Source organism: Microcebus murinus, chromosome 16 (assembly GCF_040939455.1).
Source record: "Microcebus murinus isolate Inina chromosome 16, M.murinus_Inina_mat1.0, whole genome shotgun sequence".
Taxonomy (NCBI): domain Eukaryota; kingdom Metazoa; phylum Chordata; class Mammalia; order Primates; family Cheirogaleidae; genus Microcebus; species Microcebus murinus.
In genome coordinates, this window is record NC_134119.1 from 67222170 (window position 1) to 67355973 (window position 133804).

General features: G+C 54.4%; 11 protein-coding genes and 1 pseudogene across 13 annotated transcripts; 6 read left to right on the forward strand and 6 right to left on the reverse strand.

Moving 5' to 3' along the window:
• Nucleotides 1–337: 337 nt before the first annotated feature.
• Nucleotides 338–33580, forward strand: SULT2B1 (sulfotransferase family 2B member 1). The gene is made up of 7 exons (XM_012754416.3): nt 338–579; nt 19493–19635; nt 25698–25906; nt 27273–27399; nt 28569–28663; nt 32027–32207; nt 33356–33580. Exons 1-7 carry the CDS (start codon nt 509–511, stop codon nt 33556–33558), a joined length of 1029 nt encoding a protein of 342 aa, XP_012609870.2. The 5' UTR covers nt 338–508; the 3' UTR covers nt 33559–33580.
• A 441-nt stretch (nt 33581–34021) lies between these two features.
• Nucleotides 34022–44585, reverse strand: FAM83E (family with sequence similarity 83 member E). The gene is made up of 5 exons (XM_075993207.1): nt 42297–44585; nt 41106–41273; nt 40668–40792; nt 36366–36807; nt 34022–34785 (listed from the first exon to the last, which is right to left on the reverse strand). Exons 1-5 carry the CDS (start codon nt 42768–42770, stop codon nt 34504–34506), a joined length of 1491 nt encoding a protein of 496 aa, XP_075849322.1. The 5' UTR covers nt 42771–44585; the 3' UTR covers nt 34022–34503.
• On the forward strand, nt 38183–39149 carry SPACA4 (sperm acrosome associated 4). The gene has a single exon (XM_012754419.3). The coding sequence runs from the start codon at nt 38417–38419 to the stop codon at nt 38798–38800; it is 384 nt and encodes a 127-aa protein (XP_012609873.2). The 5' UTR covers nt 38183–38416; the 3' UTR covers nt 38801–39149.
• Nucleotides 44586–44687: 102 nt separating the features above from the next.
• Nucleotides 44688–49326, reverse strand: RPL18 (ribosomal protein L18). Its single transcript, XM_020283400.2, has 7 exons — nt 49186–49326; nt 48072–48158; nt 47596–47703; nt 47053–47151; nt 45875–45998; nt 45614–45683; nt 44688–44805 (listed from the first exon to the last, which is right to left on the reverse strand). Exons 1-7 carry the CDS (start codon nt 49186–49188, stop codon nt 44730–44732), a joined length of 567 nt encoding a protein of 188 aa, XP_020138989.1. The 5' UTR covers nt 49189–49326; the 3' UTR covers nt 44688–44729.
• Nucleotides 49327–49362: 36 nt separating this feature from the next.
• Nucleotides 49363–57759, forward strand: SPHK2 (sphingosine kinase 2). 3 transcript variants are annotated; one of them, XM_012754408.3, is made up of 7 exons: nt 49363–49601; nt 50618–50769; nt 53674–54145; nt 54995–55144; nt 55285–55379; nt 55466–55581; nt 56005–57759. In XM_012754408.3, the coding sequence occupies exons 2-7, from the start codon at nt 50731–50733 to the stop codon at nt 57101–57103; spliced, it is 1971 nt and encodes a 656-aa protein (XP_012609862.2). In that variant the 5' UTR covers nt 49363–49601; nt 50618–50730; the 3' UTR covers nt 57104–57759. The 3 variants fall into 3 exon arrangements, with proteins under 3 accessions (XP_012609862.2, XP_012609863.2, XP_012609866.1); XM_012754409.3 differs by lacking the exon at nt 49363–49601 and adding an exon at nt 49699–49940; XM_012754412.3 differs by lacking the exons at nt 49363–49601; nt 50618–50769 and adding an exon at nt 51971–52833.
• Nucleotides 57760–57907: 148 nt separating this feature from the next.
• On the reverse strand, nt 57908–64012 carry DBP (D-box binding PAR bZIP transcription factor). The gene is made up of 4 exons (XM_012754417.2): nt 63364–64012; nt 62050–62460; nt 60261–60472; nt 57908–58402 (listed from the first exon to the last, which is right to left on the reverse strand). Exons 1-4 carry the CDS (start codon nt 63500–63502, stop codon nt 58187–58189), a joined length of 978 nt encoding a protein of 325 aa, XP_012609871.1. The 5' UTR covers nt 63503–64012; the 3' UTR covers nt 57908–58186.
• Nucleotides 64013–64528: 516 nt separating this feature from the next.
• Nucleotides 64529–70322, reverse strand: CA11 (carbonic anhydrase 11). Its single transcript, XM_012754420.3, has 9 exons — nt 69603–70322; nt 69439–69513; nt 68575–68717; nt 66552–66737; nt 66243–66338; nt 65999–66071; nt 65755–65909; nt 65332–65497; nt 64529–64657 (listed from the first exon to the last, which is right to left on the reverse strand). Exons 1-9 carry the CDS (start codon nt 69667–69669, stop codon nt 64632–64634), a joined length of 987 nt encoding a protein of 328 aa, XP_012609874.1. The 5' UTR covers nt 69670–70322; the 3' UTR covers nt 64529–64631.
• Nucleotides 70323–77326: 7004 nt separating this feature from the next.
• On the forward strand, nt 77327–97059 carry LOC105865666 (galactoside 2-alpha-L-fucosyltransferase SEC1-like). The gene is made up of 5 exons (XM_012754422.3): nt 77327–77372; nt 79138–79207; nt 82986–83095; nt 87470–87581; nt 93784–97059. The coding sequence occupies exons 2-5, from the start codon at nt 79183–79185 to the stop codon at nt 94806–94808; spliced, it is 1272 nt and encodes a 423-aa protein (XP_012609876.3). The 5' UTR covers nt 77327–77372; nt 79138–79182; the 3' UTR covers nt 94809–97059.
• NTN5 (netrin 5) lies at nt 77387–85263 on the reverse strand. Its single transcript, XM_012754423.3, has 6 exons — nt 84613–85263; nt 80376–80564; nt 80048–80197; nt 79686–79739; nt 79397–79477; nt 77387–78019 (listed from the first exon to the last, which is right to left on the reverse strand). Exons 1-6 carry the CDS (start codon nt 85241–85243, stop codon nt 77634–77636), a joined length of 1491 nt encoding a protein of 496 aa, XP_012609877.2. The 5' UTR covers nt 85244–85263; the 3' UTR covers nt 77387–77633.
• A 1853-nt stretch (nt 97060–98912) lies between the features above and the next one.
• Nucleotides 98913–99415, forward strand: LOC109729969 (small ribosomal subunit protein uS9-like; annotated as a pseudogene).
• A 10518-nt stretch (nt 99416–109933) lies between these two features.
• On the forward strand, nt 109934–119762 carry FUT2 (fucosyltransferase 2 (H blood group)). Its single transcript, XM_012754479.2, has 2 exons — nt 109934–110083; nt 117108–119762. The coding sequence occupies exon 2, from the start codon at nt 117113–117115 to the stop codon at nt 118127–118129; it is 1017 nt and encodes a 338-aa protein (XP_012609933.2). The 5' UTR covers nt 109934–110083; nt 117108–117112; the 3' UTR covers nt 118130–119762.
• Nucleotides 119763–128178: 8416 nt separating this feature from the next.
• Nucleotides 128179–132914, reverse strand: MAMSTR (MEF2 activating motif and SAP domain containing transcriptional regulator). The gene is made up of 9 exons (XM_012754445.2): nt 132728–132914; nt 131509–131547; nt 130747–130886; nt 130410–130597; nt 129946–130048; nt 129512–129706; nt 128998–129189; nt 128852–128906; nt 128179–128686 (listed from the first exon to the last, which is right to left on the reverse strand). Exons 1-9 carry the CDS (start codon nt 132783–132785, stop codon nt 128403–128405), a joined length of 1254 nt encoding a protein of 417 aa, XP_012609899.2. The 5' UTR covers nt 132786–132914; the 3' UTR covers nt 128179–128402.
• Between the last annotated feature and the right edge of the window lie 890 nt (nt 132915–133804).

Consider the following 133804-nt stretch of genomic DNA (forward strand, 5'->3'; position numbering starts at 1 on the left):
TGCGTGGTCTGTTTCGAGGGCGCCCCTTACAGGGTGGGCGGTGAGGGTGGAGCTGCTGTCTGTCGCGTCCCTGGCGCTGTCCCCGCGCTGAGCGCAGCGCCTGGCGGGCGGGAGATGCTGGGTAAGTATTTCTGGAATGAATGAAGGAGTGAATGAATGAATGAATGAACTCCCCGAGACGGGCGTGCTGGGCTGCGTGGCGGGCGCGCTCACTGAGGCCGCGCGGGCTGGGCGCGGAGCCCCTGGACTCTGCCCCGGCCCTGGCGCGCCGCCAGCGCAGGCCATCGCGCCCTCCCGCCCCGGGCGCGGGGTGGCTCCGGCCTCTCCCGCTGTCGGAGGCGTGGGCTGCAGCTGGGAGAACCGGCTGGGTGCTGCCCCTCCCCTTGGGCGGGCGCGGAGGTAGGCACCTGGCGGGCTCCCCGGGTGGCAGACGCCGCCGCCGCGCACACCTGGCCCCCTGCCGCCTGCTCCCTGCCGGTCCGCCCCGCCCCGCCCTAGCCCACCCGCCATGGACGGGCCCTCCGAGCCCCGGATTCCCGCGCTGTGGGACACCTACGAGGAAGACATCTCGGAGATCAGGTAAGGCCGGCCCCGTGCGCGCGCGCGCGCGCCGGGAGACCCCCCGTAGACCACGACGAGGTGGTCCGCGGGGAAGCCAGGGCCCGCGGCAAAGGTGGCCTCCGGCCTCCTGCAGCTTCGGACCCAGCCTGGACTTGGACGGCGGTGCTGGGCGGCCCGGCCCGGCGCCCCTGGGGTACAGGAGGCAGTGGGGACCCGGCTGTGCTGAGTCACCAGCTGAGATGCCCGAGGTACCCCTGCCCCTCTCAGGGCCTCAGTCTTGCTATCTGTGAAAGGGGTCCACAAGCCCTCGGCCTCCCAGCTAGAGGCGGGGACAAGAGGGAGCAGGGACAGCATAGTAGCTGCTCAGGAAACACAGGGACTGTTGTCCCCTGCTTCTCTGTGGGGCACCCCAAGCAAGCCTGTCAATAATGGGGGTGTCTCCCTCATGGGAGCTGAGGACGTGCCCCTGCTCTGTGTGGGGGAGGCTGGGAGAGCAGAGGTGGGGGAGGGGTGGGCTGCAGCTGGGTCCCGGGGCAGGCGCTGTGCGCTGGGGCTTGGGGGCCTGGAGGGTGGGCTCTGCGCCCTTCACCCCGGTAGGAGCCGTTAGGGCAGAGCAGTCCCCACCTCTCTGGGCGCGGTGTGACTCCTCTGTTCCCGGGCATGAGTCAGCCGCTGATAGCACCCGCTTTCCACATGGGGAAACTGAGGCTGAGAGGGAGAGTGACCTGACCACGATGACGCAGCAAATCTGACCCCCAGAATCTGTGGGTTCTCCCCCTCCTGACAGCCTTGGGGATACTCCTGTTATGCCCCTCCCAGTGGCTCCATCTCGAGGCCCAGAGAGGGCAGGCGGCCTGCCGGAGATCACACAGCGAGCTGCTGCCGGCCTCTCCAATCCCTTTATCTTGTGCTCTTGCTGAGCAACACTCTCCTGGTGCCCAGGCCCCTCCAGCCAGCCTGGGGTGTGAGGAGGGCGACAACCCAGCCCCGTCCCCACCACAGGGACCTCACTCCATTATACTATTTCTGGTCCCCCCTCCATCAGCCAGGAGCCGAGCGTGAGAGGCCCTAGAAAAGCATCTCTGCCTCTAGGGCTGACAGGAGCCCCAGGCTGACCCCAGTTGTGCCTGAGGAATGTCCCAGCATTCTCTACCCGACATTCCCCATCCAGGCCTGGGGCTCTGCAGTTCTTACCCCGAGAGACAAAGCAGCTTGGGTCCGGACCCGCCTCCGGCCGCTCCTTATCTCTGTCCTGCGCGGTGGTTGGCCACAAATCCCGAGTGACCTTGCCGAGTGTGTGGGCTCTGTGCGGTTATCTGCCCTCTGCAGACCTCAGTGTCCTTGTCTGAGACGGGGGTAAACGACTCCCACTTGTGCGCAGCCCCCTGGGTGGCGCCCCTGGGACCTCACCCCTCATGTGCTTCTGGAATCCCCTAGACCCAGAAGTGTGTCTCTCGAGAGCCTCGTCCTCCCTCCTGGGCCGGTTCCCCTGGGTGTCCCCTCCCCAGGCCCCGCAGAGGCTCGTGTCCCCGCTGGGCTCCCAGGATGCGTCTCGGGCCTACCCCACCCGTCACTGGGTCAGACGCAGGCTTCGTCCTCACCCCTACCTTCCCCTCTGCCCCTTAGCCTGCGGGTCCCCAAGCCCCAACTGGCCCCTGACTCTGCCCTGCCCCTCTGACCACCTCCCCCTGGAGCCTTGTCCCAGCCTCCCGTCCTCCCAGCCATCCTCAGCCTCAGCCCCCGCGGGCCCTGGTGCTGCGGCCTCACTCCCCCCGAAGCCCATCTCCTCCCTCACCTGAATTCCACCTACTACTACTACAGATGCCCAGACACGCTTCACTGCTCCCTGCCCCAGTGCCTTTGCACATCCATCTCCTTCCCGGGGGATTCCAGAGAGGTCTTTTCTAATCCCCAAATCCATCCCTGGCCCCTCCCCAGCTCAAGGCCCTTCTGTGGCTCCCCAGCACCCCTTTGGCCAAGAGAAGTCTTGCTCCCAGGCAGAAATACACAACAGAGATCACAGAGCTGCTCTGGTTTGACATGGGGGGTGGGCTGGGCTCCGGGGCCCCTCTCCTCTCCCCTCCTCTGCTTCCTGCACACCCACAGCCACGCGCTTGGTGGATGTGGCTCCAGCAGCCATCTGAGCGTGGCCCAGTGTGGCCCTGGCGCAGTCCCCACCCTCCCTGCTGCCTCCTGACCCCGTCCCACCCCACCCACAAGTAGGTCTAGAAGCCACCTGGCACCGACAGGCCTTTGCACGTGTAGTTCCCTCTGCCCTCTCCCCTTCATTTGCCAGATTCCTTCTCAGGCTTTAAGATGGGACAGGGGCAATTTACAACTCTTGGCTGGGGGACAATAGGGCGGGCCCACTCCCTGGATCAGGAATCTGGCCCCCGGGTGGCACGAAAACTGTTGACCTTTCATGACTAGGGACAGGACGTAGGGAAGTGTGAAAAAGACATCAAGAAGTGAGATGAATGAATGGAGGTGAGATTGGGCAACCTTTCAGCAGGAGCTTGTAGGATGAGTCAAAGTTGGGAGCCCGAGAGCAGGGCAGGGCAGAGGGACAGAGACTGCTTCCGGAAAATACCAGGCGGCCTGGCTCAGAGGAGGGGCTTTGAGCCAGCGGTGGAAACTCCCCACAGAGGCCCACCCGCAGAGGGACCAGCCTGGGTCTATTTCTCTAAGTCCCCAAAACCAGAGAAGCTAAACTGTACGTAATTTCAGAATACAGGCGTATGTAATTAAAATATATTATGTATCTCTTTTTTTTTTGAGACAGACTCTCATTCTGTTGCCCGGGCTAGAGTGCTGTGGCGTCAGCCTAGCTCACAGCAACCTCAGATTCCTGGGCTCAAGCAATCCTCCTGCCTCAGCCTCCCAAGAAGCTGGGACTACAGGCATGAGCCACCATGCCCGGCTCATTTTTTCTATATATTTTTAGTTGGCCAATTAATTTCTTTCTATTTATAGTAGAGACGGGGTCTCGTTTTTGCTCAGGCTGGTCTCGAACTCCTGACCTTGAGCGATCTTCCCACCTCGGCCTCCCAGAATGCCAGGATTACAGGCATGAGCCACCATACCAGGCCAAAATATATGTATATATCTTAAAAACAAAACAAAACGGGAAACTAACCAGGATTTAATTTGGGGTAGCAGCTGAGGGGGGTAGCCCAGAGATACTGACAACATGCCTGGCTTGGGATGTTTTACTTTATGGGGTTTGTTACAAAGCGTGCTTCATAAATTTGATGTGTGTCCCATGTGGGCTCAGAGGATACTCTGGACAAAGAAAACATTTTAAGAGCACAAAGTCAGGCACAGGAAGTAGGCACCAGAGCCAAGGTGGCGACAAGACCAGGGATCCTCCCTACGCATCCTCGGGGTGCTCCCTGTGCCGAGTGCCAGCTGGGCCACCTCATCTGATCCCCACAACCGGCCGAGATTAACTGCTGTAATCCTACTTAAAATCTGAGGCTCAGCGAGGTTCAGTGACTTGTCCAAGGTCACACAGCTGGCCAAGCGGGGCATAGCCAGGACTTGAACCAGGGAAGCCCGACTGTGTCACGCCCTGGACAGGAATTTGGGGATGTGCACGATCAGGAAGGAGCAGGACCCTGTCCAGCCAGCCGGGAGGCTCAGCGGTGCTCCTCCCCATTTCCCGGGTGTCGCCACCGCCACCGGAGAGGTCGGTCAAGGCCAGGCTGGCTTTTGGACCTGGGGCGGCCTTGGTGGCCAAGAATAGCTGCACTTGCCACTTCCCCCCACCCCCAACCCCTCTGATCTCGAGTCCCCAAGTCCCGCTCGGGCACTCTCTGATCTCTGCCTCTTTATGGCCGGGAGGGAGGAGGTGCCAGGTCAGGTTTTACAACCCCGGCCCCTCCTTCCTCGGGGAGGGCTGAGCCACCTGAATGATTTTAGGGCCACAGCCCTGCCAGTCACAGGGCTGCTTTTTCCGAGACGGGGGCTTCATAAGGTTTTAAACAATAAAGAAAGAATAAGTCGCTGGCCCTCGCTGTCTGGGTGGGATTTGGGAAGGCAGAATAGAGAACAGGCCTCTGGGCCCACGCTAGTAGATGCCAGGGCCTTGGTGACAATCAAGAAAAGATGCTCACGGCATCCCCACCCGCAGGGGACCCTGGCTTGGGGAGCCACGGGCAGGACACCTGTCTGCCTCTCCGTATGCACTTGCTCTCTGCAAGTTGTGCCTGGTGGCCCTGCCCAGGACCCATCTGGAAAGAACCGAGCAGCCACTTTGCCGCCAGGAGGCTGCTGGGGAGGGAGAGTGGGACCCAGGGGACTTCCCGTGACACCAGATGCCAGGGGAGAAGGGAGGCCCTGGTCTTGCTGGGACTTGGACCGGAGGCCCCTCTCAAGAGAGGTGTGGCCAGGTGACTCAGTGGGGTTGGGGGCCCCGAGGGTCAGGGAAAGCGGGGACCCTGCCCCTGCAGGCAGGAATGCCCGCAGGAAGGCAGCCCTGGGTTCGAGTCTCGCCCCTGTCGCTGATGACCTGGGCCCCGCCTGGCAGACAGGGCTGCTCTGGAGCCAAGCATGAGTGAAACGGGCCATGCAGCGCCGGGCCCTCCCGCTCTCTCTGCCGAGTCCTTGTTTGTGCTGTTTTCTTCTTTCCTCTTTCAATTGCTGCGACCCTTCCTGGAGCAGGAACTCAGGTGCAAGGAAGTGGGGGGACAGGGTGAAGGATGGTAACAGTGGCGACCGTCCTGAGCATTCGCCCTGAGCCAGGCCCTGCTCTGAGGGTTTTGTGTGGACGAGCTCGTTTGAGCCTCAGAACAGCCCTGGGAGGTAGCCAATGTCATGGTTCCCATTTTACAGATGGGAAAACTGAGGCCAGAGAGGATTCAGACAACTGGGATTACTACAGACATCCCACTCGCCCCCCATCCTAGAGAAAGGGACCAAACAAGTGCTTAGAACCACAGGAAGAGGCGGCCCCTCAATGGCCATTTCTTTTTTTTTTTTTGAAACAGAATCTCACTGTGTTGTCCGGGCTAGAGTGCCGTGCGTGGCGTCAGCCTAGCTCACAGCAACCTCAGACTCCTGGGCTCAAGGGATCCTCCTGCCTCAGCCTCCCGAGTAGCTGGGACTCCAGGCATGCGCCACCATGCCCGGCTAATTTTTTTCTGTATGTATTAGTTGGCCAATTAATTTCTTTCTATTTATAGTAGAGACGGGGTCTCGCTCTTGCTCAGGCTGGTTTCGAACTCCTGACCTCGAGCGATCCTCCTGCCTCGGCCTCCCAGAGTGCTAGGATTACAGGCGTGAGGTGTTGGCTGCCACCTCCTGGATGGCCGTTTCTTCACAGAGGGACTTGACACCCCCTGCGGGGCGGCTGGGTCTGGCCACCCCCCATGGCTACATAACATGAGCCCCAAACGTAAACATTTTCTAGTAGCCACATTTAAAAAAAAAAAAAAAAAGTAAAAGAAACAGGTGGGATTAATTTTAACTATTTATTTTATCTAACAGATCTGAAATATTATCATTTGCACATGCGATCAATTGAAAAATTTATCAGTGAGATCGTTTACCTTCTTTTTTTTTTTTATACTAAGCCTTTGAAATCGAGCGTGTGTTTTCTCAATTCAGACATTAACTTTCCCTCCGAAGCAGCCGGTTTGTGTTCACATGCCATCCACTTTACGGCTGACGAAGTCGCCTCCCAGGCCCAAGTTGTACCCGACCCAACCTGCTTTAAAAGATTTTCCCGTGTCTGAATTTGAGTATCAGTGTCACATCAGTAACAATGAAATGACATGAAAAATCCAGCTCCGCCACCCCGCTGGCCACATTTCAAGTGCTGGGGCAGCCACGTGTGTCCATTGGCTGTCCTGTTGGACATTTCTGTCCTTCCAGAAAGTTCTATGGGATGACTCAGCTCCAGGCTATGAGCGCTCCCAAGGGTGGGGAAAGGCACACAGTAGGAGCTTAATAAATGTCTGCTGGAAGGGGAGAGAGAGAGAGAGAGAGAAAGGAGGAGAGAAAACAGTGGAGGAAAGCCGCAGGCGACAGGGACAGCGCCTGCAGAGGCTCTGTGGTGTGGCAGAGCATGGAGCATTCGGGGAACAAGCAGAACTTCACAGGAAGAGCGGAACGACACTGGACACTCGCTGGCAGCCCAGCCAGAGCAGGACTCGCAGGGGAGGAGCCCTCGGGGAAACTGCGGGGCTTCAAGGGACAGAGCTGGGTCCTTAAACCGAAGGTGTGTCTCCCATAAGGTGGATATGGGTGAGACTCTTCACATCCCAGAGCCTCAGTCTCCCTCTCTCAAAAATGGGTCTATGGCTGGGCACGGTGGCTCACGCCTGTAATCCTAGCACTCTGGGAGGCCGAGGCGGGCGGATTGCTCGAGGTTGGGAGTTCGAAACCATCCTGAGCGAGACCCCGTCTCTACTAAAAATAGAAAGAAATTAATTGACCAACTAAAAATATATATACAAAAATAAAAATTAGCCGGGCATGGTGGTGCATGCCTGTAGTCCCAGCTACTCGGGAGGCTGAGGCAGGAGGATCGCTTGAGCCCAGGAGTTTGAGGTTGCTGTGAGCTAGGCTGACGCCACGGCACTCACTCTAGCCAGGGAAACAAAAAGTGAGACTCTGTCTCAAAAATAAAAATAAATAAAATGGGTCTATATCCTCACTATAGCAAAAAAAGAAAACACACACACACACACACACACACACACATATAGGCCCATAGCAAGCTCTTAGCTGGTTGCATGAGAATTGCATCCCATAATGTGAATTAAGCACCCTGCACACCTACCACCTGCTGGAGGTAAAATAAAAACCCAAGTCCTGGCGGGGAGCGGTGGCTCACGCCTGTAATCCTAGCACTCTGGGAGGCCGAGGCAGGAGGATCGCTCGAGGTCAGGAGTTCGAGACCAGCCTGAGCAAGAGCAAGACCTCCATCTCTACTAAAAAAATAGAAAGAAATTAATTGGCCAACTAAAAATATATAGAAAAAATCAGCCGGGCATGGTGGCGCATGCCTGTAGTCCCAGCTACTCGGGAGGCTGAGGCAAGAGGATCGCTTGAGCCCAGGAGTTTGAGGTTGCTGTGAGCGAGGCTGACGCCTCGGCACTCACTCTAGCCTGGGCAATGGAATGGGACTCTGTCTCAAAAAAAAAAAAAAAAAAAAAAAAACCAGACACCACGAGATGACAGTTCTAGAATATCCAAGATAGTGACGAAAAACCTCAGAACAGTGGTGGCCTCCGCCGATGGAGTGGGGACCGACTGGGAAGCCCACCAGGAAACTGCCTGGGAGGAGGGACTGTTCTGTATCTGATGGGAGCTGGACGGCCTGCGGGTTTGTCAAAATTCAGCTTTGTTTGATATATGCCTCTCCTCAAAAGGAAAATAATTTTGTATCAATGTTTACAAGGAATGAGATGGCTGCAGGTTAACCTGGAACGACTGTCACTATACATTCACTGAAAAACAAGCAAGTTGCAGAGAAAGGTGTGAAGTGTGATTGTGATATCAGTGTTGTTTAGAAGGAAGGGAAGGGGGAGGAGAGGGGGGAGGGGAGGGGGGGAGGGGAGGAACCTAAGAGCGGGCATGAGCTTCCTCCAGCGCAGGGAGGTCACACGCCAAAGTGGCAGTGCTGGCATCCTGGGAGGCTGGCCTGGCAGTGTTGGGAGACACTAGTAACCTATCAGCAAGCCTAGATGATCAGCAGATACAGAGATGTGATATAAGAATATATTTTCCTAATTAGATTTCCTAAAAACACAGAAAAATGCACGTGTGCCCCATCGAGGCAGTCTAGCAGATGTAATGAACATCCCCCCCCCATTTGGGGGGCTTCATGGAAGTTCATTGCAGGTTCACATTGCAGCCCCCACCCTGGCCCCAGCCGTGGGGTCTCCTGGTCAGAGCCCAGACTCTGCCATCTCCCTCCGGTGGCTCCCACGTCCCTGGAGTCACCTCTGACACCTGGCTCTGTCTCTTGCCTTTTTACTCCCTGTAATATCTCAGACGTCTGGCCAAATAAATGCCACCTCCTCTCCCGCAGCCGTCTATTCAAATATTTAAAACAGAAAAACGTTGCAAGAATTGCCCAGTGAGCACGCCTATACCACCCCCCCCAAGATTTTATTATACACAGTTACCTTGTCACATATCTGCGCACCCCTGTATCTGCCTGTGAGGCGTCTCAAAGTTGCAGACGTTAGAACATGTCACTGTAAACATTCCAGGCTGCATGTCATTAATCAGAGTTCAATATTTGTTTATGGTTTTTTTTTAAAATAAAAGTTTATATAGAGTAAGCTGCACAAATAAATCTAAAGTGTGCCAATTTTGAGAAATGCACGTTTAACCCAAATCCCCACGAAGATGCAAACGCCTTTTATTTACCCAACTCCCTGTTGTTTCTGACCTTCCCTCCAACAGCGTTGCAACGAATGACACCCGAGTGTATTTCACTGGGCACTTCCTCAAGGGGCGACTGTCTTGTCCATCAGTGTCTAGCCATCACGTGCATTTTTCATCTGACAGATGTAACGCAATGATGTCGGGGTGTCAGATGCCAGTTCTTTGAGGTGAGACACCCTACAGGGGGAGTTTGTGCTCCCTCTCAACTCCCCTGCTAGTGGAGAAGACAGATTCTTTTTTTTTTTTAAGTGACTTACAGATTCATAGAGAGGACAGATTTAAAGGCAACTGGCTGGGCACGGTGGTCCACACCTATAATCCCAGCAGCTTGGGAGTCCAAAGTGGGACAACTGCTTGAGCCCATGAGTTTGAGATCAGCCTGGGCAACATAGCAAGACCCTGTCTTTACAAAAAAGTTATTTTCATTTGGCTGGGCGCTTGAGCCTGGGAATTTGAGGTGCAGGGAGCTATGATGACATCACTGCGCTCTAGCCTTGGGAGACAGAGCAAGATCCTGTCTCAAAAAAAGGAAGGCAAAGGCAACAGACAAAGAAAATAGTTACTAAGTATTAAGAGGGCCACGGAAGAAGGGAACAGGATGCTGAGAAGGGCAGTAATGTGCATGGGGGTGGGAGGTCACTTGCTTTAGCCGAGGTGGCCTCATCTGGGAAGGGGAGGAAGGAGCCGGCCGTGGGTCATTTAAACTCTGCCAAATGGTCTCCCAAAGGGGCTCTGCCAGGCACACGCCGGCTGAGTTTCTCTGCGCTCCGGCCAAGGGTGAGTCATCCTGCCGCGGCTGAGCTGGGCACGCTTGCCCAGATGGGCTGCAAGTGGAGGCCGGTCAGGAGGCGAGGAGGGGACTCCTGCCCGAGAGCATGGTGGCCCAGGCCAGCGGCACGGCGCTCGCTGCACAGAGTGTTCTGGGAGTGAGGAGCGCTGAGCCCCGGGCAGCTTGGGGGAGTCTTGGCAGTGCTCCCCAGAGGGAGGCGAGCTGTCCACAGGCGCCTGCGGGGCTTGAGTCAGCACGGAGGAACTCATCATGTGCCCAGTCGAGTCCCTGGAAGGGGCGGGGGGTCACGGGAGCCCAGAGCTCCCAGCTCCAGCCCCAACGGACCCCAGCACCCCCTGGCCCCTTCTGCGTCCTTTGCCTACACTGTCCCCTCCCCTTTGTGACACACTGCTCCTGCCCTGAGCCCCCCTCACGTCTTTGCTCAATGTCACCTCCCCAGAGGGGCCTCCCCGATTCCATTCATCTAAAATTGTGTTGGCTCACGCCTGTAATCCCAGCACTTGGGAGTTCGAGACCAGCCAGGGCAACCTAGCAAACCCCTGGGCAACATACAATAATTTTTTAAAAAATGAGCCGGGCATGGTGGCGCCTTCCCATAGTCCCAGCTACCGGGGAGGCTGAGGCAGGGGGATCACGTGAGCCCAGGAGTTCGAGGTTACAATGAGCTATGATTGGGCCACCGCACTCCAGCCTGGTGACAGAGCAAGCCCCTGTCTCTGAAAAAATAAAAGAAAATGGCAGCCGGGCCTCCACGATCCTCAACCCCCAGAGGCTTCCGTTTTATGCTGTCCCCTTCTGCTAGATGACATTTCCAATGCTAGCTGTTAGCGTCATCATTCACGGATCGTAGCCTGCAGCGGGGATTTCGGGCTGTTGCGTTCACTGTCGCAGTCCCCGGCGCCTGGCACATAGTAGGTGCTCAGTGAGTGTTTGTGGGGTGAATGAATGCATTTGCTGTATTCAAGCAAAAAGGCCTGTCTTTGGGTATCCGATCGGGGTGTCCCTGGATTAGAGGCCCCGGTGTGCCTCCTCTGTGCCCCAGCCCCCACGGGAGGCCAGAGGGGGCTGGAGGACCGCCAGCCCCAGGCGGGGCCGTGGCAGAGGCCGGAACTGCCACTCTGCACATCCCTAGGTGGCCAAGAGGGACGCTGGCCAGCTCACATCTTGTCATCCTAAATGGCTCCTGGGCGTTAAGCGTTTGTTTCCACGAACGATGCTTTTAAAAATATAATCACGTGGTGAGATGGCGTTTCGGAGGGGAGGTGCGTGATTTTGGGAATTCTAGCCCAGGTGGAGCCGTGCGCGACCTCCGCCGCAGGCAGGGCGCAGAGCTGCCCATCTCCCCAGACAGCTGTCTCGCACTGTCCCTGTCCTCACGCCCTGCCCCATCTCTGACCCCGCCACCGCTGAGCGGCCTGCTCTCCGTCCCTACGTATTTTCTTTGCAAAAGTGTCACTGTATTAGTTTCCTGTTGCTGCTGAAAGAAATGACCACAAAAAAAGGGGCTTCAAACGACACCACTGTCCTCTCTCCCGGTCTGAGGGCAAGTGCCAAAGAGGTCTGGCTGCAGCAAAAGTGGCGTGTCCGCAGGGCTGTCCGCTCTGCGGGACGGGGGCAGGGCCCATCTCCTGGCGTCCAGAGGCCACCCAAGGTCCCTGGCTCCCGGCCCCTCCAACCTCCCGTGATCCGGCGGCAGCGTGGCCTGTCCCGACCGCTCTCTGCCCTCTGCCTCTGCGGTCACACCCCCCTCTGGCCCTGAGGCTCTGAGAAGAAGGACCCTTATTATTTTTATTTATTTATTTATTTTTTTGCCACCAAGTCTCACTTTGTTGCCCAGGCTAGAGTGAGTGCCGTGGTGTCAGCCCAGCTCACAGCAACCTCAAACTCCTGGGCTCAAGCGATCCTCCTGCCTCAGCCTCCCGAGTAGCTGGGACTACAGGCATGGGCCACCATGCTCGGCTGATTTTTTCTATATATATTAGTTGGCAATTAATTTATTTCTCTTTATAGTAGAGACGGGGTCTCGCTCTTGCTCAGGCTGGTTTCGAACTCCTGACCTCGAGCAATCCACCCGCCTCGGCCTCCCAGAGTGCTGGGATTACAGGCGTGAGCCACCGCGCCCAGCCCTTATGATAACTCGGGGCCCACCCGGATACTCCAAGCTCGTCTCCCCGCCCCAAGATCTCAGCATAATCACATCTGCGAAGTCCCTTCTGCCACGTGATGGGACAGACGCACAGGAGCCAGGCACCTTTGGGGGCCACGATTGAGCCCCCGACAGTCACAGAAATGGAATTGCACAGACCGCAACCCTCTGAGCCTGGCTTCTGTCGCTCAGCGTGGTGCCTTTGAGATCCTTCTGCGTGGTCCTGGGGACTGGTGACTTGTTCTTTTTTTGTGGCTGGGGAGCGACTCTTGCATGGCTTGCAGGTACCGCTGTTTCGGGGCAGGGGCGGAGGGTTTAGAGTGGAGTCTCGCTATTGCCCAGGCAGGACTTGAACTCCCGGCCTCCCGCCCCAGCCTCCTGGCTGGGTCCGTTTCTCTGTGTTCACCCGTGGAAGGCTTTGGCCATTCTGGATCGAGCAGCTATAAACACGAGCGCGAGGACGCTTGTGGGAACATAGGTTTCCGTTTATTTTGAATAAACACCCAGGAGGGACAGTGAGTTTGTTTTAAAAGCTTTGATTATATTAAGACACTTCCTGGAGACTTATTAATACATAATATAATAGGAATAAGGTCCTGAGAGTTAGATCTGCACACGTCGTGCGGTGGTGGCGGAGACTTAGTGACGTTACGTGAGGTCAAACTCGTGTCTTCCCGGCCAGCCACAGCCCCGGCCCAGAAGAGACGCACCCGGGAGGAGCCACCCCGTGGCACCGGGCGGTTAAGGCCGCACATTGTGGAGCCACACTGCCTGGGTTCCAGTCCCGGCTCTGCCCTGGGCAGCTGTGTGACATTAGCCAAGTGACTCTCCTTCTCTGTGCCTCCATTTCCTCATCTGTAAAATGGGAACAGTAATACCACCCACCTCCTAGGGTCGTTGAGAGAATAAATGAGTTTAAGGCACATTCCGTTCCGGGGAGGACGGTGAGAGCGAGTGCCACTTAGCGTCACTTTCATTCCTGCAACAAATACCGATCAGGGGCCGCCTCAGTGCCAGGCTCGCTGGGATTTTTTTTGTCACCCAGCCTAGAGTGCAGTGGCACAATCATAGCTCATTGTGACCTTGAACTCCTGGGCTTGGACCATCCTCCCTCCTCAGCCTCCCGAGTAGCTGGGATTACAGGCACAGGCCACCACACCAGGCTAATTTTTAATTTTTTTATTTCTTGTAGACACAGGGTCTTGCTATGTTGTCCAGGCTGGCCTCAAACTCCTGGCCTCAAGTGATCCTCTTGCCTTGGCCTCCCAAAGTGCTGGGATTACAGGAGTGAGCCACCAGGCCTAAAACCATTTAAAAAATATCCCTGGGTTCATGGAGTTTACACGCAAGCAGAGAGGACAGGCAGTGTGATCTGTCAACTGCAGAGCAGCTCAGGCGATGGCAGAGGGAGGGACAGCGGAGCAGGATAAGCGGGTGGGTGGGTCTCATGGTAAACAGGGTGGTCGGGGAGGCCTCATGACAAAGGGTGACCTTGGAGCAGAGGTGAGGGCAAGAGTCATGGGACTGAATGGAAGACAAAAGCGGGGACAGCCAGTGCAAAGGCCCTGTGGCAGCACCAGGCTTGAAATGGAGGAGGAACGTGAGGAGGCCGGGTGGCTGCAGCTGAGTGAGCGAAGAGGCGAGGGTAGGAGCGGAAGGCAAAAGAGGACACGGGGGCAGGTCATGAGCGGCTTTGTGGGTCACCGTGAGGACTTTGCTTTTACTTTGAGTAAGAAGGAGCCACAGGAGGGTCTGAGCATCGGAGGGACCGGAGCCGACTCAGGCTCGAACTCGATCCCTCTGGCTGCCGCGCGGGGAGAGCTGACTGGTCTCGGGGGCCCGGGGTGGCAGCAGGGAGACTGCCGAGAAGGTGACTGTGGCCATCCAGGCGAGAGGCTATGGTGGCTTTTAATCTTTACAAAGTTGCTTCCTAGCTTCCTTCTCCAGATGAGGAAACTGAGGCACAGAGAAGTTAGGCCATGTTTTCGAGCTCATGCAGCTGCTTGGTAGCAGAGCCTGGGTTCAAATCCAAGTGGCCAACTTCAGCCCAGCCTCCTTCCCCACTGCCAGGGCTGGGCTGCTCGGAGGAGCGACTGAGCCCCCATCACTAGGAGCTCCGAACTGGGGACAGGTCTGGTTAGTGCTCGCCTGTTGCGTGTCGGGCACTGGGGAGGAAACGTGGAATGAGAAAGACACAGAGAGAAGGGTAGAGGCTCATGGACAGGTTTTTAATGAAACTTCCTATGAAGGCTGCTGTGTGACCTTTGGGAACTATACTAACCTCTCTGGGCCTCCATTTCTTCTGGCACGAAGTGGTGCTCTCACTACCTACCTCCTGGGATTCCTGGTGAAGGCATGTCAGAAGTATGCAGATGCTTCCAGAAAGCAGGGAAAGTGGGCGTGACCACAGCTGGTGTCTGCAGGAAGGAGGCCAGGTGTGGCCATGCCCTGAGGACCCCAGGAGCCAGGGGAGGGGCGGGGCCAGCACTGGGTGTAGAGAGACCCTCTGTGGCCCTGTGGGAGATGGGGCAAGGGACACACTGGGAGGGGGCGGGACGGGGAGGAGGCTGGGTTGAGGGTCGGGTGGGGAGGTTGGGCCTCTTAGAGTCGCATGTCCTGGGTCTCCCAGGCAGGGCCGGCCAGTCACCTGCCAGGAGGCTGGTCGCCCAGCCGAGCTCTGCCCGCTGTTCCTGCTGCCCGTCTGTCGCCGGCTCAGTTGCCACCTTCATTCCTCTGCTCAAATGGAGCGATGGCTGCACTTGACCCTGGACGTGGTTTGTGAGGACAGAATGGGCCTGCGACCCAGGCAGAGGAGAGGCCCCTGCGGCCAGATTCCACGTGCAGGGCGGGGAGACAAGGCGCCTGGCGGCAGTGACAGGACACGCGGCGGGAGCTCAGGGGCTGACGCAGGGCGGGCGGGGCTCACACCTGCAGGGGAACAGCAGCTGCAAAGGCGGGAGGTGGGACTAGAGCTCAGAGCGTTTGTTGGGGGGGCCTTGGCTGCAGTGTGGGGTACATGGCACAGGAGGGACCGGGAGAAACACTGTCTACAGGGCTGAGGGGCCACAGCAGCCCGGGTTCAAATCCAGCTCTGCTCCATCCTTGCAGTGTGGCCTTGGCTAAATCGCGCCCCTACCCCAACCCTGAACCTCCATATTCTTTTTTTTTTGATCCAGAGTCTCACTCTGTTGCCCAGGCTAGAGTGAGTGCCGTGGCCTCAGCCTCCCGAGTAGCTGGGACTACAGGCATGAGCCACCATGCCCGGCTAATTTTTTCTATATATATTTTTAGTTGGCCAATTAATTTCTTTCTATTTATAGTAGAGACGGGGTCTCGCTCTTGCTCAGGCTGGTTTCGAACTCCTGACCTCCAGCAATCCAATCCACTTGCCTCGGCCTCCCAGAGTGCTAGGATTACAGACGTGAGCCACTGTATATTCTTGTCACCTGCAGATAGAGCCCAACTCTGCCCCCTCGCGCCATGACAGTTATTCATGGAGCTGCTGGTCGTTCCGGGCTCAGCGCGTGGGTGCAGTGACAAGGTTTAGACACTGTCTCCTGGGCGGGGCCAGGATTTGGCAGCCTTGAATGTCCCCATGCAGCACCCAGGGCTGAGAACCACCGAGGCAGGTGGAAGGATATGACAAGTGCTCTTTGATTTTCCTCTCCTTTTGTGCTAGTAACCCCATTCATTCATTCATTCACACATTCATTCATTCCACCAAATACCCGTGGAAGCCCAGCACCGTGGGTTCCACCCCGGCCTCCTGGGGTGGCACTGGGACCCTCAATTTGGGGACTGTAAGTGCGAGGAGAATGAGCAGGCCGCCCTCGTATTCATTCATGCATCCATTCATTCAGGGACTCCTGAGGCTCGGCACAGGATCTTTTCCTCCTTGGGGTCGCAGTTCTCCTCTCCTGCAAACCGGGGAGGAGGTTTCTCCACCCAGGAGCAGTCCGGTCACATCAAAGACCAAAATGATGCTAAACAGAGCTTCCGTTCCCCGAGCACTTAGCAAGAGCCAGGCGCTTAAAACACGTTATCCCTTTTAATCCCTCGAGTAGGATTAAAACCTTGAGAAAGAGATTGCAGCTGTCCTCATGTGACAGATGAGGAAACTGAGGCTCAAAGAGAGGCGCCATCCCTGCCCAGGGCACAGGAAGAGCACGTGTGACCTATGGAAGCAGAGCCAAGGCCCAGCCCGCAGGCACTTAGCTGCTAATCTGCCCGGAAACCGATGACGTCACAGCCCCTGCCTGGTAACCAGTGACATCACGAATTCCACTCCCACGCTCAGCCTATGGGCTGGCTGATGACGTCACTGAACAAATAAAGTAATTACAGTTTACTGGAGACCTACTGTGTGCCACACCCCGTGCGAGGCAGCCAGGCCCTCCTCGGAGCTCACACGGGGCTCGGGGACGACCCTGTGACTGCGCGTAATAATGGGAATCATTTTAGCTCAGATATAGTGAATGCAGACTGCGAGCCAGCCTCTATTTTAACCATTCTTATCCTCTTGCAATCCCTATTTTTAAAAATTTGACAAATACATAGTGCTTACTCCGTGCCAGGCAGGGTTCTGAGGATTTTACATGCCCGCAACGACCCCATGAGGCTATGTGACCCCAGGCAGAGGGCACAGGTGTGCAGCTATGTCCTGCTGCTGCTCCAAGCCTTAACCTAGTCCCAGGTGTCAGCGACAACTCCCTGTCCCCTCAGTCGCGGACGCTGGTGGGGAGCTTCAGGAAAGGCACCCCAGCCCCCTGGGCAAATGGAAGCCTTCCATGGGCTTTGGTTTCCTTCTCTGTCACCTGGGCACATGACAAGGAACTAACAGAAAAGGCCTCTGTACGTCAACAGGGTTTTCAACCTCATTGGACCCAACATCTCACCTCATTTTGACTAAAAGCAATTAGGGGGTGGGTGCGGTGGCTCATGCCTACAATCCCAGCATGGCTGTGACGACACCACTGCACTCTACTCCAGGGAACAGCCTGCGACCTTGTCTCAAAAAAAAATTTATTTTTGGCAGAGCGCAATGGCTCACGCCTGGGAGGCCGAGGCGGGCGGATTGCTCGAGGTCAGGAGTTCGAAACCAGCCTGAGCAAGAACAAGACCCCGTCTCTACTAAAAATAGAAAGAAATTAATTGGCCAACTAATATATATAGACAAAATTAGCCGGGCATGGTGGTGCATGCCTGTAGTCCCAGCTACTCGGGAGGCTGAGGCAGGAGGATCACTTGGGCCCAGGAGTTTGAGGTTGCTGTGAGGTAGGCTGATGCCACGGCACTCTAGCCCAGGCAACAGACTCTGTCTCAAAAAAAATTTTTTTTTCTTCTTTTTAAAGTAATTTTGTTTAAATAGGAAGAGTATTTTTTTCCCTTTCATTTTTTATGCATTCATTCACTGAATATTTTATCGAAGTAAAACTCACACAAGGCTGGGCGTGGTGGCTCACGCCTGTAATCCTAGCACTCTGGGAGGCTGAGGCGGGCGGATCGCTCGAGGTCAGGAGTTCGAAACCAGCCTGAGCGAGAGCGAGACCCCGTCTCTACTATAAATAGGAAGAAATTAATTGGCCAACTAATATATATAGAAAAAATTAGCCGGGCATGGTGGCACATGCCTGTAGCCCCAGCTACTCGGGAGGCTGAGGCAGGAGGATCGTCTGAGCCCAGGAGTTGGAGGTTGCTGTGAGCCAGGCTGACGCCACGGCACTCACTCTAGCCTGGGCAACAAAGTGACACTCTGTCTCAAAAAAATAAAAAAAAAATAAAAACCTCACACGAGTGCCATGCACAGAGCTTTAGTCAACAGCCCGGTGAATTTTGCAAAGTGGGCACAATGTAGATCAGCCCCCCTGTCTGTCCTCCCCGCCACCCCCCACCGACACGGAGAAACACCTTCCTGCTCTTTAATGCCATGGATGACTTTTTCCTGATTCTGAATTTCCCATCGTGGGAAACCGACTGCGTAGACTCCTGTCTCCCGCACACTCCACCAACATTATTATGTTTCTGACTTTCATCTGTGTGGTCCGACCCAAACCTTCTCTAGATAGCAGATGTTCGCAGTGTCCGCTCCAACCGCCCTGAAACGAAATTCATAGACAACATAAACAACCCACGCCCACATTTTTTTTAAGTTCAGTGTTATCGCCCTAAGCGTGCTATAGAAGGGACAAAAATGGAAAGTAGAACAGTATGGGGGAAAAGACGGGCGGTCCGAGATGTGTCTCGTACCATTGGGAGGGAGTTGCCCTTGCAAACAAGAATTATTTCCTGCCACAGCAACAGTAGGTAGAAGGAATGTTTATTGCAAAAGAAGAAAGAAATCACAGCAAATTGTTTCATTTTGAAAGCTGATGTTACCTTCAAACGTCCCTGAAAAACAACAGACTGGCTTCTGGCTGCACCCGCCTCAAATCTGTCTCTTCTTCCACTGTATATGTGAGGAGGCATGGGGGTGGGGGGACACGTCCCCACCTTCCTGTCCCTGTGCCCCACCAAGCAATTCCTGCACCCAGCCAGCACTTGGCAGCTTAACTATATGCAGAAGGGACTGCAGGCCTCAGAAATAGCCTACAAAAGCCCAGCAAAAGGTATCTCCATGGCTGGGTGTGGTGGCTCACGCCTGTAACCCTAGCACTCTGGGAGGCCGAGGCGGGCGGATGGCTCGAGGTCACGAGTTCGAAACCAGCCTGAGCAAGAGCGAGACCCTGTCTCTACTATAAATAGAAAGAAATTAGCTGGACAACTCAAAATATATATAAAAAATTAGCCGGGCATGGTGGTGCATTCCTGTAGTCCCAGCTACTCGGGAGGCTGAGGCAGGAGGATCGCTTGAGCCCAGGAGTTAGAGGTTTCTGTGAGCCAGGCTGACGCCACGGCACTCACTCTAGCCTGGGCAACAGAGTGAGACTCTGTCTCAAAGAAAATACATTAATTAAAAAAGGTATCCCCAACTCCTCTTGCCCTTAGCCAGGTCCCCCAAATCTCTTTCGTGTGCCACAGACAGGAGCCCCCGGGGAGTTGGGATGGAAAGAAACTGTAAAGGTAACCGATTGCTCTTGGAACATCTCACTTTGGAAATTTGGACTCACCGGCCTGGCTGCGTGAACAAATCGCAGGCTTTGGAAGGGCAGTTTGCACGGGGGGCTCGAAGCTTCGTGCCAAAGTGGCTTGGAGTCGGGGGTCTCCCGAGGGGGTCCTGCTGCTCTGCAGCTGCTCAGGGCTGAGCAGGGCACCCCACATTTTACAATGGGGGGTGACTTAGCATCTCCCTCCAGGGCTGGGGTGAAGAGTAAATGTAGGGAAAGCTCCAAGCCGCACTTTGCCCATGCAAAGGGCTCCTCGTCCCCCCCGCTGTGTGGCTTTGGGCAAGTCACTCAACCTCTCTGTGCCTCGCTTTCTGTATCCCTGAAGCGGGGATAATAATAATCGCGGCTCCTTAGGATTGTGAGCGCCGTTGTGGGGGTCAGTGAGCCACCCCCACTTTGCAGATGAGGAAGCGGGGCTCAGAGGGAGGAAGCCCCCTGCCAGGGCTGGAGGGCCCCTCGCCCACCTCGTTGCTCTCCCTCGCCCTTCCACAGCCAGAAGCTGCCCGGGGAATACTTCAGGTACAAAGACATCCCCTTCCCCATCGGCCTGTACTCCCCGGAGAGCATCAGCCTGGCGGAGAACGCCACCGACGTGCGGGACGACGACATTTTCATCATCACCTACCCCAAGTCAGGTACCTGCTGGGCAGGGCCGGGGCCGGGGGCCGGGGGCTGGGGGCCAGGGGCTGGGGCGGGGCGGGACAGAAGATGAGGAGGGAACACCAGGCAGGCAGGGATGAGGAGGGGCGTGGGTGTGTTCAGAACCCGGTGAGCTTGGCCTGCGCTCCCAGGAGCACCTTCCCCAGGTACCCCCTGGCTCACACCTCCCTCCTCACGCAGCTCCTCCCTGGCCCAAACGCGCCCCCATCTCGGCCAGCCCTCCCTGCTGTCACCTTCGCCCTCTACTTTTATCCATAGCAGTTACTGCTTCCAGCCACTGTGTCATTTTTTTTTTTTTTTTTTGAGACACAGTCTCACTCTGTTGCCCAGGCCAGAATGAGTGCTGTGGCGTCAGCCCAGCTCACAGCAACCTCCAACTCCTGGGCTCAAGCGATCCTCCTGCCTCAGCCTCCCAAGTAGCTGGGACTACAGGCATGCACCACCATGCCCGGCTAATTTTTTCTATATATTTTTAGTTGGCCAATTAATTTGTTTCTATTTTTAGTAGAGACGGAGTCTCACTCTTGCTCAGGCTGGTTTCGAACTCCTGACCTTGAGTGATCCTCCCTCCTCGGCCTCCCAGAGTGCCAGGATTACAGGCGTGAGCCACCGCGCCCGGCCTAGAGCACAAGTTTTCAATGCAGATGAAATTCATTTGTCAGTCTGTACTTTTATGAATCATGCTTTCATTCTGTACCTAAGAAATCTGTGCCTAACCCCTTGTCACATAGATGTCCTCTATGTTTTCTTGTAGAAGTTTTATAAGTTTAGATTTTAAATTTAAATCCATGATCCATTTTAAGCTAGTTTTAAAATATGATATTGGGTATAGATCCAGGTTCTTTCTTTGTTCGCACATGGATGTCCAATTATTCCAGCTTCTTTTTAAAATTTAAAATGCATTCATCTTTCTCTTAAAAAGTAATCCATTGGTGGGGGGGGTGCGGTGGTTCACTCCTATAGTCCCAGATACTCGGGAGGCTGAGGCAGGAGGATCGCTTGAGCCCAGGAGTTTGAGGTTGCTGTGAGCTAGGCTGACGCCACGGCACTCTAGCCCAGGCAACAGAGTGAGACTGTCTCAAAAAAAAAAAAAAAAATTGCATTCATAGTTAAAATTCAAGAGTTAGGGTTAGGATTAATCTTTTGTACAGATTAACAATGAAAGATCTCTCTCCTTCTGCAATAACTCCTGTGTATCCTTCCAGAATTTGCATGTACAGGCAAAAATGTACATAAATTTTTTTCCCTTAAAAGTTAACGTTTATATACACCATTCTGCATATTGGTTTTGTTCATGTTTTCTTTTTCCTTGACATCATCTCATCTTAGAACTATAAACAAAGGGCTTCCTGGGTTGTTGGTTTTTTTTAACAGTTCCATAGTATTTCATGACATTGAATGTACAATAATTCATTTTAACCAGTTCCTGACTAGTGAATATTTAGTAATTTCCAATCTTCTGTGGCTGGGCGCAGTGGCTCATGCCTGTAATATCAGCACTTTGGGAGGCCAAGGCAGGAGAATCCTTGAGCCCAGGGGTTCGAGACCAGCCTGGGCAGCATAGTGAGACTCTATCTCCACGAAACATAAAAAAACTTAGCCTGGTGTGTTGGCACATGCCTGTAGTCCCAGCTACTCTGGAGGCTGAGGCAGGAGGATCGCTTTAGCCCAACAGTTGGAAGGAGTGGTGAACTATGATCACACCACAGCACTCTAGCCTAGGCAACAGAGCAAGCTCTATCTCAAAAAAAAAAAAAAAAAAAAAAAAAATCCAATCTTTTGCCTTTATACGCAATGTGAACTTTATACACAATGTTGTACCTTGTACATGAATCACTTACCTGTGCATGAATTTATCTGTAGATATCTGTAAACTACTAGATATTAAACGGCTTGGCCAAAGGTTCTATGCATTTGTAATTTGGATAGATACAGCTAAATTTCCCTCCATAGAAGTTGTAGAAATTTGTTCTCTTGACAGTAGGGTATGAGAGGGCCTGTCCTGTTTCCAACATCATCACAAACATCATGAATCTGGATTTTTTTTTTTTTTTTTTTTGGAGACAGAGTCTTGCTCTGTCACCCAGGCTAGATTGCAGTGGCGTCAGCCTAGCTCACAGCAACCTCAAACTCCTGGGCTCAAGCAATCCTCCTGCCTCAACCTCCCGAGTAGCTGGGACTAGAGGTACTCGCCACTGTGCCCAGCTAATTTTTCTATTTTTAGTAGAGATGGGATCTCACTCTTGCTCAGGCTGGTCTCGAACTCCTGAGCTGAAGCCATCCTACCACCTTGGCCTTTCAGAGTGCTAGGATTACAGGCATGAGCCACCTCGCCCAGCCTTGGTTGACGTCTTAATTTGAGATCTCTGGACTTGTCATTCTGATTGTGGCTTTAATGGGGTGGACTATGATCACTGGGGACATTAATGTGGGCTTAGATCTTTCGTGATGCTTAAAGGTTACCAAGGAAGTATTTCTTTCTTTCTTTTTTTTTTTTTTTTTTGAGACAGAGTCTCGCTTTCTTGCCCAGGCTAGAGTGAGTGCCGTGGTGTCAGCCTAGCTCACAGCAACCTCAAACTCCTGGGCTCAAGCGATCCTCCTGCCTCAGCCTCCTGAGTAGCTGGGACTACAGGCATGTGCCACCATGCCCGGCTAATTTTTTCTATATATATTAGTTGGCCAATTAATTTCTTTATATTTATAGTAGAGACGGGGTCTCGCTCTTGCTCAGGCTGGTTTCGAACTCCTGACCTCGAGTAATCCGCCTGCCTCGGCCTCCCAGAGTGCTAGGATTACAGGCGTGAGCCACCGCCCAAGGAAGTATTTCTTAGGGAAACATTTATCTCCTCGGTTATTCCTAGCTGGGTTCTTAGGAATCCTTGTAGCCTTCTTAGGAAACATGGAAAGGACCTAGAATGTCTCCAAGCCCTTAATTTCCTCATTTCTAATTTCCTTAGCTTCCTCTCAGATGACAAGAGGTCCTACCTGTATTAGCTAGGTAGGTTAAGCTGCTGTAACAAAGAGACCCCAAGAAATAATCTTATTTTTGTCTCTCATAATAGTTTCTATGTAGGTAGGCTATGCAGGTATGTAGGTGGCTCGGTTCCAAGCAGTTGGAGTTGATGCAATGTCCTTGCAGCCTGCTGGCATCTAGTGTGGTGTTGCTCTCTTTACCAACGCCACCTCTGTAATCCTGCCAGCAGTGAAAGGAAAACAAAGGCAAGCAGCTCCTATAAAAGGCATATCCCAGAAGGTGCGTTTACTTCCACTCACATCTCATAGGCCAGAGCTCAGTCACATGATCTCACCAGCTGCAAAGGAGTCTGGGGGATGTAGTCTCTGTCTGGATGCCATTGTGCCCAGCTAAACTTTAAGGATTCCAATACCAAAGAGGAGAGGGGGAATAGGTTGTGAAGACACTGGGCATCTCTGCTGAACCACCTCATGGGGGCGCTCTCAGCCAGGGCCAGAGGGAGGTTGAAACCACACAGTAATGTGTATAGGAAAAGTTTAATATAGCCGGGCATGGTGGCGCATGCCTGTAGTCCCAGCTACTCGGGAGGCTGAGGCAGGAGGATCGCTTGAGCCCAGGAGATTGAGGTTGCTGTGAGCTAGGCTGACGCCATAGCACTCACTCTAGCCTGAGCAACAAAGCGAAACTCTGTCTCAAAAAAAAAAAAAAAGTTTAATATAAAGAATTACATGCACTGATTAGGTGGCTATTACTTAGAAAACAACAAGTGTCAGCAAGGATGTGGAGAAATTGGAACTCTTGTGCCCTGTTGGTGGGAATGTAAAATGGTACCATTGCTATGGAAAACAGTTTGGCAGTTCCTCAAAAATTTACACATAGAATTACCATATAACCCAGCAATTCTACTTCTGGGCATACACTCAAAAAAAGTGAAAGGATGGATTCAAGCAGATGTTTGTACACCAGTGTTCATACCCAAATTATCCACAATGGCCAAAAGGCCAAAATAACCCAAATGTTCATTGATGAATGAATAGATAAACAAATTGTGCTATGTCCACACAGTGGAATATTATTCAGCCTTAAAAAAGGAAGAAAATCCTGATACAGGCTACAACATGGATGAACCTTGAAGACATTATGCTAAGTGAAATAACCCAGACATACAAAGCCAAATACTGTATGATTCTGCTTATATGAAGTTCCTGGAATAGCCAAGTCCATAGGGAGAGAAATTAGGACGGTGGTTACCTGGGGCTTGGAGAAGGTGGGAAATGAGGAGTAATCGTTGAGTGGGGAGAGTTCCAGTTTGGGAAGATGAAAAAGCTCTGGAGATGGTGAGAGTTGCACGACAATGTGAAATGTACTTAATGCCACTAACTAACTGTACACTTAAAATTGGTTAAAATGGTAAATTTTATGTTATGCCTATTTTAACACACACACACACACACACACCGTTTATGAGCTAGTAACAGGAGTTTAAACTACCAACAGAAAAGAGAACTCCAAAGAACGTAGAAATAGCTAATACAATGAGCAGCCACTTCCCCTGGAGCTGAAGCAGACCCCAAAAAAGGAATAAATTTGGAAGTGGGCCTGCCCCACCCCCACCCCGGGTTAGGATTTCACCGGAGAGGGTGTGGCCATGGCGCACCGGGTGACTGAGAAATTCACTACGGGCTGCTGAAATTTACTGTGGGAGGGGTGGCTGTCACAGGTGTCCACTGCAGGGCTGCCAACGTCCCCGGGGCTCTGAGACCGGGAAGCCAAACCCATCTTCATTCTGTGTTCCTCCAGCGCCCTCTACTGACCAAGCTGGAGCCAGGCGGCGAAGGAGAAGTGTTTGCAGGGGCCAGTGTGGATTTGGAGTCTAGAGGTCATAATCTGATAACTGGAGTAAAATAGTTGTTAGAATGCAATGCAATGACTGCTAATAGTAGGATAGTGTGAACATTATTATTTCTCATCTGATTTGCCTGTGGTCTCCCTGGAATCCCAATCTGGGAACTGGGGCCGGGCGCGGTGGCTCACGCCTGTAATCCTAGCACACTCTGGGAGGCCGAGGTGGGCAGATTGCTCGAGGTCAGGAGTTCAAAACCAACCTGAGCAAGAGCGGGACCCCTGTCTCTACTATAAATAGAAAGAAATTAATTGGCCAACTGATACATGTAGAAAAAATTAGCCGGGCATGGTGGCGCATGCCTGTCGTCCCAGCTACTCGGGAGGCTGAGGCAGGAGGATCGCTTGAGCCCAGGAGATTGAGGTTGCTGTGAGCTAGGCTGACGCCACGGCACTCACTCTAGCCTGGGCAACAAAGCGACACTCTGTCTCAAAAAAATAATAATAAATAAATAAAAACCTGGGAACTGGGTGATTGGCGAGGTCTCTTCCCATTACATGGCATTCTGTGGCTCCCCGCAGGAATGAAGGGGTTACCCTCAAAAGAGAGCAATGAAGACAGCTGAGATTTTTATGTCCAAACTGCTGGATTCGGTTCCAGCTTCTGCTATGCTTGAACAGGGTATTGGCTGCTCTCATAAATAAACGTCAGAATTGCAGCAGCTGAACCCGACAGTTTATTTCGTGTTCCTGGGAACTCCAGCTGGCGCAGGAAGGGTGGAGGGAAGCGGGGGCAGAACCCACGCAGCCCCGGACATCGGGTCTTTTCCTTGCGTGGTCCTCTGCCCCCGGGGTCTCCGCCACCACCTACACGTCTTGGCCAGACGCGGTCACACGGCCGCACGTGGAGCTTCAGGGGAGAAAAGAACAGGTGGTCTCGCCACAGTCCCCGCAGAAAAACGAAATGGGATCGTGTGGACAGCCAGCCAGTCTCTGCGCCTCGCCACTGCCTGGCCTTGTCCCCTTGGATGACAGATTCTGTTTCTTTCAGGCTTAGTTTCCTGCTTTGAAAATGAGGTTAATCAACGCTGGCTGAGGGGAATCAGCGAGCTAAAAATAGGTGGCAGGTTGCTCAATAAATGCCGTCACTGCTGATCTGATCGCATCGCCCCTCTTCGGCCCTGCCCACTCCCGACGAGCCTGCTTGGTTTCTCCCGACAGGCACCACCTGGATGATCGAGATCCTCTGCTTAATCCTGAAGGACGGGGACCCGTCCTGGACCCGCTCAGTGCCCATCTGGGAGCGGGCGCCCTGGTGCGAGACCATCGTGGGCGCCTTCAGCCTCCCGGACCAGTCCAGCCCCCGCCTCATGAGCTCCCACCTTCCCATCCAGATCTTCACCAAGGCCTTCTTCAGCTCCAAGGCCAAGGTGCGGGGGGCGGGGGGTGGGGTGGGGTGGGGGGAGGGGAGTAACTCATTGATTCGTTCAGCACCTATGTATTGGTCACCTACTGGGTGCCTGGCCCCGATCTAGCACAGAAATGCCTGCCCTTGTGAGCCCACATTCGAAAGGGCATCAGGGCAGGCAATAGAGTGGATAGATTTAAAAAACGATCTAGTATGTCTGATGGGATACATTTACATCGGGAGCCAGGAGAGGGCTGGGGAGAGAGTTGGGGTGCAGTAGCAATTATAAATAGCGTGGTCAGGGGAGACCCCAGCGAGTAAAGACCATGAAGTGTTTGGGGAAGAGCATTTCAGGCAGAGGGAAGAGCCGTGCAAAGGCCCTGGGGTGAGTGCGATGTGTCTGATGAACAGCAGGGAGGCCGGTGTGGCCGAAGCCAAGTGAGTTGGGGGCAGAGGAGTAGAGTTGAGGTACGGGGGGACAAAGGGGTCCAATGTGCAGGGCCACATGGGCCCCAGTGAGGACTTCAGCTGTCATCTGAGTGAGCTGGGAGCTACAGGAGAGCTCTGAACAGAGGAGGGACTTGAGCTGGCTCAGGTTTCCCAGATCGCCACCCTGCCCTGAAGGTGCCCCCACCCGTGAGTGGACACAGGCTGCAGACAGGCCGTGAGAGGGCAAGGACGGTGTGTGCACAAGCAGAGGTGGCTCAGGGCCCCCGGGTCCCAGCAAGGGAGTCCCCAGGAGACCTGGAGGTGGTCAGGAGCACTCGTTAGCGCTGGGCCTTGGAGGAGGAGACAGTTTCCCGGGGAGGGACCTGTCTGAGGGGCTCGGGGCGGCTGACTATGGAATCTGAAGCTGGTAGAAAGATCGAGGCCAATAACCAGGTTTATCAGGGCCTCGAATGCCAGGCCCAGGGCATGGGACTCTGTCCAGGGACCCTGGGGAGCCACAGAGGGCTGTAGACAAGGAGGGCAGGGTTAGGTCTGGCTGTAGCAAGACCTTCTGGGGCCATATTGGGAGGTTGAGGAGCAGGTTGGGGCTTCAGCTGTGGGCATGGAAAGGAGGGGCCAGCTTCTCTTCTCTGCCCGTCCTGAATCTCATGCCTTCCTCCTCCCCTCTTTGTTCCCTGAAACCAAACTGTCCCTCCACCTGGCCCAGAAACGCTCCCTCCCTCCTCCTAGAATGTAGCTGGAGTAAACTCTCCTCGTCCTCTGGGATGAAAGGAGCCGAGCTGAGCTGCCATTAGCTGGGAAGTCCTGTGGGAAGTCTACCTCGAGTACTTCCTGCTGCAGGGTCAGAAGTCAGGGGGTGTCACAGGCAGGCACCTGCCAGGGCCAGGGCCCTGCCTGTGTCTGACGCCTTTTCCCCTGTCCCCAACGTCTGCACGCAGGTGATCTACCTGGGTCGGAACCCCCGGGACGTGGTGGTCTCGCTCTATCATTACTCCAAGATCGCCGGGCAGTTGAAGGACCCCGGCACGCCTGACCAGTTCCTGCAGGACTTCCTCAAAGGCGAAGGTGAGGACAAGGACCCAGCGGGTGGGAGGGGTGGGGTGCAAGCCCAGCCCTGCAGGGAAGGGGCGCCCAGAGGACCCGGATGGCGGAGGGACAGAGGAGGGAGAAGAACAGAGGCAGAGATCATGCCTGTAATCCCAGCACTCTGGGAGGCCGAGGTGGGAGGATCGCTCAAGGTCAGGAGTTCGAGACCAGCCTGAGCAAGAGCGAGACCCCGTCTCTACTAGAAATAGGAAGAAATTAATTGGCCAACTAAAAATATATAGAAAAAATCAGCCAGGCATGGTGGTACATGCCTGTAGTCCCAGCTACTCGGGAGGCTGAGGCAGGAGGATTGCTTGAGCTCAGGAGTCTGAGGTTGCTGTGAGCTAGGCTGACGCCACGGCACTCACTCTAGCCTGGGCGACAAAGTGAGACTCTGTCTCATAAATAAATAAATAAATAAATAAATAAAATAAACCAAAGAGAGAGAGAGAGGTAGAGAGACATAGTGAGTGGTGGAGCAGGTCACAGTGGCTTGGGCGCCTGTAGTCCCAGCTACTCAAGAGGCTGAGGCTGGAGGAATCGCTTGAGCCCAGGAGTTCGAGGCCAGCCTGGGCAACATAGTGTGACTTTGTCTCTGAAAAACAAAAGAAGAGTAGTGGAGACAGCAAGAGACAGAGAGAGAGACAGAGATGGAGACCGAGAGACAGAGAGAAAATGAAAGACATGAGAGATACAGAGATCAGGGCAGAGACTGAGAGACACAGTAAGCAAGAGACAGAGACAGGCGGGGAGACAGGACCAGAGACACAGACACAGGGAGACAGGGAGAGGCAGGACAACAGGGACATTGGGAGCCAGGTGCCAAGAAGGGCAGGGTCCCTCGGCCACATGTCCCCTTCTCGGTCCTTTCAGACACCCCGACTTTGGAGGGGATTCAGGTGTGGGGGGGGCCAGGCTGCTGATTCACTGGACGGACAGACAGACGAGGGCCGCCAGCGATGGGCGACTGGGGGAGGGGCAGGTTGGGAGAGACCTTGAACTTGGCAGCGATGTGGGGGGCTGGGGGGAAGGCGTCCAGCTCTGAGGGGCAAGACCTGGGGTATGGGGGGTAGTCAGACCCCCCCCCAGCCCGGTGGGGCGGGGTGGCCCCGCGCTCGGCCTCACGCCACCTGCCCCTCCGCCTGCAGTGCAGTTTGGCTCCTGGTTCGACCACATTAAGGGCTGGATTCGGATGCAGGGCAAAGAGAACTTCCTGTTCATCACCTACGAGGAGCTGCAGGAGGTGAGTGGCCACCGCCACCTGGGCACCAGGTACCGGGGTGCAGCAGCGAACAGCGTCCCCGAGCCCACGAGTCGGGGACAGACCGTGGCCAGACGCACCAAGTACTCAGGGGGCGCTGGGGGGGGAGGCAAACGGGGAGGGGGGCCACGGGACGTGTGTAACGACTTAAAATAGGGTGGTCCATGGAAGCCTCACGGAGGAGGTGACAATTGAGCAAAGACCCGGAGGAGGCGATGTCTGGGGGGAAGTGTCCCAGGAAGAAGGAACAGCCAGTGCCAAGGCCCTGGGGCGGCTTTTTGCCTCGACGTGTTCCGGGGACAGTGACGGCACCAGTGTGGCCAAAGCTGAGCGAGGGAAGGGGAGGGCGGGAGAGGCGGGCAGGGGAGGCCGGGCTGCGAGGACTCTGGCTCTGCTCTGAGCAGGGGAGGCGACAGGGCGCGTCCGATCACGAGAGACCGTGGCACGAGAGACCCGAGCTTCAGTGACTGTCGCAGTGTGAGACGCAGAGGGAGACACGGAGGAGACAGGCCTCTGAGGGTAGACTGGGGTGCTCACCCGACCCCGTCCAACGCCTGGCCGGCACTGGGGGAGCGGGACTCCTTCTCGCTGGGGCCATCAGGGAAGGTTCTGGAACAAGGGGCCTTGCGGAATGGCCGTGGTCTTGCCCGGCTACAAGAAGGGTGCTGGGCTTCTAGAAGGAACCCTCCACAGTCAACGAACATGCCCAGCCATTCTAGGTTCTGTTTTTTTTGTTTTGTTTTGTTGAGACAGAGTCTCACTGTGTTGCCCAGCCTACAGTGAGTGCCGTGGCATCAGCCTAGCTCACAGCAACCTCAAACTCCTGGGCTCAAATGATCCTCCCGCCTCAGCCTCCCGAGTGGCTGGGACTACAGGCATGCGCCACCATGCCCGGCTAATGTTTTCTCTATATATTAGTTGGCCAATTAATTTCTTTCTATCTTTAGTAGAGACGGGGGTCTCGCTCTTGCTCAGGCTGGTTTCGAACTCCTGACCTTGAGCGATCCTCCCGCCTCAGCCTCCCAGAGTGCTAGGATCACAGGCGTGAGCCACTGCGCCCGGCCCATTCTAGGTTCTTTTTTTTTTTTTTTTTTTTTTTTTTTTTTTTTTTTTTTTTTTTTTTTTTTTTTTTTGAGACAGAGTCTCACTTTGTTGCCCAGGCTAGAGTGAGTGCCGTGGCGTCAGCCTAGCTCACAGCAACCTCAAACTCCTGGGCTCGAGTGATCCTTCTGCCTCAGCCTCCCGGGTAGCTGGGACTACAGGCATGCGCCACCATGCCCGGCTAATTTTTTATATATATATCAGTTGGCCAATTAATTTCTTTCTATTTATAGTAGAGACGGGGTCTCGCTCTTGCTCAGGCTGGTTTCGAACTCCTGACCTCGAGCAATCCGCCCACCTCGGCCTCCCAAGAGCTAGGATTACAGGCGTGAGCCACAGCGCCCGGCCCCCATTCTAGGTTCTTAACCAAGGTCTGTTCCAAGAGGCTGAGAGCCAGGGAGGCTTCCAAACCCACCCATTCGCCAGTGTCCTCAGACACTTTCATTTTTTTTTTTTTTTGTTCATTCTTTTTTTCCTCCTCCTCCTCCTTTTTTTTAAACACAGGGTCTTCCTCTGTTGCCCAGGCTGGAGTGCAGTGGTGTAGTCATAGCTCACTGCAGCCTCGAACTCCTGGGCTCAAGCGATCCTCCCACCTTGGCCTCCCATAGTGCTGGGATTACAGGCATGAGCCCCTGAGTCAAGCCACCGTCCTTTCTTGTTCCCTTCACGTATTTTTTGTATTCTTTTTATCAGTACTTTTTTGCAGTTTGTACTTTGGTGTCAGACAAAGCGGTTAAAATCCTCTTAAAACCACTTCGGGGCTGCCAGAAGTCTCATCCTTAAAAGCACAGGAACCTGTTAGCATAGTGTGTAAAGTAAGAGTGATTAGGCTCCGAACGAGGGCTGTCTGATTGGTAATAACAGCGATCATAGCGAATGCCTGCACCTGCTGCAAATCCCCGACACAAATCACCTCATTTAATCCTCACTAAGTACGGACGGGTGAGGTGCATAGAAAATTGAACCCCACGAAATGCCAGTGTTCAACCAGTTTTGATCTGCAAAAGTGGCAATTGTATACGGCTCTCCCTAATGTCATTACCCTTATTTTATAGAGGAGGAAACAGGGTTTTATCACCAAAGACAGGGTCGATAATTTGCCCAAGGCACACAGCTCTTCGCTACAAATTCCATGTTTTTTTTTCCCACCCTGGTATATTTCTTCTGGTGGAAAGCTCTGGAAAAAGGTTCGGCATCACTCCTCCCCCTATTTCCCAGCAAGCTTTATTCTCCAAACCAAAAACTGGGCCAGGCAGCCTAACCGAGAGCTTCGGGGCGGCCCCTGGGTGTGAGGCGCCGCCCACATGTTAGGGTTTCTGGGGCAAGTGAGTGGTTCAGGATAAACGGATGGGAGGTTATGAAACCAGGAACGACCTGGGAAATCAGGGCCCTGGGGTTGGTGGGGCTGACGGGCGGGGGGTGCTGACTTGCCAGGTGCTGCATGTCACCGCAGCCAGGTAGAGGGGAGGACTTCGGGGACCTGAGCCTGAGCACCTTCGTGGCTGTGTGGCCTTGGGCAAGTGTCTTCCCCTCTCTGGGCCTCCATTTATCAATTGGGCTAATGACACTACCTTTGCAAAGCTGATGACAGGATAGAAACAGATCTATGTGTGGGGCTTGGGCCAGAGTCTGGTATACAGTAGGTGCTCAATCTATAGTGACTTGAACCGTCACTGTCATGAGGAAGGCAATATTTGAGCTACAGTAGTGGCAAAGGGCCTTTCTGGAAGCCCCATGCCAAAGCCAGACCACGCCTGTCCCTGAAAGCCAGGCCTGGGAGCGGGGACCCTGTCCCGGGGCAGTGGGGAGCCATGGGAGAGGTGGGAGCTGGAGGAGCAGGGTCAGCTCGGGATGCGGGACGAGCTGGAGGCAGGGAGGCTGGGAGGAGGCTGGGCTGAGGGTCTGGGAGGGAGAGGTGGAGGCCTGAGCCAGTGCTAGGGCTGTGGGGACACAGAGGACGGGACACAGCAAAGCGAGTCGAAGGCGGGAGGTCGGGACTGATGCGGGGAAGGCCAGGCCCAGGAGTCTGGCCCTGTGATGGGGTGAATGGTGGGGACGCCCCGAGATGGAGCTTCAGGGGAGGAGCAGGTCTGAGGCCCAGACTGGCCAAGGCCGGTTTCTCACCAGAACAAGGTGCTGAAGTGGCCTCTGCCCCTGGCTCCCTCCTCAGCCCCAGAGTCTGGGTCCCGAGCTCCGTCCTGGGCCAGGTGCCCTCCCCCACTGACGCCTCTCCCCTGTCCCCAGGACCTGCGGGGCTCTGTGCAGCGCGTCTGCCAGTTCCTGGGCCGGCCGCTGAGCGAGGAGGCGCTGAGCTCCGTCGTGGCACACTCGAACTTCGGGGCCATGAAGGCCAACACCATGTCCAACTACACGCTGCTGCCCCCCAGCCTGCTGGACCACCGCCAGGGGGCCTTCCTCCGGAAAGGTGCGGAGGCCGTGAGGTCACCGCTGTGTGACTTGGCCGAGCTACTTAACCTCTCTGTGCCTCATTTTCTCCAACTGTAACACGGGGGTGAACAGGGGCAGCATGGACCCAGGGTCCATGTGATGCCACGCACAGGGCTTAGCGCTGGCCCGGCACACGTGCCTGCCACCCAAGGCCTGCCATTTGCACCTGGAGAGCTCCCAAGGGGAGCAAAACGTCCACGTGTCCTGCCAAAGCCAGAGCCCAGCCGCCGGGAGGCCATTTATGGTCTTTGTGCATCTTCCTCCACGTCCACGCCCACTGCAGAAATATTCAAATGTTGCATTACGGATTGGGGGTGGGAGTAACAAAATGCCACATTGCTGGCATGGTGTCTCACACCTGTAATCCCAGCACTTTGGGAGGCCAAGGCAGGAGGATTGCTTGAGTTCAGGAGTTCGAGACCAGCCTGGGCAAGATAGTGAGACCCTGACCCTAAAAAAAAAAAAAAAAAGCCACAAACTTTGTGGCTTTCAAAACAACACACGTTTACTCTCCTACACGTCTGGAGGTCAGACGTTGGGGCTCGGTCTCACTGGGCTAAAATCAAGGTGTCTAGGAATGTCTTTCTTCTGGGGGCCTCTCGAGGAGAACCGCTTGATGGGGTCACCTGGGCAGCCCAGGGCGACCTCCTTCTCTCTGCGCCTTTAGCTTAATCACATCCGCAAAACCTTTTTGGCCACATCAGGCCACATAATGGCAGGTTCTGGGATTAGCACGTGGCTATTGGGGGGGATTGATATTCAGCCCCGCGACACTGAGGGTGTCATGTAACATGCTAAATGCCACTGGCCCCAGGTTTCCAGGTAAGGGGGTGACGCCCCAGAGGGCCACCCAGTGAGGAGATAAGCCTGGAGCCCGGGCACTCAGCTGGGAGCTGGCTTGCTTGAGCAAGCGGAGGAGGGGACCCAGGGGTGGGAGGAGGTGAGAATGGTGCCAGGGCTCAGGCCAGGGGACTGGAGCGCAGACAGGAGTCATCACAGGTGGCAGAGGGGGCGGAATGGAGGTGGAGGGAGTGGGTGGCGGGAGGGCGGGTTTGGGGCAAAGGCCAGGAGGTGGGGTGTGGGGCGGGGGGGGTGATGCTCACCCCGTGTCCCTCCCCGCTCCAGGGGTCTCTGGTGACTGGAAGAATCACTTCACGGTGGCGCAGAGCGAAGCCTTCGATCGAGTCTACCGCGAGCAGATGCGGGGCACGCGGCCCTTCCCGTGGGACAAGGCCCCGAAGGAGGACGCCAGCCCGGACCCCGAGCCCGAGCCCAGCCCCCAGCCCAGCCCCAGGCCCGGCCAGGCCTCCGAGTCCCCCCACCCGTGACCCTGAGAATAAACACGTCACTCCTGCCCGCATTCCTTGACGCGCTATGGAGACCATGTGACATGGGGGGTGGGGGCTGGGGGGGACCCCCGAGGTCGCACCCCAGGCCTTGGGAGGGCAGGGCCTCTTCCCGATCAGGCACCAGCTGGCCGGTGACTCAGGAGCCCTGCCCGGAGGCAAAGGTGCTGCCGGAGCCCAGCGTTGGGCTCAGTTTCCCCAGGGAGGGGGCGCTGGGGACCCCGGGGCCTGAGGGAAGAGGGCGCTGGGGACCTTGGGGCCTGAGGGAAAGGCGCTGGGGACCCCAGGGCCAAGGGAGGAGGCGCTGGGGCTAGACTCTAGGTTTGTTGGTCAGGCTGATCATTTTCATGCCCAAATGCACATTTTATTCTGAGAATAAGGAAAGGGGGGCTCCAGCAGACCCACCTCCGCTTGGCACCCCCAAACGGCTCCTCCGCCCACCCAGTCCCTCCCCATGGCCCAACCCCAGCAGCTGTGTCCCACAACTTTCCAGGCCCTCATTCTTCAGCTCCTTGACTCAGTTTACCCACAGCTCCTGAGCATGGTGGGTGCCAGGAGCGTCCCCTTTAGTCCCAGGGCTTCCCCACCTTGGCTCCCCCCACAATTCCAGCAGGGGGGCCACTGGGCCAGGCCCCTCCCCAGAGAAGTCCGGACACCCCGTAGGATTCGGGCTGTCAGGATCGGCAGCCGGTGGAGACTTGACTTCCCGCCTGCTTGCCATTTTGTGGCCTGCGACACCGAGGTCCAGGTTGGGCAGTGGGATTGTCCAGGTTCTGGGACAAGCAAAAAAAGTCCCTTCCGTTTCCTGGACACGGAGGCCAGAGGGCCTGCCGGAGGCCCACGAGCGAGGCCAGCCGAGGCCGGGGCTCTGAGCCTACACGTCACGCATCTCTCCCGGGTGGGCAGCCGAGTGCGGCCGGGCTCCTGTCAGGGCTGCCCCCCAAGTCCCGCACGGAAGGCCCAGTCTGGCTGCCGGGCGCCTCTGGGCTCTGGGAGTCTGGACGTGGCATCCTCACCCAACCTCCTGGGGGCCGCGGACAGATAGTGGAGGCGGCGCGGAGGGAGGAGGGGCAGGGGCCCGCCCCAGGGCTGGGACCAGGCCAGCGGAGGAGGCCGGGACTCAGCCTCGGCCCAGGGGCCCCCTCCAGTGCCCCGCTGCCGCATCAGGGCCTTGGCTGGGGTGTCCTTCGAGCCCCAGGACTTCTGGAGCTGTGGAGGGAAGGGGGAGGTGAGACGAGGAAGGGAGTGGGGGCAGCGGGGGGGGGGGGAGGACGGGGGGGGGGCAGCAGAGGAGGAGGTGAGAGACGCCCAGGGGAGGGATGGAGTTTGGGGGGGTCGGGAGGGGGAAGGGGGGCAGGAGGGACATGAGAAGAGAAAGGGAGGGGAAGGGGGAGGGAGGAGGAAGGGTGGGGAGGAGGTTAGATGGGAGGAGAGATAGGAGGAGAGGGAGGAGAAAGGGGGGGGTGAGAAGGCCCCTGAGCCTCCGGAACCAGGAGCGGAGTGAGGGGGCACCCTGGGACCCCCAAACCCACAGAGGAGGTGAGGCTCCATATCCCCACCTGGGGAGGAACCGGAAGCAGCTGGCAGCTGCCTGGGGGGAGCAAATATTTGCCCAGGGAGGGGTGAGGGTGAGGGTGGCTGGGGCACAGGTGGGAGCGAGGACCTTGCCCCTGCCCGTCCCCTCCCCTCGGAGCTGCAGCCTTCCCTGCCAGGGACCCAGGGGAGCAGTTCCCTGGCCACGTCTCCCTCACTCTCAGGGGAGGCTGCCTCCAGCTCCACTTAGCTATGGGGAAACTGAGGCTGGGGGGGCACGGCTCACAGAGGACTGCACCCCAGGCCGAGTCCACCAGTTCCCCCGCGCGGCTCTGCTCCCACCCTCCCAGCAGCCCACTGTACAGCCCAGGAAGCCGAGGCTGGGAGAGAAAAAGTCACCTGCCCAGGGGCCCCCAGAGAACTGGAACAGGCTCGGCCAGAACCCCTCATCTAAACAGCTGGGGGATGGGGCGGGGGTCCCTCTGAGCCCCCCTAATCCCTTCCCTCTCCCCAGCACCCCATGGCACTCAAATCCGGGAAGCAGGGAGCAAGCAGGGCATTTAAGAGCCCCACTTGGGAGGCAGCCAGGGCCGAGTTCCAATCCCTCTCTGGCGCCTCAGTTGTCCCATCTGTGAAGTGGGTGGGTGGAGGGCTGTGGCAAAGGTTAAGTTGAACCCCCTCTGTGCAAGTTCTGGGGTGGGGGCCGGCCTGCCACAAGGTGCCCTTGGGAGATGGCTGTCTCCACCCGGGCGAGCTACTTGACCTCTCTGACCTCTCTTTTCCCATCCATGAACATGGGCGTCATGGGAGTCATCCCGCCCTGGCCCAGGCTGAGGATGTCATGAAATATATAAAATTCCATTTGGGGAATTTTTCGTTGTTATTATGATCATTCTCTTTCATTTATCCTCACGGAGTCCTCACCGAACCGAGACTGAGCGCAATCGCTCAGCCCATTTCCTAGGTGTGAACACTGAGGTTCAGAGAAGGCGAGTCCTTGGCTCCGGCCCCTGAACTGCTGTGTGATGGCAGGATTAGCACCCAGGGCTCCTGGATCTCTGCCCCCTGCCACCCAGCATGCCTCGGGGTACAGGAAGTGGGGTGGCAACTAGGAATTCGGGGGAACCGGCCCGCAGCTCCCTGCCCCTAGGCTGGGAGCAGAGCCCTGGAGCCCGGCTGTGTGACTGTAGGCAAGTGCCTTTCCCTCTCTGGGCCTCAGCTGCCTCCATCCTCCTCCAGCCGCCAGTAGGTCTCACCTTGTCGTCGTCGCTGGAGCCCGACAGCTGGGACAGGCGGCTCAGGTCCCACAGGGAGCGGCTGGGCCGGGCCGGGGGGCCGCTGGGGGCCCGGCCGCGCTGCATGCTCCTGAGGACGTCGCTGAGTGCCGGCCCCGGAGCGACCGGGGACTCCTTCCCGTCTCCCCTGGCGATGCGGCAGGCAGCCAGGCGACGGGCCAGGGGGGCATTGGGCGGCGGAGGTGACGCGGGGGCCACGGAGCGGCGGCGGGCCACGCGGTGCGGGCTGTGGTCCAGCCGCAGGCCCCCCGCGGCGCTGGCCGAGGGGCGCAGAGGGGGCGCGGGCGGCAGAGGCCAGGAGGCCGCGTACAGCGTCCGGAACTCCAGGCTGAAGGCGTCGACGATCTCCCCGGTCAGCAGGGTCACCAGGCCCCGGTGCAGGCGCGAGTCGCTCCATGTGAAGCTGGGGGCCAGGAGTGCGGGGTCAGGGTCTCCCCACGGCCCGGACGCCCTGCCTGGCCCCCAGCTGGGTCCCAGGGGCGCCTGGCTGACCTCAGGCAAGTCCTGACCTCTCGGGCCTCAGCTTCCCCCTCTGCGGAATGGGAACAACCGAGTACCTCCCTGGGAGGGTTGAGTGAGGACAACATGAGTTAAGCTACTTATGTCATCTCTGGAATCTAACCGTGGTGCAAACCCGGGCTCTGCCCAGTCCCCACTGTGGACTTCACTGCCTCAGTTTCCTCCTCTGGAAAGAGACGGGGTTAGTTTCCTGACACTCACAGGGACTACTTAACAACTCCGCTGTCTGCCGGGCACGGTGGCTCACACCTGTAATCCTAGCACTCTGGGAGGCAGAGGCAGGAGGAGGGAGGATCGCTCAAGGTCAGGAGTTCGAGGCCAGCCTGAACAAGAGCAAGACCCCATCCCTACTAATAATAGAAAGAAATTAATTGGCCAACTAAAAATTATATAGAAAAAGTTAGCCGGGCATGGTGGCGCATGCCTGTAGTCCCAGCTATACTCGGGAGGCTGAGGCAGGAGGATCGCTTGAGCCCAGGAGTTTGAGGTTGCTGTGAGCTAGGCTGACGCCACGGCACTCACTCTAGCCTGGGCAACAGACTGAGAGTCTGTCTCAAAAAAAAAAAAAAAAAAAAAAAGACTCCGCTGTCCTTAGACTTTTGGGCAAAAAAAAAAAAAAAAAAGGAAAAGAGAGACCCTGCTGCTTCCTATAATGAGTGCCATTTATTAAGCACTTGCTGTGTGCCAAACTCTAGGCATTCCTGCTCCGTACCTCAGTCTGCTCATCTGTGAGATGGAGCTAAACATAGGAAGACGCAAGTGGGGATCGAGCTCCCTGCACATGGCCAGGACTAAGAGCTGCGAGTGTGGCGGCCAGTGCCCCGCCTGTCCCCATTTTCACGGCGGTCATTTAAAGCATGCAGCATAGATCTTAGCACATACATCTCGGCAAGTGCTCAGTAAACATCCTCTTCTCTCCCAGCCTCTTTGGGATTAAATGAACCCAAGCCCAAACAAACCCTGGCTCAGGGACCTCGGACACCCTCGCTCTCCCTTTCCGAGCCTCAGTTTGCCCATCGGGAGAATGGGGTTGCCATGGAAAGCGTGAGGCTGCAGCTAAGCCCTGGGGCGGGGAGGGGGTGCAGCACGCAGGAGAGCGCGGGAGCCCGAGGCCGGCCGGTCACTGTGTTCAGAGCATCTTTGCCTTGGCTGGGCGGGCGGCGGAGTCCTCTGGATTGTGACACGCCTCCCCCCGCCTGTGACCTCACCCCGAGCAGCCAGTGGGAACCCCGAGGGATCTGTGAGGTCACCTCATTCCACTCCACGGACTCTTGTCGGGCAGCGGCTGCTGACCACCTCCGTCCCTAGGGCTCAGGGAGGGACACAGAGCTTTGGGAACCGAGGACGTTCTGAGCGCCAACCCTGGGAGGCCCGAACGAGGGGCAAGCGTCGTGCGGGCGGGGCCAGTCCCGGGGGGTCACTCATTCGGCGGTTCCAGGAGGTCCAGGAAGCCCACGGCCTGGCTCGGGCACCGTCCACGCCGCCAGGCCACCATGGTCCTCGGCTGGCTGCTGCTTCTGGTGATGACTCTGCCCCCTGGCACCACGGGTCTCAAGGACTGCTTTTTCTGTGAGCCCACCGACTCCGCGCACTGCCCCGCCACCCTCATGCACTGTGGCGACGACGAGGACTGCTTCAACGGCCGCGGGGTGGCCCCGGGCACCGGGCCGATCATCAGCAAGGGCTGCGTGCAATCCACCAGCTGTGGCCGCGAGGAGCCCGTCAGCTACAAGGGCGTCACCTACTCCCTCATCTCCACCTGCTGCGTCGGCAACCTGTGCAACGGCGCGCCCCGCCCCGAGAGCAGCCGGTCGGCAGGGACTGCCGCCAGCCTGGCGCTGGGGCTGGGCTTGCTGCTACCTCAACACGTGCTGTGACCAACAGGGAGGGCGGGGCCTGGGGTTGGTGTCCCCGCTCTGCCACTGCCCCCACCCGTGCCCCCACCTCCTCCCCCCATTGAACAGCCTGAGGCCCTGCACACCCTCTCGTGGCCCTGGCTCCATCCCTTCTAGGGCTGTCCACCAGGAGCCCGGGGCTCGGTGAGGCACGCTCAGGCCTGATGTGACAGTGGGGACAGTCCATGGGTTTGGTCACACTGCTGTCTGTCATTGGTTCTTAGACGCAGGTCTTCTCACATTTCCATCCAGATGTTTCTTTCCACGGGTTGCCCCTTAGACTCCATGAAATGTGGTAAAAAATATATAAATAATAACAATAATGACAGCTGATATTTACGGAGCACTTCGGATATTCCGTGCCGGGCACCACTGTCGCACTGAATCCTCACGAGAAGCTGGGACGGTGGATGCTCTTCAAAACATCCCAGTCGTGGCCGGGCGCGGTGGCTCACGCCTGTAATCCTAGCACTCTGGGAGGTCAAGGCGGGAGGATCACTCAAGGTCAGGAGTTCGAGACCAGCCTGAGCAAGAGCGAGACCCCGTCTCTACTAAAAATAGAAAGAATTAATCAGCCAACTAAAAATATATAGAAAAAATTAGCCGGGCATGGTGGCGCATGCCTGTAGTCCCAGCTACTCGGGAGGCTGAGGCAGGAGGATCGCTTAAGCCCAGGAGTTTGAGGTTGCTGTTAGCTAGTTAACGCCACGGCACCCTAGCCCAGGCAAAAAATCGAGACTCTGTCTCAAAAAAAAGAAAAAAAAAATCCCAGTCTCGGCGCTAGCAGTTTTCAAAGTGGAGTCCTCGGACTGGCAGTATCGGCATCAACAGGGAATTTTCTGGAAATGCAGATTCCTGGGCTCTGTCCCCGTGGGATGAATGGGGGTGGGGCCCCAGAGCTGTGTTCTAACAAGTCCCCCTGGTGGTTCTAGTGCAAACTGGAGGGTGAGAATCACTGGGTTCTCAGCCATGGTTCTCCGCCAGCCACCTCCACTCTCCAGGGGACGTGTGGCCATGTCCGGAAACTTTCTCGGTTGTCATAACTGGCAGGAGGGTTGAGGCTGAAGATTCGGCTCAGCGTCCTACTGTGCACACACAACAGCCCCCCAAAACAGAACTCTCCAGTCCAAAATAGGTCCGCTACCTCTGTTGGGAAACCTTGTTCTAGAGGCACTAACCAAATCAGCCCGCTCTGTAGAGGGGGAAACTGAGGCACAGAGAGGTGAAGTGCATTGCCCGAAGTCACACAGCTAGTAAGTGGCAGGGCCAGGATCTGAGTCCACGCCCCGCCTCACCCCGCCACCGCGCTGTGACCCTGTGAGGTAGGTGCTGTTGTTACTCGCACTTTCTAGACAGGGAAACAGTCTGAGAATGGGGGAAGCACCCCAAAGCAAAGCGTTTGGGGTCAGTGGAACCCCGAAGAAAGGAAAGGAGGGACGTGAGCCCATCTGTGGGTCGGGTCATCTGACAGTGGCTCTTCCTCTGTCACAGACACTCAGAGAGTGAAGTTACTGACCCAAGCAGAGCTCAGGCTCCAATCCGGGTCCTCCTGGTTTTGAACCCCTAGCCCCCGAACTGCGGGCCCAGTTTCCCAGATGAGGAAACACAAGGTCAGAGAGGAAAAGCCACCTACCAAAGCCACTGCAGGCCAGCAGCAGGGCCGGCGCGGGCACCAGCCCCAAGCCTGCCCTGCCCCACGCTACCTGCTCTCTAGGGAAGGGTGATTTGGACCCATTTTACAGATGAGGACAGAGAGGCCGGGAAAGGGGATGCTCGCTGTTCTCTCGCACACTGGGGGCACGCTGGGTACAGAACATCAGGAGGCGTGGCGGGGGTGCGGAGGCCATACCTGTAGGATCCTGAGATGACCCTGTCACCGTCAAGCAGCACGAACTTCTCCCGCACGTTGCCGCTCACCTGCCGTCGCCAGCGACTCTGGAAGCTGCAGCCCCGCACGACGCGGATGTCCAGGTTCTAGCGGGGCGTGGGGGACGGGGAAGGCACATCCTCGCTCAGGGGTCCCTCCAGGCTGGCTTTACCTGGGCGACCCATGACTCCGTAGCAGTGTCTGTCCCAGTTTCCCCAGATCCTCAGGCGTCTCTTAGAGATACCCGAAGCTCTCTGGCTCAAGACCCCGTGGGGATGTCCACCCCTCGGGCACGGACATCAGGGGCCATCCCAGCTGGGATCCACCTCGGTGGCCCTGGCCCCCCCTGGAGGAGCCCGTCCCTGCTACCCCCAGGCCAAGGAAATGGGGACTCATGGGTCCCTCTGGCCTGGCCCCTACCTCTGTGGCCCAGGGGTTCAGCCCCAGCTGCTGGGCCAGTGCCAGGAAGGCAGGCAGCTGCTGGCGGTCCAGGAGCAGGTAGACAGGGACCCAGCGGCGCGTGGCGGCAGCCACCAAGTCCCAAAGCAGGTCTGGGTCAGTGAAGGCATCCATGACCACGGCCACCAGCTGGGGGTGGGGAGAGGGGATGTGGGCATGCAGATGGAACCTTGGGTTTGGGGATAGTCAGGGGGGCTGGGGGCCTGACATTGGGGACAGGGGTGTGGTGCTCTGGGGGCCGGGAGCTTAAGGGCCCAGCCTCCGCGGGATGCTCAGGGGGGCTGAAGGGGACACGGTGCCTGCGAGAGTGAGGAAAAGGCGGCCCCTCCTGCAGCCCCCCAGCCCCTAACTGCTGGAAAACCGTCATTGTGACTCATGCCTACAACAGGGAATGGTGTCCCTTGATCTGTGACGTTACGGTACCCCAACGTCCACGGCTCCAGGGTCAGTGGCTGGATGCCCTTGCAGGGCACTGTGGGTAGGTGACTGCACTTCCGGGGCCTTGGGAGTGTCCCGGGTGCTGGGGGTGGGAGGGGTGACCTGCCAGGCCACTGAGGTGAGCTTTGGGGACCCGGAAGTACTGAGAACCTGGATCTTGCAGGCAGAATAAAGTAGTGGTAACAAATCCTGACTCACCAGCCAGATGGCCTGGGTTCAAATCCCCACTCGGCCACTTACAAGCAATACATTTCACCATGCCTTGCCTCAGTTTCTCTATCTCCTCAATGGCATCACTGCCCTGCCCTTCCAGGGCTCTCCGAAGACTACGCACATCAACAGGGACACTGAGACTGGGAGGGACAGAGCCACGGCTGCAGGGGACACCTGCACCACCCCCCTGGGGGGCTGGCGAGCCCGGCCTGGTGCTGCGGGATGGGGTGGGTGACTGGCGCTGGGGGGTCACGGTTAGGTTCAAGGGCATGGCTGGCTAAGGGCACCAGGTCTTGGGGAGCGGGTAGGGGCACCCAGACCTGCGAGGGGAGGACGAGGTCTGGGAGTGTGGACTCCCGGGTTACAGGTCATGGGGGATGTGGACTGAGGGTACTTGTAAGTCCCGGGAGACAAGGGAGAGGCGCCTGGGACCCGGTCCCGGGAGCTGGCACGTGTGGATGTCCAGGTGTGGGGAATGGACGCCCGGCCCGAGGCACCCACCTTGTGGGCGGCCTGGATCTCCCGGCGTACTAGCTCCTTGAGGGGCGGGTGGCCCTCTGCAGGGGGCTGGGTGTACAGCTGTGCCCGGGTGATCCCCTTCCAGGCCGAGTCCTCCGGCCAGCCCAGCCGCAGGACAGGCGCTGGCTGCTCCGACTGCCCGGGCCAGTAGGTCAGGCTGCCCACGTCCTCCTCGGTGGCAGCGGCTCCCTCTGCTGTCCCGCCGGGCTCCGGCTTGGCTACTGGCCAGTCTTCAGCTGCTGCCGCCAAGCCCTGGGCCTCATCCCTGCTCAGGAAGGGCCACAGCCCCTCGCGCTGCACGCAGGCCTGGAACGCCTCCGTCCCCTCGCTCAGCAGAGCCTCCAGGGCCAGCCGCTGGCCCTCGGAGTACAGGAAGCCGGGGCTGGCCTCGGTCAGGGGCAGCACCCCAGCCCCGGACTCCTCTCCGTCCAGCGCTGCCAGCTGGGAGGCTGCCATTGGAGCCACTTGGGTAGGAGGACTGTCACAGGCTGGGTCCCTGAGGGTCTGGCTGTCTTTGGGGGACTGACCATCTGGGGGTCTCCTAAGAGGCAGATTCTACGAGGCCATCAGGGGCCTCCAGGGTGGCCCCACAGAAGTCCAAATGGTTCCCTGTGGCTGTCCCTGGCTCACTGTCCTGACAATCAGACTGCCCAAAGGACTGACCGCTTGATCCCTCAGGCTGCTCAAACCAACTACCTGCCCGCCCGCAGCTAACACCATGCCTGGCTGGCGTCCCTCACCTTCCTGCCAGCTGTCCCTGCTGGTCAGGCTGACCCCCTGACACCATCTCCAACCGTGTGACCCATTAACAGGGCATCTCTGCTCAGTCACACAACAACTTCCAGCCTGCTGGTCACACAATGCCCCTAGGGACCTTTAGCTGTCCTGAACTTGGCCAGGCTGGCCACCCACCTGCCCTGGCTGACTGCTCACTTTCAGGCCACTGACTGTGCCTGTCTCCACTCAAATGTCCCTAACTGAAGAAGGCTGCCTGTTTGTCCCTGGTCAACAGCAAGACCAACTCTTCCACTGTCTGGAAAACACCGATGGCTTTTGACTGACAATCTCAGGATCTGACAGCTGTCTCCACCTGAATCTGTCTGTTTGGGGGCCAGCCAGCCGCAGGCTCAGCACCTCTCACCAGCAGACTCTCTGGGACGGGTCCCCATGGTGCCTGTTCACAGCCTTGGAGGAACAAGCTCCAGCCTGAAGCCTCGAACCCTCCCCTGCCCTGCCCCGTCAATCAGGAACGCTGCTCCCCACACCCTCCCCCTTCTGAGGCCGCTGCAGTGGAGGGTGACATGCTCTATGGGGGTTTTCATCACTACGGAAGTGGCACATGATCTCCACAGCCCATCTTGGTTTGAGGGCACCAGGCAGGCACTGTTCCCCAGACGGCCGCCCCTGCCTGTGTCCCAGCCCTTGGAGCCGTTTTGGGCTGTCCTCTGATCCGAGCCCAGCCCTGGCCACGCTGACCCCAGCCTGGATTTCTGCCTAAACTGTACCTGCTGCCAGCTGCCCAGCCACTTTTTGGACAGGGGCCACTGTATATCCCGTCCTGCCTGCCTCCCAAGCCTTTGCCAAGGCTCCCGACGCAACCTCGGGACTCAAACCGGCAGCTCCTCCTTCCAATCCGAGCAACCCAGGCGCTCCTTCCTCCCGGCCACGCGAGGAGCCCTGCAAAGAGAGGGAAGTAGAGCCAGGCTGGCCGCCACACACCCTATCCGTGTACCCGCTGCTCCCTGTGCCTCCATCCCCATCCTTGCTTCTCTTGCCTTTTCAGGGGTGAATACCAGGCGCTGGAATCTTCTTGCTGTTACTTCTGTGGCTCTTCCGGCCCTCTTGCCTCATTCGCCCTCTCTTCTCATTCATTGTGCTGCCTGCCCGGGATCGGGAACTCAGCCCCTTGTGTAAACACAGGAGGGCCCGGAGGAACGACCAACTCAGGTCTACTGGGAGGTCAGGGCGCGGCTCCGGGAACACACATCCACTGGGCACTGGCCCAAGGGCCTACTGCCCGCCCCCTCTACACTTCCCTGTCCAAGCCCTGCATGCCCTCCCCAGCGACAGGGAAGGGTAGCAGGTCCTTTAATAGGGGGCGGGGCAGGATTGATCCTAGAAGGAAGCAGGTGTGGGAACACCTGACACCTGGCTCTTAGGAGGAGGCAGGGCTCTGGGCTCAGGGCCCAGCAAGGGGCCAACAGGTGTGGTGAGGTCCAGACGCTGTGTAAATGCAGAGGCCGCCAGGGGGCGCTTTCAGGCTGGGCCCCACACATGGGGCTGCTGCTCCCAGAGTCCAGTCTTCACTGGCCACCGGCACAGCTGGCAGTCCCCAATTCCCCCACCCGTTGCCCCCAAACACACAGAAGGCCATTGGCATCCAAAATCTTTTTAATAAGAGAGTGGGATCCAGGGTTAGTTTTTGTAGCCTCGGCTGGCCCGCCGGCCTCTGGCGCGCTCGAACTTCCGGCCCTTGGAGCGGACATAGGGTCTGTGGGGAAGAGAGAGGGTGCCCGTCACACAGATGAAGACAGGGTGGCGGGCAGGACTCAGCAGGGACGCCTGCGCTAAGGAAGCAGCACAGGGCGCCTTGCTCAGCCCGAGAAGGCCGTCAGCTGCTGCAAAAGCCTGGCAGTGGGCCGGGCGCAGTGGCTCACGCCTGTGATCTTAGCATTCTGGGAGGCCGAGGCAGGCAGATTGCTCGAGGTCAGGAGTTCGAAACCAGCCTCAGCAAGAGTGAGACCCCCATCTCTACTACAAATACAAAGAAATTAATTGGCCAACTAATATATATAGAAAAAATTAGCCAGGCATGGTGGCACATGCCTGTAGTCCCACCCAGCTACTCAGGAGGCTGAGGCAGAAGAATTGCTTGAGCCCAGGAGTTTGCGGTTGCTGTGAGCTAGGATGATGCCACGGCACTCACTCTAGCCTGGGCAACAAAGTGAGACTCTGTCTCCAAAAAAAAAAAAAAAAAAAAAAAAGCCTTGCAGTGCAGGGAGCCAGGATGCCAGGAACGGCTGACCAGAGCCTGCCCCGGGTCCCAACCTGAACACTGAGCACTGCGGGGGGCTGGGTAAAATGCAGGCTCCAGGCTTTCCCAGGATACTGGCCCCAGAGAGCCTGTATTTCAACACTGTCTGTCCCAGCTCAACAGCGCTCTAAGTTGAGCTGAATGAAAAACTGGGTAAGACGAGCAGTAGGGAGTTCCAGGAGGCCCAAGGCCGATTGGTATGAGCAACAGAAGCAGCTGGAAGGGCCGCCAGGCTGGACCTGCAGGACAGGGTTCTGATACTCACTTGGTGTGGCTGTGCGGGGTTCCTGGGGCCTTGCCGAAATGCCGGTACACCTCTCGGCCCTTCCGAGGACCTGGGAGGGGAGAACTGGGTGAGACGGGGACCCGGCACCCAGCTCCTGCAGGAAGCCACCCTCCAACTGACCCTCAGGGGGAGGAAAATGATTCGGGCCAGGAGGTGGGGTGTGTGACCTCCTAGTAAAGGCTGCCAGCAGCCACATAGCTCACTGTGACCCCCCAAAGGGAACCACCGAGCATCACTCACCGGAAAGCAGGACGGTGCCACGGCCCTTGGGGGAGTCCAGGGCCAGCTGGTCGAAGGTGAGGATCTTGCCCCCGGCCTTGAGGATGCGGGTGCGGGCCCGGCTGCTCACTCGCAGTGCACACACCTGGGGGGACAGGGCAGGTGGGGTGAGAACCCCTGCATGGCCACCCAGGACTGCTGGGACTCATCACCCACTGCGCTGGCTGCTTGCTGGGCCCGACACCACCATTTACACCAGGAGCTCCCTGGGTTAACAGCAGCTGTTCTTAACACTTCAGATCAAGAAACTCCTTTAAGACCACAACTCTACGTGTTATTCTGTGTAAGAAAACTTAGACCCTGTCTCTACTAAAAATAGAAAGAAATTAACTGGACAACTGAAAATACATAGAAAAAATTATCCAAACATGGTGGTGCATGCCTGTAGTCCCAGCTGCTCGAGAGGCTGAGGCAGGAGGACTGCTTGAGCCCAGGAGTTTGAGGTTGCTGTGAGTGAGGCTGACACCACGGCACTCTAACATGGGCAACAGAGTGAGACTCTGCTCACAAAAAAAGAAAAGAAAAAAGGAAACGTGGACAAAAAAGGACTTAGGGACATATTTCTTTTTGAGTCAGAGTCTCACTATGTTCCCCAGGCTAGAGTGAGTGCCATGGCGTCAGCCTAGCTCACAGCAACCGCAAACTCCTGGGCTCAAGCAATCCTGCTGCCTCAGCCTCCCCAGTAGCTGGGACTACAGGCATGCGCCACCATGCCCAGCTAATTTTTTCTATATATATTAGCTGACCAATTAATTTCTTTCTATTTTTAGTAGAGACGGGGTCTCGCTCTTGCTGAGGCTGGTTTCGAACTCCTGACCTTGAGCAATCCGCCCATCTAGGCTTCCCAGAGTGGACTTAAGGACATATTCAGGAGTGACAAATTTATGTTTGAGCCCAGGCTATTAGACTCAAGAGCTAGCACTGTCCGCAGTCTGCAATAGGGAAGAGGGTCTCACACCATCAACAATGCCAACAAAGACCCGCACTCAATTCTAAAAGCCAGCCGGACACGCATGACGCATGTCTCAGGAGGAGATGACGCAGAATGAAGATGGACCAAAGCCACCACAGCACACCAGGTCTCAGTCAGGTCTGTGGACTCTCCTCCTAGGCTTGTGCCCTTGACCCATCCTACTCACCTTCAGTTTGGGGACCTCCTGAACCCTCACATCATCGGTTATGGTCCCCACTACCACAGCGGTCTTGTTTTCCCGGCCAGGAAGCTTCATCTTCCGGATCTGGGAGGGAAGGGAGGATGCATGTCGTCCGTCCTGGTGTTTACGTCCAATTCCCCTGCGTCTGGCACTCCCAGAACCAGGATCGTTGTACCCCTTGAACAGGCTAAACCCACTCGGACCACACCCCTCAAACTACAACAGGCCTCATCTCACGTCTGGCTTGGGGAAAACTCCAGACAAAAAATGCAAGCACAGACTATGTAACATATACTTCCTACAGAAGGCTTTTGACATGTAAGACTCCTGCTATGTGACTTGAAGCCTCCGCCAGTCTCATGAAGCCACTTGACCACCCCCCACCTCACAACGAGAAAGAAACAAGGCCCAGAAGCCAAGGCAGCTGTGGCTCAGATTGCTCCTGCAGAGCTCCAAGCCCACCCTTCCAGACAGACAAGACCCAGTGGCTCCCCAAGTCCTCCTATGCTGCCTGGACCAGCCACTCACCATCCGGGAAAGGGACAGAGGTGGCCGATTGGTGCGACTCATAAACAACCTCTTCAGCACAACCTGGTTGAAGGTGGAGTTGGTTCGTCTGGCCAGAAACCTGTACAGCTGGAGGGGTAGGGAAAAGTTCAGAATGAGAACCTGGGACAGCTCACTTCTCACAACTTTCTAGTGAAAGGACAAACAAATGATGATTTGGGCCAGAAGGATTTTATCACTTCCCCCCAACCCAGTGAACTCAAGGGAAAAAACTGGCCCAGGTCCTTCCTGGCCAAGGACCCAGAAAGCCCCCGCCCCCCCATTCCCAACTTGTACACAGCCTAGAAGCTAATAACACTGAAACTGGGATGGAACCAGATTATCAGAGCCTGTCCTGCAGGCCCCTGACAAGAGCCTGGTACCAATGCTAGAATGTAGGATCTGAAAGACACAGATCTGGGATAACCCTACCCAAAGATCTCAGGTCCCAAACTCACCTTGACCAAAAGCCTTAGGTAAATGTCCTGGCTCTTGGGCTCCTTGCGACGAACCTTTCGGTCCTTGTTGTGGCGGATATCGACTCCCTGCAAGGGTGAAAGGGCAACCATGGACCCAGTTCAGAAACAGGCCATTTACCCCATAAATGTTCACAATTACTACTTACCTCCAAGACTGAGCTGGGCCCCAAACTCTTGACACACCAGCTCAATTCCCAGGTTCACCACTGGGAGACCTTGGACCACAACCGACCCTTCCACAAAAAAGGAATATATACAAAGCCTTCCCCACATGGCGCACAGTACCTTGCAACACCTTAACAGAGTTGCCACAGTAAACAACAACGGCAACAAATCTTTGCATGTCGTTATCTCCATCAATCCAACAACTCTATGAGGTAGTTTGATAACTTCACTTTAAACCTGAAAAGCCCACCATTCCCACTACTTCCCCGCCCTCCTTTTTTGAGTAAACGAAGTTTTTTAGATTGTGCTACTAATTGTAAAGATCTATTCAAGCATTACTAGTTCCCACTACTTATTTAACAGTTACAGTTTGCAAGATGAGCGCTTCCTGTTATTTCTTCCTAAATGCACAAACTCCTGAGAGATTACTATGTCCCCGTGAAACGACAGACACGAGAGGACAGACCTGGAAAGCAACACAAGGTGGGCAGAGATCTGAGAGTCTTAAGCCCGCCTGGCTCCAGAACCTGAGTACTTAACTCTCGACCCAGCCCACAAGAACCCAACTTTCCAGACTAAGAAGTGACAGGCAGCAAAGACAAGTGGTTTACAGTGACTGCGTGACAGCCACCTGGGTACGAATCCGCCACTTCCTGGCTTCGTGGGCCCAATCATATCATTTAGCCTCCCAGTACCTCAATTTGGTCATCTATTCAATAGAGCCGATAACTAGTAAGCACACAAGAGGAGCCAGAGGCTGATCCTGATCCATCCCTGGTCTCCGGGCCCCTAGAGAAGCCCCCCACCTCGGGAGTTGCCTCCTTAGGACACCCGCGGAACCCCTGCCTCCCTCTGGCATGCCCCCAGCCCGAGACCACGGCGGATGGCGGCGGATGGCCAAGCCCTGAACGCCGAAAAGCGAGCTCACCATGATGGCGCCTCCTGCTCCGCCAGGTTCAGAAAGAGAGAACGGGCCCGGAATGGGCGGGGAAAGCTTCCAGAGCGCGGCGGTGGTGTGACGTCATATGACGGCGACACGCCGCTCTACCACTAATCCGGGCTTCTCTGTGGTGAGTTGGATGACTGGCCAGATAGGCGACAACAGAATAGGGCTGAGAAACAACCAAAGAGGAAGAATAGCAACGTCAAGGAGGGAAGGGCCAGCACGTCGGGGGCCTCTCTGGCCCTACCCAGGTCCTGTTCTCTATAGTTTTCTGGAAGAGAGGGATTTGGAAGCGAGAGAGATGCGTGGAGGTAGGAGGACTCGTCGCGCGGTGACGCTCTGGCCCGACGCCGACGGCCTCTCGGTGGCTCCCGGAGGACCCGGCGGGCCGAGTATTGGAGGTGAGGAGGCGGGGCTGGCAGGGTTAGTCCGGGCCTGGGAACACCTCTAACCCCACGTGTTGGGCGTTTCCTTATCAGGTTCACCTTTGCCTTATCTCGCGCTGCATTTCCTAGGCGCAAGCCGCAGCTTGGGAAGTCCTACTTGAGCTCTAACCCGAAATCTTCTTGCTGCAGCTCAGTTTGTAGCACCCTGTATTTCCACCTTTTTGGTTCAGCTTCTCTCCCTAACCCCAGACGGTTCTTCTCTGACTCCTCCTCAGCCTCCTTCACCAGTGGGCTGCTTTTTCCAGCTAGAAAGTTTCAACTGGCCCAGCAGTTTCGGTGTGAGGGATGTGCACGGTACTGTAGCTCAGAGAAGGCACACTGAGGCCCAGGCTTGGGGGATGGGGCGGGGGGGATGGGTAAACAACTCCTGAAAGGGAAGGGAACAGAGACCTAGAGGGAGAGAGACAATTTCAGAGAAGAGGAAGAATGGAGACCCAGTGGGGGAAATGGAGGTCCAGAGGGTGGGAAGGAGACCTAGAAAAAGGAGGAAGATGGAAACCCAGGGAGAAGTAGAGACATAGAACTATGGTGAGATGGGGCCTTGCTAGGCTGTGACCAAATTCAAATCCTGGCTCTGCCACTTACAAATGCTGTGACCTTAGTCAAGTCACTTAACCTCTCTGTGATCTAAAACAAATCACTTAACCTCTCTGGGCCTTACTTTCCGTGTCTACTAAAAGGTATAATAATAGGCCCGGCATGTAGGGTGTTTTTCAGGATTATGTAAGTTAATAAAAGTGCTTGGGTCAGTGCTTTGCACATAATAAAAGCTCGATGAAAAGGAGCCCTCACTCCTATTATTAGCACTTATTGGGTGCAACAAGATGGACTGGGTGGGGCAGTGATGGAGTTGACCTCTTTTTTCCTTCCTTAGGGAGGCCCTTGTCTCTTGGTCCTCAGACACATTGAGCCTGTCAGGGCCTCCTGCAGTTGGCTCTCAATGCTCCTACTCATTTACCTCTCCTCCACAGAGCCAAAGGCCAGGCCTGGACAGTGAGGCCTGACTCCTTGCCTGTACCACCCTCCTGTGGCGTAAGACCCAGGGCCAGGGTCCTGTTGATGTAGCGGAGCAGAGAGCCAGCAGATGAATGGACACCTTGAAGCAGAGGAACAGCAGGACGAGGTAAGGGTCCATCTGAAAGCCAAAATCATCATACTGTGGGAACACTTCACCTGAGGCCCTTCTGTCTGTGATCTCAGAGCTGCTCTCTCTGTTTCACAGATGGGCCACTGAGGTGGAGAATTGAGGGCTTGCCAGAGGTCAAACAACTAGTCTTTCCCCCTTATTTTCCTCCTCCTCCTTCCTGTTCCCTCTTTTCTGTGACTTGGTCTCTGTGTTTGCGTCTTAGCCTCTTTGGTCAGTGTCCCTGCCTTCTTTTCCCCCAGGCTCCCAAGCTTGGTGTGTCCCTGTCTCAATCTCTTTCTCTCTGCGTCACCTTGGCACATATTATCTGGTGCTGTTGCTACTGTGGGTTGGATGCATGTTACATTGTTTGGCAATAAATGAACTTCTGTCTACATTTGTCTCTTTCTAGTGACCTCTGTCCCTATCTCCTCTCTCTGCAATTTCATCTGTTTCTAAATCTCCTAATATATCCTTACCTTTCTTTCAGTTTCTCTGTCTTTGCTTCTACGTGTCTGTCAACATCTTCACTTACTTTTTGTCTCAGTTCCTCTAAGCCTCTGGGCTTCTAACATTCTCTCCCTCCATAAAGGTCTGTGACCGATACTGTCCCCCTCTCACTTTGTGTCTCCGACTTGCCATGTGACTGGGTAATTCACTGGGCTGATGTTTATCTCATGCTGCCTCCAGGCTGGCTTGAGCCTAAGGTAAATAGCTTGTGAATGAATGAGCCTCTTCTTCCTGGTTTTCATTCCAGAACTGCCTGTCTCCATCTGTCCCCCTGTCTGTCATTTTCTGGGTTTTCTTGTGTCCTTACCTTGCACTTTCTCAATCCCACTGTTTTGGTCTTTTTGTCTATATCTCTGCTTTTCTCTGTGTCTCTGATTCAGTCTGTAACTGTCTAAAAACTAAACACTTATCTCTTTCTGTCTCACCCCCCCCCCAACTCTCTTATTGCCTCTGACCCTGCTTCTCGGGTCTCTCTTTTACTAACTACCTTTGCATGGCTCTGGGCCTTTGTTACCTGTGGTATGGTTTCTGCCTCTGCAGTTAAGGACCTCCTCCCCACGCCTCTTTTCTTTCTTGAACGCAATGGATGGGACAGGCCCACTTGCTCTCAACAAAGATGGCGGCAATAGCGCCGCGATGCCGTCTCTGCCGCGTGTCTGCCCTTACCTATGATGGCGCCCGGTCTTGCTAAGCGTGATGCCCCGCCCAGTTCTCGGGCTCTCCCGCGGCCGACCTCTGCGCCAAGCTCGCGAGTTGGCTAGCCCCGCCCCCCTTGTGCTCTGATTGGTGTGACTCAGGCCAGTCTCGCGGCCATTGGCTGAGCAGATGCACACCCTCCTCCCACCCCTAGGTCTAATGGGGGCGGTTGGTGCTGACTTGAGGGGCCGCCTGGAAGAGGACCTGGCGAGTGAGGAGGGTGCGGGGGTCGGTGCAGGGACCTGAGTCGGGGGACTGCGGGGTAGAGAGGAACAGAGACGCAGGCCCGGGACTGGGATACCAGGGGTGGGAGATGGAAATGGAAAACGTGGACCGGGACTGAGGGATCCAGGGATGGAAACCCAGGCCTGGGACTGGGTTCTGGAAATAGAGTGGGAATGGAGGCTTGGGACCGAGGGACCCAGGCACAAAGACTCGGGCCTATGGATTGGGGACCAATGGATGGTGACCCTGGCCCAGGTCTCGGATACCCGGGGACAGAGACCCAGGCCCAGGACTGGAGAACATCTAGGGCTCTGTGCTTGAACCTGATTTGAAGTTCCCATAAGAGGGCCAGTGCAAGTCCGCAGACACCCTGGGCCTGCAGGAGCCACCCAGGGCAGTGGGGCAGAGGTAGTTCCAGAGGGTGAGTCCACAGACGGGGGTGTGTTTGGGCTGCTCTGGCCTGGGGAAGGTGAGGGGCAGGACTGGCAGGTGGCTGGGTGGGGCAGTGAGGAACAAAGGTGAGCAGAAAGGAGGAGGAGAAGGAGGCAGAAGCTGGGCAGAGGGCAGGGGGAGGGAAGGGACCTCAGTCCCGCTCCCACCCGCTCCCCGGAGAGCAGGCGGCCAGACACCCAGGTCAGTGCTCAGGGACCAACTCTTGGCCCCTGCTGCTTGCAGGTGCTTGCATGTGGCTCCTCTCTGACCCCTCAGGCCTTCTGTGTCACATTCCTTCTCTCCAGCTGTCCACATCCCTTTCTCCTGCCTCTCCTACCTGTTCTCCCTCTGTTGCCTTTCTCATTGGGGTGGGAAACTCTTACTCTCCTAAGTAGCTTTCGCCATCCTGGATTTCATCTTAATGAAGCTGTTTGTCTCCTCTCAGTGTTTCTCTGGCTCTCAGACCTTATCCCTCCCTTGTTTGTGTCTGAGTGTCTAGCTGTTTACTCTCTGCACCTGGAGGTGACTCCGTGTGTGGGTGTCTTTCTCAGTAGTTGCATGTCTATTTCTGTGTATGTCTCCACTGTCCAATCCTCCTCCTGTGCCTTATTTTTCCCCAAAGCCCTTATCATCACCCAACACACTATATACTTTACTCCTTTATCTTGCTTTTCTGTTTTCTGATTAGAATACAAACCCCATGAAAGCAGGGATTTTTGTCTGGTTTGTTCCCTGCTGTGTTTGCAGGGCCACTAGCATCATGATTGCACATAGAGGGAACTGAATCATTATTTGGAGAATAAATGAACGAACGTTTGCATGCCTGGGTCTCTGGGCCCTTCAGGATGCTGGCCTTCCTGCCCAGTTGACCTCTGCCCCACATCCTCAGGGTCTCCCCACACTTGTCTGAGCCTGTCTCTGGTGTTTCTGTATCACCTGCCACCACCCCTCATTGTTTCCTCCTGTCCACAGGCCCTGCCCCTCCCTCCACCTGCCATGGGGGTCCTGGACTCTGACCCCTGCCCTCCTCCCTTCCCACAGAAGCCGGACCAGGAGCTGACTGGGAGCTGGGGCCACAGGCCTAGGAGCACCCTGGACAGGGCTGAGGCCATGGCCCCGCCACCACCGCCATTGGCTGCCAGCACCCCACTCCTACATGGCGAGTTTGGCTCCTACCCAGCCCGTGGCCCACGCTTCGCCCTCACCCTCACATCGCAGGCCCTGCACATACAGCGCCTGCGCCCCAAACCTGAAGCCCGGCCCCGTGGTGGCCTGGTCCCACTGGCTGAGGTCTCAGGCTGCTGTACCCTGCGAAGCCGCAGCCCCTCAGACTCAGCAGCCTACTTCTGCATCTACACCTACCCTCGGGGCCGGCGTGGGGCCCGGCGCAGAGCCACCCGCACCTTCCAGGCAGATGGGGCAGCCACCTACGAAGAGAATCGTGCTGAGGCCCAGCGCTGGGCCACTGCCCTCACATGTCTGCTCCGAGGACTGCCGCTGCCTGGGGATGGGGGTGAGGTTCTGGGCAGCCGCTCTTGCCCTAGGGCCACCTTGGTGTCTCTGCGGAACTCCCCTGTGGGCATCTCTGTCTCTATTTTTGTGTGCGTCCGTCTGTGTGATGTGTTTCTCTGAGTCCACTGAAAGAGTGATACACAGACAGGGATGGGCTACAAAAGGAACAAAAACACAGGCAGAGAAAATGATTCATAGCCCCTGCTCTCTTGCTAGATTTCTGTCTCTGTCCCTGACCCCCATCCATGAGTCTTGACATCAGGAGTCATCAGAGGCTCCTGGGCTGGTAAGAGCAGCAAGCTGAGACATGATGAGTCCCCACCCAGAGAGATGAGTGTCAACAGTGGCCTCCTAGGTCATCTCAGGAGCCGGGAGGTGGCTCTAATCCAGCCTGTGGAGGGTGAGAGAAGGCTTTTATTTTAGACAGAGTTTCCCACCCCCCAGGGTCCTCAGTTGGGGCAGGAAGGTAAAGGTTGGAGGCTTTCATGAGCCTTCCTAGGTCCTCCAAGGTCCTGCTGGCTGCTTGGGGCCCTTAGATGGTACAGTGAGGGGTAGAGGAACCTGATCCTGAGGAAAGTGGGCAACTGAGCTTCTGTGCCCTCCTCCCACGTGGGTACAAAGGGCATTTGGTTTCACCTCCAAGCTCTGCCTCTGTCTCAGCACCTGGGAGAGGGGGCGGGGCTGCATACCTGGGCCTGGCCCCCAAGAGAGCTGGGAGAGGAAAACTGCCCACAGGCTCCAAGTGCCAGCCCTTCCCGCATTCCATTAGGGGCTGTTTGAAGAGATTGTTTCCAAGGTGAGGGGCCCAGGTCTCTGGCCTCTGTAGACCCTACCCTCCCTCTCTCTGCAGAGATCACTCCTGAGCTTCTGCCAAGGCCACCCCGGTTGCTCCTGCTGGTCAATCCCTTTGGGGGGCGGGGCCTGGCCTGGCAGTGGTGTAAGAACCACGTGCTGCCCATGATCTCTGAAGCTGGGCTCTCCTTCAACCTCATACAGACAGGTAAGGGCCGGGTCAGGATGGGAGGTCAGGGCTGGGGACTAGGACTCCTGAGTCCTAGAGAGCAAAGTGGTGGGTGGGACTTCTGGGTCCTGGAGGGGTGGGAGGGACAGCCTGCCTAACTGCTTGGTTTCCCACATTAGAACGACAGAACCACGCCCGGGAGCTGGTCCAGGGGCTGAACCTGAGTGAGTGGGACGGCATCGTCACTGTCTCAGGAGATGGGCTGCTCTATGAGGTAGAGCAGGAGTACCCTTGCCCTGAGCCCTGGGGGACTGCCCAGCCTGGGACCAGGACCCAGGCATATGGTCTTCCACCCTCCAGGTGCTGAACGGACTCCTAGATCGCCCTGACTGGGAGGAGGCTGTGAAGATGCCCGTGGGTATTCTCCCTTGCGGCTCGGGCAACGCGCTGGCTGGAGCAGTGAACCAGCGCGGGGGGTAGGTTGGGGGCTTCTGCTGGGGAGGCTGAGGATAGCATGAGGGGAGGGATGAGCCGTGAGGGTAACAGGGACCCCCAGCACTCCCCCTCAGCCAAGTAAGCCAGTCTGGCTGTAGGATGCTCTGCCCCCAGGTCCTGGGCATGTTTACCTGGCATGTCCCCAGCTGTATCCCTAGAGTCTAGAACTGGGCTTGGCACACGGAAGGCACCCCATGAATGCTATGGAATGAAAGAACTGACAGGGGGCCTAGCCCAGTAAAGAGTCTACCTGGAGGTGGCCACCAGCTGGGGTGGGCTCAGGACCCTGGCCTCCCTGGTCCCAGCTTCCCTGCCTGCCTGTGTCTTTCTGCCCCTGCCCTGCATTCTGCTCTCACCCAAGCCCATCTGCTCTTTCCCACTGTGTCCGTCCTTTGGCTGTGAAGGTTTGAGCCAGCCCTGGGTCTCGACTTGCTGCTCAACTGCTCACTGCTGCTCTGCCGGGGTGGCGGCCACCCGCTGGACCTGCTCTCCGTGACACTGGCCTCAGGCTCCCGCTGTTTCTCCTTCCTGGCTGTGGCCTGGGGCTTTGTGTCAGACGTGGATATCCAGAGTGAGCGCTTCAGGGCCCTGGGCAGTGCCCGCTTCACCCTGGGCACAGTGCTGGGCCTTGCCACATTGCACACATACCGAGGACGCCTCTCCTACCTCCCTGCCACTGGGGAGACTGCCTCACCCACCCCCACCCACGGCCTGCCCCGAGCCAAGTCAGAGCTGACCCTGGCCCCAGACTCAGCCCCGCCCATGGCCCACTCACCCCTGCATCGATCAGTGTCTGACCTGCCCCTGCCCCTGCCCCTGCCTGAGTCTGCCCTGGCCTCCCCTGGCTCACCTGAACCTCTGCCCATCTTGTCCCTCAATGGCGGGGGCCCAGAGCTGGCCGGGGACTGGGGTGGGGCTGGGGATGCTCCTCTGTCCCCAGATCCACTGTTGTCCTCACCTCCAGGCTCTCCCAAGGCAGCTCTACTCTCACCTATTGCTGAGGGTCCCCCAGAAATTCCCCCATCCTCTGGGCTCCCACCTGCCACCCCTGATGCCCCAGTAGCAATGTCTACCTGGGGCCCACCTGACCACCTGCTGCCTCCACTGGGCACCCCACTGCCCCCAGACTGGGTGACGGTAGAGGGGGACTTTGTGCTCATGTTGGCCATCTCGCCCAGCCACCTGGGCGCTGACATGGTGGCGGCTCCTCACGCGCGCTTTGATGATGGCCTGGTGCACCTGTGCTGGGTGCGAAGTGGCATCTCACGGGCCTCACTACTGCGCCTTTTCCTGGCCATGGAGCATGGTACCCACTTCAGCCTGGGCTGTCCGCAGCTGGGCTACGCTGCGGCCCGTGCCTTCCGCCTTGAGCCGCTTACTCCTCGCGGTGTGCTCACGGTGGATGGGGAGCAGGTGGAGTATGGGCCGCTGCAGGCGCAGATGCATCCTGGCCTCGCTACTCTGCTCACTGGGCCTCCTGGCTGCACTGGGCGAGAACCCTGAACCCAACCAAACTCGGAACCCGCCGGGGGCGGGGCCTACATTCCAAGGGGGCGGAGCCTGAGCTAGGGCGTTATTCCTGGCTGCCAAATTTGGGGCGGTGGCTCCCACGTGCGAGGGCCCTGACCCTATCTCAGGATTGTGCCCGCTCTCAAGGGACCCAACGTGAAGCTGGACAGTGGTCTGAGTTCCAGGGGGTGGGTGTCCTCATGGTTACACATAAATGGGTTCGTCCCCCGGGTAGTGCCTGACCAAGAGGGTGGGGCCTTGGCGTTGAGCTTTGGCCAACCCTGAGTAAGCTCTGGACCCCGCGTCCGGCTCGTTGAAGGCCAGGGCGGCTGAGGGCGGAGCCTGTCTTACGCGTCGCCCATTGACGGTGCCTGGAATGTACGAGCCGGGGGAGGCCTTAGTTAATTGGCCAGTCAGGGCCCGGGTCTCGCCCTATCCACTCCGGTGCCTCCACTTAACTGGCCAATCAGCCCAGGAGGGGCAGGTTCCCCAGGGCCGGCGCTCGGATTTGCACTAATGTTCCTCCCTCCGCGGGTGGGGGTGAGGAAATTCATATCTCTTGTTCTGTCTCATGTGCGTCCCTCCTCCCCAATTTAAAAAGCAATTGAAAAGGTCTATGCAATAAAGGCGGTCGCTTCATTCCTCCCAGACCTCCTGCCTTTCCTACACCTGACAGCAGCTCCTGCCTTTTATGGACAGCAGCCCGGATCTGCCCACGGGCTGTAGCCAGTTTGACCCTCTGGCCTTGAATCCGGGCCAGGAAGCTGCCTCCTCCTCCTCCTCCACAACAGCTGGCTCTGGGGTTCTCAAGATTTATTCAGGATCGTGTTAACGGAGGCGTGGAAGGGTGGGGTCCCCGACGTGCCGGGGGCACACACAGACTACCCTCCCCGCCCTCTCGAGGGAGGGGGGAGGCTTGCTTTTTCTTAAAAATATAAATGTATTTATCTGCATCACGTCCCTGGGGCACCCAGCTGGCTGGCCCGTGGGGCACAGGGCAGGGAGGGAACAGGGTGTCAGGGCACAAGTCTGAGAGGGGTGGAGGACACCTCCACCAGGTAGGGGTGGGGGGCGGCTTCACAGGGCCCCGTGCTGAGCCTGGTAGCGGGACAGCACGGCGCGGTAGTGGGACAGCTCCTGGCGCACAGCTACCACCTCCTGCCGCAGCAGGGCGTTCTCCTTCTCCAGGAAGGCCGCCCGCACTGATATCTGGTTCTCCTTCAGCCGCCGGGCATCCCGGGACCGCTTGGCCGCCTCGTTGTTTTTGTACCGCCGGCTCCAATACTTCTCGTCCTAGGGGTGGAGGGGTGGGAGGGCACTGAGGTCCAGAGGGGCCCAGGCCTCAGTGAGAGAGGAAGGGAGGAGCAGCTTCTAACAGACCCTCAGGGCTGCTGCTTGCCCAGCACTGGAGCCTAAAGGATACTGGGTTTCTGCTGGGATGAGTACCCAAAGTTGTAGGCCCTGGTTGCTAAGGAGAGCAGGCCCCTAGCAACGGGTAAGGCATGAGCTAGACCCCCACTCTAAGTAACCTGGCTTCAAGTCTCCACTGTGCAAAGCAGATCCCAGCCCTCTCAACAAAGGGCCTGCCATTACCTCCTGGTTGCTAAGGATGCTTGCTCCCTGGCAACAGGGACTTCAGGGGCTGAGGACTTCTCCCAGTGAAAAGCACTGCCCTATATATCATTACCTTTCCAGATCCTGGTTGCTAAGGAATGCTTAGGCCCCCTAGCGAGTGGGTTTGATGTCCCATAAAATCCAGAGCTGGGCCCCTTTTGACCTGGTTGCCAAGGCAAACTCATCTTTCCTCAGCAAACAATAGGGAAGTCTGAGTGGTCCCAATGATTGTGGCCAATCTCTGACCTGCTGGCCTTGAACTGAGGCCAGGAGCTGCCTCTTCCCCTACAGTATGTGGTTGATAGAAGAATTGTCCCTTAGGAAAGGGGACTGTCCCGAGACTTCCCCAGAGGATTATACCCAGGTTCCTCCAATCCTGGAATTTGGTTGTTCCTTAATAACAAGGACCACCTAGCTCACAGAGATGCCTCCCCCCCCACATTTAATTAAAGCCTAGTTCCTGTTCGGCCGGGCAAATCCAGTCCTTAGCAACAGGGCCCTATAGCAGGAGAAACCACTCATTTAGATTTGGCTTCCAAGCCAGTCCTAGCTGCTTCAAGTAATTCTGTCTAACACAAGGGCATGGCAAACTCTTTTATAAAAGAAGCCCAGGGACCTCTTGCAGGGGGAGACTTCAAAAATGGCAAGTACAGGAAGCTACAAAGATGCAGTGACTGCCCAAACCATCTCAAATCAGAATGTTGCCTTGGCTGTTAATGGGGAACCTGAGGCCTTCCACCAATGAGAAGCCCAGGTCCAGGAAACAAGGCCTAGTAAGGCTGGCAAAGTCTGTATCTTAGGTAGATGCAAACACTCGAAGAATGTCCCAAATCAGAGATCAAAGGCTCAGCCCCAGCCTGGCTGGCTGCTAAGGAGAGACAGTCCACAGGCAAATATGAAGCCTGAGGCCTGCCCATTGGGCGTTCTGAGTCCAAGTGATAGGAGAAGCTCCAAGCCTGTACAACCAGACCTAGACAGACTGGCTAAGTCTGCATCCCACAATGACACTGGCTTCATAAATCTCAGGCCAAAACTCCTTCCCCCTGGCTGGGCATGGTGGCTCATGCCTGTAATCCTAGCACTCTGGGAGGCTGAGGCGGGTGGATTGCTTGAGGTCAGGAGTTCAAAACCAGCCTGAGTGAGACCCCGTGTCTACTGAAAACAGAAAGAAATTAATTGACCAACTAAAAATATATATACGAAAAGTTAGCCGGGCATAGTGGCACATGCCTGTAGTACCAGCTATTCGGGAGGCTGAGGCAGTAGGATCACTTGAACCCAGGAGATTGAGGTTGCTGTGAGCTAGGCTGATGCCACGGCACTCACTCTAGCCTGGGCAACAAAGCGAGACTCTGTCTCAAAAAATCCCCAAAAAACTGCCCCTTTGCACCCCAAGGAGGACCGATCCTTAGCTGTAGGCCAGGATAGGCTGAGAGCTAATCCCAATGAGAAGCCCAGACCTGACTGTGAGAAAACGCCCATCCCTGGTGAGACCTGTCCCTGACCAAGCCTGTGTCCCACATCTGGTGGCACTCACCTTCTGCTCCTCTGGCACCTGGATTTTCCTCGCCTTCTTCATGATTGGCTGGGGCTTAAGTTCCTCCTCTGAGAAGCGATGTCTCCGAGGGTCAAAGGTCTCATGGCCGGGAATGCTAGACAGGGCAAGATCTGCTGGATCGGGTTCAAAGGTCATCAGCACCTCCACGGTGTCTGGGTCCACAGGGCTGGGTGTGTCCCGAGAAGTTAGGCCTTGGGGAAACAGAAAATGTCAGCTGAGTGTGTATTTATTTTGGGGAGGGGTTCCCAGAAGCTACTCCCTGACCAGGTATCATATTCACCTCATCGATGGCCCTTCAGGGGCCTGGCATAAAGCCTTCGAGGGATTAACCTCCCCAACATAAAATATAAAGGTTCCCTAAGCCATAAAGATGCTTAGACGTGGTGGAGCCAACCCTACTTTTACAAACAGGCCCAGTCATAACCGACTTTCCCTAAGTAACACACAAATCAGGGCTATTGCTTCTAAAACCTCGGGACTTCAGATTCACAGTGTGAGTTTCTTCCCATAGTCTACCCTGAATCCTGCTCACTGAATCCATGACCAAAGTTTAGACCCTTGGCTGTTCAAAGACAGGAATGTACCGCATTGAAGGGCCTTAAGTTAGATTCCAAGATCTGCTGTATCCGAAGGGTTAGGGAACAGAAGCGGAAGCCGCTGAGGTTCCAGAAGGTTGATACGAAAGGAGGCGCCTGTGCCTTTAAGCGCGAGCTAGCCGGGGCCAGCTGAGGACACAGGTTCAGGGCCGAGTCACGTGCCGGCGCCTGCTTTCCTACCCGCCCCCCCCTGCCACGGGCGCCCTCACGTTCCCCCGGCCCCGCCCCCTCGCGCGTGACGGCGCGTGCGCGAAGCGCGGAGGAGGGAGGGGGAGAACTCACGTGGCGCGGGAATGTGCGGCTGGGAAGAGGAGGGCCGTGGTTCTGCCCCAAAGTCGGAACAGGGGCAGGTGTGCCCAATAATCCCGGACCTGTGGTCCGTCCCTGGAGACCCCAATATGCCCGAAGGGGAACACTGTTCCTCTTGCTCCTTCCAGTCTCTTAGCTGCAACCTCCAAAGGATACCGACCCCCTGCTCTCTGGGGAGCAGGATCGTTTCCCTTGACCTTCTCAGGCTCCCAAGCCACGCACCACTGGTACCCAGGAGTGGGAGATCCCAGGCCCCTCCTCTCCCAAGAATGTAGGAAGCTCGGCTCTCGCCCCAACTGGGGGACCCAGGATCAAGATCCCTGACCTTCTCCCCTCCGGAGGACTTTGGGACCTGGGGCTGCAGTACCCCACACTGGGGAACCCAGGAATCTGGGCTTCCAGTCTCTTATGTCCTGGGTAAACAGAAGTCTGTGCCCAGCCCTCGCCGTCGCCCTGCAGAGGGCCTAGGAGTTCCGGTCTTATCTCACTTCCACCGATTCTAGAGCCCAGTCCACTCCTCAGTAAATAACTCCGGTGTTCCCTGCGTCCAGTCCTGGCTCCACCAGTATCAGGACCCTTTGTCCCATGTCCCACAGAAAAATCCACAATTTATCTTCATTGAGCAGGCTTCCTAGAATTTGGGGCTCCAAGTCTCTCCTACTCTATGCCTGCAGGAGACCAAGTCCCTGATCCATTAGAGGCCACAGACCCCAGCCCCCTCCCACGACATCTCTCATCAGGATTCCGAATTCGGCCCACCAGCCCGAGTCCCTCAGTCCCAGGCCCAGCGTCGCCCCGCCCCGCACTCCCGCCGGGCCCAAGCTCCGCCCAGTCAGGGCCCCGCCCCGCCCCCTTCGCCGCACCTGCGCGGTGGCCACCGGCGGCCCCGAGGGCAGCCCGGGCGGGGGCGTGCCCAGGCGAGGAGCGGGGGGAAGCCGAGCCGCAGGAGCCTGGCCCCGGGGAGGGTGCGGGCGTTCGCGCCGGCGAGGGCTCCGGCGACAGGCCACCGGGAGGCGGCGGGCTGGGCGGGAGTCCGTGCTCCAGCAGGAAGGCGTCCAGGTCCACGTACTCCACGTCGCCGAACGGCAGCGTACGCTCCCACAGCAGCGGCGCCAACAGGCCCGGGCCTGGCACAGCCCCCGGGCGCCCCCGTGGGGACCCGCCGCCCACCACCGCCCCAGCTGGGGCATCCGCCGGACCCCCAGTCTCCAGGCCCGGCCCCGGAACCGTGGCTGCCGGCAGAGCCGCCTTGCGCTCCTTTTCTTTCAGGAGACCTGTGGCCCGGGAAAGACCGGGAGGGATGGGGGATGGGATGGGCGGAGGAGATAGAGATGGAGAAGAGACCCCGAGTCAGAGTCACGGGAGAAGGGGGCACAGAGACCCATACCGCGGAGATCCAGGGAAAGACGGGATGGAGGTCGGAGAGGAGAGACGGGAGAGGAAGGACAAGGACCCAGAGAGAGGAAGGGACAGAGACGCAGAGTGGGAGAGAGACCCAGAGGGAGAGAACGGAAACGGGGGCGCCAGAGACAGAGGTGGACAGAGACGCAGAAAGAGAGGACAGAGATTCACAGAGAGATGAGGACACAGAAAGACCCAGAGAAAGAGGAACGGAAGTTCAGAAAGAGGAGACAGGGTAGGTGGAGAGTTGGGTAGGTGAGAGAAAAAAAATGACAGCTCTGTAACTCCTGTAATTACCACACCCCCACCCCTGCGCACTGTATCCCCTTCTCCCCTCCCCCACAAGCTGTACGGGGCAGGAAGGGGCTCTTCCTGGGGCACATTCCTCATCCCTAGACTCCATGTGACCCCATGAGGTCCCGCCCAAGCCCGTGTCACCGCCGTGTGAGCATCCGACACACCCCCTCCCTTCTCCCTGGACCCCAGGGGTCCACATTCTCAGACCAAAGGGAAGAGGAGACTGGGGTCTAGACTGCTGTGTCCTCAGGGAGGAGGACGCTGGAGACCTGGATTCCTGGGTCCTCAGGATGGATGGGCTCCAGAGCCGTCACTTTTAGGTCCTGGGCGCTGAGGAATCTAAGGGCCTAAACACCTGAGTAATTGAGTAGCTAAAGGTTGGGAAGGTGGACTCCCAGTACATAGGAGATGTCTGTGGCCCCCCCAGCACTTGAGTCCCTAAGGTGTTTGAATTGGGTGAAGTGAGGGCTAGAACTCACAGCTGGCTGGCTCTTTGGGCTTGCTGGTCCCCTGCAGAAGGCTTCGCAGCCCAAGCAGCGCTCCCCCGCCAGGGGGGGCCCCGGCAGGGCCGCCCAGCAGCACGGGGGCCGGGGTCCTGTCGCTCACAGGCCGCGCCATCGCCGGGCACCTGCCCCCAGACTCACGGGCTCATGGAGAGGCGAAGGGCTGGCCTGCCAGTCACCGGCACACTCCAGTGGTTTGGGCCAGTGTGTGCCCAGGGGCGGGCGAGCGTAGCTTGCAAGCCTCCAGTATCCAGAACGCTGCAAATCCTAAAAGCGACGGGAATTTGCGGTCCTCCGTGCAGAAACGTGCAACTCACAAGGGTCCCAGGAGGTCATGCAGTCTGGGCGAGGGGATGACCAAATCAAGCAGCCGGCTCTTTGCAGGGTGCACGGGGACACAAGGCGCTCCCTCTACAAGGTGGGCGAGCCTAGCTCTTGCAAAATCTGCAGCTCTCGCAAAGGAAGGCGCTTTGCAATCTGCACCAAGAGGTGTGCGCGGAGGGGAGGAGGAGGGGGCAGGAGGAGGCGGCAGCCTTGAGGCGTGGCCAAAGCAAACTTCTTTCGCGGAAAAAAAAAATCCAAACCAAAACACCCGACGCCACAGCTCGCGCCCCTCCTCCCTGCCCCAGCCCGTGCCTGCCCTGGCCCCGCCCGCCTCTTGGGGCATGCACCCCAGCCGCGTGCCTCCCTCCACCTGCAAGCACGGGCCAATCGTGTCTCGACCCCTTGAGACGCTCAGCCAATAGGGCCCCTGGATCCGCCAAGGCCCTGGAGGGCGCGTGAGAAGCTCAGCGCGTGAAGTTGCCTCGCCTTTCGCAGGGAGGCGGGACACTGACCTACATTTGCCCAATGGGAGGCAGTGCTGGGGGCGGGACCGTGACCCAGTTCGGGCCAATGAGGCAGGCGGGAGGGGGAAGCACATGGCTCTGCGCGTGCTGCCTGCCTGGGGGGGGGGTGTGGAGAGGAGAGAAGCCGCTTAAAGGGGCCGATGTCCAAATGATTGTTTTGGGAAGCAGAAAGCCAAAAAATTGGCGTAGTGGAAGTTTAGGAAGAGGGGGATGGTTTCTGGAAGAAGACTGATGTCTGATGTTTTTAAATACCCAACTGTTTCCCCACCGCGCCTGGAATCAGACCACTGAAAAACAGGAAGTATTGTGTCCCTTTAATAGCTTTGCTTTGGGGGTTCCTCCCCTTCTCTTGCGGGGAGGCTTGGGACGGGCGGGCGCAATCCTCGATGGGGACTCTCAGCGACCATGGGGGGCACCATCCACTGTAAGACAGAGGGCACGGCAGGGGGAGTTAGGCCGGGCTGGACCGTGCAGGGGCGTGGGCTGCCGCGCAGGGCCCCCCCACAGAGCTGTGACGGGGAAATCGCAATGCACCGGGTTGGGAAACGGCCAGATCCTGGACCAGCACTGGGCTGAACCACGAGGAGGCAACCGAGGGTGGGATAGGGATGTCTGTTCAGCACCAGGGTGGGCGTGAGGCCTGGACTGTACCATGCTGAGAAGCCAGCTAGATCACTGGGCTGAACCACAGGGCGGCAGCGGGGAGGGAAAGGAATCGTATTTTGTTGATTCTCAGAAAGCCGGAGGGCCGCTGTTCGCACCGTGCAACAGCACAGGGTCATACCACAAGGAAACAGGGAGGGGATCCAGACTGTACCATTTGGTCACAAAAATAGGAAGGACGGACCAGTAGGTAATTGTACCACTAGGCAGCCAAGAGGCTCGGGTTATGTACCAAGTTACAAAGCTGAGAAGAGGAAGGACAAATCATGGACCCGCAATGGTCGGATGTGGACTGTACCACGTCGGGGAGCTCAGAAGGCTAGACCATACAGAAGCCGCAAAGCGGGGTGGGTCTGTGTTATATTGAAACACCATGGGGAGACACAGAAGCGGGTTAGACCAAGACGTGGAGGGGGTGGAGACTGGACCATACCATGCAGGCGGTAGTTAGGGCCTCGGCAGCGCCTCTCGGGGTGCCGGGGGTCCCTGTTGCCCCTCAGTGCCCTGTGGGCCAAGGGCTGCAGGGGCCGGCCGTTCCCGCTGAGGCTCTGGAAGATCTGGGACGGAGGATTCTGGCTCAGGAGTCTCAGGGAGTGCATCTGCCGGGGAAGGAGGGTGGGAAACTGGGAGTGAATAGTGAATGGTCCTGGTGATGTCACGCCGGAAACCCCGCCCTTGAGAGCGTGTGGGCGGAGCCTGTTCTCAGCCCCACCCCACCCCAAGGGTTGTCAGACGCTCTTGCCTCCTAGAGTCCCCAGCCTATGAGGACAGGAGGGTAGGCGAGGCAAGAGGATGCGCAGGCCAGTGAATGAAATACCCAGGTCTAGGGGCGAGGGGGGTGTGGACAGAGGGTCACCTGGAGGGAGGTGATATTAAGGGCTCGGTCAATGAGGATCCAGGTGACAGTCTCCGAGCAGGGCGGGGTGCTGAGAGAACCCTGATAGGTGATGAAGCCGAAGGATTCGGGGAATAGGAGCTCCAGGCTCAGGTCTTGAAGAAAGTAGGCATCATCTGTGGGATTATCAGGCCAGAGTGAAGAGGGGTGCCTCTCTTGGAACACCCCTCATGTGTCCCCCCACCCCAGCACACCAGGGACTTACTCTTGTAGGAGATGCGGGTGATGGTGTCACGGTTAAGGAGGCGACTGAGGAATGGGTTTGAGCTACCAGCCACCTGTGTGGGGTGTGAGTCAGGGAGGCAAGAGCCTAGAAGTCCAAGCCTTCAACCCCCCCATCCCCCAGGACCCGGGAGTCTAGGCCTCCCCGCCCCCAGCCCCCCTCTTCCCTCAGACCCCAGATCCCAGGCCTGGGGCTCCTTCCTCCTCAGAATCTTGCCTCTGCTCACATTGACAAAGAGGCTGAGAATGGCCAGGCCATTGGGGCCCCGGGAGGCGGCGCTGAGATTCCCGTAGAGTTCCTGGTTGAAGTGAATGAGCTGCACCTGGGGGGAAGCACAGAGAGTGGGGGTCCTCCAGCAGAAGGGGAGGAGAGAATGGCTCTAGCTTTGTGGGCCTGAGTCGGGTTGAGGATTAGCGCTTAGGGTGAGAGGCCAGTTCTGTTGGGGAGGACTGGGTGAAGCATTAAGAGAATGAGGTAGGAGGAACTGGGGTGACTGGGGGTGGAGGGTCTCAGGTAACAGGTCAGTGGCCACCACCTCAGCAGAGAAGCCCTGGTGGTTGATCTGGTGTTCAGAGCCAGCTCCATCTCGAGCTCCAAACAGCAGCCGCAGTTCACTGAGTCGGTGGCTATAAAGGAGGGGACCCCCAGACACATTGACCACAGGCCGGGGCGCAGGCAGGAAGGAGACATGGCGGCCGGTGTTGTACAGGGTTCCCCGGAGCTGTGGAGAGGCATGAGCTGTCAGGGGAACATGGTGAAGACCTTTCCCTTCCATTTCCCACTCCTATATTTTCTGAGTCCAACAGTCATTTAATCATTCAGCATAGTTTGAGCACCAACCACTTTCTGGGCTCTGTGCTGCACCATAAGAGGTGCCCAATATTGGTGACTTCATTTAATTAACAAATATGGACTGGTCTACCACTATTGCCACAGATGGTAAAAATAGAGCAATAAACATGTAGACAAAAACCCTGGACCTCATGAAACTTTTGTTCTAATTGGAGAGAGATAGACAATAAATAATGAATCACATAAGAAACGGCTTAATTAATTACATCTTGCATTTGCTGGGAGGGACTAGGAGCTCTGAGAAAGTGCAATAAGAGGGCCGGGCGTGGTGGCTCACACCTGTAATCCTAGCACTCTGGGAGGCCAAGGCAGGAGGATCGCTCAAGATCAGGAGTTCGAAACCAGCCTGAGCAAGAGCGAGACTCCATCTCTACTAAAAAATAGAAATTAGTTGGCCAACTAAAAATATATAGGAAAAAATTAGCTGGGCATGGTGGCACATGCCTGTAGTCCCAGCTACTTGGGAGGCTGAGGCAGGAGGATCACTTGAGCCTAAGAGTTTGAGGTTGCTATGAGCTAGGCTGACACCACGGCACTCTAGCATGGGCAACAGAGTGAGACTGTGTCTAAAAAAAAAAAAAAGAAAGCGCAATAAGGGACCAAGTTTAAATGGGGGGAGGGGTCAGGAAAAGCTTCTGAAAGAGGTGACATTTGAATGGAAACCTGAAGGGTAAGCATGGGTTATCTGCAAAAGAACAGGGAGAAGGGTATTCTAGGAAGAGGGAACAGCCAATGCAAAGGTCCTGAGGCAGCCTGTTTTAGTGACAGCAAAGATACCAGTGGGACCAGAGTCCAGTGAACAAAAGAGAGAATGGTAACAGGGGCCAGATGGTACAATGGTGCAGGGCCTTGTTTTGAATTTTTATTTAAATAAACTGAATATATATATAACACATTGACAGAGTGCCAAACAAAACACATAGTAAGTGCTATGTGTTTGCTATTATTACTTAACCTAATAGAAGTATTTGGAGCAGGAGGTGTGCATTTTAGACATCTCTGTAGCTGCGAGGTGGAGAATGGATTGCAGGAAGCAGAGAGGCAGGCTAGCAAGGAGGCTATGCCACCAGTCCAAGTGGGAGATGATAATGGCATGGATGAGAGTGGGGGCCGAGGAGGGGGCGAGAAGAGAAAGGATTTGAATAACATTTAGCAGTAAGGCTAGAAAGGACATAGATTGGAAATAGCAGTGAGGGAAGGGATGGGATGGGGAATGGCTCTGAGGCTTTTTGGCTGAAGGGTGGCGCCAGCTCTTCTAAGAAATAATATTGCAAAGTGAGTCCCATCATGCATGCTGCTGGGACCACACTGCCTGCTTTAAACCCAACACTGTCACTCTAGCTTTGTGGCCCCAGGCAAGTAACTTAACTTCTCTGTGCCTTGGTTTCTGCATCCATAAAATAAGGGTAATAATAGTGGTATTCTGTGAGCTTGTTAGGAGAATGAGAGGGATTATCAGGCTTTTAAAACTGCCTGGCATGGGAAATGTTCTGGTTTTCATTGCTTCTACAGAGATGGGAATACTAGGGAGCCATGTTTGGGGAGGGAAGAACAGGTGATCCATTTTAGAATGTAAGGAGCCTTCTCTCCACCCAGTAGGTATCCCCTCTTTCCCCAAGGCTGACCTCCCACCCAGCACCCCATCCCCCATCCCACTCATACCCGCCCCCAGTGGAGTCAGGAGCTCCTCCCTCCAGGCCCCTTACCTTCTCTCCTCCAGTGCTGAGCCTTAATGGGGGCAGAAAGGGGTCATAAAGGACCCTCTTCAGCTCCACATCCACAGGGCTCTGCCGCTTCCCCACGGCACACAGACTCCAGGCTGCGTTCACCAGGCCCCAGAAGGGAGGCCCTGGGGACAGGGGCAAGTCAGAAATAGGGACTGGATCCTAATGCTGGGATCTGCTGAGTGGGCTGTGGTCTCTACTTCTGGATCCCTGGAGAGAAGGGGCTGGGGACCTGGATTACTGGGTCTGAGGGAGAAGGGCGCTGGGATCCAGAATCCTGAGTCCTAGAAGAATCTTGAAATAGTTTCCTAAGACTTCCTACATCCCCAAGCCTCTCTTAGACCCAACCCATCTTAAATTAAGTCATTATGGAAAGAACTACAACTCCCAGCAGGCCTCAAGGCTGCCAGCCTACCCATCTACTGCCTGTCAGCCCTAGAGCCCCATGGGAGTTGTAGTTCTTTCAGTCTCCGTTGTCCCACAGTGGGATAATGAATGTATTGAGGAGAGGAGTTGCAAGGGAGAGCGGGAGGAGGTGGGGGACCCGGCCACCAAGGCTCTGGTTCCCAGCAGAAGCCAGGGCCTGCCTCTCCCTGCGCACACACACATAATCTCCACCCCCACACTTTCTTTCCTTCCACTCACTCCCACTCACTACTTGAAATGCGCATGTATAATGTCCCTTGGTGAGCCCCTGGGGTTCAGAGGCTGGCCCGACTCCTGAGGGAGGGAGGAGGGGGTTGGGACTTCTGGTCCTGGGGGGGGAAAAGGGGTTGGGGACCCAGAATCCTGAATCTAAAGGAGGCGCCTGGGGGCCGGACTCCTGGGTCCCCGCCTAGGCTGCACCTGGCACGAAGTTTCCCTGGAGATTATCCTTGTAGCTCCACCAGTCCTCCGGGTCGGGTGCTGGTCCGATGTGAGCTGGGAAGACAGCAGCCTGAATCCTTCTCCGTGCCACCCCCGCCCTCACCCCCTCCCTCAGGGCTCCTGCCCGGAACCTCGGGTCTTACCTGCCGCCCCCAGTGCGGCCCAGAGGACCAGCGCTCGAGGGGCGCTCAGACGAGCTGCAGCCCCCATCCCCAGGAGGCCTCCGAGGGACCCCTTCCCAAAGCCCTGTCCCCCTCTCTCAGCTCCTCTGTCCCCTCTTCCTGGGACCCTGTCTCTCCAGGACTTCCAGCCTTCCTCTCCTCCCCGCAGGGAGTCCCGGTTCCCCAAATGCTGAGGCAGCGGGGGACTGAGACCCCCCTCCAAACCCACTCCTCTCTCCTCTTCCTTCTCTCTGTGCCTTTCCTTTTTCCTCTCCTCCTTTCCCGGAACCCTCCAGTCTCCCTCTACCTCCCTGTCTTCCTACTCCTCTCTCTGCCTTCTGCTCCCCCTCGGGCTACCTCTTGGTTTCTAACCCACACTCCCCTCTCCGTTCTCTTTTCATTCAGCTCTCCCAAGCCACCTAACTCCAGGTCTCCATCCTGCATCTCTCACCTCCTCCTCCTCCTCCTCCTCCCTCTCGCCCTTCCCTGCTCCTGCCTCTTCGTTCTCCCCACTCTCCTTCTTCACCTCCTCCCGCCCTCCCTCTCTGCCGGCCTCCAGCTTCGCGCTCTCTCCACCTCCTCCTTTCCTGCCTCTTCTCTCAGTTTCTCTGCCTCTCTCTTCTCTCTCGTCCCTTCCTCCCTCCTCTCCCGCCCTCCCTCCCTCTCTTCTCTCTCTTGGTGTTATTTAATTTTGTTGTGTTGTTGGGGGGGGGCGGGTGATCTCACAGCAGTGCACACTCCTCGGCCTGGTGGTGGGGGTGCCCTAGGGGCAGGATTGGGGGGCCGATGGGGAGGGGGGCTGGTCCCCAGCTTCCAGCCGCGCCCGGGGCCGCGCGGGCGGGGGTGGCCCGGACACCTGGGGCCCGGAGCTGGCTGTTCCCATCCTCCGCAGAAAGGGCAGGTGGGGGGGCGCTTAAGGTGGAGCTGGGAGAGTCTTCGGTAGTCTCATTGCTCAGGGCCGCCGGCCTCGGAGGATCGGGGTTCCCCTGGCTCGCGGGGACCCGGGCTGGAGTCGCCGCAGCGCCGGCAGCCCCCGCCCAGGGCTCCCCTGGCTGCTCCGCCAGGGGCTGCCTTAACCCGGCTGGGGGATCCCCTGGGAGACTGGGGTGCAGTGCGGGCCGCTGGCCGGGAGGGGGAGGCAGAGACCTGGCGAGGGAGAGAGAGGCAGGGAGGGGGCCCCGGGAGGACGGAGGCGAGAGAGCTGGAGGTGAGGACCCACATCTGCGGAGGCTGGGGAAGGGAAGGGCAGGCTGAGATAGATGCTGAGAGACATGGCGGAGGGAGAAGGCAGGGTAGAGATGCGAGAGCACGATGCCAGGCAGGAGGAGGCGGGGCGGGGGAGACAGAGAATGAATGAATGATACAGGCAAAGACAGAGATAGAGAGACCCACACTTAGAAGCAAAGAGACTCAGAGACAGAGAGAGCAGAGAGAGACCTACCAATCCAAAGGGGGGGTATAGGAGGGAGAAAGAGATCCAAAAACAGACCAAAAAACACACTAAAAATATTAAACAGAGACAGACATAGAGACACACGTACAGTAATACAGGCAGAGAGAAAGAGAGAGAGAGGGAGGGACAGAAACACACACATAGAGCTAGAGACAGAGAGACCTGGGGACAGGCAGACACATACACATCTATAAATAGAGACACTCATGCAGAGAAAGAGCCTTCAACAGAGAGGAACAGATGGACAGAGATAAAGAGACCCAGACAGAGGGAAAGAGGTCCAGAAACAAACCCACCGGCATAATGGGGGAGACTGGAAAGGAATCGGGAAGACAGAGGCATTGGGGATAGCGAGTTTGAACAGACATTTAAAGACCAGAGAAGCAAAAATCCAGAGACATTCAGGGAGAGTCAGAAATGGAGAGAGACACAGAGAAAGCACACAAGAAAAGTGTGTATTAATTATCTGATGCTGCACAACGCATTACTCTAAAACTCAGTGCCTTAAAATGAAAAATCAACGTTTATTGTCTCCCAGTGTCTGAGGGTGAGGAATTTGGGAGTGGCTTTATTGGGTGGCTCTGATCTCTCAGGAGGGTTCAGTTAAGCTGTCGGGCCAGGGCTGCAGTCAGCAGAAGCTTTTTTTTTTTTTTGAGACAGAGTCTCGCTTTGTTGCCCAGGCTAGAGTGAGTGCCATGGCGTCAGCCTAGCTCATAGCAACCTCAAACTCCTGGCTCAAGCAATCCTCCTGCCTCAGCCTCCCGAGTAGCTGGGACTACAGGCATTCGCCACCATGCCCGGCTAATTTTTTTTTTTGTATATATATTAGTTGGCCAATTAATTTCTTTCTATTTTATAGTAGAGACGGGGTCTCGCTCTTGCTCAGGCTGGTTTCGAACTCTTGACCTCGAGCAATCCGCCCGCCACGGCCTCCCAGAGAGCTAGGATTACAGGCGTGAGCCACCGCGCCCGGCCCAGCAGAAGCTTTTTAAGACCTAATCTCCAGAACTCACATATCTTTTATTCTGAGTCGCCGAGTCTAGCCTGCACTAAAAGGAAAGACATTAGGCTCTCTCTCTTGAAGGGAGGAGTATCAGAGAATTTGGGGACTTATTTTAAAACCAGATGGGGAGAGAGAGACACCCTTCTATGTACTAGTTGTTCATGTCATCCTCACAGTGATGATGTAGAGGTTATTATCCCATTTTACAGATGAGGAAACCAAGTCTCAGAGGGCAGAAGTGACTTGCCCAGAGTTATACAGTTGAGGAATGGTGGAATGGGGGTATGTGTAAATGTACAACAGAGAGACACAGAGAAAACAAGATAGAGACATATGTGCCGAGAAGTGAAGAAAATGGCAGGGAAAGAACAGCAGAAAAACTCAGCTCTGTCGAAGACATAAATCAGTAAACTGGCAGCTGCCCCAGACCGAGAGTTTCCTGGTACTGGGCTGGCCTTACACTCTGTAGACTTAATTTCAGCCCACAAAGCTGTCCCATGAGGCGGGGCGCAGTGGCTCTCGCCTGTAATCCTAGCATTCTGGGAGGCCGAGGCGGGAGGATTGCTCAAAGTCAGAAGTTCGAAACCAGCCTGAGCAACAGCGAGAGCCCATCTCTACTATAAATAGAAAGAAATTAATTGGCCAACTAATATATATAGAAAAAATAGCCGGGCATGGTGGCACATGCCTGTAGTCCCAGCTACTCGGGAGGCTGAGACAGGAGGATTGCTTGAGCCCAGGAGTTTGAGGTTGCTGTGAGCTAGGCTGACGCCACAGCACTCTAGCCTGGGCAACCGAGTGAGACTCTGTCTCAAAAAACAAACAAACAAACAAACAAACAAAAACAAAGCTGCCCCATGAGAAGACTGAGTCTCAACAAGGAAAGTAACTCACCCAAAATATAGTGGGTTTAATGGTGAGTGCCCCCCAAAAAGATATGTCCACCTAGACCCTGTGAATGAGAACTTATCTGGCAAAACGATCTTCAATACTGTAATTAAGGATCTTGAGATAAGATCATCCTGCATTATCTGGGTGGACCCTAAGTCCAATGACAAGTGTCCTTATAAAAGGAAGCCATAGAGAGGTTGGAGACAGAGGAGAAGCCCATGTGAAGACAGATTCCGAGACTGGAGTGATGCAGCCACAAGCCAAGGAATGCTGGGAGCCACAGAAGCTGGAAGGGGCATAAAACAGATGCTCCCCTAGAGTCTTGGGAGGGAGTATGGCTCTACCAACACCTTGAATTTGGACTTCTGGCCTCTAGGACTGTGAGACAATAAATTTCGGTTGTTATGAGCCACCGTATTTGCAGTAGTTCTTTATGGCAGCCAATCCAGGGGTAGGGAGAAATAATGAGAAAGACATGGAACAGGTTGGAGGCGGAAACAACGAAGGAACTAGAGATATGCAGAGGGAGAGACAGGCCTACTGACACTGCAGGAAGAGCAGGCTCTGCCCAACTCCTCCAGGAAGCCCTCCCTCACCACCCAGCCTGGGTCAGTGCCTGCTGTGGACATTCACAATAGCCTGTGCTACCTCCATTAGAGCATAAATCTCACTAGAGAGGGACTGTGTCCCCATGTGTCCTTTCTTTTTTTTTTTTTTGAGACAGAGTGTCGCTTTGTTGCCCAGGCTAGAGTGAGTGCTGTGGCATCAGCCTAGCTCACAGCAACCTCAAACTCCTGGGCTCAAGCAATCCTCCTGCCTCAGCCTCCCGAGTAGCTGGGACTACAGGCATGTGCCATCATGCCCGGCTAGTTTTTTTTCTATATATATTAGTTGGCCAATTAATTTCTTTCTATTTATAGTAGAGACGGGGTCTCGCTCTTACTCAGGCTGGTTTCGAACTCCTCACCTCGAGCAATCCTCCCGCCTCGGCCTCCCAGAGTGTTAGGATTACAGGCGTGAGCCACCGCGCCTGGCCCCATGTGTCCTTTCTTGAGGGCCCAAGCCTGACCCATCTCTGGGTCCCCAACCTCACTGCACTCGGAGCCTGGCATACAGGGTTCCTCAGGAGAGAAAACAGGCATGACCGAATGAACCCACGCCCCTGATGTCTCTCGCTAGAGAGTCTGCCTGCTCCTGTGTGTCTGGGAGACACTTGGATTTTCTGCAATGCCCACAGAGGGCCTCACCTCCTCCAGGAAGTCTTCCCTGAACTCTCAGGCTTGGTCAGGTGCCTCTTTTAGGCTCCCATCGTGCCCTGTGCTGCCTCCATTGTTACATGCCACACCGAACATGATTGCACCCAGGTCTCTGTCCTACCCCCCTCCCCAGCTCAGATGGGGCAAGTCCCAGATCTGACTCAGGCCTCAGGGCCAGCATTTTCCTGGGAGACCTCAAGAGAATATGTTGAATGAATGAAAAAGTGAGTGAGTGAAGTCAAAATACAACGGACTGTGGCATTCAGAGATGGGTGAGAAAACAATTTCTTTGCGTGAGGCATAAGAGGAAGGCTTCCTGGTGTAGGTGACATTTAACTTCCTGACTCTCTTTTTGTCCCCATAATCCCGATCTGAGCTCAGAACTCATATTCTCCCACCTGGGTCCTCCCCCAGCCTCCTTCCCAGCGTCTCCCCCTGTCGTTTCCCTCCCTGTGCATTCTGCTCCCCACAGATCCCAAAGGGTTCTTTTTATAGCCAGAGTTGACCCTGCCTCTCCTATGGCTTCCCAAGATGTCTGGACAAAGTCTCCACTCCTCAGCCTTTCTTATTTTTTTTTTCTTTATTTTATTTATATTTTCTTTTTTTTGTTTGTTTAGATAGGTTCATGCTTTGACTCAGCCTTTCTTGTCATGACCAAATTCTTCCTCTGTCCTTCAAAACCCACCTCTGAGAGAAGATTCCTGATTTCTAGGCTGTTTCAGGGACTTCTCTGGGCTCACCCAGTGAACTGAGCCAACTCGGCGGTGATGATCGCTCATGTTGGCCTGTTTTAACACTGTTTGGGGCCAGGTGTGATGGCTCATGACTGTAATCCTAAGCACTCTGGGAGGCCGAGGTGGGCGGATCACTCGAGGTCAGGAGTTCGAAAGCAGCCTGAGCAAGAGCAAGACCCCCCCCCCCCCCGTTCTCTACTAAAAAAAAATAGAAACAAATTAATTGTCCAACTAAAAATATATAGAAAAAGTTAGCCGGGCATGGTGGTGCATGCCTGTAGTCCCAGCTACTTGGGAGACTGAGGCAGCAGGATTGCTTGAGCCCAGGAGTTTGGGGTTGCTGTGAGCTAGGCTGATGCCATGGCACTCTAGCCCAGGCAACAAAAGTGAGACTCTGTCTCAAAAAAAACCACAAAAAACACTGCCTCTGGCACAAAGCTGAGCCCGCCCCTCCCTTGCTCACAGACCCCCATGGTTCCCCACTGCCCCTGGGAAAAAATCCCAGGTCCTCAGCCTGGCCTTAGAGACCCCACAAACCCTGTCCAACTGTAATCCCCATACCAGGCCCTTAGGTCTCTGGGCCTTTGCCCAAACTGTTCCCACTAACTGGCGCTCCCTTTTCCACATCTCTGCTGGGGCAAATTTCTGCTCAAACTTCTGTACACTTCAGGAGTCTTCTCCTCTAGGAAGCCATCTGACAATGACAGGAGGTGGGCAGGGGCCTCTTCTGAGCTCTGGAGGCCACCTGTGCTGCCTCCATTCTAGTGCACAGACAGACTGGGCCCAGTGCCCAGAGGGGGAGGGAATGGCCAGGCCGGAGGTGGGTCCCAGATGTGGATTTCACGCCTATTCGTCTCGGGCGCTGGGAACAAAGTTTGGGTCATAAGGAACATATGGGACTCACTCTGCACCACACTTTCATCTCCTACCTCCCCAGCCCTGGAGTGGGAGGCGGCGGGGCCAGGCCTGGGTGGTTCCCACAGCCCCTCTCGGCCTCCTCACCTCTCTTTCCCCGCCGTCAACTCCCACTGCCTCCCAGAGCACAGCAAAATCCTCCTGCCTTTTGGGTTTTCTTTTCCTGGGGTAGGTGTGGCCTCTGGGCTTTTTAATAATAACAAACTCTACTGGCCCTTAGTCGGTGTTAGGCACTGTTCTAAACCCATTGCATAGATTAACTCATTTAATCCTCAAAACACACCCAGTGGATTATTGTCTATTATTATATCATCATCCCCATTTTGCAGGTGAGAAAACTGAGGGACAGGGAATAACAGTGCTGGGATTGTTTTTTGTTTTGTTTTGTTTTGTTTTGTAGAGATGAAGGTCTTGCTATGTTGACCAGGTTGGTTTCGAACTCTTGGGCTCAAGCGATTCTCCTGCCTCAGCCTCTCAAGTAGCTGGGATTATAGGCACACACCACCGCACCAGGCAGTGCTGGTGAATGAACTCTCTAAAGCAGCACCATCCGACAGAACTTTCTGTGAGGTGGAAATATTCTATATCTGTGCAGTCCAATATCCTAGCCACCAGCCACTTGAAATGTGGCTAATGTGACTGAGGAGCTGAATTTTTTTTTTTTTGCTTTTTTTTTTTTTATTTCGGCATATTATGGGGGTACAGATTTTAAGGTTTCAATAGTATCCTATGACATCATAGCACATGCTGGTTCCCCATTGGCTGAGAGCCTCAGTTTTCTCTCAGAGAAGGAACAGAGTTGCTTTCCAGGTCCAAATGGACTTCAAATCATATCCCTTTCTCTAAGACTCCCTCAAAGTACTCCTTCAGTGACTCTCTTGAAAAGACCACCCAAATTTGAAATTGTGTTGTTGGTTGTGGGTGCAGGGGCAGAGGTCAGGATGACAAGGAAGGTTCTAGGTCGTGACAACCTTCTATTCCATAGTATGTACTAGCTCCTGCCTTTTCAGTACCACCCCGTCCTGTAGATACACTATCGTTGGGTAGGAATAGAATTCTGCTTAGCACCAAGTGATGTCATTCAACACCGTGGCTCCCAATTGGCTATTCTCTCAGGAATGAATCTCCACTGTACTTCAAAAACAGGTGAACCTATCAGAACCCTCTTGACATAATCATTCAAAGTCCCTGTATTCCTTTCTCAGAGTCCATCCGGAGGCCCACCAGGAACCAAAAGTTCCTACATCTGGAACTTTCTGGAAATCTGGAACTGCTGTCCCTTCTTTCATTAAATTTCCCGCCTTTACCAGCCACGCCCCTCCCATTGGCATTTGGCCTATCATCAGGCAATACAAATATGACTAGCACCCAGTGACGTCAGAGGGCCTCTCTCATTGGATTGGCCACTTTGTCAGGGAGTTCTAGTCAAGACTTAGCTCCGCATATTTATTCAAGGCCTTCTTTGTTTGCCCCTACAGACTCTCCCAGCATCGATTAGGGGTATGTAGCTTAAATTCCTCAAGATTTGAAACTTTATTTCGGGAAATAGATTTCAGGCGGGGAATAGGGCCAAATGGAGGGCTGCTGGATGAAGAGTCCTGCTTGCAGTTTGCCGCCTCCTGTTAAGTCTCTCACGCCGGCGCGGTGCTGGCGCATGCACCATGACGTCAGGGGCTCTGCGACGTCTGATTGGCTCTGCACCGAGGCTACGTCGAGGTGAAAGGCTCCGTTCACCGTCGCTTCCAAGTTCCTTGGTTGGGTTCAAGGCGTTTCAGCTCCAGTGTCGTGCTCAGGCCTCGGGCTAGGTGTCGAAGGCCTCAGGTCGTGGCAGCCTCCAGCACGTTCCTCCTGCTGCAGCCGCCTTAACGGCCGGGCCCAGCGCGGCCTCCAGGGCAGCGCGAGGCCGTGGCGGTCGAGAACGAGGCGCGCGGGGTCTGGGCTGCCGACAGCGCTGCCCAGCAGCAGGTAGTCGGTGCCTGGCCGCAAGCGCAGGCAGCCACACGCCAGGTCAGCGTGGGGCACCCAGGCGTCCTGGTCCCCGCGGCGCACGGGCCGTGCCCGCTGCTTGTACACGGCCAGCACGCGCACGGCCAGCTGCCGCCACGCCTGGCCCGCTACCTCAGACGCTAGCACCTGCGCGTGGAGAACTGAGGGGAGGGAAGATGTCAGGCCTAGGCTGGCGGGGGCCTACAGGGTCCTGTTGGGGTCAGTTCTGGTAGGGAGGGGCCCAGGACTGGTGAGTGGGCTTCAGGGATCGCGTCAAGCAGAGAGATCTTGAATCTTTGAGGGTTTGAACCTAAGTCGTGAGGGGTGGGGCCTGCTGGAGGAGACAGTGTCAGGGAGGGGTGGAGAATTAGGAGGGTGGGGTTTATGGTTTGGGAGGTGGAGTTCCAGGATTGCCATTGGGAAGGGTGAGGGGCTACACGTTGTTCATTAGAGGGAGGAAGTCCAGACAGAGAGGAGCCCAGGAGCCTGGGATTTGTTGGGTGGGGCTTTAGGGGGCAATTTAGGAGCAAAAACAGAAATTACGGTAAAGGTATGGGGTTGGGGATATAAAGGGACCCTACATGCTTCCTGACCAGTAGGTGGGCAAAACAATAAAAGGGCCCTACAGTAGGTGGGACCAGGAACAAGGCAGAAAAGTCAGGGCCAGGGTTGCTAATACAGCGGGGTCAGAAGGTATCAGTAGTGGAACCCTTGGGAAAGAGAGGTATTTTGGGGGGAGGCCCTCTGGGATGGATTTGGGGAGCCAGAAGGTAGAAGTTGGTCCCTGGAACCTGAGAGTTGAGGTCATACTAACAGTGAGTCAGAAAAATGTACTTTCTGAGGAGGTGAGGTTAGACAGTGTTGGGGTCTAGGCTCTGGCTAGCAACCTTGGTCTGCAGGGCAGAAGATCCTGGTGGGAGGAAAAGTCTCCACCTTCCAAAGCCCAGGACACTAGTGGCCAGATGACCATCCTGAGAGAGGAAGAGTTTGGGGACCTATACATTGAGGGGAAGTAGCTGGGGCTGGTCTAGATTCGTGGGCTGGGCTGAATGTCTGAGTATTTAAGAGACTTGAGTTACCTGAGGTCATAGGCCCCAGGGTCATTGGGCAGCTGTGGACTGAAAGATTAGGAAATTGTGGAGTGAATCTTTGTGGGGAATGGGGCTAAGGCTCAGATAATCTGGGACCATGAAGGGAGATAGAAAGGATCTGAGATAGGCAGAACAGGGCAAAGGCCCCTTCCATTCAACAGGTTCCTCTTTCTCCTTCCATCCCTCAGAGACATCAGGCTGAAGGAGATACTGAAACTCTACAAGCCCAAGATATGGGGCAAGAGGAGATGCAGGAAGGTAGTGAATCCCTCCTCCCCACTGCCCCCCCCCATTTGTCCTCTGTCCTTTCAGTTCCTAGATCAGGAAGTACCCTTTAGAATCCAACACCCTTTCCCATTTAAGATGAAAAAATTGAAGGCCAGAGATGTGGAGGCAGTCATCACATCATCTGTGCTGCCTCTGGCTGTTTTTCTCCCCGGCACTCACCGTAATCCTGCTGGCAGTATCTCCGAAGGCTCATGTGTACCCTGGTGTCCGAGATATTGCAGTAGTTTTGACACTGAGGGTCTGGGGAAGGTCAGGCTGTCTGCAGTGGGCTCCTGATGCCTGGACCACAGCGTACTATCCCACCCATCCCTGCAATCCATGTTGATGGCCAGCTGGGGTGCCTAAACCCTTGGGACTGGTCTCAAGGGGTGACCCTTGCATCCCATTCTGTGTAACTGACGACCAAGTCAGCCCATCCCCGATCCCTCTGGCTGCCAGCCTGTCTTACCAGAGCTGTAAACACCAGGGGTAGTAGCAAGGGTGGTTGTTGCCTCTGGAATTCCTGTGAGACCAAAGAAGAAATTTAACCTCTCAGCCATCCCCACTCTTCCCCCAGGAATCCAGACATCCAGACTCTAAGTGTTAAGTTCCTTAAGACCCAAGAGTGCAAGCATCTCTTGCCACCTCCTCCCAGGACCAGGAGTCCAGGCCCTCAGTCCCCTTCTGACCAAGACTGAGGAGTCTGGAATTTCAGTCCCTACCTTCCTGAGGACCCATGTCCCAGGCCCCCAGCCCTCACCACCCTTGCCCCCTGGGATTGTGTCCTTCCCACCCCACTCAGGACTTGTGGCCCTGCCCCTCAGGACTCACGCTGGCAGGGCATACTGGGGGAGCGGCTCTGCTGGTAGCCAGGACCACAGCGGTTGCATGTCAGGCCGGTTACCCCTAACTTGCAGGAGCATTGCCCACTGGTTTGGTTGCAGTTGCCTCCTGTTGCCCCAATAGGGTGGCACTGGCAGGCTGCGTGAGGAGAGGAGCTGGGGGAATAGGGTATCTGGGTCCCAGATGCTCCCTCCCAATTCTGCAGCCACCTCCCTGCTCAGACCCAGGCATCCAGACCCCTAACCCCTCTTCCCTCAGACCTGGGAGTCTAACCTTGCCTCCTTTTCCCCTGGGCCTGGCTTCAGGCCATACTCACCCCTGCAGGCCTTGCGGCTGGTGATAGGCTGGCTGGGGTCCCTCCAGAACCCTGGCTGGCAGTAGTGGCAGTGCCGCCCAGCTGTGTGGTGGCGGCACCGCTCACAAACACCCCCACTCCGACCACCTGACAGCCTGAACAACTCAGAGTTGAACCGGCAGCGCCGGGCGTGCTGGTTGCAGGAGCAGGCTAGGAGCAACGTGGACAGGGCACATGAGGGCCAGGCTTTCTGTTCCCCTGTCCCCAGCTTTCTCCTCACTGCCCTGCTCTCATAGAAGGAAATAGAGAATCCAACACAAAAGAAATGGCTGGGGCTCCCTGGGTATGCCTGGATCCCAGAACATCTTCAGTCTCATCTTTAAAATGGGTACATTGGGCCGGGTGCAGTGGCTCATGCCTATAATCCTGGCGCTCTGGGAAGCCGAGGCAGGAGGATCGCTCAAGGTCAGGAGTTCGAGACCAGCCAGAGCAAGAGTGAGACCCCGTCTCTACTAAAAATAGAAAGAAATTAGCTAGACAACCAAAAAAATATATATAGGCCAGCACGGTGGCTCATGCCTGTAATCCTAGCACTCTGGGAGGCCAAGGCGGGCGGATTGCTCGAGGTCAGGAGTTTGAAACCAGCCTGAGCAAGAGCGAGACCCCGTCTCTACTAGAAATAGAAAGAAATTAATTGGTCAACTAATATATATGTAAAAAATTAGCTGGGCATGGTGGCGCATGCCTGTAGTCCCAGCTACTCGGGAGGCTGAGGCAGCAGGATTGCTTGAGCCCAGGAGTTTGAGGTTGCTGTGAGCTAGGCTGACGCCACGGCACTCACTGTAGCCTGGGCAACAAAGCGAGACTCTGTCTCAAAAACAAAAACAAATATATATATATATATAAAAAATTAGCCAGGCATGGTGGCACATGCCTATAGTCCCAGCTACTGGGGAGGCTGAGGCAGGAGGATCGCTTGAGCCCAGCAGTTTGAGGTTGCAGTAAGCTAGGCTGATGCCACGGCACTCTAGCCTGGGCAAGAAAGCCATGCTGTGTCTCTCAAAATAAATAAATAAAAGAAAATTGGTACATTGGACTGGAACTGGATAGGCCTGGTGGGACTCGTGAGCCTCCTGCAGGTCCCTCTGAAACTGTGGGTGCCTAGAGAAGAGCAGGGCATTGGCTGTGGAGCCAGACCCCCATGTCTACCATTCTCTGTTCCTGGAGCAAGTGACTTCTTTCTGTAGCCCAGTTTGGCTGTAAAATAGCATGTATAGTGGTTTTTTATTTATTATTTTTTTTTGAGACACAGTCTCACTCTGTTGCCCAGGCTAGAGTGCCATGGCGTCAGCCTAGCTTATAGCAACCTCAGACTCCTGGGCTCAAGTGATTCTACTGCCTCAGCCTCCTGAGTAGCAGGGACTACAGGCATGCGCCACCATGCCCGGCTAACTTTTTCTCTATATATTTTTAGTTGGCCAATTAATTTCTTTTTTTTTTTTAATTTTTTTCTTCTTTATTTATTTATTTATTTTTCTTTTTTGGCCTGCCTACATGTCCAAATAATTTCTATTCTATTTATAGTAGAGACAGGGTCTCGCTCTTGCTCAGGCTGGTTTCGAACTCCTGACCTTGAGCGATCCGCCCACCTTGGCCTCCCAGAATGCTAGGATTACAGGCCTGAGCCACGGTGCCCGGCCTATAACGTTTACTTCATGAGATTTACATGAGATAGAGTAGATACTAATATAAAGTGCTCAGCCCAGGGCGCCTAGCACAGAGCTGTCTTGTGCTTCCATATGCCAGGTGCTTGACATATCTCCTTTTCATAACGGCTCTGTCAGGTTGGTACTCATCATCCCTATTTTACAGATGGGATAAACTAAGGCACAGGGAGGTGATGTCACTTGCCTGAGGTAATGCAGCTAGGGTGTGGTCAGAGGCCAGATTTGAACCCAAGACTTCTGGTCTAGAGTCTGTTCTTAGCAGCCATACTCTAGTAATTCTTACACAGTTCATGTGAGGATTATTTAGGATGTATGTTATTTTCCTGGGAGCATTTATCGGGTTTTCTAAGGCAGTGGCTCTTGAACTTTACTGATCATCAGAATTACCAGGGACACATTTATTGAGAAAAACAACACAGATTCCAGGACTTACCCTAGGGCTTCTGCCAGGCCCAGGGATTTGTATCTCTAGCAAGGATTCCAAAGTGAGATGCTGATGTTCATGGGCTACTCTTTGAGGATACCGGGACTTAAGGGGGTTTTGACTTAAGGGGGTTTGAGAGGCTTGGACTGGCAGGCCCCAGAGAGTACAGAGGAGTCATGGGGTGGTCAGGGAGCTGAGATAGCTGTGTGTTCTTGGGAAAATGACTCTCCCTCTCTTCTCTGAGTCTCCGTTTTCTCCCTGTCTAGTGGGGATCTTGATCCTTCTCTCTCATGATTTTTGTGGCTATTGGTGGTGGCAGTGCTGTTCAGATCATTAATAGAGTCAGGCTTTGGTGTCTTCCTGACCCAAGGGTCACCCACTTCCTCTCTGGAAAGCTCAGATGGGGGAGGGGAGATGCAGACCACCATGCCTGGCAAGCCCAGCATAGGATTCGTTTCACCCCACCCTTCTCCACCGCAGCACTGCCAGTCTCCTACCCAGGCCTGGAGGGCAGTGCCCAGCTCAGCCTCGGAGTGCCTGGCGATCCTCAAGACAGCCTGTCCAGGCCCCGGATGAAGCCCTTTGGCCAGGTGAGTCTCCCCACCCTCTCTCCCCTGAAGGGGGCAGATCTTCAGGTTTGGCTGGTGGGAATGGGCCCACTGGGTGGAGGCCTTGAGTTGGCAGGGGGGACAATAATCCTAAACAGTGGTGACCTCCAGGGAAGTCCTGATGGGGATGAGCGCAGAGTAGGGGGTTAAGGGTGGTAGGATAGTATGAGTTGGTCCACGTGATGCTCTTCACATGTGAGGAAAGATAGGGGAGTGGCAAAAGACGTGGGAGGTAGAGAGGGAAGGCCAGGGAACTCGGGTCCGTGCACGCAGGTGTGTCTGTCCTTGTGTCTGTTGGTGGAGCACAGTCACCTCCCAGGCCTGGAAACACACTCAGACCCTTTACCAAGGGTCAAAGGCTGGAGGTGGGAGGGTTGGAAGGGACTGACACTGTCTGTCCCTGAGGAGGGGCTGCTGGAGGGAAACAGGAATGACCTAGCCTGGAAGCACAAGTCTGGAAGCGCTGGAGGGAGAGGTGGCATTGAGCGGGACCTGCCTGGGGGCGCTTGTCCAGCTGGGTGGCCCAGTGGATAGTCATGGCATCTGCAAAGGCCTGGCTGTCCAAGTCCAGTCCCTTGCTGGCAGTGGGACTCAGGGAAAGTGACATTTCCCCTTGGGCCCCACCTTCCTTACCTGGGGAATCGTGACATTGGCAGATGCTCAGGGACCTCTTCCTTCGTGTGAGGTACTGTGTCAGGCTCTATTCTAAGGGCGTTATGTACTTAAACTCAGCGACTTTTCACTACAGCCTATAAAGGATTTGTTGTCACTAATCCCCACTCTATAGGGGAGGAGACCGAGGCACAGAGATGTTAAGTAACTTGCCTAAGGTCACTCAGTAACCTTAAGTAACATTTAAGTAACTTGCCTAAGGTAAGCAGAGGAGCTGAGATTTGGGCCCAGGTAGTCTAGCTGGCTACCAAGGCTGTGCTCCTGTCTGCTACTCTGAACACCTGGTGTGACAGCACCCGACAGGAGCTCAGCAGGGACAAGCTGAGACCCCAGAACTCAGCTTCCCAAGCTCAGATCCTGGCCCTGCCACATACAGCTGCCACGAGTCCTCGTGCAGGGGCTTCCCACCTCTAGCCTCAGTCTCCTCATCTGTAGAATGGGCCTGCTGACAATCCCTGCCTGGCACATAGTAGTAGCTGATTGATAAGTATGTGTTTAATGACTGAATGCTTTCCCTCTGTGGTTGACGTGAAGAGTCAGGAAACACCCAGCTGCCCTGTTCCCCTGCAGCTGTTCAACCAGCAAGGCCCTGGGCTGGGTGCTCGGGAAATGTCATTGACATCATCATTATCATCATCACAGGCCAAAGAATATTGGGCAGAGATTGGAGCCCCGCTGGGCAGGCAGGCCCCGTTGCAGCTGAGATGCAGGGCAGGCGGGGAGGAGACTGGGTCCAAGACAGTGCCGGCAGAAGCAAGGAGCATCCCGCCCCTGTAGGGACAAGGGTCACAGTGGCGGATGAGGGTGGGGAGAGGCCCAGGACTCACGCAGACAAGGGTGGGGGTGCCGGGGCGTGGCGGGCCGCCATGGCCAGTCGCGATGGGATGGGCGGCAGCTCTCACAGCCTGGGCCGGTGGTATGATGGCGGCAGCGGCAGCGAGGGGGCCGGGCACGGGCGGCGCAGCGGGCCGCATGTCCGTGGCATTGGCAGCGACCTCTCAGCCCGGCTGCTGCTAGCCCCGCTCGGCCTCCGAACTCCACTCGGAGGTGGCTGGCTGCCATACTGGCCTTAGGGCCTGCTGTGGAACGGAAAGTCACCCTCTCAGGGCCCCCCAAGGCCCCAGGCCAGGCGGATCTGCGCCACAGCAGCTTCCAGGGACCCCCAGCGGCCCAGGCAGCAGACAGGACTAGGGCTGGAGGTCCTGGGGTGCAGAAGCGCAGGCTGACAGATGTCAGGAGGAAAGGGCCACCCAGGGCCAGGGTCAGGCTGCCATTGCAGGTGCCCCCGGGGCTGAGGACATTCCCTGGGGAGAGGGTGCAGGCCTGAGGGCAGGAGGCTGCCACACCGGCCAGCTGGGTCACTGGCGGGAGGCAGAAGCGAGGGTGGCCCCCTGGATCGTAGCATGGGTCTGCGGTGGCATGGCTCAGGAGGAGCAAGAGGACAAAGGTCACAGGCATGGTCACATCAGGGGAAGCACCTGGAGAGGAGAGGAGGTGTCCGGGCTGGGGACCTCAGCCTGTCAACTTCCACCCGGCTCCCTGCTGAATGCTCGCATTCCACCCCAGCCCTGCCTAAGCCCCCTCCCGGCTACTTCGAAGCGAGGAAAATAGTTCCATCTGGGGAGAATTACTGTTTACATAACCCAGAGGGGAAAGAACGCAAGCAAAATTGAGAATTTTGCCTGAACTAATCTGTAGCTTAACACCCCAGAGTTATCCGTCAGTGTCGAGGGGGCAGAGGTCCCTGGGGAGAGGCAGGGGCCCAACAGACGCACAAACCTAGAGAGGGACCCGTGTGAGACAGGGAACAGGGCTGGACTGGGCAGGGGACTGAGGGTGGACGGAGACTCAGTGGCAAAGCAGTAGAAGAAGAGACGGAGGCAGAGACAGAGAAGCCAGGAGGGAGAGGAGCACAGGCCTAAGGCAAGTGCCAGGTCTAGAGAGGGAACCTCACAGACGGGGGCAAACAGGGTAGGCCAGAGCTGGGACAGACAGGCCAGGCACCCAGGAAGCGAGGGACAGGCTGGCAGGGCCTGGAGGCTGGGAGGGCAGGCAGGCACACCCAGGAGAGCCTGAGGACAGCCGCCAGCCGGGCAGGCCCTGGGGAGGGCAAGAGAGGGGAGGGGAAGGGCAGGCGGTACCCGGCGGGGGATCAGAAGCGAGAGGCTGAGGCCCCAGCCCACCAGGATCAGAGCGGTGGCCCTTTCCCACGTGGGGCCCTAACCTCGTTCTCCACACCCTGGGCACGGAGGGGGATTATCACCAAACAACCTCCCTGCCACCCACCCACCCACCCACCCCCAGCACTCCACCCTTAACCCTTTCCCACCCAAGTGCAAAGCCCAGAGACTAGAGCTCAGGAAAAGGGTGGGGGGCCTGGGCCTGGAAGCCTGGGCCACTCTGGAGTGGGGAGCAGGACGCAGATCCCTGTGCGGTTGGGAAAGCAGATGCCTGGGTTCCCTTTGGACTTGGATATGCGGACCTCAGGTTGGATTTCCGGGACTTATGGGTCATCTCAGCCCCCTCCTGCCATCCTAGGCCTCAGAGTCTGGGGATCAGAGTCCCCACATCCTCCACCCATCCGAGGGTCCCCAGAACAGATGGGGGAACAGATGTTAGGGGTGCTATGTAACGAGAGAGGAGAAAGCAGGAGGGTAAGGCAGGGCAGGTGGCTCATTCCAAGGTACCCAAGGGGACCAGAAGTCCAGACCCCTGGGATGGCAGCAGCTAGGGAGGACTCGGCTCTGAAATGCCCCCACTTTCCTCTTCCAGGGCTGGCAGTCTCTGGTGAGGAGCTCACCCTGGACCGGGGACTTCAGAGCTTTCTGGGGTCCCTGCCCAGGCCCCTGGCTCCGAGTCTGCACCCAGGCCTGCGCCTGGGCTGGGAGTCTGTAGGGCACCCTGGGGATGAGGGGTGGATCCTACCCTCCCCCAGCTCGATTTCACCGCCCCTGCGTCCCCACGCTGTTGCCATATGCAGACTGTGCCTCCCCCGCCTCAGATGAGGGGCATCGCCCTCCTCCCCTCCCAAGGAGCCTGGCGCCATTTTGCGCTGGCTCATTTACCGGTGTTTCCCTGGCCCCTCAGTCCCAGCCTTGTTAAGGACCCAGCCCTCCCATGTCCCACTTATCTCTTGCTGGGTGTTTCAGGGGGCACCACCTTCTGGCCCTTAGCACCTTGGGGAACCAGGCTGTGAGTCCCCTGGTGCTCCTCAGGGATCCAGAAGCCAGTCCCTGCCCATGAGGACCCAGATGTCCGATCCCCGCCACTGCCCTCCAGGGATCTGTAGCCCCCCACACCCTCTTAAGGAGCAGAGTCTGGCCATGCTCCCAGCAGAACCACCGTTAGGCCGCTCGCCTGGGATCCATCTGGAACCCAGGCTTCCTTTTCCCATCTCTTGGCATGCAACCCCCTGACCCCCAGCCCTTAGGCCCCTGATGTTTGTCAAACCTGAGCCCAGGAAGAGAGCGTCCTGGTCCTGGTCCTGGTCCCACAGTCAGGTCCCCGCAGGCTCAGGCTCTTCTTCCCGCAGGAGCGCTGCAGCGTGGTGGGCTCTCAGGAGGGAGTGGCGAGTGGCTGTTCTCAGGCCCCAGGCTAGTGGGGGTTCTGGGCGGGAGCTCAGAGCCCGCAGAATCCAACACCACTGCCGCCCCCACCCGCGCCCCATCCCGGCTCTCCCCACAGGGACCCCTGCCAGCCAGGCCACCAGCAACTGTGTGGGACGCCAGAGCTGTCGCCCCCAACAGTCTTGCAGCCGGACAGCCCCGAACAGACTGGCCTAGGAGGCTCAAGACAGGTAGGAGGGCACGGCTGCAACGTGTGTGTCCTGGGTCTGGGGTCCCGCTCCACTCCCATGCGACCCCTGCCCCACTGGCTCAGCTCTGCCTCGTGGTCGCCATGATCTAGGCAAGGGCTGCCACGGTGGGTGGCAGTCAGGGCCGCTTGCCCTGAGGTGGGGCTCCTGCCTCTGGCTGTGTGACCCCAGGCCAGCCCCTCCTCCTCCCCTCCTGAACCTTCTGTCAGCTGTGGGCTAACTGGGCGATAATGTCAGTCATTTTCAAGCCCTAAAAATCCTCATTCTTAGAGGGATCAGATCAGCCTTGGGGAAACCCAGAAACTGCTTTATAAGATGGTGGGAGGGCAGCGAGGGAGCTGAGGTCACCTCAGGCCTATGTGGGCCCCTAGGGAGTGAGGGCCAGAGCTCAAAGGCTGTTCCCAGCCAGCGTCCTGCCTGCCTCAGCGCTTTCCTTGGGACATTTGCATGCGGATGTTGCTTCCAACTCTATGCCCTATCCGAATGGATTTGACTAGAAAAATAATGTTTTCTGTCACTTCCTGCTGAGAAAAGCAAGAGCCTTGGGAGATTGGGGCACAGCCTGTGTGCTGCTGTGTGGCCCTGAGCGCCCGGGGCACATACTGTGGCATAGTTGGGCCTGATCCTGACGGGGGGGTTGGGGATCCTCTGCCCTGTGCCTGCCCTGGGTGATGGGGGTTGGGGGGCACAGCCAGGGCCATGGAGATTCTGGTTCCAGGTGACTCTTGGGCACCACGTTGGGGGGCACTGTGGCAGGGGCAGGGCGTCGTCAGATTGAAAGAAGGAAGTGATTCCAAAAGCTGTGAGGAAGAGTTAGCCGCAAGAGGAAGGGATTGGGGGCTGAGACACCCCCATATCAAAGCAGGGCGAGTTGGATCCTGGGCCAGGCGGTGTGTGAGCCACAGGGTAGAGTACTGTGGTAAGATTCACGGCCCTAATCCGTTCTGCTGGTCCTGCCCAAGCCGCCCTGCATGCAGACACTGCAGGCCACAAACCCCTGTCCCGGCAGGCTCACCTGCTGGCGGGGCAGAGACACAAAACAGCAGCAGATAATCCCGTTCTCTAGAATGTTAGAAGGTGTCCAGTGCTTTGGAGCAAAAGCAAGTAGGGAAGTGGGGGGCAGGGGTGTTGCAGATTTAAGTGGGATGAAGAGGACATTTGGGCTGAGAGACCTGAAGGAGGCCAGAGCCGCCACAAAGGGAGGCTAGTTTTGCTGCCAGAGAAAATGCAGGAAGAAAGTTTAGGTTTCATTGTATTTTCTTCCCACCCAGGGACAAGAAATCTCTTAAACTCTTTTTCCCTGGAGGTCTGCTTTCTTCCTCACTTCACGTCTTTTTTTTTTTTTTGTTCTTTAAGTCTCTATCCTAAACTGTATTCACGTCTTTTCTTTTTTAGACAGAGTCTCATTTTGTTGCCTGGGCTAGAATGCTGTGGCATCAGCCTAGTTCACAGCAACCTCAGTGTCCTGGGCTCAAGGGATCCTCCTGCCTCAGCCTCCTGAGTAGCTGGGACTACAGGCATGCGCCACCATGCCCGGCTGATTTTTTTCTATATATTTTTAGTTGGCCAATTAACTTCTTTCTATTTTTCGTAGAGACGGGTCTCGCTCTTGCTCAGGCTGGTTTTGAACTCCTGACCTTGAGCAATCCTCCTGCCTCGCCTCCTAGAGTGCTAGGATTACAGGCTTCACTTCAGGTCTTAATTGCTTGATTGGCCTGAGGATTAGCACCCCTGATGGTGCCTTGTTGGGGGGAGGGGAGGAGATAGGGCAGCAAGAGCAGAAACAGATCCCCAAATTGGGGAGGAAACTTTTTTTTTTGAGAGTAGGGGGGAGGTTCCTCAAGTTCTGGAAGTACACGGAAGGCTGGGCCTGTCAGGACACAGAGGTGGGCTCAGCATGGTACCGTGTGACCCCCAGCTCTGGGCGTCCACAGCCCTTTTATCCCTGCCTCAGTGACCCAGAAATAACAGAGGCCCCATGAGGCAGGGCAGGTCACACATGTAACTGGGCAGAGAGAAGGATTGGTAGGGGACTGTTCTTTCCTGGACAGCACAGTGACTGACAGTCCAGACTCCCCAGCCATGCTCCCTGGATTCAAATCCAGGCTCCTCTTCTTTCCTAGCTGTGTGACTTAAAACAAGTTTCTTAACCTCTCTGTGCCTTAGTTTCCTTATCTGTTAAATAGGGATTTAAAAAATGTACCTTCCTCATTGGGAGTGGGGTCATAAGGATTAAATAAATGAGCTAAGCCATGCCCACAGCCCCTTATCGAATATTCTGGGCCAGCCGTATTTTGGAACCTTCTGCATTTTGGCACCGTTGCTGGATGTGTAGACCTGTACTACATGACACCCCTGTCGAGGTCGGCACCACATCTCCTTATTAAACATGGTATCGTGGCCAGGCCCGGTGGCTCACACCTGTAAGCCCGGCCCTCTGGGAGGCCGAGGTGGGAGGATCACTCAAGGTCAGGAGTTCAAAACCAGCCTGAGCAAGAGCGAGACCCTGTCTCTACTAAAAATACAAAGAAAGTAATTGGCCAACTAATATATATAGAAAAAATTAGTGGGGCATGGTGGCGCATGCCTGTAGTCCCAGCTACTCGGGAGGCTGAGGCAGGAGGATCGCTTGAGCCCAGGAGTTTGAGGTTGCTGTGAGCTAGGCTGACACCACGGCACTCTAGCCTGGGCAACTGAGTGAGACTCTGACTCAAAAAACAAACAAACAAACAAACAAAAAAACATGGTATTGTTTCGGCAGCAAAGCACATGGGCGTTCACACACAGAGAAATAAAGTCTACAAATAGCCACTTGACCCTTCAGGCCAGGTGTTATTCTCAAATGAGTTCAGTTCAGGTTGGGGTTTGCCACCCACCTACAGGAAAACAGCCAGTGAGGAATCCCGGCCTGGCATGCAGGGGCACCATAGACTCGGCAGCCTCCAGCCATTAGTTTCCGCAGCTTTCCGGTTGTCCGGGCTGATGAACAGCCACGAGAGGGAGCTCTTGAGACTCCAGGAAATGGAATAAGGTGATCGCCGGATGACTGCTTGGATTTGCAAGGCCCAGAGCAAAATGCAAACTCAGGGCCCCTTGTTCGGAATTTATGAAGAATTTTAAAGTGGTGACAATAGAGCAATAGGCCTGTCTGGGGCTCCATGAGACTGCCCTGTGAAGGCGGACCCGAGTGGCAGGCACCTTTGTCCTGAGCTGGCTTCTCCCCAGCTGCCCAAGCTCCTGTCCCTGCTCCCTGCCCTCCTGGCCCATCCTGGCCTTGGGACCTGCCTGGGGCTCTGGCTATGCTAGGGAGCGAGGCTTCTCCTCCACCGGGCAGGACCCCGAGTTGGGTGGGCAGTGTAATAATGATTGGGACAGGATTTTCATCAGCTAAGTGAAAAGAGGGGTTTGAGTAGATTTAATTTGCTTTTTGGAAGTTAAAGCAGTGAAGGAGATGTTTCTCCATATTTTGTCCTCATGTGATAAGAGCCAGCGGACCTCTCTGGGGACCCAGGAGAAACCATTCCAGGTGGGCCCCAGAGTGTTCAGATTTCCCAAAAGGGTCAGATTAATCAAGTGAGGAGCCCTGGAATAGAGGAGGACGAGAGCTGAGGTGGCCTGCAGAGCCCCAGCAGGCAGAGGGAGGGATGGGAGGGGGTGAGGCAGGAGCTGGAAAGTTGGGGGATGGGTATATGCAGTCCAGCGCTTCAGCGAGGACAGGGGTGGGGGGGACAATCACTGAATTGTGGCCATTGGAGTGGCCACAGGGAAACCACAGGACATTGGTCAGAGGAGTAGAGCAGGGGAGAAGAGAAAAGCAGATCAGGACTCGGTGGAGACTGGTGAGCCAAAACTTTCTGGGAATGTGGGTGAGTCCTGGGGGAGAGGCTGACTCAAAAGGATCAGTCCCCAAAGAAGGGCCATCTATCCTGTTATGAGGATGGAGAATAGGGGGTGGGGTGTGGGCCAAGGATCACAGAGCCCAACCAAGCCCGGCAGAGTCAGGGCTGGAACCGGCGTTAACAGTGTGGCTCCCCAGTCAGTCACCTCCACATGCCCACCATAATCAGAAAGACGGGTGATGGCCAGCAGTGGCAGGGATGTTGAGGGATGGAGACCCTCGTGCACTGCTGCTTGCTGGGAATGGAAAGTGGGGCAGCTGCTTTGGACAAGACTGGCAGGTCCTGACATGATGACAGGCAGAGGTACCCTGTGGCCAGCAGCTCCACTCCCATGGGAATGCCCGAGAGAATGAAGGCACGTGTCTACACAGAAACATGTACATGCGTATCCATGGCAGCATGATTCACAGTAGAACAGATGGAAATCCCCCAAATGTCTATCAGCTGATGATAAGTAGCCTATCAAACAGGGGACTATTATTCAGCCATAAAAAAGCAATGAAGCTCTGAACCCTGCTGTCCCGACCCGCGGGACCTTCTGTTACTCGTGGGGGTCAAGGGGGACCGTGCCTGAAAGAGATGGGCGAGAGAAAGGAACGAGACCAAGCAAATGGTTGTCAAGGTCTACTTTACTTGGGTTCTTTGTAGGTTTTATAAGCATACAGAAACAAGGAAGTAGAAACAGAAAAATAGAGTAGGGTGAGGATGAGGCTTGGGTTTGGGCTAATCAGCCCCAACCAGCGTCTTATCGGTATGGAGGCTGTTTGTGACTGATTACTCAACCCCAACCTGGCAGGTGGTCGGGAACAATGGCAGTTAGCACACCCTGGAGCATTTCGCGGTCAGCACGTCATGGAACGCATTCTTTTCGGAGCTATAGCTGGAGGGTGGGGTGCTGTTTTTGTCCTAGGAATTTTCAAGGGCCAGGCCCTTGCGTAAGACAAGTCATAGTGGTGTTGAGGGTCCTGGCTTCTAACACCCTGCTACAATGTGGTGGACCTTGAAAACATCAAACTTGGTGAAAGAAGCCAGACCCAAAAGGCCACATATTGTGTGATTACATTTATAGGAAATATCCAGAATAGGTAAATCCATGGAGGCAGAAAACAGATTCGCTGGAGTGGGGACGTAAGCTGGAAAGATTGGGGGGAAGTTGGCTAAAGGATACAGGGTTTCTTTTATTTATTTATTTATTTATTTTATTTCGGCATATTATGGGAGTACAAATTTTAAGGTTTTAATAAATACCCTTTCCCCTAGGGTTTCTTTTTGGGGTGATGCAAAAGTTCAAAAATTGATAGTGATGGTTGCACAGTTGAATATATGATAAGCCATCTAGTTGCATACTTTAAGTGGGTGAATAGTGTGGCTTATGAATTATATCTCAATAAATTGGTTAACCCCAAAACACCTGCTCATCACAGACCTACATTCAAAAGCTAAACCTATACAGCTTGATGTGTTAGTGACGAGAGAATGTTCTCAGGCATGAAGTGGGAACTGCTGGTTGCTTAAGTCCCAGGCCAGAAACAGGCAGGGGGGCACTTTCAACATATTTAATTGTGCAAGGTAGTCACGGGTCCAGCCAGGTTCAGGGGAAAGACGTGCTGCGACAACCCCATTTTTTAGAGGAGGAGACGAGGAGTTAAATAATATCCTAAAGGTTGCCCAGCCAGCAGATCCGGCCTCTGGGTCTGCCCTCCTGGTCTGTGCTTGTAACCTCCCCATGGCTCCCACCTTAATGGGGAACAAGGATTCTTGTCTCTTTTGTTCTCTGCTTGCTTCCTGCCTCTGGTGTGTGCCTGGCAGGTAGTGGACACTCTGGAAGTGTTTAGTTTACAACACTTACAGAGCATTTCCAGGATGCTAGGCACTGTTCAAAGAACATTACAAAATTATCACATTTAATCCATGGAACCTCATGAGATAGTTCTGTTAGGTTGAAGCATAGAAATGGCTGCAAATGTAGGTAAAATATGATTGAATATTGGCACTTTTAAATGGTTCCACCTAATCATCCCTGCTTAAAGGGTGAGGAAACTAATATTCAGAGAGGTTTAGTAACTTTACTAAAGTCATACAGCAGCAGCAAGGGGTGGAGCTGGGACTCAGACCCAGGCGGAAAAATCCCAGGGTCTGTGTTCTTGGGTTGCCACTGTGGTACTCACAAAGCAGGTTTAGATGGATGGAATGTGAGTAAATGAATGAATTTGGGAGGTGGTGAGTGAAGAGCTCATATCGCCCAGCCATCCCTCCTGACTATGCCCTTTCTTCCCTCCATGCAGCCTTCAAGGGATTCTGGGTCAGCCGCCCTTCCTTCTCCACCATCTACTTCCTCTTTGGCATCTTCGTGGTATCCGTCATCTTCCACTGCCACCAGCGCCTGGCTCTCGTGCCCTCCCCCTGGGCATACTCGGCCCATGTGGTCCTGGTCCCCACACACCTTGGCCGGGAGGGGCTGTTCACCATCAACTCCAAAGGCCGCCTGGGGAACCAGATGGGCCAGTACGCCACGCTGTACGCCCTGGCCAAGGCGAACGGGCGGCCGGCCTTCATCCCGCGCCAGATGCACAGCGCCCTGGCCCCCATCTTCAGAATCAGCCTCCCGGTGCTGCACAGCGCCACGGCCAGCAGGATCCCCTGGCAGACCTACCACCTGAACGACTGGATGGAGGAAGAGTACCGCCACATCCCCGGCAAGTACGTGCGCCTCATGGGCTACCCCTGCTCCTGGACCTTCTACCACCACCTGCGCCCCGAGATCCTCCAGGAGTTCACGCTGCACGACCACGTGCGCGAGGAGGCCCAGGCGTTCCTCCGGGCCCTGCAGGCCAAGTGGGCCTGGCAGGTGACTTTCGTGGGGGTCCACGTGCGCCGGGGGGACTATGTCCGAGTCATGCCGAAGGTGTGGAAGGGTGTGCTGGCCGACCGGGGCTACCTGCGGCAGGCCATGGACTGGTTCCGGGCCCGCTACCACACCCCAGTCTTTGTGGTCACCAGCGATGACATGGCCTGGTGCCGGGAGAGCATCAGTGGCTCCCTTGGGGATGTGATGTTCGCAGGCAATGGCCTTCAAGGCTCCCCGGCCAAGGACTTTGCACTGCTCACACAGTGTAACCACAGCATCATCACTGTGGGTACCTTCGGCATCTGGGCTGCCTACCTGGCGGGCGGGAACACCGTCTACCTGGCCAACTTCACCCTGCCCGACTCCCCCTTCCACATGGTCTTCAGGCCACAAGCGGCCTTCCTGCCAGAGTGGGTGGGCATCGCTGCTGACCTTGGACAGGCCTCACAGAACCGCCCCTAGCCCTGTGCAGGTCCCTCCCTCATCGTCAGAGCTCTCAAAGCAGCAGGAGCGTGGGCACAGTGGCTCACGCCTGTAATCCAGGCACTCTGGGAGGCTGAGGTGGGAGGATCGTTTGAGCTCAGGAGTTCGAGACAAACCTGAGCAAGAGTGAGACCCTGCCTCTACTAAAAAATAGAAAGAAATTAGCTGGACAACTAAAAAAATATATATATAAAATTAGCCGGGCATGGTGGCGCATGCCTGTAATCCCAGCTACTCGGGAGGCTGAGGCAACAGGATCACTTGAGCCCTGGAGTTTGCTGTGAGCAAAGGCTCACAGTTTGCTGTGAGCAAAGGCTCATTGCTATGAGCTAGGCTGACGCCACGGCACTCTAGCCTGGGCAACAGAGTGAGACTCTGTCTCAAAAAAATAAAATAAAATAAAAAATAAGCATTGTTGGGCTGGATGCGGTAATCACGCCTGTAATCCTAGCACTCTGGGAGACCGAGGCGGGCAGATGCTCGAGGTCAGGAGTTCGAAACCAGCCTGAGCAAGAGCGAGACCCCGTCTCTACTAGAAATAGAAAGAAATTAATTGGTCAACTAATATATATGTAACAAATTAGCTGGGCATGGTGGCGCATGCCTGTAGTCCCAGCTACTCAGGAGGCTGAGGCAGCAGGATTGCTTGAGCCCAGGAGTTTGAGGTTGCTGTGAGCTAGGCTGACGCCACGGCACTCACTCTAGCCTGGGCAACAAAGCGAGACTCTGTCTCAAAAACAAAAACAAACAAACAAACAAAAATATATATATATATAAAATTAACCAGGCATGGTGGCACATGCCTATAGTCCCAGCTACTGGGGAGGCTGAGGCAGGAGGATCGCTTGAGCCCAGCAGTTTGAGGTTGAAGTAAGCTAGGCTGATGCCACGGCACTCTAGCCTGGGCAAGAAAGCCATGCTGTGTCTCTCAAAATAAATAAAGAAAATGAGTACATTGGACTGGAACTGGATAGGCCTGGTGGGACTCGTGAGCCTCCTACAGGTCCCTCTGAAACTGTGGGTGCCTAGAGAAGAGCAGGGCATTGGCTGTGGAGCCAGACCCCCATGTCTACCATTCTCTGTTCCTGGAGCAAGTGACTTCTTTCTGTAGCCCAGTTTGTTTGGCTGTAAAATAGCATGTATAGTGGTTTTTTATTTATTATTTTTTTTTGAGACACAGTCTCACTCTGTTGCCCAGGCTAGAGTGCCATGGCGTCAGCCTAGGCACTAACCTGGGCAACAAAGCGAGACTCTATCTCAAAAAAAATAAGCATTGTTAACCATTTTAAACTAAGGAATTTAAAGACTTGTTGTACAGCAATATATTTGCTTTAATAATCTGTCCTAAAGTGGAGGTTTTTTGTATTTTTTCAAATTTTAGTTTTATTATTTTTTTCCAAACGAAAATCTAAATGTAAATAAATTGCTTATTAAATGTCTAGTTGTATAAATCCCATAACTGGGAACAACTGTACCCTGGAAGCTCTAAGTCTATGGGAAGCAGGAAATTGTTTATGGTTGGGATGGATATTTGAACCACATGCCCCAAAAAGACAAAGTCTGTCTTTGAGTATTTGTTCAAGGAAATGGAATACCCAGCTAGCTCAGTCAGTAGAGCATGAGAATCTTAGTATTTGTTTAAGCATCTGTGTGCCCAACCTCGGTCTGGAGAGTCTAACTCTGTCCTCTAAATCAGCCCTTACAATCTCACACAATCACCTCTTCTGTGACAGTCCTGAGCCTAGAGGGAGGATGCTTGTAGTTTTAGTAGCAGGGTATTGGCAGTAAATATTAATCATAGGTTGGGCCCAGCATGATTCAATAGTTTTAAATCCTGGAAATATCAGGCAAACTTGCTATTTACTTAATACTTGTCATGACTTTGGAAAAACAAAGCAAGAGAATCAGTAATGTTTTAAATAAGAAGTACCTTGAATAGGGGAACAAATGACTCTTAACACAGCATGAAAAGTTTTCTGACCATATTAAATAATTTAGACATATCAAGAAAGGCCAAGGCCACGTGTGATGGCTCACACCTGTAATCCTAGCACTCTGTGAGGCTAAGGCGGGAGAATCGCTCAAGGTCAGGAGATCAAGAGCAGCCTGAATAAGAGGGAGACCCCATCTCTACTAAAAATAGTAAGAAATTAGCTGGGCAACTAAAAATGTGTGGAAAAAATTAGCTGGGCATGGTGGCGCATGCCTATAGTCCCAGATACTCAGGAGGCTGAGGCAGGAGGATCACTTGAGCCCAGGGGTTTGAGGTTGCTGTGAGCTAGGCTGACGTCACGGCACTCTAGCCTGGGCAACAGAGTGAGACTCTGTCTCAAAAATAATAATAAATTATAGCCAACTGGATTACACACAAAATTCCTTCATAAATTCTCTTCTATGAACCTTATCCTGACTTGCACAGACCATCTACAACATACTTAAGCTTTCTTATCCTAAATTTAATTTAATTTAATTTATCCATACTTAAGCTTTTTTATCCTAAATTTCCTTTTTCTTAAGCGATACTTTCCTGCCCTCTGATTACTGGCCCTGGGCAGGAAAACAGGTTTCAGTTCCCAAAAAGAGTGGAGGAGGTTTTAACCACTTTAGTACGGCGCTCACCAGCGCGAAACCTTGCCCACAGCCGGAGCTCATAGTCTGCACGATAGTTTGTGCTGTGCATTGACGACAAATACATTTTGCTCTTGCGTGATGAGGAAAGCTTTAAAGCACTAAAAGCTTGCTTTACTTTATAGGCAGCTTTATTTGTAATGTAAATCACAATAGGTAACATATACATATATGTTTTCATTACATTATTTTTAAATGTTCACAATTTTATTTTGATAAATGAAAAACTAGAAAAGTCATATCACAGCTGTCGGCTAAAGTCACTGTGTGCATTCATCTGTGGCTGTCGACTACAGTCGATGTTCGTACTGAAGTGGTTAAAGAGACAACCTTGAAAACAATTTACCCCTTTTCAGGCCTCTGTTACAATTTAAAGAGTGTATCTTATTTATTATAAAAAAAACTTTAAGATTCTAAATTATATAAACATATATATATATTTTTTTGAGACAGAGTCTTGCTCCATCTGCCCGGGCTAGAGTGCAGTGGTATGATGATAGCTCACATCAACCTCAAACTCCTGGGCTCAAGCAATCCTTCTGCCTCAGCCTCCCGAGTAGCTGGGACTACAAGACACATGCCACCATGCCTGGCTATTTTTCCTAGTTTCTGTAGAGACAGGGTCTCACTCTTGCTCAGGCTGGTCTTGAACCCCTGAGCTCAAGTGATCCTCCTGCCTTGGCCTTCCAGAGTGCTAGGATTGATTATAGGCATAAGCCACCACTCCCAGCCTATGAAAATTCTATTTGTAAGTATTTATCTCATTTATATTTGCCTAATTTACCTAATTTATTTATCTTAGCAATTTAATTAGATTCCAGTGATCATTTTAAGTTATTTTCTGTTAACAGTTTTTACACCGTGTGTAAGGGAAATTCATCTGTATAGGCAATAGTTTTCTTAGGCCAAACTAAAGTAATTTCCAGCGTGTCTTCAGCCAACCTTCGGGGCGGCGTGAGTTAGCATGGTTATGTAACCAACGGGTTAACTCCTGTTTGAACCCAGTGCTCATGCTTTCCCATGACATGTGGCCACTGATGTACTAAGCCATACATAAGTGCTCGCCGTGTTCTCAGCCATGCTCTTGCTGTGGCTGCATCCCCGAAACAATGAAGAACATGTCTCATCTGTCTGCTGATGCGCGCCTCTTCCTTCAACTCCCGGAAGCCTGCTCCGGTGCACTCGCTGGCCACAAAGCCCACTCCCCACACCCAGTGAATGAGATATATAGCACAGACTAGGAATCAAGACATAGTTGGGCCGGGCGCCGTGGCTCACGCCTGTAATCCTAGCACTCTGGGTAGGCCGAAGCAGGAGGATTGCTTGAGGTCAGTAGTTCGAGACCAGCCTAAGCAAGAGCAAGACTGTGTCTCTACTAAAATTAGAAAAAGTTAGAGCCCTGAGCTTTCCTTTTCCAGTTGTGGAGCCGTGCAGTGAGGATCTACACCCATACCTATGCTGTCCAAGGGCCCGTTGCAGTCCATGCAGAACTTGGGACACAAGAAAACAGTCACAACTGTGGCATACTGCAGGTGTGGCAATGGCCTCATCAAGGTGAACAGGTGGCCCCTGGAGATGATGAGCCCCCCATGCTGCATTACAAGCTACTGGAACCTGTTCTGCTTCTGGACAAGGAGCGGTTCGCTGGTGTGGATATCTGTGTCCGTGGGAAGGGTGGTGGTCACGTGGCCCATATTTATGCTGTCAGCCCATCTCCAGAGCCCTGGTGGTCTATTACCAGCAATATGTGGATGAGGCTTCCAGGAAGGAAATCAAAGACATTCTTATCCCTTAGGACTAGACTCTGCTGGTAGCTGACCCCATCACTGCGAATCCAAAAAAGTTTGGAGTCCCTGATGCCCGTGTTCACCACCAGAAATCGTACCGATAAGCCCATCACGAGGATCAGGGTTCACCTGTATAATAAAAAATGGTTGTAGGATTTTAAGGTTAAAAAATTTTTTTTTTTTTTTGAGACAGAGTCTCGCTTTGTTGCCCAGGCTAGAGTGAGTGCCATGGCGTCAGCCTAGCTCACAGCAACCTCAAACTCCTGGGCTCAAGCAATCCTCCTGCCTCAGCCTCCCGAGTAGCTGGGACTACAGGCATGCGCCACCATGCCTGGCTAATTTTTTCTATATATATTGGTTGGCCAATTAATTTGTTTCTATTTATATTAGAGACGGGGTCTCGCTCTTGCTCAGGGTGGTTTCGAACTCCTGACCTTGAGCAATCCGCCCCCCTAGGCCTCCCAGAGTGCTAGGATTACAGGCATGAGCCACCGCGCCTGGCCTAAAAAATTTTTTTAATTAGAAAAAGAAAAAACATTAGCCAGTGCAGTGGCACGTGCCTGTAGTCCCAACTACTCAGGAGGCTAAGGCAAGAGGATCGCTTGAGCCCAGGAGTTTGAGGTTGCTGTGAGCTAGGCTGATGCCATGGCACTCTAGCCTGGGCAACACAGGGAGACTTTGTCTCAAAAATAAAGAAATAAGGCCGGGCACGGTGGCTCACGCCTGTAATCCTAGCACTTTGGGAGGCCGAGACGGGCGGATTGCTCAAGGTCAGGAGTTCGAAACCAGCCTGAGCGAGACCCCGTCTCTACCAAAAATAGAAAGAAATTAATTGGCCAACTAAAAATATATATATACAAAAAATTAGCCGGGCATGGTGGCGCATGCCTGTAGTCCCAGCTACTCGGGAGGCTGAGGCAGTAGGATTGCTGAGCCCAGGAGTTTGAGGTTGCTGTGAGCCAGGCTGACGCCACGGCACTCTAGCCTGGGCAACAAAGTGAGACTCTGTCTCAAAAAAAAATAAAATAAAATAAAAAATAAACTCAGAAATTCCTACCAAGAAAACCAACGTAGAATTCTAGGAAGACTTGCTATTTGTTTTCTAAGTTTTATAAACATAGTAGAAGTTTTAGAATATATCCTCTTTAATAAGATGTTAACTAATTAGATCCTTCCAAAACACCAACCATCCCCAAACAAAATCTATTGACATCATAGCAATTAACAGTCTCTGGTCCTCCAAAGTTGAGCCAAACTGTAGGGAGCAAAGGCCACTGTCCCCATAAAGATTTGCTCAAAATTCATTGATACAAGGCAAATGAATAGGAATAATTACAAAATTATACAGGGCACCAATGCAACGGATTACAAAAAAAAAAAAAAAAAAAAAAAAAAACAAAATTATACAGGGGAATTTTCAGAATGAACACTAAAGATACAGGGGACTGCATTCCTGCGCCCGGCAAAAAAAAAAAAAAAAATAAAGATACAGGGGAAATTGTCCATTTTTCTGTGTAGTGTGGACAGCTGTGTAGAAATATGATTGGACAAAAAGGGTATGGTCTAATAATAGCAGGGCAAGTGGGGAAACGCCGTAGGGCCTTTCTGTGTAGACTGTGTTTGGCCTTCCTGAGTGTGCACGCCTTCTTTCTGGGTGTGGGACTGGGCCCTTTCTGGAATGGGGGTTTTTATACTAAAACAAAGTAGGTCAGATAATTACTTTATGGCCAGTTTTTACATAAAATAATTTTAGATTTTATGGCTTGCTTTTAGAAAGGCATGCTGGTTTTTCTAGGACTCCAGCTGCTCATGGCCAATTCTTGTACACAAGTTTTAACTGATGGGCAAATTATACCAAGAAAAATTCAGGGCTCAAATTGTTGACCTGCCACTATAAACTTAAAATGTTGAGTCTCTTAAACTCTCAGTCTATTTTCTTTTCTGCCTACTACAGGGGTTTAGCTTTTATGACCTGCCTTCTGGAAGAGGGATTCTGGTTTCTATGGCTAGCCTCAGGGAAGACTGAAACCAGAGGCAGGAGGACAAGGGAAGGTCAGAGAACTTTTACATCTGAGGCCTTCATTTTAGGGTAGCTTCCTGAGCCCCATCAGCTTGACATCAATTAACTGTAGACTGAAAAAACCTGCAACACCAGTCTTAGCACTCAAACAATGACACAAAGTTGCAACATTTTCTACCTGAGTATCAAGATTAAGCTATTTTTAAAACTTTCTAAAACCTGACACAATGGCTCACACCTGTAATCCCAGCTTCTGGGAAGGCAAGGGTGGGAGGATTGCTTGAGGTCAGGAGTTCGAGACCAGCTTGAGCAAGAGTGAGACCCCCATCTCTACTAAAAATAGAAAGAAATTAGCTGGACAGCTAAAAATATATAGAAAAAATTAGCCAGGCATTGTGGCGCATGTCTGTAGTCCCAGCTACTCGGGAGGCTGAGATAGGAGGATCACTTGAGCCCTGGAGTTTGAGGTTGCTGTGAGCTAACCTGACACCACGACACTCTAGCCTGGGCAACAGAGTGAGACTCTGTCTCTAAAAAAACTCCAAAAAGTTAAACACATGGGTATTTTTGCAGATAACAAGGGATTTAGCTATTATCACTAGTCAACAACATTGAATTTGCCTTATCAAAAATCATACAAACACGGATCATTTTGTCTTTGACTGGATTTATAGTTTTATAACCTTTGTGTCAAACCCTGACACCTTAAGAATATAAACATGTCCAGTAAAACCCAGGCAAAAATGTATGCTGACAATTTGGAGAAGAAAAAAAATATATATGTATATATTATATATATATATATATATATATTTTTTTTTTTTTTTGAGACAGAGACTCACTCTGTTGCCTAGGCTAGAGTGCCCTGGTATCAGCCTAGCTCACAGCAATCCTGCCTCAGCCTCCCAGGTAGCTGGGAGTACAGTCATGCACCACTGTGCCCGGCTAATTTTTTCTATTTTTAGTTGTTTGGCTAATTTCTTTTTATTTTTATACTAGAGATGGGGTCTCGATCTTGCTCAGAGCTGGTTTTGAACTCCTGAGCTCAAGCAATCCTTCCGCCTCAGCCTCCCAGAGTGCTAGGATTACAGGCGTGAGCCACCGCACCTGGCCTGAAAATATTTTTTATTCTTACTTTACCAATAATACATTTTTTTTCTTTTTTAATAATCCAGCTTATTTATCGAAGATTATTAAATTCACATGAACTAGAAAAGCATTTGGGCCAGGCGTGGTGGCTCACGCCTGTAATCCTAGCACTCTGGGAGGTCGAGGCTGGTGGATTGCTCAAGGTCAGGAGTTCGAAACCAGCCTGAGCAAGAGCAAGACCCCCATCTCTACTATAAATAGAAAGAAATTAATTGGCCAACTAATATATATGGAAAAAATTAGCCGGGCATGGTGGCACATGCCTGTAGTCCCAGCTACTCGGGAGGCTGAGGCAGGAGGATCGCTTGAGCCCAGGAGATTGAGGTTGCTGTGAGCTAGGCTGACGCCATGGCACTCACTCTAGCATGGGCAACAAAGTGAGACTCTGTCTCAAGAAAAAAAAGAAAAGCATTTGGGTTTGTTTAATTAATTTATGAATGTTCCTTTATTTATAAACCAGTCTGGAACCATGTAAGCACGAACATATAATACATGTACACACACAAAACATATCTAAACATGTACACTCACACACACATGCACACAAAGTTCCAATAGCTTTTACCCCAGAACTCTAGTCATAAGATAGGAATACAAACTCACTGGTTCACAAAAGGTGACTGGATTCAAATTTCTTCTGATAAAACTGGACCTTGTTCCCATGGCTAAACTTTAATTGCCTTGATAGGTAAATTATTTATGCCTATGGATAATCAAAGTTTGGGGTAGGCTGGGAGCTGTGGCTCACGCCTGTAATCCTAGCACTCTGGGAGTCCGAGGTGGGCGGATTGCTTAAGGTAAGGAGTTCAAAACCAGCCTGAGCAAGAGCAAGACCCGTCTCTACTAAAAATGCAAAGAAATTAATTGACCACCTAAAAATATACATACAAAAAATTAGCCGGGCATGGTGGCACATGCCTGTAGTCTCAGCTACTTGGGAGGCTGAGGCAGGAGGATCGCTTGAGCCCAGGAGTTTGAGGTTGCTGTGAGCTAGGCTGACACCACGGCACTCACTCTAGCCTGGGCAACAAAGTGAGACTCTGTCTCAAAAAAAAAAAAAAAAAGTTTTGTGTAAACCAGTTTTCGTGGCAATTTGATATTTAAAAATCTCTTTTACCTTTTTTTTTTTTTTTTTTTTTGAGACAGAGTCTCACTTTGTTGCCCAGGCTAGAGTGAGTGCCGTGGCGTCAGCCTAGTTCACAGCAACCTCAAACTCCTGGGCTCAAGCAATCCTCCTGCCTCAGCCTCCCGAGTAGCTGGGACTACAGGCAGGTGCCACCACGCTCGGCTAATTTTTTTTTTTTTCTATTTTAGTTGCCCATCTAATTTCTTTCTATTTTTAGTAGAGACAGGGTCTCACTCTTGCTCGGGCTGGTTTCGAACTCCTGACCTTGAGCAATCTTCCCGCCTTAGCCTCCCAGAGTGCTAGGATTACAGGCATGAGCCACTGTGCCCACCTTATCAACCATTTTTAAACTAGCTTTATTTATCAAAAATTACTAAAGCCACATGAACTTGAAAGACATTTGGGCTTATTTACTTAGTTTATGAGCACTCATTTATTTATAAGTAAATTGGATACCATCTGACAATATACAAATACAAACTCATGCCCATGCATACATGAAAATACAAACAGAAATAAAGTTTCTGTAGTTTCGATTTTAATTTTTAGCCAAGAAACAGGAGTTGGAGGTTACAGTGAGCTAAGATGACACCACTGCACTCTAGCTTGGGCAACAGAGTGAGAACTTGTCTAAAAAAAAAACAAAATACAAAAACTCCTGGGCTCAAGTGATCCTTCCTCAGCCTTCTGAGTAATGAGTAACTGGGATTACAGGTACGCACTGCCACACCCTGCTACTTTTTTTTTGTAGAGACAAGGGCCTTGCTATTGCTCAGGCTGGTCTTGACCTCAAGTGATCATCCTGCCAAAGTGCTGGGATTACAGACCTAAACCCCCACACACTGGACTGAGAAAGATTAAAAATGAATGACAGTATAAAATCATAAGAATTTACTATAAGATTATACAGATCAGCCTAACAAAATAATTCAGAAGTCTAAAATAATTAGAGCTCAATTTTAGTTAGGCGGCTTTACATTGAGTTTGGTTTTTTGTTTTGTTTTGTTTTGGGTTTTTTTTTTATTTTTTATTTTTTTGACAGAGTCTGGCTTTGTTGCCCAGGCTGACTGCCCTGGTGTCAGCCTAGTTCACAGCAACCTCAAACTCCTGGGCTCAAGCAATCCTCCTGCCTCAGCCTCCCGAGCAGCTGAGACTACAGGCATGTGCCACCATGCCCGGCTAATTTTTTCTATATATATTAGTTGGCCAATTAATTTCTTTCTATTTATAGTAGAGATGGGGGTCTCGCTCTTGCTCAGGCTGGTTTCGAACTCCTGACCTCGAGCAATCCTCCCACCTCGGCCTCCCAGAGTGCTAGGGTTACAGGCGTGAGCCACCGCACCCGGCCTGAGTTTGGTTTTTAACTGGAATACTGAGTGCAGGGCTGAGCCCATTAACAAATGGGGCAAAGTGTTTGTGGCTTCCAGTGCCAGCCTAATCCTCATACAAGTGAAAGCCAGGCACAGCTGGATGGTGGCGCACCCAGAAATCAAGGATCCATTCTGACACTGGGTTCTGAGTCCCCCAGTGCCGGGACAAAAGCCCAAGAAGGGAACGTGGCTGTCCACTGCTCGATTCCATGGTGTACCTGGCGGCAGCAAACACTTCCCTGGCAGTTTCTACTTGACTCAGTCGCAAAATTGAAGAAGCTGAGTGTGGTGGCTCACACTTGTAAACCCAGCTCGTTGGGAGGCTGAGGCAGGAGGATCGCTTGAGGTCAGGAGTTCAAGACCAACCTGGGCCACATAGCGAGATACTGTTTCAAAAAAAAAGAAATCTGAGAATCTGAGGTTTTTCTTATCTAAACACACAAAGAAAGGAGGAGGATGGAAAAATCAGAGTTTGTCTTCTGTGGTAGCAACCATTCATTGCAGTGCTGTCAGTTTTCTTTAAACCTGCAGTCCTCGTCAGTGACGAGGTAGCTCATGCCCCAAGACAGCATACTTCATATGCACTCCTGCTGTATGCACAGCTACCCTGGGTACCCACAATGCAAAAGCAATCAGGTGGTTTAATGCAGAAGAGAGTGAAGCTTCAGACCTTAGAGGAACCCAGTCACAGGTCTCCCATGAGGAGGTCTGTGGCAGCTTGGCTGTGCTCCCCAAGGCATCTCAGGGTTCTGAGAAGTCTCTTTTAGATCCCTTCATGTGGCATCAAAGGTGGCTAAAGGGAGTGGTAGAAGTAAATGGGAGAAGAAGTCTTAGAGCAGGCAATTTGGGGAGATTTTAAGCTTTCCAAAAAGCCAATGGGATTTTACATTTTTCTCAGCAAAAATCATGCCAACAGAAAGGAAGTAAACAGAGGGACCACACAGGTCATTTAAAAGGGGGTTCAGTTGACTGGAAAAAATTCCATGGGAGAAATAGGATCCAAAAGAGAACAGAAAAATTTTTAAAAATATATATTGTTTCCTGGTTAGAGCTGGAACCCATACTACTAAGTGAAGTATCCCAAGAATGGAAAAACAAGCACCACATGTACTCACCAGCAAACTGGTATTAACTGAGAAGCACCTAAGTGGACACATAGGTACTACAGTAATAGGGTATTGGGCAGGGGGGAGGGGACAGGTATATACATACCTGAGTGAGATGTGCACCATCTGGGGGATGGTCATGCTGGAAACTCAGACTTGTGGGGGGAGGGGGGAAAGGGCATTTATTGAAACCTTAAAATCTGTACCCTCATAATATGCCGGGGGAAAAATATATATATTGTAAGGCTGGTGGCAGGCTCCCCTCCTCTCCCTGGATCAAAAAGAAAAGGCTCAGGAGTCCAAAACCCGCCAAGGACAAACTGCTAGGCCTCGCTGAGAAGAACCACACCCAGAGGTCCACCCAGATAAGAAAGTTTTGGCTCCTGGATTCCGCAAATACCGCCAGCCCCTCCTATTTCTCAGTGATCACCAAAGGTTGCCCCAGCTCTTCCCGACAAAAGTCCCTAGCCCAGTATATATATATATATAATATATATATTATTGAGTATATATATCAGCTTGAGTATCAGCTATTAATTAGGCTGACTTTTTTATTTTTATTTTTTTGAGACAAATTCTCACTCTCTTCCCCTCTCTAGAGTACAGTGCTGTCAGCTCTCTGCAAACTCCTGGGCTCAAATGATCCCACCTTGGCCTCCCAAGTAGCTGGGACTACAGGCATGAGTCCCAGATCACGAGTCCCCACCACACCTGGCTAATTTTTCTTTTTCTTTTTTTTTTTTTTTTTTTTTGAGACAGAGTCTCGCTTTGCTGCCCAAGCTAGAGTGAGTGCCGTGGTGTCAGCCTAGCTCACAGCAACCTCAAACTCCTGGGCTCAAGCAATCCTTCTGCCTCAGCCTCCCAAGTAGCTGGGACTACAGGCATGCGCCACCATACCCGGCTAATTTTTTCTATATATTTAATTGGCCAATTAATTTCTTTCTATTTTTAGTAGAGACAGGGTCTCACTCTTGCTCAGGCTGGTTTCGAACTCCTGACCTCGAGCAATCCGCCTAACTCGGCCTCCCAAAGTGCTAGGATTACAGGCGTGAGCCACCATGCCTGGCCTTAAATTTCTTTTTTTTTAATTTATTTTATTTATTTATTTTTAATTTTTTTTTATTTTTTGTAGAGATGGGGGTCTCACTACTCTGCCCAGGCTGGTCTCGAACTCCTGGCCTCAAGTGATCCTCCCACCTTGGCTTCCCAAAGTGCTAGGATTATAGGCATGAGCCAGCATGCTGGCCTAATTGCACTAATTTATTTAACAAGTACTGATTGAGTTTCTACTGTGTTGAAAGTTCCAAAACAGAAGTTTACAAGCCCCACCCCCACCTCCTGTTCCTCTGTCCTGCCCCCACCCCTACCAGTAATCCTGTCCCTTTCAATGGGGGGGGGGGCAAAAAAGGAAGCAGAGCAGGATGGGAGCTACTTAAGTTCCCTGAAGTCAGAGATCTCATATCCCCGCCCCCAAATGGTATCCAGCACATAGTAGATGCTAAATTAAATAGTCATTGAATGAATTGGACAACTCCTGAGCAGAAAGTCTCCTGAAGGGGGTACTCTGGGGACAGAGAGAGTGACAGAGATACTCCTTCCCGCTCCACAGTTCCCTGCTTTACAGGGACCTAGAGGGGACACAGGGTGACAACTCCAGGTAGACACACCAAAGATGAGAGAGAGTCTACACAATAGTGTGCTGGAGTCAGCAAATACCACTCGTGAGAGCTGATGGTTAAATTTCTGGAAATGTTGCTGGCTGGTTGTTAAGCATAGACGTTATCTAAAACCAAATGATATCACTTACAATTGAAGACATTATTTCCAAAAGAAAAATAACAAATGCCCCAAATTCACCATGCCCTAATTACTATATTTATATTAATTGTGTCTGTAGGGTAGGCACACTATATGACAGTATTACACTGTGCATCTCTTTCCAATTTCGTGTTCAATGATGTCATGTTGGTAGCTTAGAATTGGCCGTGGTGGGAGAATTTACACCATGGAAATTGGCAAACGCTACCAACCAGGGTTTTTTCCGTCCAGAGAGCTGGTTGTTAAGAGTTTACCAGCACACCTCTGGTTCTGAAAGGGAGAGCAGAGGGTTTAGAACAACAGACCTCATTTGAGAGTGCTGTCTCCCTGGGGAAATTTTGGGGATCTATGGGGTGCTATTAGTTGTCACAGTGGTGTGTGGATGGTACCAAAGCATTTCGTGCGGCTGGGGGCCAGTATGCTAGAAGTCACGTGTGCAAATTGTCCTGCATCCCCGTGACTTTGCAACATCCAGCTGACACGCATGGAGGGGAGATATCTGTTTCACATATTTTGTAACGCTCCCCCTGTTTTCTTTTTTCCTTGTCTTCGGGGAAGCCAGGTCATTTGTCCCATAGACTGTCCCACATTCTGGACTTGGCCGATAGCATCTTCATGGTGTCGATTCACTGGCAACCTTATCCTCCTGTTTTTCTGAAAGCCGGTGGTTAGAGCGAGACACTTGGTCTGATTTGGAGGGATTTTTTTGTTTGTTTGCTTTTTACAGACAGGGTCTTGCTCTGTCGCCCAGGCTGGAGCGCAGTGGTATAGTCATAGCTCACAGCAACCTCGAACCCCTAGGCTCAAGTGATCCTCCCGCCTCAGCCTCCTTTTTCTTTTTTTTTTTTTTTGAGACTGAGTCTCACTTTGTTGCCCAGGCTAGAGTGCTGTGGTATCAGCCTAGCTCACAGCAACCTCAAACTCCTGGGTTCAAGCAATCCTCCTGCCTCAGCCTCCCCAGTAGCTGGGAATACATGCATCTACCACCATGCCTATATATCTTTAGTTGACCAATTAATTTCTTTCTATTTTTAGTAGAGACAGGATCTCGCTCTTGCTCAGGCTGGTTTCAAACTCCTGACCTTGAGCGATCCTCCTGCCTCGGCCTCTAAGAGTGCTAGGATTACAGGCGTGAGCCACCACGCCCAGCCTCACCTCAGCCTCTTGAGTAGCTGAGACTGCAGGCACATGCCACCATGCCTGGCTAATTTTGTTTTCTGTTTTGTGTGTAGAAATGGGGTTTTGCTGTGTTGCCCAAACTTCAGAGTCTTTTTAATTTTTTTTTTTTAAGGGAGCTTCCTAGACGTTAGTAAACCTCCTGGGGCTTCACCTGGGGCCCAGAGGGCTCCTTCTCTCTCTCTCTCTCAGCATTGGGACCACTGGGGGCTTCGGCAGTGCCTGCCTCTTTCCTATCCAATAAAATTCCTCATCTTCCACCTGATTTCGGCCACCATAGACAGGCACTGATACCTGTGATATCAGACAGGGATCATGAGTGGATGCAAAGTGGTGATTCCCTGAGAGCATTTTTGAAATAAGGGAAACCAAGAGGAGTTGCCATTTGCCAGGTGTTTTTCAAGATCCAACTGGCTTGGTTTCAAATCCCAGCTTCTATGACTGTCTAGCTGCGTGTCCTTGGCCGAGCTCCTTCGCCTGTGCTGTGGTTCCCCCTGAGGACAACAGAGCTGCTAAGAACAGGAACTTCACGGAACTGTTGTGAGGATTAGAAGAGGTCAGTAGATAAGAAGAGGTCAGTAGATAAGGTCTGACATAGCTGTTTGCCAGAGCAATATGGACTCCCTGGATTCTGTCCCCACCCCCTCACCCCCACCTCCCCGACTTTCTGGCAGCCGGAGGAGGGGGACAGAGTGGGTACCCTTTCGTGGTACTGCAGTCCCTCAAGGAAGACCCCCAGGGGCCCCAGAGGGAGGAAGGGACCTTGACTGCACCTGTCTCCCAAGCAAGATGAACTTCCTGGCTATAGGAGCCCAGGCACATGGCAAGATGTACTTCCTGGCAGGCACCTTCCTGGCAGGAGGAGGGCTCCTGGCTCACCTCCCCGCAGCAGCCTGGCCACACCTGCTCTAGAAAGCCAGGTAGAGCCTGGGTGGAGTTCTCCAGCCACCAATGCTGGAAGGCTCAGGAGGTTTCAGTGGCCCTGAGTGAAGAGACCCAGAGGGAGCAGGGAGAGCTGAGCCACCTACAGAGCCGCCCTGTCACCCACCGCTGGATTTCTCCAGCCAGGACCAGGTGAGAGAAGGCGAGGGGTGGGGGCGGCAGCTTCCTCCTACCCTGCAGCACGCAGGTTGGGGACACATGCACGCACACACACGTACACACACACTCCAGGCAGAGAGCAGGGATTTGGGGAGTGGAGTCTCAGCCAGCCACTTGTTGGTCTCTGGTCCCCTCTGGCATGCACCCCCACCTCAGCGCCTCCAGGAGAGGAGGGCCCACGCCTGGGCAGCCAGGACCCTCCTCCTCTCTGCCTTCCTCCCTGCACCTTCAGCCCCTCCCCCCCAGCCCAGGCCACCAGCTTCCTCCTCCCTCCTGTCACTGTCACCAGAACCAACCTGGTTATAGTGCTGACAGAAAGGCCAGGGCAGTGGGAACGGGCTTGTCCTGTTCCCGTCTTGGGGGCTGCTGACCCCGGGCAGACTGGTCCTCTGAGGCCCCACCTCTGAGCCGGGCCTGGTCTGGGGAGATGCTCCCCCCCACTCCCTAATTCCATCCCGAGTCCCTGCTCCTGTTCTGGGCCTGGGAGTGAACGTGAGGATTTCAAGGTGACAGCTGCACATTTGTGTCCTAAACTCCCATGTCTTCCCCAAAGTTGCGATGTCTGTGACTGCTTGTGCAGAGAATCCGCAGGGAGGGCTGGAGGGGGGGCAGCAGGGCGTTTACCTGCAGGGGTGAGGTAGGGAAGGGCTTCCTGAGCTAAGGGACAGGAGGGCGCTGGGGTATTTCCTGGGAACAGCTGGTGACAAGTCAAAGTAGGGCAGGGCCGGCTGGAGGCTGGGATTCTGTCTTGAGGGGTGGGGAGCCCTGGCAGGGCCAGCACACGGTGAAGGGACAGATTGGGGGGGGAGCCAGGTAGCCGGGTCCAGGGGAGAGGATGCAGCCGGGCCTGGAGTAGAAAGAAGTGGAGACAGGGGGGACCCCACTCTCCTGGGGGCACTGGAGACCCGGTTCCTCCTGCGAAGTTGGGGCCCTTCTGTTCTGGTGGCCTACTGCAGTCTCCCAAGGCAGACCCCCAGGGCCACTGGATGGAGGAAGGGCCCTGAGGTGCCTGATGCAGCTGTAGGAACTGGGAGCGGATAACAAGCTGGACTTCCTGACCTCAGGGGACCAGGGAAGGCCCAGGCGCCACCCCTTTGCCGGAAGCGGCACAGCCCCAGATGTCCACTTCCACGATCTGCATCTCCCCAGACTCCACCCCCCCAACTTCGGGCTAGTGGCTTTTGCAGTCTCCAGCTGCCATCTGAGCACCCTCCCCGGCTCCACCACACCCCTGGGGCTCCTCTCTCAGCCCCTGCCCTGGGCCAGTCTCTGTGCTTGCTTCATTGCTGTAAAATGGGCAGGATGTCGCCCAATTGCAGAGTTGTTATTAACAGTCTATAAGATGATGCCATCGATGGGGCTGGTGGGGTTTGGGGGATCGGGCTCACACGGCCCTGGAGGGATTTTTATCCCTGGTTTATGGACAGACAAGAGCACTGAAGCACAGAGAGGTAAAGGCCCTGGGTCAAGGTCACACAGCTAAGCGGAGGCTCACGATTACCCCCCACAGGGTTTCTCTCCAAACCTAAGTGATTTGCAGTCTCAGCGCAGCTCCCACTCTGAGACTCGGGGTCTCGCTCTGCGAGGTTCCCACCTTTCCTGCTCCCCTTGCAAGCTTGGTCAAGGTCAGCCCATCCGCCTTCCTGGGTGAGGAGGGAGGGAACAACCAAGGAGGCAGAGACGTTGTTCTTAGACATTCTGCCTTTCTTTTTGTTAGGGTGGAAAGACTAGCTGCTGCTCACTGCCCACGTGGAGAAAGATTTCTCACGCAGAAATTAAGATATAAAAGTTCAACATTTATTTTATCTTCTTAGAGGAGAGAGACCGAGAGAAAAAGAGAAAGAGGGAAGGAAAAGAGGAGGTGGAAAGAGAGCAAGGAGGTGGCCAGGTGACTCCCTGATTTCAACGGAAGGAAGAGGAAAAAAAACAGTGACATGTCACTTGCTAACAAAAGCGGCAGCAGGTAGATGACAAAAACTGCAAAGATGTCAAAGTCCAAAAGCTGGTTTCCTGCCTTCCTTGTAGAGGGATGACCCTAGGAGATGTGACTTTGCCCTGGAGATATGGTTGACGCTGTAGCTTGTTCTGCTGCTTACTCAGCAACTCTGTAAAAGCAGATTCTCAAAAAAAATATATTTTTTTTTGAAAGAGAGACATTGACATCTTTTTTCCGTCCATTCAGCTTTTTCAGAAGCTGTGCAAAGCAGAGCTCTTGCGGGAGAGAACTCATAGGATGGGTCTTTAACTGTGACTGGGGAAATTGGGGGATTAGAGATTCTCCTATTACTTTCACTTTTTACCCAAACCAAGCTAGGTTTTCAGTCTTTCCCTTTGCCGTAAACACATTCGGAGGGGATGTGATGTTCTCAGTGCAGGGGCTCAGGGATCAGAAGGTTTGATCGTGAACGTCTGTTCTTCCGCTATGTCTTTTTCTTTTTCATCTACCCGGTATCCAGAAGCGGAGACCAGTAAAGTAAGACAGGGGACGTGGGGAAGGAGAAACAGGAGACCGGGAGGTGTTGGCAAGGACACAGTAAAGTAAGACAGGGGACGTGGAGAAGGAGAAACAGGAGACCAGGAGGTGTTGGCAAGGACACACGCAGAGTGGGAGCCAGGCGAGGCACTGGGCACAGGGGTGACCCGCCTGCCTTCTGCGGCGTCCCCTGCCCTCCCGCCCGCCGTGCCCAGCCCAGCTTCCCGGGTCTTGTGGTGGCAGATGCACAGGAATGAGAGGGACACTGGCCCTCCCTTCATAGAAGGGGGTGTAATGAAGAGACCGGCCTGGAGAGAGACCCGGAAGCAGGAAGGGGTGGGGACAGAGCAGGGACAGGACGCGACCCAGTGGAGACACGTCCTCCTGCCTCCTGCTTCTCTCCCCCACTCCTTCTCACTTTCTCTGTCCCTCCTCTTGTCTTTCTCTTCCTGTCTCTGTTTCTTTCTCTCTGTCCTTGTCTTTTTCTCCATTTCCTCTTTCCCTCTTTTCTGATCTCTGTCCCCTTTTTTCCTCTAATGGAGAAAAAGTAGTATCTTTTCCTTTTCGTGAGGCACCTATAAAGAAAGACAGATTAACAAGATAAAAGCATAACAAATTTATCTAATAAAAGTATTACCTGATGTGGGAGCCTGTAGAAATGAGGACCGTGGCCAGGTGCAGTGGCTCACGCCTATAATCTCAACACTTCAAGAGGCCGAGGCAGGTGGGTCCTTAAAGACAGGAGTTTGAGACCAGGCTGGGCAACAATAGTGATACCCCATATCTACAAAAATTTTTTTTTAAAAAATTAGCTGCTTCCAAGTTTGTTCTTAGTCAGAAAAAGATAAAAAAAAAAAAAGAATAGAAGAAAAAATTAAAATTTTTTTTAAAAAATTAGCTGGGCGTGGTGGCAGGTGCCTGGAGTCTCAGCTACTCGGGAGGCTAAGGTGGGAGGATTGTTCAAGGGTTTCACTGTACTCCAGCCTGGGTGACAGAGTGAGACCCTGTCTCAAAAAACAGAAAGAAATGAAGACACAAAAAAACAGGGAAACCCGTGTATTTTTATGGTTAGGTTCGATGGGGCATGGATAGCACGCAGAAGGACGCTTGGACAAAGGGAGTATGATCTAAGGGTAATAAACTGGGGGGACGTGGGCAAGACCTGTTTGTCCAGACGCCTCTCTGTGTCCCTGTGTCTTCAGAGCTAAAGATAATCCTAGGATAGGAAGGGCACCTCAGGGTTGATGATCCTATGACCCACTTCCGTGGAGAAGGTCAGGAAGACCTTCCCGCTTCCGCTGTTTTCTCAGATGCCAAGGTGACATATTTTGGAGCAGCATGTCGAGAACCTCATTGCTTCCTTTCTCCCTCCGTCCCTTCCCTCCATCCCTCCACCTTCCCACAAGCATTGGTCCTGTGCCTGGCAAATTCGGAGCCAGGCAGAAGAGCCACGTTCCCTCCTTGCCCTTGAAGTGCTCAAAATCTAGCTGGAGAAAGGAAGAGAGAAACACCCAGAAGAAGTGGGAAGAAAACACGAGAGAGACAGAGCAGCAACTTATAAATCAAAAGCAGGGACGTTGCAATGTTGGGGCCTATGCCAATTTTTACCTGCTGCAATTAGCTCCGAGGACCACACCTGGATACCTCTGGCAGCTTCCCAACCAGGTCACACCCAGCTCGACTGAGCCCCAGTGTTCTCTTCCTGGGAACTTCGGCCAATCCTCTGACCACGAACACAGGCCTTGGACTGCGCCAACTGGAAGCCTTCTGTCTCTAACCTACCTTTGTGCAGAGCCTCCAGGACAGGGGTCCTCAAACTTCTTAAACAGGGGGCCAGTTCACTGTCCCTCAGACCGTTGGAGGGCCATTGGAGAGTGTGGCGCACATTCCACACATGTGCATTGTGGCCCAGGAAGAGTCAGTCCGCTGCTAAGGAGGACAGGCAGCCGAGGCAAAAAAACCAAAAAAAACCCACAAAAATACCCCGGGGGCCAGAGAAATGTCCTCGGTGGGCGCATGTGGCCTGTGGGCCGAAGTTTGAGGATGCCTGCTCCAGGATATGCTACTATTAAAGCCTGCTCCTGAGAAAGAGGGGGTTTTTTTGTTTTTGTTTTTTCTTTAAGACAGAGTCTCACTCTGTTGCCCTGGCTAGAGTGCGGTGGCTCAGCCTAGCTCACAGCAACCTCAAACTCCTGGGCTCAAACAATCCTGCCTCAGCCTCCTGAGTAGCTGGGACTACAGGCATGTGACACCATGCCTGACTAATTTTTTCTATATATATTAGTTGGCCAATTAATTTCTTTCTATTTATAGTGTTAGGGACCGGCTTCCTGCACCCTGCCAGGCAGACGAACAAAGACACCAAGGATGCAATCACTCAAGAGGAGCTTTATTTTCTGGCTAGCCAGGGTCCAGGCCCTAGAGTGCCAGCGCAGTGGTCGCTCTTACAGGCAAGGACCCTGACCAAAGCTGGGGCTGCCCTTTTATCCCCCCTCCCTCTTGAACACCCGCGCTGCACAAGCTGATTGTGCGGTTAGTCTTTAAAATGATTGGTGGACTGGTAGCCCCGCGGCAGCAAAGGGGCCTTTCTCCCTTATCTGGCACCGTACCTATGCGTCTAGCTGCAAGCAAGCGATTCTCAGAAGCAGAAATATACGTTTAGCCGATAGCTCTACGTTTGGGCCCCAAGCTAGCAGTTTCCAGAAGCCGATTACTCCTCCCCTGGGCCAATTTTCTGTTATCCGGGCTCGCACAAGTGAGCCAGCAGCTTTGGGCTGCAACCAGGCCCTTACAATAGTAGAGAAAGGGTCTTGCTCTTGCTCAGACCGGTTTCGAACTCCTGACCTCGAGCAATCCACCCGCCTCGGCCTCCCAGAGTGCTAGGATTACAGGCGTGAGCCACCGTGCCTTCCCTCCTTCCTTCCTTCTCTTCCCTCCCCTCCCTCCCTCCCTCCCTCCCTCCCTCCCTCCCTCCCTCCCTCCTTCCTTCCTTCCTTCCTTCCTTCCTTCCTTCCTTCCTTCCTTCCTTCCTTCTTTCCTTCCTTCCTTCCTTTCCTTGTTTCTTTTGTTTTTGTTTTTTGAAACAGGGTCTTGCTCTGTCACCTGGGCAACACTGCAGTGGCATCAGCCTAGCTCACAGCAACCTTAAACTCCTGGGCTCAAGAGATCCTCCTGCCTCAGCCTCCCAAGCAGCTGGGACTACAGGTGCACCACCAACCCGTCTGGCTAATTTTCTTAATTTTTTTTGTAGAGACGGGGTCTCGCTCATCCTCAGGCTGCTCTTGAATTCCTGGCCTCAAGTGATCCTCCCTCCTTGGTCTCCCAAAGTGCTAGGATTACAGGTGTGAGCCACTGAGCCTTTTTTTTTTTTGAGGCAGAGTCTCACTCTGTTGCCCAGGCTAGAGTGAGTGCCGTGGCATCAGCCTGGCTCACAGCAACCTCAAACTCCTGGGCTCAAGCAATCCTCCTGCCTCAGCCTCCCAAGTAGCTGGGACTACAGGCATGTGCCACCATGCCTGGCTAATATTTTGTATATATTTTTAGTAGGCCAATTAATTTCTTTCTATTTTAGTAGAGACGGGGTCTTGCTCTTGCTCAGGCTGGTTTCGAATTCCTGACCTTGAGCGATCTGCCCACCTTGGCCTCCCAGAGTGCTAGGATTACAGGCGTGAGTCACCACACCCAACCCCATATTCTCTTTTTCAACATCACCTGCCATCTGCCTTCAGGGTCTTACAGTAAAGATTGAATGAACTTAATCGGTACAACTTGATTGGCTGAGAGAACTTGATTGACACAATTCATGTCTTACAGCCAGCCTACACTCGTCAAAGGTCATGGCCAATGAATGGATAAGCTACCATGGAGCTGAGTGTCCATCTCAAGTTCAATCGGCTATAGCCAACAGGGTAGACAGGTCACGTGATTGAGTCCTGGCTGCCCAGAGCAATTTCCCTCCAAAGGGGAGATAGGCAGAGCATGCAAAAGGTGAACAGCTCTAGAAACCGGATCCCCAGGGAATACTGAGTACATATACTTGTACTCACCATCACGTATGTACACTCAAGTCTATAAACACCCACATTTAAACATACCATGTATATACACACTCCTGAATATACACACATATGCACACACACCATGTTCACAACCACTTATGCCATGTATATATACACACTCTTTTATGTCCACAATATTTGCACACTCAGACCCTACAACGCACACTTGTCCACTGTATGCACACAATTTTGCACATACCCGAATATACACAAAATGTATAGATATATACACATACATGTACACCGCGTATACACAGCCACCTGTGTAGACACACCCACCTATGAACACAGTGTGTTCACACCTGCGTAAACACACTAGAGTCAGACCATCACACACATATGCAAGTGTGTACCAAGTATTTACACACACGCAGTGAACCCATGCTACATACGCCCGCACAATGCCTGCGCACACAGCGCCCCGGCACCCGCCTCCCAGCTAACGCGGCCTGCTTTCCCTCCCCAGCAGCCATGATCAGCACTCAGGGACCTTTCCTCTTTCCCATGGCCCATGTCGTCCTCTTTGTCTTCACGGCTTCCACCATATTCCACCTTCAGCAGCGGCTGGCGAGGATGCAGCCTCCGTCGTGGGCGTCACAGGCGCCGGGGCCGAGGCCAGCGCCCACGCGGGCGCCGGGCGGCATCTGGACGATCAACGCCATCGGCCGCCTGGGGAACCAGATGGGCCAGTACGCCACGCTGTACGCCCTGGCCAAGGCGAACGGGCGGCCGGCCTTCATCTCCCCCCAGATGCACAGCTTCCTGGCCCCCATCTTCAGAATCAGCCTCCCGGTGCTGCACAGCTCCACGGACAGCCAGGTCTTCTGGCAGAACTACCACCTGAACGACTGGATGGAGGAGGAGTACCGCCACATCCCCGGCAAGTACGTGCGCTTCACGGGCTACCCCTGCTCCTGGACCTTCTACCACCACCTGCGCCCCGAGATCCTCCAGGAGTTCACGCTGCACGACCACGTGCGCGACGAGGCCCAGGCGTTCCTGCACCGCCTGCGGGTCAACGCGAGCTGGCCGGGCACCTTCGTGGGGGTCCACGTGCGCCGGGGGGACTATGTGCACGTCATGCCAAATGTGTGGAAGGGTGTGGTAGCCGACCGGCGCTACCTAGAGCAGGCCATGGACTGGTTCCGGGCGCGCTACGGCTCCCCAGTCTTCGTGGTCACCAGCAACGGCATGGACTGGTGCCGGCAGAACATCGACGCCTCCCGCGGCGACGTGGTGTTCGCTGGCGACGGCATTGAGAGCTCGCCTGCCAAGGACTTCGCGCTGCTGACGCAGTGTAACCACACCATCATGACCATCGGCACGTTTGGGATCTGGGCCGCCTATCTCGCTGGAGGAGACACCATCTACCTGGCCAATTACACTCTCCCAGACTCTCCCTTCCTCAAAATCTTTAAGCCAGAGGCAGCCTTCCTCCCCGAGTGGGTGGGGATCCCCGCAGACCTGTCCCCCTTACTCAAGCACTAGTGCTAGCCTGTCTTTAGCAACCCCTTCTCCTTTTCCGACTCCCCCAAGATCAGTTCCAAGGCATGAGAAGGACTTTGTTACATGTACAGAATGTATAAGTTTGGGCTGCAAGTAACACACGTCCCAGCCGACTGATTCGAGAACCACATTCGTGTGTCTCACACAAGACTAGAGATGGCCCAGCTCCAGGGTTAATTTAGCAGATCGACAAAGTCATGAGGAACACTAGCTCCATCCATCTTCATGCTGTGCCTTCATCTCCTCTTAGCCCAGTTGCCTCATGGTCCCCCAAAGGCTGCTATACATCCAGCTATCACATCCAGATAACCCCTTGAAGAGGCAGCAGAAAGAGGCTCATTCTTATCTTAGGTACATTTTGAAGAACGAGGGAAACCTTCCTAAGCCCTTCACTAACTTCTCCCCATAGCTCATTGGCAGGAATTGTCATTGCCCATGTGGCCCATTAGGAGGCAAGGCCAATGAGACCACTGGGACTGGCTTAGCCTCAGGTCTTGCAGCTGGGAAGTTGCCCAGCCACCTCTGAAGGACATAGAAACTTGCAGAAAACTAGGCTTTTACCAAGGAAGAAGGGGGAATGGCTTTAGAGTAGATAATGGGGTTGCCCCAAATGGTTGTGTAGGTTGTTCACTACACAAAGGCACCTGGTAAGGAAGGCAAGTGGGCTTAAACAGACCCAGAATCTACTCACCAAGCCAGATGTCCTTGGATCTGTTTCCACCCAGGGGCTCATTTTTTTCTAATTTGTCCATCCAGAAGGGGACCCTTGTTCCACTTTGCACAAAAGCGCCATATTGGCTAGTACCTGGTGTGCACCGAGACCATATGCTCCACCTCCGCAACCGTGGCTTCCTTGGGCCTGGGGTGACCATCCGTGAGAACACAGGGACCAGTGTGGCTCGGTGAACTTGAGGGCATTCCATTCATTATTTCAGTAAATGGTATGGCACATCCATTCCAAGTCAGGCAGTGAATACATGCCACCACATCCTTCCCTGCTAGACGATACATTTGTAACCATTACCCAGACATCAAAGACATGATATTTATCTAACCACCATTATGACAACAGTCATACTGCCAGATGGTCCCAAGGATTTTGAGGCTGAGATGGGAGGATCACTTGAACCCAGCAACCTGGGACTGTAGTTTGCAGGCTACGATTGAGCCTGCAAACAGCCACTGCACTCCAGCCTGGGCAACACAGCGAGACCCTATCTCTAAAAAAATTTAAAAAGTAAAAACTTAAGGTCTAGTGTGTTGGATCATGCTTGTAATCCCAGAAATTTGGAAGGCCGAGGTAGGATTGCTTGAAACCAAGAGTTTGATACCAGCCTGGGCAACATGGTAAGACCTCTACAAAAAAATAAGAAAAATTAGCCAGGCATAGTGGCACATTCCTATAGTCTCAGCTACTAGGGAGGCCAAGGTGACTTGCGACCACTTAAGCCTCGGAGTTCGAGGCTGCAGTGAGCTATGATTGTGCCACTTCACTCCAGCTTGGGCAACAGAGCAAGAACCTGTCTCAAAAAAAAAAAAAAAAATTAAAAAATGTGTGATCTCTCTTTAAAAAAATAATGACTTAAAACTCCAGCAATTTATTCCTTCCAGCAATTCTGTGGGTCAGCTGAGTGGTGTTTTGCTCGTATGGTGTTGGCTGAGGCCTCTCATGTAGCTGCATTTATGTGGAATTTACTTGGAGTATCAAGGATCTCCTTTGTGTTGGCTGTCTGGCAGCATAACCTGGACTTCCTCATGGCATTGCTTTCAACTTTTTGAAAAGCTGACATGTTTTTGGCAAGTCAAAAGTTTTGAATGTTCGCTGAAACATGCACTCTTGGAATCTTTATTTACCATGTAATGTGTCCAACTCCTGGAAGCAGCCATGTTGGGAGGAAGCACAAGCTCCACTGAGAGGCCACATGCAGATGCTTGTGGCTTCGCTGAGGCCACTTCAAGTCATTCCAGGCCAGGAATCAGAAGCCTCCAGATGATTCCACTGTCATGGCCCGTTTACAGGACAGAGGATGAACACAGAACAAAAACGCAGAACACAAAGAAAAACGAGGACACACATACAGACGGTTGACTCGAGTAATAATACACCGGGTCAGTTTATTTTTATACTCTAAAAAATTAAAGTTAGTTCCTTGTACATAACCACTCAGGCATTTCAGCAATGGCCATAAATTCCAGAATACGTAGCCTTAGGGAAGTAGATATCCCCTGGCTCAGAATTTCCAGGCCGAAAATAAATAAATAAATAAATAGTCTGTTATGCAGCCACAGATCATTGTAACTAAATAAGGTATTCTTCTGTAGCTGCAGATGCTTTTGTGAGTTTGGCATGGAGAAGGGCAGTAGGACTTTCCTACCCGACTTAAGATCCCTTCATATGCAAAGGCTCTGTGGCAGGTGGGGGGTCTAGTTATACAAAGGAATGAACTAGAGCCAGTGTGGCTGGAGCACATGGAGCCAGATGTGGGTGGAGGAGTTAGCAGGATCAGATTGTGACAGTCCTTGGGACCCATAACAAGGACTTTTTTTTTTTTTGGAGACAGAGTCTCACTCTGTTGCCTAGGCTAGAGTGCCATAGTGTCAGCCTCGCTCACAGCAACCTCAAACTCCTGGGCTCAAGCGATCCTCCTGCCTCAGCCTCCCAAGTAGCTGGGACTACAGGTGTGAGCCACCATGCCCGGCTAATTTTTGTTTCTATTTTTAGTTGCCTGGCTAATTTCTTTCTATTTATAGTAGAGACAGGGTCTTGCTCTTGCTCAGGCTGGTCTCAAACTCATGACCTTGAGCAATCCGCGCCCCCCCCCTCGGCCTCCCAGAGTGCTAGGATTACAGATGTGAGCCACCGCGCCCGGCCCATAACAAGGAATTTAGGTTTTGTTCTAAGACCCATGAGAAGCCATTGAAAGGTTTTAAGCAGGGAAATGGCATGATCTGACTTCCTGCGTGGCACATACCTGCCGTGTGGAGAGAGGGCTGTAGGCACGAGGGCGGAAGCAGAGAAACCAGTGCAAAGCTGCTGTGATGGAGGGCAGTGCGGTCACGGTGCAGGTGGAGAGAAATCTCATTTCAAGGGTCCAACAGAGAGTCCTTAGTGTCTCCCTGCCACCGATTCACATTCCCGAAAGAGAAATTCTGATAATCTCAGTTTTTTTTTTTTTTTTTTTTTTGAGACAGAGTCTCGCCTTCTTGCCCAGGCTAGAGTGAGTGCCGTGGTGTCAGCCTAGCTCACAGCAACCTCAAACTCCTGGGCTCAAGCGATCCTCCTGCCTCAGCCTCCCGAGTAGCTGGGACTACAGGCACGAGCCACCATGCCCAGCTGATTTTTTTTATATTATATATATCAGTTGGCCAATTAATTTCTTTCTATTTTTATGGTAGAGACGAGGTCTCGCTCAGGCTGGTTTTGAACTCCTGACCTTGAGCAAACTGCCCGCCTCGGCCTCCCAGAGTGCTAGGATTACAGGCGTGAGCCACCGCGCCCGGCCTGATAATCTCAGTTTGAGTCAAGCATCCACCACTGGTCAATTCCCTAAGGCCACAGGGAGGTTCACCAAATGCAGACCTGGCATCACGCATGGGTGAAGGAGTTCCTTCCAAGAGGAGGTAATGGGATAATATCAGGATTGGGAAGATTCTCCAAAAATGGGTACATAAGAAAAAAAAAACTTCCACTCAGGAGGCTGAGGCAGGAGGATCGCTTGAGCCCAGGAGTTTGAGGTTGCTGTGAGCTAGGCAGACGCCATGGCACTCTAGCCTGGGCAACAGAGTGAGACTCTGTCTCAAAAAATAAAAAAATAAAAAATAAAACTTTCCACTCACATTTCAGTGGCTGAAGCAAGTTGTGTGATCACACCCAACTTCAAATAGGTTCAGCAGAAGCACAACCACCACATGGCCCAGAATGTTTGTACACAGCTCTAATGACTACCTCATACCTCCTTGCAGGTTTCTCCAGTCTGTCTCGGTGGTTCTCTTGGGGTGCAATTATTTTGGCTTTGTACCCATAGAACGTGGTCTCACTATACTTCCTAGACTCACAGGTCTCTGCCTACATGACCCAGTGCAAGGAATCCTCTTTCAAATTTCCAGCTCTGGCCGGGCGTGCTGGCTCATGCCTGTAATCCTAGCACTCTGGGAGGCCGAGGCTGGAGGATCGCTCAAGGTCAGGAGTTCGAAACAAGCCTGAGCAAGAGCGGGACCCTGTCTCTACTAAAAATAGAAAGAAATTAATTGGCCAACTAAAAATATATAGAAAAAATTAGCCGGGCATGGTGGCACATGCCTGTAGTCCCAGCTACTCAGGAGGCTGAGGCAGGAGGATCGCTTGAGCCCAGGAGTTTGAGGTTGCTGTGAGCTAGGCTGACGCCACGGCACTCACTCTAGCCCGGGCAACAGAGTGAGACTCTATCTCAAAAAAAAAAAAAAAAAAACACAAGAAAACAAATTTCCAGTCTTATTTTACACAGCTTGAATTGATAGTGGTTGATGAATGAGGTTTGGCCATTAAAAAAATATGACATTAATTTAGTATTATTATTTCGCACTGGGTGTCTTAAATGTACATTTTAAAATGTACCGGGCATAGTGGCGCATGCCTGTAATCCCATCTACTCGGGAGGCTGAGGCAGGAGGATCGCTTGAGCCCAGGAATTCAGGGCTGCAGCAAGCGAGCTGTGATCACACCACTGCACTCCAGCCTGGGTGACAGAGTGAGAACTTGTCTCAGAAAAAGAAAGAAAGAAAGAGAGAGAGAGAGAAAGCAAGCAAGCACTTAGTGTCATGAGGCTGAGATTCACGCATGCTTGTGGATGCGTCAGTCATTCACTCCCTTTCCATTGCTGTGCAGTATTCCACGATGTGGATGCGCCACTCCATGTCTAATCCACGTGGCATGTGAAGGACATTTGTGATGTCTCCAGTTTGGGGCTATAATGAATAACGCTATTAGTGACACTTACATGCAAGTCTTCGTGTAGATTTTTTTTTTTTTTTTGAGAGACAGAGTCTCACTCTGTTGCTCAGGCTAGAGTGCCCTGGCGTTCAGCCTAGCTCACAGCAACCTCAAACTCCTGGGCTTTGGCCCGGTGCAGTGGCTCACCCCTATAATCCTAGCACTCTGGGAGGCCAAGGTGGGCGGATTGCTCAAGGTCAGGAGTTCGAAAACAGCCTGAGCAAGACCCTGTCTCTACTAAAAATAGAAAGAAATTAATTGATCAACTAAAAATATATATACAAAAAATTAGCCGGGCATGGTGGCGCATGCCTGTAGTCCCAGCTACTGGGGAGGCTGAGGCAGGAGGATCGCTTGAGCCCAGGAGGTTGAGGTTGCTGTGAGCTAGGCTGATGCCATGGCACTCACTCTAGCCTGGGCAACAAAGTGAGACTCTGTCTCAAAAACAAAAGAAAAACAAAAAAACTCCTGGGCTCAAGGGATCTTCCTGCCTCAGCCTCCCAAGTAGCCGGGACTACAGGCATGCTGGGCTAATTTTTTCCATATATAGATTTTTAGTTGTCTGTCTAATTTCTTTCTATTTTTAATAAAGACGGGGTCTCAATCTTGCTCAGGCTGACCTCAAACTCCTGACCTTGAGCGATCTTCCCACCTCAGCCTCACAGAGTGCTAGGATTACAGGCATGAGCACTGCGTCCTAGACATATGTTTTCTTTTTTTCTTTTTTTTTTGAGACAGAGTCTCACTTTGTTGCCCAGGCTAGAGTGAGTGCCATGGCGTCAGCCTAGCTCACAGCAACCTCAAACTCCTGGGCTCAAGCGATCCTCCTGCCTCAGCCTCCCCAGTAGCTGATACTACAGGCATGTACCACCATGCCCGGCTAATTTCTTCTATATATTTTTAATTGGCCAATTAATTTCTTTCTATTTTTAGTAGAGAGGGGGTCTCGCTCTTGCTCAAGCTGGTTTCGAACTCCTGACCTTGAGCAATCCGCCTGCCTCTGCCTCTCAGAGTGTCATATGTTTTCATTTCTCTGGGAATAATACCTAGGAGTAAGGTCTGCTGTGATATCCGAGAGAAGAAGTGATTAGTCCGGAGTCCCCAGTGAGGAAGGGCTGGAGGTCTGAATGCAAGTCTGGCACGGAAGATGGTTTTCTGGCCCAGGAGGAGACAGGCTTGCCATCTAGAGCACGAAGGTTCAGGGTTCCCATTCCCCCTCTTGTCCTCCCAGGAGTTCAGCCACCTGCCCTGGCCCTCGGGTCCTCATGGCCAGCCTGCCCGGTGTCTGGGAGTCCCCACTATCCACCAGGAGGGAGAAACGAGATTTGGGGAACAGCACAGGTGACAGCCCCACAGACCGAGAAGAGGAAAGCTGCACAGCCCCGGGCGGGATGCGACCCTGGTGTGCTGATGGAGGGCACATGGGTGGCCACAGGCGTTTGGCAAAGTAGTCCAAGTCAAAGGATCGGGTCTGACCTCCTGGTGGCCCCGCCCCGGTTTTCCCGAGGGCAGGAAGGAGGGACGAAATCTTTGGAGAAGGAGAGGGCGACAGAGGGCAGTGCGGGGAGCACACCCTTCCCTGGGGCTCGGGTCCCGCAGACACAGGCCAGGCGCCAGCCGCAGTCACACCCGCCCTGGCTCTCGCGAGGGCCCCGCGCGCCCTCGGCTCACGGCCGCCCCCTGCTGGGCGCGGGAGATGAGGGCGGCGCGCCGGCGGCGGGGCGGGGACCTGGCGCCGAGACAGGGGGAGGCGCGGGCACAGACTGCAGGGGCCCGAAGGCGTGGGGACGGAGCCAGCGGGGAGAGACCAGCCAGGGGCAAGTCGGGGAGAGACGAGGAAGAGATACAGACAGAATAAATGGAGGCAGAGTCAGGCGGAAATGGGGACAGGGAGTGGCCTGAGTCAGGCAGAGATGGGGACAACCCCGCCACACCCTTCCTGATCCTTCCAGAGCTGGCTGTCCCCTCCCCACCAGTTTCTAGCCCAACCCCGCAGCAGCCCCCACCTCCCGCCAGCCAGACTCCACAGGGCTCCCAGTCGCCAGCGACCTTCCCAACTTCAGATCCTTGCAGGTTCTCTTCCCTCTGCAAGGAGGCTGTCTTCCAGGAGGTCCCTCCAACCAACTCCTCCTCGTCCTCCTCCTTTAAGTGTCAGCAAAGATGCTTTCTCTGACCACTTTTCCCCACTCCTTCCCTCTTCTGGGAGTGGGGGACCCACAGTCCTTTGTGCCGCTGCCACTAATATACTTATGACATTGCACTGTGGCTCTCTCTCTGTTTGCAAATCTCTGGGCTTCGGCAGAGCACAGAGTGAGACTTTTGGTTTTCTCTCTACTGAACCTCATTTAAATCCCCACTTACGACAATCCCCAAATGTGTGACACTGGGCATATATGTCACTCCCTTTCTCTAATCTCCAGTCATCTCATCTGGAAAGTGAAGGTGACAAATCCCACCTGATTGGTTTGGAAAACTCAAGATTGCTTTTGCCTCCTGATAATAACATACCATTCATTCCCTTCCCTTTTTGGTTGTAGATCTCTGAGGTCCACCAGAGTTCACACACATGGAGGTGCTAGAATTGTCCATCAGCAGCTAATAATGGTGACTGATATTTACCTGCACATCCCACGTGCCGGGGGCCAGTTTGTGGACAGTCTTGGTGAGCACTCTCACCCACACTGGGCTGAGGTATAGATGAGGAAACTGAGGACAAGAAGTCACTGGCTCTAGGTCATATCCCACATGTGTGATCTGCTGTTCTTTTGCACCTACAGTGGACACTGTCACAATGTCAGTGGCCCTCCCAGGTCCCCTCAGATTCCTCTTATCAATTCTGTGCACCAAGCCCCCAATTTTCTCTGTGTGTTTGGTGTATTAATCATGCCTTTTTATTTTCTGAATTTCTGCTGCTTTGACGTCTCTGGGCCTTCCTCACACCGTGGGGACTGCCCCTCCCAAGGCTAGTGGCAAGAGAACTCACTGTGAGCACGCCTTTTTTGTGCAAACCAACCAATCAGAGCCAAACCAACCAGAGCCCACACCCTGCTAACTTAAAAATTAAAAGATTTATAAATTTGGAGAGGAGAGTTTTATTTTTTATAAAGGGTTACAGCCTGAAAAATCAGTCTCTTGTCTAATTAAAGTTGTGGTTATGGGTTGTGGAAGAGGGGGTGGGGTTCAGTGTCTGGCAGTGAGCTTCAAATTATTCAATATTGCTCATTTTGAGGCCAGTGTTTGTTTAGCTGTTAGAGAAAAAGAAAAACCTTGTAGCAGTTAGAACATAGTTTATTTTTGAAGTGTAGGGGGTGCATGACTTAGCCCTTGCCTGGCATGGCCTTAGGTCTTCTTTTGTTTGGTATCTTATTGCACAGTCCATTCTGCTAGTCTTATGATCTCTATTTTAACATTAATGCTGTTCAATTGTTGGGTCTAAACTCCAAAAAGGAGGGGGTGTAATGAAGAATGCCTGACCTCCTGTCCTGTCATGGCTGAGAACTCAGTTTTTCAGGTTTCTCTGGGGTCCTCTTTGGCCAAGAGGGAGTTCCATTTAATGGTTGGGGGGCTTAGGATTTTATGTTTCGTTTACAATCCCAACCACCTCCTTTATTAGTTCTTACATTCTGAGCCACTACCCACCTGTGCTAATTACCCCGGGACCAGACACCAGAGTACTCAGGACAGTCTCTATGTGCAGGGCATGCTGAAATTATTGAAACTAGCCTATCCTAAACCTGCTTACCTTGCCTCATCCTTTCCTTCCCCTAGAAACTACAACAAAGTCTCTCACCCATGGTCCCTTCCTTTCCCTGTCTCCTGACCAACCAGTACTTCCCATGTGGCCCTTGATAGCATAGGTGTCCCCTACCTTTGGGATCTGTGAGTTTAACAAACTCTCTTTGCAATGGAGACCATCTTCTGATCTGATGGTCTTGTCTTACCTGAATAATAATAAAACCCACATTTTAGAACACTTTGCTGCTAATGGCTTACCCTGTGACCTTCCCAGAACTGCCCTGGGGCTGGAGGTACGATGGCCCATGACTGACTAGAGGTGGGGTAGTGAGAAGTCTCTGAATATGGCCCCCAGTGACCAAACCCTTGATATTCACACAACCCTCCCACATTCAGCCTGCACTGGCTTGACTTGCCTTAACCAATAGGACATAGTTGGTGGAAGTGACATTGTGCCAGTTCCAAGCCTAGTCTTTAAGAAACAGGTAGCTTCTGCTCTCTCCTCTTGGAATGCTTGCTCTTGGGAGGACTGAGCTACCATGTAAGAAGTCTCCTGTTGGAGACACCACACAGAGAGGGACAGCGCTGATGCTGCCTGGGGAATGAGACAGGTCCAGATGTCTCTACAACCCAGCTGGGTCCATCCTTCTAGCCATCTCCACCAAGTTGTCTGATACATCTTAGTGCACCATCTTGGATGTCCCTGCCCAGTTGGGCCCTGAGTTGACTGCAGCCTTAGCCAACATCATGTGGAGCTGAAGAACTGCCCTGCTGAGCCCAGTCAACCAACCCATGCAATTTTGAGTGATCATAGATAGTTATTGTTTTATGACTCTAAGTTTTGGGGTGGTTTGTTGTTCAGCAATCATAAGCCCAAATGGGGAGACACAAAGGCCCAGTTCTATGTGCCTCGGGGTGGGAAAGACTGTGTAACTTAATTTATGCTCCAGAGCTCCTCACATGATCAGGCTGAGTTTGGGACTTCACCTGAAGTTGCTTCTTGCTCTTCTTCTTCCCCTTTGCTGTCCTGTTTCCCCAACTCCCTTAATGGTTTCTCCTAGGAGCACTTCTTTAATAAATCACTAGCACATGAATCTTGTGTCAGGTTCTGCTTCCAAAAGAAGCTAACTTCTGACACGAGGCTTCTGATTTCTCATCTCCAACTAGAACCCAAGGGTCTGGCTCCCCTGTCCCCCCTCCCCAGCCTTCCCTGCTCCTCTTCTGCTCATCACCACCTTCCAGGCTCCCCAGACAACAGGTAGCTATCTACTGGGTGGCAGGGCTGGGGGAGGTGGGGATAAAAACATCCATGAAGTCTCTGAAGAAAGCAGCAAGCAGCTTGTTTGCCCTGGCCATACAACCATGAACAGGGGTATATGGTCAAGCAGGCAAAGTTCAGGCAGTCCAGGGCCAGGTGGGGATGGGGCTTTTCTCTAATCCTCTGTCAGTAGGAGGAGCTCTGCTGGATGATCCATCCCCATCCTTGGGGAGTCTCTCTTTGTGACCTGTCTACCCCCACCAGTTCTTAGTCTCTGGAAGCCCTAGAATCCATCACCATGGATCCTCCAGCAAGTCCCACAGCCGGGTGCTACTGGAGTCAGATAAGTCAGCAGAGAAGATGCTGGGGGCTGGGGGGCCAGAGCCCAGTGGAGGACCCCCACTCAGGGCCTCCAGCCAGTCCAAGGAGTCCGTGGGGCCTCTGGGAGAGGGGGATGAGGAATTCGAAGGGGACGGGAGCAAAGAGGAGAAGACAGATGAGAGGCCTTCAGAGTCCGGGGAGGGGGACAGCACGTTGAAGGAGCAGGGGAAGTCCAGGGGCATGGGGGGCAGCTTGTCTGCAGGGAAAAGAATGGGATGTGAGCGTAGGAAGTTAGGGATCCAACGCCAGCCTTCTATTCCTCATTTCCAGGAGTCCAGTTTCCCAGCCCACTCCTCCCTCGGAAGCAGGAGCCCAAAACCTTAGCCTCCCCCTCCCCCAGATCTAAGAGTTGGGCCCTTACCATCAGGCTCCACCTGATCCTCCAGGATGTCATCGATGCCCCGGTTCGGAAGCAACTGCGGATGGGCAGACTGGGCATGAACCCGGGACTCCGGCCTGGAACCTGACCGGAGACCCCTAGCCCGGCTTCGACCCGCACCCCCTCACCTGCGCCCTTCGGATCGCCTCCTGCAGCTCCTCCTCCAGAGTCAGGGCCGCTGCGGTCGGTGCTGAGGAAGATGTCAGGGCTGGAGCTGCAGCTGGAGCCGGAGCCGGAGTTGGAGCCGGAGCTGGAGCGGTCACAAGGGTGTCCCCAGCATTTGGAAGAGGTGGCCTGAGAGAGGCTGGATTTGACTTGACCTAGAACCGCCAGGGCCAGAACCTATAAGCCACGCCCACCGGGCGAAACCCCACCTACTAGCAATCTTTGGCTCCACCCCTTGGTCCTGTCCCAGCCCTTTGCTTGAGGAACCCTTTTTTGGCCTCGCCCCCTGTTCTGTCATTGGCTCCTTCTCCCTAAAGGTCCGCCCCTCCGGTCCTCTGAGTCACGCCCCCTCGCTTTCACCGCTTCTTTCCGCAGGGCCACGCCCCCACACTTCATTGGCTACTCTTTTCCGACTCCCCGCCCTGTCCCACTTTGCCTTCTTCCCATTGGTCCACAAGCACACAGCCCCGCCCTCACCGAGCCCTGCCGCCGGGCAGCTCCCAGAGTTTTAGGCCTGAGGCGCGGCCAGGGAGCACGCGCGGGACTGTCCTCGCGCCGCGGTTTCACCCGCTCGCGGGGCGGGGCGCCGCCGCGCATGCGCTCCAGGAGCATGGCCTTGGTCCCGGACACAGGGAGGCCCCGCAAGCGCAGCTGCTGCCGGAGCTCGGAGACCTGGGGAGGGGGTAGGGAGAGGCGGTGCTGGGCGGGCTCCCGGAGCAGGCGGGAGTCGGCAGGATATATGGAACCGAGAACAGAGGGATTGGGGGCCTGGACTCCTGGGACCCTAAAAAGAATGGGACTGGGGATCCGATCTCCCGGATTTCCAGTGGAGCAGAGGCCGCCCACGGGGTCAGACTCCTGGGCCCCACCGAAAGAAAGCGCGAGCTCGGGAAGTCACGCCCCAAACTCACCGTCAGCTCCTCCAGTTTAAGGGTCTGAAGTTCCAACTTGTGTGGAGGAGGCGAGGGGCTGGGGGCTCCTGGCGGGGAGGGAGTGAGGGGAGTGGGCTTCATCCTGGCGATAGTGGTGACGGGGGACAAAGGTTAGATGGGGCACGGGGAGAAAAGGCGTACTGGGGTCCTCAAAGACAGGGGCTGGAGAAGATGCAGGAAGGTGATGGCCCAGAATTCTGGGTCTCCGACGGAGCAAACACATGGGGCTAGATTTCTGTGCATGGCAGGCGACGGGGGGGAGGAAATGAGAGCTCGGACTCTTGGGTCTGCAGGGACAGGGCCTGGGAGACTGGACTCTTGAGTCCTGGGGAGGGCAGAGGATTTCGAGCCAGACTCCTCTGGTCTCGGGCTCTGGGTTTGAGGGACGAGAATGCTAGGACCTGAATTTCTGGGTCCTGGGAGAAGAGAAACAGGAGTCATACCTAGGATGTGGCTGCTGTGGGTTTGTCCCTTCCCACAGAGGTGGCCTGGGAGGACCCAGGGCTGACCCCTCTTCGGCTTGGGGGTCTAACCTGGATCCTTGTCTCGGTTCTGGGGGCATGTACTGGTGGTTCATCAAATTCTCCCTGGGCTTGGACTCCCTCCAACGCTGGGAGACCTTGAGAGACTCCTGAAACAGCAGGTATGAGGTGCTGTAACTCAGAGCCACAGGCAAGGTGTGGGGTCAGCTTGGCATCGCTAGAGAAGAGCAAAGGGGCAGCAGCAAGGGGGACCAAAGCTAGACTCTTAGAAGGACTTCTCACTCCAGTGGAAACTCACCTTCTTTGGAGACCTCCAAGAACAATATTCTGGCTCAGGGAGCAGGACCCCAGGGCTGAAGAGGAAAGGGGCAGGGCCCGAGGCTGAGGCTGGAGCAGGAACTGGGCCTGAGGCTGAGATCCACGGGTCTGGATCGGAGACTGGAGAGGCACCAAAGGACCCTGAGAGGCCTGCAGGCAGCAGGCCAGGCAGGGAGGAGCAAGGCTGTGCAGAAAGGAGGCGCCCGCATGCGGGAGCCCGGCCCAGGGAGCAAAACCCAAGTGGTGGGAGCTGGTTGCTGGGACTCCTGGATCTGAGGGCCAAGGCGCTGGGAGCCTAGATTTTTACATTCTCAAGAAAAGCAGAAATGATGTGGGTCACCAACGGGGGTGTGGTGGCTGAGGATCGCAGATATCTGGGGTTTGCTGGGACAGGGGTGGGGTCTGCACTCCTGGTTCTCGGGAGAGGGAAACGCTGAAAGCCACATCCTGAGCTTCTTATCTGTGCCAAGAGTGGTCTGGGCACCTCTCTTCCCCAGAGAAACAGGATCTGGATTCAGGCATCTCCTTGGGGTGGGAAAGCTTGAGGAGCAGGAAGCAGGGCTCCTGGGGGCGGGGGACCTGGACTCCTGGGTCCTTGGGAAAGGACAGGATGGGATTTCAGGCTGTCCTGGGGCATAGGGACTGAGATGCAGGAACCAGTGAGGGCTATGTGGCAGCTGTACTGCAGGGTGTCCCAGGGGAGTGGGGCCACCATCCCCTCCCTTTCAGGGCCCACACTTACTCGGGTCCTGATTGCGTCTGTGGATCCGAAGCTGGAGGACTGTGGAGAGAGGAGGGAGGTGGGAGGAGGAAGGCGGGAAGGGAGTGTCCAGGAGCCTGGCCTGGAGCCTCAGTTGTTGGCGGAACACTCGTGCCCAGCCCCCTTACACACCCGGAGCAGGAGCAGGCGGGTGGGCGGGCAGCCTGCTCCCTTTCCTGGGCCTCCTGCCTGCTCCCTGCCAGCGCCTCGGGCCTGAGCCATTCTGGGGCTAGGAGCCAGGTTGCCGGCAGGAGGCAGCCCTGGCCCTGGCTCCACCTGCCCGCTTCACGAGCCTGTGCCCACCCCACCTCTGGCACAGTTGCCATCTTGGCAGCTTGGCACCATTTGCACCTTGCTTCCTTTCCTCTGTGCACCCCGCTTTGCACTTGCCTGCTCCCGTGCTACCTCTGGGTCTTCCCCCAGTCGCCCCTTTCTGCACACGCACCCTTTAAGCACTCAGCTCCTTGGGCTCTAGTTTTGCACACCTGCCACTTTTGTGCACTCATGCATTTTTACACACTCTCCGTGCTTGGCTCATTCTGCCTCCACACCCACCCAGCCATGTCAACGCTTTCACTTGCACACTCAGGACTTGCCCCCCAGTTTGGAGCAAGGATTTCCCTTTGCACACTTCTATGCACATGTGTACCTTTTTGCACACCTCTTGCTCTTTGGTTACTGGTGAGTTTTTACTCACCCAACCATGTAAGCACACTCGTTTGCACTCAGGTACCTTTTACCTACTCAGTGATTCACCCCCAGTTCTATCCACTTACACACTTTCCGCTTGCCCTGGGACCTTAAACGGGACTTTTGACACTTTCAAGCCTTGATAGCTCTTTGTCCTCACACCTGCACTCCCACCTGGTCCTCCAAAGTCCCAACTCTGCCCGCTTCTCCGCTTTGCACACGTGTTCAGCTTAAGCCCTTGTTCCTTTGCAGTGCCTGGTCCTCTTCACGCCCACCCCTAGCCACCCACTCCCCGTTGCTCCCCTGAGCATTGCACTAGCCATTTGCACACTCATTGATCCTCCACAACCTGATCCCTTTGCTGGGGCGTCCTTTATGCAAAGTGACCTTTTGCACAGAAAACACGTGCCTCCTGGGTCCCTTCCCACCCCCACCCCAGACTGGATCATTCTCAGGAAGCAGGATGGGACGCCCTTCCCCCCACCCCCACCCATGGAGAGAAGCCTCTCACCAGATCGGAACTTGGAGCGAATGATTTGCGAGCGCTGGGAGGAAGCCGCCAGGGTCATTGTCAAGGCTGGGGTGGGACCTGGACTGGGAAGAGGGCAGGGTCAGAGTGGAGGTCAAGAAGCTGCCCCTACATGTGAACTCAGCAGGGAAAGAGCCAGGAGTTAGGGATAGGAGTGGCCGTGGGCCACAACTTCTGGATTCCAGGGGGGAACTGGACTCCTGGTCTGAGAAGGAACTGAGGGCCCCAACTCCTGGATCCTGGGAGAGGAGGGACCTGGGGCCCGGGGCTCCTGGGACCTGGGGAGGGGGCACGGGGGTCGGGACTCTTGGGTCTATGAAAGGGAGAGAGGAGCGGCGCCTGGACTCCTGAATCTTGGAGGAGAAGGGGGTTAAGGGCGAATTCAGTACTCTGAAGAGACTAGATCCTGGATGGGGAGGGGAAGGAGGCCTGACAGGTCTCTGGGGAATAGAAGGGTCCCTGCGACCTGCATCTGAGAAGGAAATGATTGGGGTGTCAGCCACCAGGGGCTGTGGGAAAGGGGCTGGGACCAGAGAAGTGACAGAAGAGTTAAGCAGGGTCCCCCCTCCACCCTAGGGGCTTCTCACCAGGTGGGCTCGGCGCAGCTGTGCTCTGGGACCGGTCGAGTCCCGTGGTCTAGGCTGGACACTGCAGGCTCCGCCCACCAGCGTGGGACCGCCTCGAACCCCCCTTCCCGGGGCGTGCCGGGAGCCCATGGAGGGGGGGAGACAGGAGCCCCGCCTGGGACCCTGAGAAGGGGCGGGAGCACGCGCCGAGGAGCGGGGGTGGGAGGGGGTGGGGGCGGGACAGATGTCGGGGTTCCTGGCTCGCTCCTCCTGCGTCCTGGGACTGTGCGGTGGGGTGGGGCGGAGCAGCGGAGTGACAGAAGCAGGTGCCAGGAGAGGGGCGTTGCGTGAGCAGCAGCAGCAGGTGGTCGTGTCCCGGCCTTGCCGGCAGGTGCCACCTGTCGCCTACTTTTTCCCTGACGCAGCAACAGGAGTCAGGTTCAGTGGAGTGAAAGGTTCAAATTGGGGCCCGATCTCCTGGATTTGAAAAAAG

Excerpts from the sequence above, each read along its gene's own strand:
- SULT2B1 (XM_012754416.3), top strand. The coding sequence starts at position 509 with ATGGACGGGCCCTCCGAGCCCCGGATTCCCGCGCTGTGGGACACCTAC. Across the intron at positions 580-19,492 it reads GAAGACATCTCGGAGATCAG|CCAGAAGCTGCCCGGGGAAT; the intron begins GTAAGGCCGGCC and ends GCCCTTCCACAG. Across the intron at positions 25,907-27,272 it reads TCTTCAGCTCCAAGGCCAAG|GTGATCTACCTGGGTCGGAA; the intron begins GTGCGGGGGGCG and ends GTCTGCACGCAG.
- SPACA4 (XM_012754419.3), top strand. The coding sequence starts at position 38,417 with ATGGTCCTCGGCTGGCTGCTGCTTCTGGTGATGACTCTGCCCCCTGGC.
- FAM83E (XM_075993207.1), bottom strand. The coding sequence starts at position 42,770 with ATGGCAGCCTCCCAGCTGGCAGCGCTGGACGGAGAGGAGTCCGGGGCT. Across the intron at positions 40,793-41,105 it reads TGAACCCCTGGGCCACAGAG|AACCTGGACATCCGCGTCGT; the intron begins GTAGGGGCCAGG and ends ACGCCCCGCTAG. Across the intron at positions 36,808-40,667 it reads GTCATCTCAGGATCCTACAG|CTTCACATGGAGCGACTCGC; the intron begins GTATGGCCTCCG and ends CCTGGCCCCCAG.
- RPL18 (XM_020283400.2), bottom strand. Across the intron at positions 47,152-47,595 it reads CTCTGTCCCTTTCCCGGATG|ATCCGGAAGATGAAGCTTCC; the intron begins GTGAGTGGCTGG and ends CTTCCCTCCCAG. Across the intron at positions 45,999-47,052 it reads AGGAGGTCCCCAAACTGAAG|GTGTGTGCACTGCGAGTGAG; the intron begins GTGAGTAGGATG and ends CTGTCCCCCCAG.
- SPHK2 (XM_012754408.3), top strand. The coding sequence starts at position 50,731 with ATGAATGGACACCTTGAAGCAGAGGAACAGCAGGACGAG. Across the intron at positions 50,770-53,673 it reads CAGAGGAACAGCAGGACGAG|AAGCCGGACCAGGAGCTGAC; the intron begins GTAAGGGTCCAT and ends CCCTTCCCACAG. Across the intron at positions 55,145-55,284 it reads CTTCAACCTCATACAGACAG|AACGACAGAACCACGCCCGG; the intron begins GTAAGGGCCGGG and ends TTCCCACATTAG.
- DBP (XM_012754417.2), bottom strand. The coding sequence starts at position 63,502 with ATGGCGCGGCCTGTGAGCGACAGGACCCCGGCCCCCGTGCTGCTGGGC. Across the intron at positions 62,461-63,363 it reads GCCCAAAGAGCCAGCCAGCT|GTCTCCTGAAAGAAAAGGAG; the intron begins GTGAGTTCTAGC and ends CCCGGGCCACAG. Across the intron at positions 60,473-62,049 it reads CGCCGGTGGCCACCGCGCAG|GCCTAACTTCTCGGGACACA; the intron begins GTGCGGCGAAGG and ends TGTTTCCCCAAG.
- CA11 (XM_012754420.3), bottom strand. The coding sequence starts at position 69,669 with ATGGGGGCTGCAGCTCGTCTGAGCGCCCCTCGAGCGCTGGTCCTCTGG. Across the intron at positions 69,514-69,602 it reads GGCCGCACTGGGGGCGGCAG|CTCACATCGGACCAGCACCC; the intron begins GTAAGACCCGAG and ends CTGTCTTCCCAG. Across the intron at positions 65,910-65,998 it reads CACCCGCATCTCCTACAAGA|ATGATGCCTACTTTCTTCAA; the intron begins GTAAGTCCCTGG and ends ATAATCCCACAG.
- LOC105865666 (XM_012754422.3), top strand. The coding sequence starts at position 79,183 with ATGGGGCAAGAGGAGATGCAGGAAG. Across the intron at positions 79,208-82,985 it reads GCAAGAGGAGATGCAGGAAG|CACTGCCAGTCTCCTACCCA; the intron begins GTAGTGAATCCC and ends TCTCCACCGCAG. Across the intron at positions 87,582-93,783 it reads GCCTAGGAGGCTCAAGACAG|CCTTCAAGGGATTCTGGGTC; the intron begins GTAGGAGGGCAC and ends CCCTCCATGCAG.
- NTN5 (XM_012754423.3), bottom strand. The coding sequence starts at position 85,243 with ATGCCTGTGACCTTTGTCCTCTTGCTCCTCCTGAGCCATGCCACCGCA. Across the intron at positions 80,198-80,375 it reads CAGCCGCAAGGCCTGCAGGG|CCTGCCAGTGCCACCCTATT; the intron begins GTGAGTATGGCC and ends CTCCTCACGCAG. Across the intron at positions 79,740-80,047 it reads CCCCAGTATGCCCTGCCAGC|GAATTCCAGAGGCAACAACC; the intron begins GTGAGTCCTGAG and ends TTGGTCTCACAG.
- FUT2 (XM_012754479.2), top strand. The coding sequence starts at position 117,113 with ATGATCAGCACTCAGGGACCTTTCCTCTTTCCCATGGCCCATGTCGTC.
- MAMSTR (XM_012754445.2), bottom strand. The coding sequence starts at position 132,785 with ATGACCCTGGCGGCTTCCTCCCAGCGCTCGCAAATCATTCGCTCCAAG. Across the intron at positions 130,598-130,746 it reads CTTGGAGGTCTCCAAAGAAG|GAGTCTCTCAAGGTCTCCCA; the intron begins GTGAGTTTCCAC and ends CTGCTGTTTCAG. Across the intron at positions 129,707-129,945 it reads TTAAACTGGAGGAGCTGACG|GTCTCCGAGCTCCGGCAGCA; the intron begins GTGAGTTTGGGG and ends CCCCCTCCCCAG.